The 101,234-nt window shown below is 44.0% G+C and overlaps 6 protein-coding genes across 7 annotated transcripts in view; 2 read left to right on the top strand and 4 right to left on the bottom strand.

Moving 5' to 3' along the window:
• Positions 1-695: 695 nt before the first annotated feature.
• Positions 696-7,096, bottom strand: LOC143135352 (phosphoglucomutase-1-like). The gene is made up of 11 exons (XM_076296046.1): positions 6,821-7,096; positions 5,764-5,926; positions 4,812-4,958; positions 4,574-4,699; positions 3,045-3,235; positions 2,645-2,799; positions 2,180-2,295; positions 1,920-2,055; positions 1,390-1,573; positions 1,036-1,170; positions 696-934 (listed from the first exon to the last, which is right to left on the bottom strand). Exons 1-11 carry the CDS (start codon positions 7,076-7,078, stop codon positions 845-847), a joined length of 1,701 nt encoding a protein of 566 aa, XP_076152161.1. The 5' UTR covers positions 7,079-7,096; the 3' UTR covers positions 696-844.
• A 2,364-nt stretch (positions 7,097-9,460) lies between these two features.
• LOC143133560 (angiopoietin-related protein 3-like) lies at positions 9,461-13,529 on the bottom strand. The gene is made up of 7 exons (XM_076293315.1): positions 13,053-13,529; positions 12,629-12,739; positions 12,247-12,361; positions 11,862-11,975; positions 11,337-11,432; positions 10,529-10,801; positions 9,461-9,660 (listed from the first exon to the last, which is right to left on the bottom strand). Exons 1-7 carry the CDS (start codon positions 13,527-13,529, stop codon positions 9,461-9,463), a joined length of 1,386 nt encoding a protein of 461 aa, XP_076149430.1.
• A 7,419-nt stretch (positions 13,530-20,948) lies between these two features.
• LOC143134714 (KN motif and ankyrin repeat domain-containing protein 3-like) lies at positions 20,949-31,969 on the top strand. 2 transcript variants are annotated; one of them, XM_076295308.1, is made up of 10 exons: positions 20,949-21,103; positions 24,581-24,648; positions 24,794-26,365; positions 26,548-26,623; positions 26,962-27,177; positions 27,345-27,423; positions 28,153-28,372; positions 28,759-28,901; positions 29,614-29,814; positions 30,811-31,969. In XM_076295308.1, exons 2-10 carry the CDS (start codon positions 24,633-24,635, stop codon positions 30,892-30,894), a joined length of 2,607 nt encoding a protein of 868 aa, XP_076151423.1. In that variant the 5' UTR covers positions 20,949-21,103; positions 24,581-24,632; the 3' UTR covers positions 30,895-31,969. The 2 variants fall into 2 exon arrangements, with proteins under 2 accessions (XP_076151423.1, XP_076151422.1); XM_076295307.1 differs by having other exon boundaries at positions 26,959-27,177.
• A 4,513-nt stretch (positions 31,970-36,482) lies between these two features.
• LOC143133559 (low-density lipoprotein receptor-related protein 8-like) lies at positions 36,483-82,209 on the bottom strand. The gene is made up of 18 exons (XM_076293314.1): positions 82,143-82,209; positions 81,470-81,589; positions 69,106-69,228; positions 62,067-62,186; positions 54,693-55,118; positions 51,031-51,153; positions 50,439-50,561; positions 47,884-48,003; positions 47,504-47,629; positions 46,235-46,406; positions 45,239-45,466; positions 43,946-44,064; positions 43,058-43,197; positions 40,726-40,867; positions 40,117-40,269; positions 39,531-39,821; positions 38,449-38,517; positions 36,483-36,896 (listed from the first exon to the last, which is right to left on the bottom strand). Exons 1-18 carry the CDS (start codon positions 82,207-82,209, stop codon positions 36,532-36,534), a joined length of 3,027 nt encoding a protein of 1,008 aa, XP_076149429.1. The 3' UTR covers positions 36,483-36,531.
• An 8,214-nt stretch (positions 82,210-90,423) lies between these two features.
• Positions 90,424-95,875, bottom strand: ebna1bp2 (EBNA1 binding protein 2). Its single transcript, XM_076295306.1, has 9 exons — positions 95,707-95,875; positions 95,290-95,373; positions 94,940-95,112; positions 94,622-94,745; positions 93,894-93,983; positions 93,728-93,803; positions 92,863-92,953; positions 92,372-92,549; positions 90,424-91,354 (listed from the first exon to the last, which is right to left on the bottom strand). Exons 1-9 carry the CDS (start codon positions 95,782-95,784, stop codon positions 91,307-91,309), a joined length of 942 nt encoding a protein of 313 aa, XP_076151421.1. The 5' UTR covers positions 95,785-95,875; the 3' UTR covers positions 90,424-91,306.
• A 685-nt stretch (positions 95,876-96,560) lies between these two features.
• Positions 96,561-101,234, top strand: part of LOC143133558 (cilia- and flagella-associated protein 57-like) — a 12,644-nt gene continuing 7,970 nt past the window's right edge. Inside the window, exons 1-9 of the mRNA XM_076293313.1 lie at positions 96,561-96,717; positions 96,976-97,289; positions 97,384-97,655; positions 97,818-97,989; positions 98,322-98,474; positions 99,085-99,224; positions 100,151-100,316; positions 100,480-100,593; positions 100,872-101,084. Coding sequence (XP_076149428.1) covers positions 96,561-96,717; positions 96,976-97,289; positions 97,384-97,655; positions 97,818-97,989; positions 98,322-98,474; positions 99,085-99,224; positions 100,151-100,316; positions 100,480-100,593; positions 100,872-101,084 — 1,701 coding nt within the window. The remainder of the gene's footprint in view (positions 96,718-96,975; positions 97,290-97,383; positions 97,656-97,817; positions 97,990-98,321; positions 98,475-99,084; positions 99,225-100,150; positions 100,317-100,479; positions 100,594-100,871; positions 101,085-101,234) is intronic.

Genomic DNA, 101,234 nt, shown 5'->3' with positions numbered 1-101,234 from the left:
GTTACAAACAGTGCAGCGTGCAAGACTAGTAAAAAATAGGTCTGTCATTATTTTTTACTCTTATGATTATGAGACAAGGGTAGGCTACACTTTGAAATGGGTCTTACATTTTCCTTTTTTGGGGGCACTGACTCTGCCATGACGCTCCTGTTCCTAGATACACTGAACTGATTAAGTTCGGGAGAAAAGAGATAAAAAGCCCGCCTATACACTGAAAACTGATTGGCTCTCTGTCTTGGATGCGCTCAGGCACACACGCACCACCCCTCTCTCTCCCCCCTGTTGTGTGCGCGCTACACTCAGATGCACACGCGATTTCAAGTGTCGGTCTGGCGTGTGAGCTCTTGATCTAGATTCCGGGAGATTTTATCTAATTTGCGGGCGTCAGGGAGGCGCTATCAATATGCGGGAGACTCCCGGAACTTCCGGGAGACTTGGGACGTCTGTTACTTATGAGAAATGTGTTTGCTCGTGTCGCCTGTCACTTGAACCAGTTATTAGACTTTTTTTGTCAGATAATAGTTTTATTGAAGTCAAACGTTTCTGTTGCTTTTCATGAATATATGATGCTTTTCAGAATATATGTAGGGAAATAGCCTATTGAAAGTATTAGGGCCTAGGCCTGATGACTGTGTGTAGCCTATTGAAAGTGTTAGGGCCTAGGCCTGATGACTGTGTGTAGCCTATTGAAAGTGTTAGGGCCTAGGCCTGATGATGGTGTGTAACCTATTGAAAAATGTAGGGCCTTGGCCTATGTGATGATGGTGTGTAGCCTATTGAAAAATGTAGGTCTAGGCCTATGTGATGACGGTGAGTAGACTATTGAAAGTGGTAGGGCCAAGGCCTATGTGATGACAGTGGGGCCACTGCGACCCGTCCTCTCTTGAAGCATCGACAGTTTGAGAGCCAGATTCACTAGAGGGGCCAACATCACCTGTTTGAATATCAAACATGTCTCATATCAGACTGAATAACATAGTTTCATTATAGTCATATCATTATTATGTAAACCCCAAGTCAGGACTTGTAACTTACTTGTGAGTCTTGGAATATTTTTCTTGCGTCATTTTCATAGCTGTCAACATAGAGGCGAATAGTGGCCCCAGAGCTGCCTGTTCCACTTAAGCGAAAGATGACACGGGAACCATCTGAAAAGATGATTCGCAAACCCTGTGAAAGATTTACACAAGATAATTTTCTTGTGGTTGAGTGCAAAGTAATATAAATATCTGTTAGCATGTATATTATTGCAGTCCACAGACAAAGTGGAGGAAATAAGCGGAAGTATTGAGAGCATCAATAGGGTTAAAAAGTTTTATTATGTTTATTAAGTGTATGTGTTACACGGAAGTTATCCAACCACAAACATGATTGATTGAGGATTATCACCTGATGCCTTGATATGCTTCCATCCACTGGGTCATTGTACTCAAAGTTGTCTGCCCTTTCAACCTTGTACGTCTTTTCATCCATTGAGAAACTTTGTCCAGTGAATGCTTTGTCAGACATCATGGCCTCTAGATCTTCCATCATCTCAACAGCTAAGAGAATATCCACTTCCTCGTAGTCATACCTGTTGACAATGAACCCCACAAGTCAAAAACAGTTTCTAATCGACTTTAGAGTTAAGGACAGGTTATGTCAGAAATGTTGTTAAAGCATTATCCATCGCCAGGTTTGGTCAGTGTTCAGATGTACTAACCTCTTTAGACCAGAAGTTTGTTCAGACTAGTGATAGATTTTATTCAGATTTTCCAGATTTCTTTGTGAATGTGCTTATGAGATCATTACAAAAGGTTGGCTGTAACACTCGTCCAGCCACTTTAGAGGAGGCAGGCTATCACACATGCAGACATAACAGACTTCCAAACTAAGCTGCTAAACTGGATACATTTCTGTGCACTGTGTGTGACCCTTGCCTGGTGAAGAAGTTCCTCCCATATGTCTGCCAGTGCTCAGTCACGATCTCCTCCACACTCTGTTGCCGGGTGGCCAAGATGGAGAGCCATGCCAGCACAGCCCACAGCCCATCTTTCTCACGAATGTGATCGGAGCCTGGACATGCATAGGGCAGAAAGCCTTAGCGAGATTGTATAAGCTCTTATATAAGATCTTATAAGCACTCTCTGGGCATTCACATTGGTGTGTGTTCGTTTTGTTTCACTCACTCCTAAGCTACCTGTGCCGAAACTCTCCTCGCCACATAAGGAAAGCTTGCCGGCATCCATCAGATTCCCAAAGAACTTCCAGCCTGTCGGTGTTTCATACAGCTGAATCTTGGTGGCCTTGGCCACACTTGCACAAGCACAGACAGAATTTGAGTTTAAATGCTTTTTTGGTGTCATACAGGAGAGATAGGCGACATGATTTACAGGTCAGTAGGGGTATAGTTTGATTGACAGCTATAATTAGGCAATATTTACACAACTGAGTCACATGTTATAATATCTCATTAAGACAGCTGGAAATCAGACATATAATAGTACTAGTACTGTAGTATTATGGTGCATGCAGGTATTATCAGGGGTATTATGATCGTAAATGGTTGCAAACAACTAAAAAAGCCAAAACACAGTTGATTAACGTCATTCTTTTTTTAGAAATGAAAATTCATTCTTCGCTTAGGCCTTGTAGAGATCCTTACTTGTCAAGGGCGCCACTTGTTGGCATGCTCCTTGCAAACCCTCTCACCCCTGTGTGCTGGAAGTAAGGTATGCAGAAAATATTTGCAGCGATGACAGCCACAGAGTCTGATGGGTTGACGAAAAAGCCATGCTTCCCCAGGATCATGTTACGATCCTGGAGGGGACACAGTCAAGTTAGGGGTTATGTATGGGTCGGCAGTGCGATGACAGACAGTGGGTCCAGCACGCACTTTAAACTAAACCTGACCCACAACAGCTTTATCTGATGTCTCAATGGTACACTAGAATCTCTCAAGCCTATCCTCTGTGTGCACTTAGTATCACATGGTGTGTTTTAAAGAGTTAATCCACAGAGCTATAGTGTCACGAAAGAAGAGTTTGAAGAGGTCTGACACATACGCCATCACCATCAAAGGCTGCCCCAAAGTCATACTGGCCACTCCTCATGGATGCGACAAGCTCTGCAGCGTAGGTGAGGTTTGGGTCAGGATGCTGTCCCCCAAAGTCCTCCAGTGGGACGCAGTTGATGACTGAATTGGCAGGGCAGCCAAGTTCCTCACACAGCATCCTCTTCAGGTAGGGCCCCATTACTGTGAAAGTAGGCAAGTGCCAAAATGGTAGCAATATGGTCAAATGAATATTGGGTATTTAGAAGACTGCTAAAGCCATTTGTCATTAGAGAAGGAGTAATGTGAAATGTGGGTGAGGGTTTTAGTTGTAGGTAGCCAGGTTTAGTTGTAGTTTAGTTGTAGTAGCCAACTGTTTCATGTTTCCTAACGATCTGACATTGGAGCCATTTTACAAAGTTTCAGGAATGATGGCTCTATGTTTCTGTTTGATGTGCTGAATGAAACAAGACTAGCGGATGAAGGTGTTGACCATCAAGCCTGGTTAAAGTTCCTGTTATGTCAGGAGTGTCTGCAATGCCAACAGGGTGAGGCTCTAGGAATCGCGTGAGTGTGTGGGAAGGCGTGGGAGTCTGGGGAATCTGTATCCGGTGTCAGTGTTATCTCAAAGGACTCCCCTGATGGCCCTGAGACCTGTGTGAGCATGGAAACCCAATATCCCAAAAGGAGGCTGTCTCATTTGCTCTCCTGCCATATGGGTTTTGAGGTAGCAGCTGCACCCATAATGTGTTTCTGTCAAATGTATGAATAACAATTACCATAATATCAAGTTTGGTGATGCTGGTTGGTAAGTCTAATGTATTAATAGCACAAAGTTATTCTTCTCTCGGCAGTAGCTGGGAGATGAGCTCTCTGTAATGACTTTAACAGAATGGCTTAAAGATATGAATAATGGAAGACCCAACAGTTAAAGACCCTAAATCATTAACATTTTAACATCTACAGATTCTTAGTATAGTTTCCTCCTATTAATGTGTTTGTGTGTTTGATGGTCTGTGCTTGCTTGAATATCCATAGATGTTTTTGACTATTATGAGTGAACTGTAAGATCAAACTTAAAGCAACACCAAAGAGTTTTTTGTACCTTAAAATAATGTTTCCAAAATTGTTTCAGTGGTTCATCAACTCGTAACAGGGTGAACGGCACTTCTGCATTCGCTTCACAGCCCTCTATCGGCTATAACCGCACTATGGAAGTTTGCCAGATCGGGTAGCGGATCTGTGGTTTGATGGATTGAGACATAAGAAACTACAAATTTGACTTGCATCTGATGTCGCAATACATCATACTTTCATAAAATCATGCAACTTTCTCTACCTTGTGGACATCGTTATTTGCTAAGTTGGTGCTGGATAAACAAATAGTGTGCGTGCGACAGAGGAAAAGTTCTTTGGTGTTTCTTTAAATGATGAACTGTAAAATCAAACTTAAATGTTTGACCTACATATTTACGTCAGTTTGATTAGTGTATTTACAGTACAACACAACAATTCTACAAGAACTAACACCTACATTCTTACCTCCATGCATAGCGTCAAGACGGATCTTTATGTGGTTATGACCTGAAAGCATTTCCTTCAGTGCAGCAAAGTCAAATATATTTCGCAGCATGTTTGCATACGATTCGACTGGATCCACAATTTCCACTACAAAGAGCAACAAAGAATATGCATGCTTTCAGACAAGGAAATCTACTTTCCGAAATATAGGATTAGGCTCACCTTAGACTTTGATCAATGTGACAGAAATACTACTGACCTGTGAAGGGTTTGAATTTGTTTTCTAGATCAAATGTTTGTTTCCCCAGAGTGGCCAGGTCCACCCTGAGCTCTGGGCATATGGCATATTCCTCAATGGTCCTGCTGAGCTGGAATATTTTGTTTGTGATGGCTTCTGGAGCAGGGCCTGTTAGGGGGTTGTGTGATTTGGATTAAGCAAAGAATAGGTCATGAGTGTAGTGGATCAGCGTATTCAATTCATGCTTTCTCTGTGTTATCAGAAATGAAAGGTAAAATAGGAATCCTAAAATACAATCTTAATACATCTTATACTCAAGGCACAACATATAGCTGCTATTAATATCATATATCTTACAGACACATAAAAACTCAACTGTTCAAGAAAAATTTACAATGATGTCTTTAGATAAAACAAATCTTCAAGAGTGTGAAAGTGGAATAGGCCCACTTAAAATTGGAACACAAAAGACAGAATGAGCTTATATGTGCTTGTTATTCCAGGCACGGCAGTACTTAAATTGAATCTCAGTTCATCTCAAGAAAATGTTGGATGCTTCCTGAAAAAAAAAAAAAACACTATATACACCCGTCTATAACTTGCTGTATGGCAGTGGGTTAAAAGTCAAAGCTAGTGATATGCAGGTATATTGGTTTGACAACACTACCTTTGAGTAAAGGTGCTTTTAACAACACCAGATGAGAAGTCAAAACATCACTTTCTGTTGCTATCCTAATCTTTGCTAGACAAGAAACTTTAGATTATTATAACCCTGGTGCTCCTATAGCATTTACCCACTCCCTCTATTCCTTATGATACATTATAGAATGTGTTGGAAATGTATCTTGCTATGTGTTATTGTAAAAATAAAAAACGCACTACTGCCAAGTTGTTTTCAGATGCAGTTTAGGTGTGACTGTTCATCTTTATATTTCTACCAACATTCCCTGTAGGCTTTGTGCTCGTGTCTTACCACCATTGGATATATTGAACTTGATCCCAAAATCCCCATTGGGGCCCCCGGGGTTATGGCTAGCTGTAAGTAGGATACCTCCGATGGCTTTCATCTTTCTGATCACGCATGACACGGCTGGCGTGGACATGATCCCATTCTGACCAATTATGACACGACCTACCTGATGAGGACAGCAGACAGTTAGACAGGATTGGAATGACTCACTGTGTGTCTGAATCAAGAGGATCAACAGGACAGTGCTCTGACAATGAGCACACAGGACAGCATATATCCTGTGTGCTCATTGTCAGTTGAACTCCATTCAAGTGACAAAAAGAGAAATGTTGAAACCTATTCAAAATTCTGATGGCCAAAAAATGATCAATGCCATTCCATCAGCCAAACTGCTGTACCTTATCAGCATGTCTATAACATAAGGTAGATGAGCTCTGACCTGTCACTGATCCATATGTGGCACTGAGCCTTGGCATTTCTCATGCACCTGTGTGCTCTAGTATTAATTCACCAAATTAGAAGCACATGTATCATCACGCATATTTCACTTTCAATCCCCTATGAATAGCCTTTGCTGATGAGAGGCCAAGTTTGTTGGCTCCATTCAACAAGCAGTCTGCAAACAGCAGTTAGCTGCCAAACCCAAGGTCTATTTCAAGAGGAAACAACTCTAGATGTGCATGTACCATTTATGTTGGTGATCTTCCATGGTGTAAAATGCATTTGTTTACTAGAGTAATATCTTGCATAAAATCTCAACAGAAATCTTTGATTTACACAACTGCTTATGTTCTTAGGCTGATGGTGTTCTTTGTAGAGTATTTCTGTAAATCATACCCTCTGACACTTGGTATTTGGAGGACATCTACAATTTAAAGCTGTAGTTTAAAATTATACTGATTGTGTGATCATGGATTAGGCCGGACAGTAGTTTGCAATTTGAGAACAATGTTGATTCATGACACATGCATTCACATGCAAAGAAGAAACATGCCACTATCTCAGAATATCTACTTGCACATGAGGCTGCATCAACTCAGCAACTAGTGGTGAAACTGACCCCGTTTGCTGCTGCCATCTGCACAATCACCTCGATGGCCACCCGGTTGAAGTAGCGTCCATCTCCACCGACAATTAGGGTGGATCCTTGGCGGTCACGCAGATCTATGGAGGAGAGGACGCTCTGAATGAAGTTTTGGAGGTAGTCCCTGTTGGACTGGAAAACATATACCTTCTTCCTCAAACCACTGGTCCCAGGCCTCTGGTCTGGGTATGGGGCAGTGGGCACAGACAACACCTGCAGAGGGCTATCGTCCATCGTTTGACGGGCTGAGGAGGAAATAGTGGGGGAGAGACAACAAAGCAAAGGCAGCCTGCACACGCCCCCCTTGAGGGGAGAGGGAACTGGGTGGGAAGAGGAAGGGAAAGCCTTGCGGCTGCCCCAGGCATTCAGGACGCTGGCAGGGCAGTTAAGGGGCCAAAAATAAAGCAACGGAAAGGCAGACTGGTAACTGAAGACGTCTCGGCACACATGTGTCAGGGCATCACTGTCATGGACGGCTGTCCCCTGGGGGCCCAGAGTAGCTAGTGCAGCCAGGTCCGGCCTGGAGGTCTGAGACGAGTGCGCTCTGATTGCACACTAATGACACAGTGAGTCATCCCCGGCTAAATCGGACATGTGTTTTTCTTTCTCTCTTATTCTGTGGTATGGATGATGTTATTTTAACCATCCCATGTGCCATTTTGGGATTTGTTGAACTCTGAAGTGTGCAGAAGAAATTATTGGTGACCTCTTCTTTTCCATAAGTAACCTAAAGTAGTAACATAAAGTTTAGGAGCTTAGGGGAAAACAAGTATTCAATCTCTTTTTCACAAAAACAAGCTAATGAATGTAAGTTCATGAATATTATTGACTTCCCCTTCAATGTATGTGACATCAAATTCATATAAAAAGTTTTTGTAATGAGTGTATTATCTCTAATTTAGTGTGCACTAAAGTCCATTTATTGCAAAAAATTGGGTTTGGGCTATTTAAAAAAAAAAAAAAACTGTGTCACCATGAACCATGAAAACTGTTTATATCAAACCTTTTTTGGGAAGGTTCAGTTTCTATGACAGTGCTGTTACGGACCCCTGGTCTCTAGGAGAGGTTCTGTACTGCAGGACTGCCCCAAAAAGCCTCCTCATCCATTCTCAGGCCTGAGCCTGAAGGGTAATAGTTACAATGTATGCAATCTGGCCAGATCACTAAAAGGTCTGGCTCATTGGTCTGGGATTTTGAGAACAAGCATACTCAAGTGCAGTGAGCACTGAAAGACAAACGTAAGAGCATATTGAAAGCATATGAAAAGGCATATATCCATGCAAATATGCCTAAATGTGCAAGAGAATATGCAGTTCTGGCTAAAAATGACTGAAAACCTCTGAAAAATGACTAAAAAATCCATCACCCTTATAACATACTTTTTACATACATACTTTTAATGTAGACCCTACTGGTTGAAAAGATAATGGCAGTAAGAAGAACCATCAGCAGAGGGAGACACTGCTTCATGTGAGAAGAGCCAGGTACCCCAACTCCCTCTCCACTCTGGAGAGAACTGACTGAAAGTTAGTCACTGTCTTTGTTGACATACTGTATGCTACTATAAAATATGTTGTATTGTTGTACAATAATATAAAAATGTCCACAGAAAATGTGTTAATGCTGTGATAGGCAACATATTGCCTACCCCTAAGGGGAGATAGGGTGAGAAATAAGACAAACTGCAAGAATCTATTTAAGTAAAAAAAAAAAAAAAAAACTCCCAAATATAAAAGGAGAGGAAAATCTGATTGAAACCCACTGGCCTTTACCAGTTGAAGTAATCTCAGCAAATAATGACGGCAGCACTGTTCCAGCCATGTGGCAATCCGTCTGTGCTTCTTTTGGCAGACGCTACAGAGCCTTGAATGTCCTGTTAGCAGAGTTCATTAGCCGCGGGTATACCCACAGGAGCAGCTGGACTCTCTGGCCTGCCAGAAATGGCTAAACCATGGGGCCAGTGGTTTGATTCTGTAATGTGGGTGTACAACAAACTGTGGGTGGATGGTTTTGTCCATGGGAGTGGGTGCACTACTTGTGTGTACATCTCCTTATTCTCCCATGTCTCAAAAGTAATTTGTATACAGGTACTCATACAGATACACATACTCAGATACAAATATACACATGTTCTTTTTTAAAAACACTGTTTATTTTCAAGCTCAATACAAATGGCACCACACACTACAAAATATATACAGTATGAATGGGTATTCTTAAAGTCAATGTGACTCAGTGAAAAACCTGTGACTGACTCCGTTAACCATGGTTGACCTCAGGTTGAGGGTCCACAATACTCAGGCCCCTGCCCAGTGCTTCTGACTATAAAAGGCCGGGATGAAAAAGGGCATTCTAAGATGAGCATACCTTATTCAGTGACCGCTATCGAAAATCAACATAATCACAGACTGCAGGGTTCTAACCTGTTAGCACCATAGAAACCTACTGTAACATATACACATTGGACACTTCTATTATCTGAGTTATGTTATAGTGCTACGCTATAAAAGTTTAACTTTATAATGCAACTACTCCGATATTCAGTAACAGCAACGTCGGGGGGGGGGGGGTGGGGGGGGGGTTGATGTGGGGAGAGTGAACAAGGAGAGGATCTGTTTATTCAGCTGGTCCCTGAGGAGGGATGTGTGTGCTTGACACATGTCGTATTGTGATTTGTGAGGACTTGAGTGAGAAGGAGCTCCATGCGTGGGCCTTCAGGTGTGTTCCCTTTCTGCGGTCAGCACGGCCCCGCGGCTTGCCGTTAGTGTACCTCCCGTTGAGATTGATGTCGCCGCAGGCGCTGAACCACCAGCCCCCTGGGAAAGTACACAGGCAGAGACAAGAGATGCAGATTTGAACGGTCAGAACCGCATCCTCCTGACCGTTCTGGCCACAGCCTCCAGTGATCTTGGCCTGACCTGCTCAGTTTTGCTGACAACTAGATGCCACTGATTGTATCGCCTGTGGGTGCAATACATCCTGAGAGCTTCACTGCTGCTATGAGAGAATTTCTCAATCAAACAGTTTGCATGCAGCCAAACCGCTGCCGACTGCTTATCAGGCGGTTACACTGCTGTGAATACATGAATGGCTTCAGAGATAACTATAATATACATTGATTATGGAATTAATGCAATCAATGCAGTAAATTACTCAAAAGTCACATGTTTATAATGTGAGTGAAGATGCTCAGAGGGATGTGTATATTTAAGTAAATAAGGCACATCTATCTGTGTGTTTGTATATTGTATTGTGTGTGACTTAGTCATTATAAGTCTATCTAGATATTTGAAAACCAAACCTGCATATCAACCAAACACTTAATCTACTGTAAGTACTTGAGCCGAGTGTCTTGACGAAGCATACATTTTGAAGATTATTTTCCTACTATTATTATTATTTAGTGGTGCAGACATATAGCATCACAATGTCAAGTTTTATTAGGTGAATACCCTTTCATCTTTCAATGGTTCGGCACTGATAATACAGTGCATTATGTGACATACAAACCTACTTAGTGTAACGTAATGTTTTGATGATGATTTAAAAATTAGCTTCTCTCTTCTTTCTCTTTTTTATCTCATACTGCATCACTTCTTCAACTCCTGAGTATAAACACATAACCTTTAAGTTTTAAAATTACTCCTCAGGTTCTGTTCCTGATCAGAGGTCGTCTTACTGTACCTGTGTAGTCATTGGTGCAGCTGGGCTCCTGGTGTTCGTCGTTCATGCGGTCCTTGGTGGAGAACCGGATGGCTGTGTCGTTTCCCACAGCGGCCGGCAGGTCACTGTCTGTTGGCCTGAGGTGGATTGCATAGTCAGAGCTGGCATCCTCCATCATGAGGTGGTATTCCACAACGTACTTGGCCTGTTTGGAGTCCTCGGCTATGATCCGCAGGATTGTGTCATTGTGCTGAGTGAGGGCATGGACCTTCCTCAAGCCAAGCCAGAACTCTCCTGCCAAAGACAAAAGCACCTCATTGGTCAACTTGTTTGTTTAAATGTCTCGCACGGGTTCATCTTAAACTGCTCCATCATTTAACTTGATTGGCATAATGACATTACCTAAAGACACGAATATGTATTCATACCTACATTAGATTACATGTGTATACATTCTTCATTTTCTCCTGCATTCTCATGCACAAGCTGCTGTCCGTGTGTTAACGGACTTCAGTTTATTACTAGACTAGCTTAGCAGTATGGTATGTTGCAAGAGGCCTGCTTAGAAAGATGTAATGCTGGCTTATAGCAAACACATTAGCCAGACATCTTCAGGAAGCTTCTTCAAGAGACTCTGAATGACAGTTCACTGTCACACAACAGGCTACACGGCAGCAAAGTTGATTTTCAGAAAAGACAGGTCTGTGTCCCGTGCTTGAATGTCATCACTTACAGGTAGGGGTTACAGGTGTGGGTATGTGCAGTGAGGCTTTCCTAGCTTTGATCAAATTACAAGACACATACACCTCAATCTACACAGTCAACACACCTTTAAAGCTGCCAAAGCCCTCTTCATAATTTCTCCAGGTCTGGTCGAAATCCACAGAGCCATCCTGTCTGTGCTGAATGACGGTAGCAACCCCATCTGCAGGCAAAAATTGAGTACTGAGTTTCCCCACTATTTCATTCAGCTAAAGGAAAGCATTCCAAGTTTGGTGTCATTTTTGATGAAAGACTCATCTGAAAAGGCCCCTAAAGTCAGCCTCAGTAATGGTTGACATTTAGGGAGTAAATAATGGATTCATAGGATTCAGCCTCTTTCAAATAGCATAATACTTTTATAATACTATTACTACTACAACTGCTACAACAACTACTATTACTATGACTACTACTACTACTAATAATGATAATAATAAAGAAATTCATGACTAAGTTGTCATTCGATTTGGCAAACTATTGGTGGTGGTGTTGCCTGCTGAAAATGCCTAAAATATTTTCCTGTGTGCTGTATCATTTCAATCAAATGTCAGAAAACATGACATCTTTGTTTAATAAGGAAGAGGAGTCTTACTGTCGGTCATTTCACAGTGCACCAGGAAGGGCCGGGACCGGTTGGGCTTGATGGGGTACAGGCCGCTGTTCCTCTGGCCTCTGGCATACACATCACCACAGTGGGCTGGGAGACCTGTAACATGACCCGACAGAAACAGTCAAAGCTCAGTGTTTTCATATAAACTGGCTTCTGCACATCAGCAGGTGAAATATGCTGGTGGCACCAACCAACAGAAGTGTTTTGTCCTCATGGGGACACTACTTCACATTGGAATATGTAACACTTATATATATATATTGAACAATAAAATCACATTGTGAGCTGCTTAATTGAAGCATTCTCTAAATGACCAGAATGACATGTACGGATAGCACAATAAAAACCTGAAAACGATCACACGTACCATCCCAGAGAGAGTCATTACTGGTGCTGTTGTCCGACAGGTACCCAGACACATTGTGAGTCTCTTTGTTCCAGACCCATTTGAAAACAGTGTCCTGAAGGATGCTGTCACTGACCTAGTGGGGACATAAGGACCAGGCTGTTAATTACTGGAATAACTTGTACCTGACAGCACATTATACAACATAAAAAATATGAACCTGAAAAGTAAATGAACTACCGTGCTCATACTATTTTGAAACTCCCAAAGAGGCTGTTCCTTTACGTTACGTAGCATAGCTACTTTGGGTCTAATCATTCAGGTGAGTTTTGATGGCCCTATTTCTTCATAATTCTGTGTGGATGCAGCGCTTAACAGTGACAATGTATGCAAAAGACAATACCTTCTTCTCCAGGCTCTTGATCTGGGTCCTTTGGAAGTTGAGCTGTTCACTTTGTTCCCTCACTGCCTTCAGGAGGTCTGTGATGCTTCTCTCTTGGGTGTGAATGACCTCCTGCAAGGCGACACATCACAGCTCAGGATAGCCCAGTACATATTTTTTACTTTTAGAACATTCACTTCACTGGATTCATTTCAATTCTGAGCTCAGAAGTGCTATGCTTGCAGTTATCATCCTTCGACAAAAGTGAAACTTTAACTTTTGCACATTATCAGTTTGCCTTTTAAGTGAATTCACAACTTTGCACTACTTATAAAACTTGGCTGTTCTCACTCTCCTGACAATTGGCCACTCTGAAAGAAAATATGCTGACAGGCTGAAGATAAGGCGGAGAACCGAGGCCACAGCACTGTTCTGGAAGTCTCACCTTGAGAGCAGAGATTTCGGCGAGCTGGTCTGCGGAGAGAAGGCCCTGGGACAGGCCACTCATCTTCTCCTCCAGCTGGCCCACCTGGCTCTGCAGATTGCTCCGCTCCCGAATGATGTCCTCCACCTTGGTGTTGATCTCCTGGGACAGGCTCTTGATCTCGTCGTTGTTGGATTTGAGGACGACGGTGGTCTTCTTCAGCTCCTCCTCCTCCTCCTTGATCTCGCTGGCCAGGGTGGCGAGCTGGTAGAACGAGCGGTCGAACATGTTGAGCTTTTGGAAGATGTCGTTGATTTGGCCCTTGGTCTTCTGTACAAAGTCCTTCAGGCTGTGGCCGAGCTGAAGGAGCCCGTTGGCCAGGAGCCGGACGTCATCCAGGGGGGCAAAGGAGAAACGGGACTCCGCTTCCTTGGCACCAGTAGCGGGTAAGCCATGAGCACAAGCAACGAGCACCAGCAGGAGCAGCAGCAGCTTCATTATTCCGGTTGTTTCTGGAGTTCTCCCTTCGTGGTGTTGGTGTCTGCCTGTGTCTCCTCTACCGCCTCTGGAAGAAAGACGGCCAAAGTCAGTGGCATGTCAGCTTATATACCTGCTTCCAGAGGGGGGTTGATTATTAAGCAACGCACAGTTTGAACTTTAGTAGTCCTCTACACTCCCTGCTTGGTCCTCAATGTGCAAACAAAGTGTTCACAACAGGCCAATATCACCCTACCCCTGATCTCCTTAGATGTAACATGGCCTGTTGTGAACAGCTGCAGTAATGGAACTTTTAAATGCCTCCTCTACTCTCAACTCCATATTGCCGCAGGGGATTTCACTCACTTAACACCAAACATAAGGATTCCATAAGGGGCCATGGGTAAAAAGTGTGCATCAAAAAGTTCACCAGGCACATCAGAAATGTTTTTTTTACAAAAAATGTTTTTAATCGTATGGAGCCCCCGATGGTTCACAGTGGGATTTGTTTTCTAAGCTTTTTTTGCGTGCCCCTTGCAATATTTTTACATTCCCTTGTCAAAGTTCTGGGTTCCCTCAAATTAAGTTTTGCATTTCTTCAAAATAGTTTTGTGCTTCCTTGCAGAAGACTACTTCTGACTTTAGCAAAGGTATGCAAAACTATTGCGAGGGAATCCAAAAGGGTCAAAAAAAATTTAACATAGGGTTTTTGCCATGACACACAGCTGTAATCACATATCTAAATAGCAGATAACGTTATATACAGTAATTACAGAAAAACAGCTGAGGCAAAGTCATGTTTTCTGTCATGTAGAGAGTGAAATCTGTTTAAATGGGTCATGTTTATAGGTCTGTGTGTGCATACCAAAGGGTCAAAGATTCTCAAAAATATTTTCATATCTTCCAGACAGGCTAGAGGCTGGGCGGACTGTCCTTATTGATATGTCAGTCACTTTCTGAAGAAGACATTACATTACATTTAGCAGACACTTCTTGACCAAAGTGACTTACATATGTCAGCTATATTACAAGGGATCACATTGTCCCCGGAGCAAAACGGGGTTAAGTGCCTTGCTCAAGGGCACAACGGTGGAAGCTGGGAATTGAACTGACAACTTTCAGGCTACTGCACGCTAGCCCAGCTCCTTAACCACTACACTACCACCGCAATATCAAATAGATTTTTTTTGTTAAAGGCAAACATACCTACTACAGAGTGAATGGCTATACAGTGGTTTGGATAAAGTGGCACATGGATTCAGGTTTGTCAAGGGATAAAATGACACCAGTTACACTACCCTTACACTACCCATGTCAATTTAATAATTAATCTAATCATTAATTACATTATCCATGAAGGGATACATCAATAAAATAGTAAAAATAAATAAAAAATAATCTGTTTCCAAATTACAATCCACTGTAGAAATAAATATTATAATTCTAAGTGTCTGTAAGATTTTTTAGTTGATTAAGTGATTGCTGTTAACCCTTGAACCCTTTCTTGAATTTCCCCTGGGGATCAATAAAGTATCTATCTATCTATCTCTATCTTGAACCCTTTCTTGTGATGATACAATAAACAAAGAAACCTTGGTTAGTTGAATAGGGTTGTTTGTTGCCCATAGGTATCAGGGCATAGCACACAAATCAAACAGATCTCACTAAACTCAAACAGTTACATTACTCTGGTGTGTCATTTTGACCTTCTGGGACAGAAAACCGAAATCCACTCGATATTTGTCTTGATCATTGTTTGGATCTTTATTGCAGCAGAGCAGGCATTGAGGATATTCCTCTTTTGCATTAGAAGAAGCAGTAGGCTTAATCATCTTTAGATGAGATGACATGACAGGAAAAATCAATAAATTATCTCTGTTTTGATGAATGTTTTATTTGCCTTTCAGGTACGTGGCAAGATGATCAATCAAAATGGGCACATCAGTGGAACACTTGGACAATTATTAGTTTACAATTCCACAATGTTTTTGTCATTCAGGCTGCTGGTGAAAAAGAAACAACTCTCTCAGTTTAAGCCAATAGCAATCAAAAGTATATCAGTGAGATGTTATTTTATCCTTCTTATTATGATTCAAGACATCATCCTTTATGATTTGTAGTTTCATATTTTTTATAGTATCCAATGACACATTCTGAAATACAAAAAAAACAACCAAGCAACTCTACCAACTACTCCAGTGAAAATGTAGGTCCACTAGGCTACTTTATCCATAAAGTACTGCTCAGTATGTGGAATTGGTTGTACTGTACACCTACAGACCAAATCACGGTCACTGGGACCTCTTTTCACCCTGTTAAGCCTGAGAGCCAGTCATTAAATGTTTACTTTTCTGGTGGGGTCTAGTTCGGGCACGTACATCGTTCACCGCCCTTGGCCCTGATCTCAGGCGACCTCAAGGTCCAAAGGAAGGGTGCATTGTCATGGATGCCACAGATACTAATGCTTCATTTAATTTGACCATACTGTTCCAGTGCTGGCATACTTTGTCAAAACACCAGGCTTGCTACACATTATGGTTATTCTGCTGAATTTAATATCTTTTGTTAATATTTTACCATCATCCATAGCTAGCAAGACAGTCCATGTTTGCAGAGGAGATGACAGTGCTTTTGGTGGTCTGTCCTAGTTCTTCTGTCCCCCCTTTTTGTAGATAAAAACATTATATATTTTATTGATATTGGCAACAAATTGAATATTGTCCTTGGTTTTCATCTCAGAAATTTGGTCACCATATCTGTTAGATCTGCTGTCGAAATTCAACTCTAGCATATTTTGACCTACATTATGCAGACAAATGGGACCTGGCTTGCTAGTTATACTCCAGTCATATATTTTCAATTAAGGCTTGCTGCCAGCCCCCAACTGTAGACTTACAGTTCATTGCAATGCAATCAGTAGGCTACAACTAGAACTTTCACCTTCAGGGCACCCCCTATGATTTAGATTAGGTTCTCAAACAGGGCTGTCCGCCAGATTGTGTGGGTAAACATTTACATTTTACAATATAACATCACTTTTCATCCATTTTGTTTCATTTCCATTTTATACAAAACAGCATTGTTCACACTGGGCAGCTAATACTGTGGGCTTATAATTTTGTCATGACAACATAACATTAGTTTTAGTCCACTGTGAGTCGTTAACAGGTAGCTTCTAGGCCTAGTTACGGTACATTGACATTGTCAGGAATTGCTGTTATGATTATGAACATGGAACTTGATGATCCTAGCATTAGTGAGGATAGTTGGTAGAAGCCTCATTACAAAATCTATTTAATAAAGTTTCTGGTCTCACCCACCACCCACCTAATGGCTTCTCTGAAAATAACATTATTCCAACTCAAGACTCCAATCTAAATATAATTACAACACAGGAGTAAAGCTAAAATGGTATTCATTAATGGTATTCATGCTTAGCTAAGGTAGCTATCGATATAATGCTATTAGCTAGCTTCTAGTTCATCATGTCACTCTCTGGGGGGAAAAAAACAAATCAAATGAAAACAGACAAAAACTGGTTGTTAAATGTTATCTGGCCTGCCTGCAAAAAAAGTGAACTGTGAGCACTCACCAACTCCCGAAGTGTACTGACAGGTAGGATAGTAAAATGCTGGCTTGTGAAGATTGTATGGTCGAAGTGGATAGGCTGTTGCCGAAGGGCATTGCTAACTTATTTTTGTTACAGTAGCTTCCATTTACGTTCTAAGTGAGAATGTTGCCGGGAGGGAAAGTAATCTCATCGCCATCTAGTGGTTGCGTTCCTAGAGTTTAGCGGAGGGGATGGGATTTTTTTTTAGAAAAAATATATCTCGGTGCACATTGGGATCTTAATTTAATGCCTTCCATATGTTAGGCACTGGGGTCACCTCTATTGCTTCAAGTGGTCATACCTTATTTTTAGGATCAGTTGAATTGTTTTGAGTTTTTGTCGTAACATGGTGATAACAAACTACAGTTGCATGTGACCTCACAGGTTTGGGCGCTTAATCTCTAACTGATCAATACGGCAATTTGCTTAACTGGCTTACATATTTTTGTAATAACGGAAGGTGATGTAAACCGCGTGGTGATAACCTTTATGTCTGGATAACTGGTGTTGTGCTTCTACTCACATGAAGAGCTGGCAGTAAGTGTTAAGTGGCAATGCTAACCAGGCTAATAAACAAACCATGCTACCGTGAGTAACGTCGAAGGGTAAAGTCACGTGGCTTTTTTGTAGTTCGTTTATGAAACAAAAGGAGCAATTTCGATTTTTTTTTAAATAAGGCAAAATAGGGTCTGACATTTTCACAGTTAGAAGATTATTACTGTATAGACACTGAAAAATATTTTTGGTGGATAGGATCGCTGATTTGGCTTCACAGTATTTTTTTTAAAATAGGTCTATGGGACTTAACATTGGAGCTGCTCTTCGATAGGAACGCAACCATTTGGGGTACTGGTTTTCACTTTCCCTCCCTATATGGTAAGCCCACTAGACTGTCTAACTGTAGCATTTTAAAAAATAAGATTTGATATAAGAAAGCAGTTTTGTTTATTCACATGAGTTTGAATATTCTGACAGTTCAGGGAACTATTTTATTGTTGGTCAGACAGTCCCCCTTAGAAACAATTATTTTTAACTAATGTAGTGTTCTACCTAAGTGGCTTTGGACAAAACCGTCTGCCAAACCATAACCAACCATAATGTGTGCAATGCATGCATGCATGTGAGGGCATTGCAGCCAGGACAGGAACCATAAAACCAAGAGTAGCCTAGGCTAGGCCTAAGAGCAAAAACAGTAACTAACATCCAATGAACTAAGGTTAAAAACGTGTTTGGAATTACACTACACTACATTTGCAGTTTCAAGGACCACCAAGGACGAATACCGAATTGTGATGGGAAATTAATGTTCAATCTTGCTTAGTTCAAATATCTGAGCTCATAGCCTAATGAAATACTTGGCACAATAACTTCAGTAAATACTCTCTTGCAAGATTTCATGGATTGCAGACAGACAGCATAGCACAAGTTTGGTTGAAATTGGTTGGATCTGATTTAAGTAGCCAAACATTTATTTATTAGTCCAGCTAGCAGAGGGTCAGTGATTATACTTCGGTCACTGACTGCAAAGCATAGGAGCATTTACAATGTTGCGTTTCTTGGCCAAGGACCATTTGAAAAAGAGACTATAGTCTCAATATGACCCCCCCTGGTTAAATAAAGAGGGGGGGAAGCCAATTGAACTCATAACAGGCCAAATAGTCATGTTATTTGCGCTCTATCTGCTCAGTCCACCATACACACAGCATTCAATCTAGCTTTGTTCATTTACTTACTGTACATGATATTGAAATATATATGGCTTTTGGGCATCAATATAGTGAAATACACACCGATATGTGATCCGATAGGTAAACCCTTTTCATGGTGCACTGTGCACTCAAAAGTCCTTGATTTTTGCTCCGTTTCAACCCTCTGGTTAAATTTCACCAACTTAAGATTCTGATACCATCCTGGCAACATTTTGGACACTGCGCCCTAGCAAAATCCTGGATCCCATCCTCCCTTTGATGTTGTTAGGATGGTATCAGAATCATAAGTTGGTAAAATTGCACCATGTGAAGGGTTTTCCCAGATCACATCACATATCGGAATGTATACAAAATGGCTTGGGAGGTCAATGTTGGCATGTACAGTAATTGGTATTTCATCTCTGGGAGAATTTTTACCCACCTGACCTAATTGGTCCCATGTAAATCAATTATGAAGGTACAGAAGTGCATTTGAAGGGACTCTTCAGGTCTTTGGCCTTCAGTTCGTAGGAGACTTTTGCTACAGAAGGCACTGTGCCAGAATCCATTTTGGAGTGCTTTTGCGTATCCATGACCTCAGCACAGCAGTCCGGTAAATTTAAGTTATATAATATCAATCAAAGTGAGTGAAGTCAAAATGACAGGATGACACACTGTAACACTCTCTTGGAGACCTCTTTAGTTTCTACATATACAGCAATCAATTGCTAATATGAATATACACATATGCTATTCATTGAGAATTAATAGGGTTTCTCTTGCACTGTAACATGTGAGTCAGACAATTTATTAATATATCTGCTTCTCAGGTTAGCCTTCTGATTCCCCTGTACTCTGGAATTTGAGTTTAACAATTTTCTTATGTTTACACAATTACAAGAAAACAGATTTGTTTTGATTGGAATATTTTTCGTGTCTTCAGTTTGCTGGCAGAGCAGCTGTGAGTTTTCATTTAATAAGGCAGTTGGTTACAAAGGGGTTTTGTGATCCCAGTGCTTTTGGCAAAGAGATAGATTCACACCCCTCTGTGTGCAGTTGTAGATGCTGTCCTACAGTACACCTTCCCTGTGAGTAGTGAGTAAAAACCCAGTAAATATGGTGTGAAGATGACTCACACATAAACATTTTTCTTGGTATGAAGCAAAACACCAACACTTTTTGTTTTGATGTTTAAATGCCAACTGTGTCACTGCTCTAATATGGAAAGCAATGATACTTAAGAATTCCACATTTTTTATGTAATTTTTTCCAGTCCAAACCACAATAAATAAATGCTTTTGGTTGTGCTGAAATACAGTACTGAAGCAGTTTTAAAGATTTATGATAAAAAAAACCTCCCAGCTTCAACACACTTAACCATCACATAGTAATTTAGTAATAACACATATTTAGCACATTTTACACATTCTGTAAGAAGAGTGGAATGAATTATACCAACTCCATTGTGTACTGTAACTCCATGTACCCATCAGAATCAAGCCAGCAAACAGTGTTGAACCAGGCTGATGACCACCATGGAGAGGCATGATGAGAAGCTGGGTGGGGTTCAGCGTGTGTGGGACGGTGCCGGCTCTGGATGTCGGGATGATTGTGGCCCAGGAGAGGGGAGAGTGGAAAGGAGATACCTTAAGCATGAGTGGCATGCTGCCCCATGGGACTCGGAACACTCTAAATCCCCGAGCCCCCTCTGGTATTCTCGTGATTACAGAGGACAGTCAGGCCCCGCATAGCACTGGATAGAGTTACACTTCAGTGTGCGTGGAGTGGGGTAGGTGCACGCACGTGCATGTGTGTGTGACAGGGCTCACGAAAGCCTTTTGGAAAAATGTTGTCCCTGTCCACTGTTGATACCCTCAGCAATGAGCCCTGTTATGAGAGCTGTCCCCCAAGAAAAGCCACTAAGTAGTTACTGCGTCTCCAACTGCTTTGTTTGACCACACCCTCTGGCTCCTATTGGATCATAGCTAAGGACCATCCTTGCTGCAGTGACACCCACCGTCTGTCATTGGGCAGGAGACAGAGAGGAGAGGCATGGCCGCCAGCATCTACCCTCCCCTATTGTCAGCACACAATAACACTGCTTTATGTTCTAGAAGAATTTCTAACTCGCGTTTTCTTGAGCAGCGGCTGCCTCCCACTTCAACTGGTGTCAAGCTGCTGTCCCTGTCTCAGAGTGAGACAGAGAGAGGAGAAAAGGCTCAACAGGACCACAGCCAGAGACAGGCGTATGCTAACAGGAAAGGTGGAGAAGCCATGCCAAACTTGAGGTATTTAAGGTAAGTGATCCACATGAGGGGAAACTTGGATTTCAAGCATCCTGTCTGAGAGCAGGGGGAACTTCAAAGTGAGTGGGCTGTGTTCTTCATTGGTGAGTGGAACAAGTCCTTTGAATGAAGCTTATTTTGCACAGATCAGATCAGTCTCTTCTTTTCCATGATGCAACTTCCCTACCAGTGACTAGGCGTTAATGTTGTACAGCGGCATGAGTTCTGTCACACATAATTAAGATATTTGTGGGACTTTGTTGGTTTTCATTTAATCAGTATCATACACACATACGCATGTGCACACACAAACACACACACACACACACACACACACATTGACACACATGGTTACAGACAGTGGTTAAATATTTCAGTACTCTGTCTTTGCCAGAAACAGCTATACAAAGTTTTTTCAGTTTATTTTTATTTATTTATTTTTTGTCTATTTCACCACAGGGCATGTGGTGCTCACACTGTATTCTGTCAAGAGCAGTGCAGCTAAATGTTGCTGTAGTAATGTGAAACCTGTAACATACCTTTGGCGCATAACAACACAACCTCACATGCAGCATGTCATGATACTGGTACACATGGTACACATGTCCTATTGCTCTTGGCATGTGGCCTAGATGATTGTCAAGTTTTGCAGGCGAACAAAGAAGAAAGAAACAGGGAAAGAGAAAGAGGGATGGAAAAAAGAAAGAGAGAAGGGAGAAAAGGAGTAAGTGTAAGAGTGTGAGTGTGAGAGTAAAAGAGAGAAAAACCTGTGCTTAGTGGCTCTGACGGAGGGGTGAAAAGAACAGACATGTGAGAGATGGCAGGGTTGATGTATGGCTCAGAGCTTAAAGAGAAGCCATGGCTGTGCAGTGGTGGGACTGACCAGGGACAGCCCTCAGAGGGCCAGAGCAGGCAGCGTGCATGGAAAACAGGGCCTGTCTCTCCCTGCCTCTCTCCATTTCAAACATAAGGCATCTGACAAGGGGGGATTATAGTGAATGAGAGAGAGAAAGAGAAAGAGAGGTTGGCAGCTGTCCTTAAACCAACTCCAAATTGTGGAGCAGGAATGAATTTGTGTGCTGGAAAAAAAACGTTCGGTCAAGAGGGCCAAACAGGAAGAATAAAATACCTCTCTCTCACTATAAAGCCAACTGTGTGTTTGTGTGTGTATGTGTGTCTCTATGGCCATCTGTCTGCGTATGCCATCTGAGATCGATATAAATATTATGGCTGTGCAGTACGCTGAATCACCCACGGCCTGCTGAGGTCAGCGCCACAGGCATTAAGATGATCTCTTCATGTAGCTTAACATGGTTATACTTTTCAGAATCCTTGTGGTTAAATCTAACAGAGCAATTTGTGCCAACACTGGCATCAAATGTTCCATGGTCCCTCTTCTCTTTTCTGCTTTTCTTGCTATTTCTCTCACTTTGTCCCTCTCACTTTCCATTTCGCTCCCTCCTCCTCCTCCTCTCCTTCCTTCTCTTTTTTACACATCCCTCTTCCTCACTTATTCTCTCGCTCTCACTGAAAGTCTGGGCTTAAATGAGCCATTCTTTCCCAGAGGTTACACTGTTTTTAAAGTTTATTTCAGAGGGAGCCAGCAGTTTCTAAATTGTCATGAGTTCAAATTCAATTTGTGGTGGACAAAAGAATGCAATGGAAAGAAATGTATTTAATGAGAGTCCTTTTTTTCTTCTCAAAGGGCGCAGCAAGTATAGTTGCACAAGAAGAGCTATAATTATGAGAGGACAGAAGTGAGGACTGTGTATAGGGACTGAGCAGAGGCCTAGCTAAACATCCTCTTCGTCCATTTGGCTAGCCGGCGAGAGAGCAACTGCGGCCAAAAGAAGTGATCTTTTCCTTCAATTGTCTTCGAACGCTTTGGAGCGGATGCTTCTGTTTTAGCATTTTTCTATTCACCAGACGCTTTCATCCGAAGCGACACAGGTCACAGGGGAAGTGTAGAGCTGCATCTGTACTTGACCCTCATGGGAAAACGTCAGCAGGCTCTGTGGGAATGGAGGAAGGTATATAAAGCCTTCATAAAGACTACATAACATATTAATAACAGCTACAGAAGGAAAAGAACCAAAAAAAGCAAGTCACTTGGGCCACAAGTGGCCATTTGATGTTTGAGTTTTTAAAAGCTAGACATAAAGAAAGTGACCCAGCGTGTGATTGACAGTGAGGAGGAAGAAAGGCGCTTTGTTTTACGCTGTTGCAGACCTGGGGTCATATATCCGGAGACCGCCGAGCTGACTCTTGTGTATCCAGGGTTAGTTTTTAGAGTCAGCCCTCTTTTTTGATGTTATTTTTCTCACACACCAGCTGTATGTGGTGATTAAAAGCCATGGATGTTTTTAAATGAAAATCTTGAGGGATCGCGGAGTGGACTGGAAATTTCAAAACGTTCTTATGAAAACAGTTCATATCCACATCTATGCTGCTACCTCCTTGGAACCTAGAGATTTGTACATCTTATGTTTGCATGTAAGGGTGTGTTTGTGTGTGTGTGTGTTGATGTATGGGTAAGGGTCTTAAGGATCCAATCATGTCAGAAAGGAAAGCTATTCGAAGTCCAAACAAGGCTTGAGTGCGGAAACTATACAGTATGTCCTGTCAACACTTCAGGATAAACTGGACACATTGTTTTGAGTTGCATTTCCACAAGGCGGTCCCTTTTTCCTGTCTCTCAGAAGGTGAAAAATGAGTGCAACAACAGGGCTTATGGGGCCATGGCACAGCATGCTCCGTGTGCTTCTACTGACACAGCAGACTGAGCACCGCACCGCGTATCTGATTCCCCTTTCTGGCACAGAAAAAGAGAAAATGAAAGAAAATAGCCTGTTGCTTATACTGATGGGCATCACTCTGAATGATAGCTATCAGTCTCGTGTAACTGAGACAGAGATAGATGGAGGGGAGGGGGGCCTGACATACCAGATAGAATTTGTGTGCTTCAGAGAGAAAACCTGAGAGGGAAAAGTGTATGTCAGAGAGGAAATATGTCTCCTATACTTTTTGATATGCTGTATGCATGTAAAGCTGGAGGTTATGTCTTTATTTTGTGTGTGTGTGTGTGTGTGTGTGTGTGTGTGTGTGTGTGTGTGTGTGTGTGTGTGCATTTTGTTGTTGTGACCGACAGAGACAGCGAGAGTCCAGTTGCTTTTTCTGTTTGTCTGTTTATTGCATAGTTGACATTGTTTGGGTTGTGGCTGCCGCTGTGGTGCCTCCGCTGCAGCATGTGGTCAGAGATAGGGCAGGCAGGCAGAGCCAGAGTCAGAGGGAGAGGGAGAAGCCTACACATCCCGAGAAATAGTGGATAGAGAAATTCTGAGGAAAAACAGAGGATTCTAAAGATAGAGAGAATAGTGTGTGAGGTAAAGAGAAAGAAGGGGGGTGGGGCAGTTTCTTTGGACAGTTATGAAAACACGTGGGGCATGAAATGAGGAAAACAGCAGCTGATTACAATCTGATTATTTCCAGGCTGTAAGTACTCTCCAAGGAGCAACTGAACAGAAGCCTGCAAATAAATGGAATGGAAAAACAGACAGGTATGTTTAACCATTTGTCTGTTAGTTGTGATGTTAAAACAATTTGTTTAGATTTAAAATACCATGAATAAATAAATAAAAACATGGTTATATGGACTTGATGTTGTTGTGTTGCTGATTAAGACTATTGTGTCTGTCTGGCTAGTAAATGGCATATCTCCAAACATGAATGGGAATTCGAAAAGGCCACCCTCCTACTCAGTGGAGACACCATATGGCTTTCACCTGGACCTGGACTTCCTGAAGTATGTGGACGACATTGAAAAGGGGAACACCCTCAAGCGGGTCCCCATGCAGAGGAGGACCAGGCCCGCCAGCGCCAGTGCCCACCACAACCACAGCCTCCCGGGCCACGGACGCACTCATGGCCCCACTCAGTGGAGCTCCATCGGCTCCCTCTGGCCCAAGGCCCGCGGCGCGGACGGCCAGCACACGTACGACGGAGTCCCGTCCGGCTATCCCAGACATCCAGGCGCCCCTTGCACATCGCCGACCAGTGCTCACATGGAGGAGAGCATCCGGGCGTTTGACGAGCAGCCGCTGGGGTGCTACGTGAGGCCCAATCTGCTGCGGGCCTCCAGCCTTCCGGCCACTGTCCTGCAGCGCAAGCGCTCCGAGTCCAACGACGACCCGACCAGTCCCCGGGGCTCCAGGGGCCACCTGCTGCTGCAGGAGGACGACGGCGGCTCCTCCGAGGACGTGTTCGTCGACTCGGGCAGGATGTCGGCGCCGGTCGGCGGGGCAGGGGCGGGGACTCTGCAGAGGCTCACGGCGGCACTGCGGCGGGTCGGGGAGCTGGAGGAGGAGATCCGAGTGGTCCCAGAGCTCAGGGCCCAGATCTGCATCCTGCAGGAGGAGAAGGAGAGGCTCCTCACCAGGCTCTACTCGGACCCGGAGAGCAGCCCGGAAGTGCCGAACTCCGGTCCGAAGGCAAACGGCCGACTGCGGGCTTCACAGGCAGGCGGCAAGGCCGATTGGGGCAACGGGCACAGTTCGGGACGCGGCTCGAGCAGTCTGGAGGATCAAGAGGAGGACTGGATGAGCCGGGAACTGCAGCGGCTTGAAGAGAAGGTCAAGGCCTCTTCTGTGCAGGTGGAGACTGAGGCCATGATGTCATCCGTCCGAGATGGCACACTTTCAGGGGCAGGTCAGCGGTCAGCTCGCTCAGTCCCCAGCAAGGAACGAGCAGAGCACCAGTCTGTGGACGCCCTACAGAAGAGGCTCGCTAGCCTGGAGCAGAGGCTCAGAGAGTCAGAGAAAGAGCTGGAGATGGCCAAGACCATGCTGCAGACCCACGTGGAGGACGGCAGACTGAAGGACCAGAGAATAGAAGAGCTCAGGAAGATGGAGAGAGCCGAGGCCCAGCAGGATGCTAGCAGAAACCTAAACACCACCATCAGCTCCTCATGCTCAGTCACCCAGCAAGGAATGCCCAGTAAAAAGGATGCCTCTGAAATCACCCCAGAGGAATGGAGAGTGGCTGGGGATGGAGGTAGCAGACAGGAGGGGACGGAACCAGCGCACGTAAGTCACCACGTGGGAAGAGTGCGCCAGCTCCTCCAGGAGCAGTGGGAGTGTCTGTGCGCAGGCCAGAGGCCGGCGGAGCCCCTCCCCCCCAGGGTCAGCTCCATCCAGGAGGAGCTGGTGAGGCTGGTGGACACTCTGGCCTCCTGCGTGGACCCTGGGCAGAGGAGCGGCCCTGGACACCAGCTCACCGGTTGGTTTACTGCTAACTGCTAACCTCACTGCTAAAACAGACAAACAGAATGGCACAAACACTTGATCTGAACTAACTTTCTCAACCAATTGGTATATTGTGTTGAAATTCTTGAAGAAAATGCAAAAAAAATCTGTTCTTTGTAACTGTAATTTAATTATGTATTTGTTTCTTATTCTCAGAAGCTAAGACCTCTGCTTTGGGAGGCGAGTATTGTCTGGTTGAAGAGACTATCAGGAGTGGTGGAGCTAACCATAGGTAGGTTTATGATGACACACTCATGGTTGAAGAGACTATCAGGAGTGGTGGAGCTAACCATAGGTAGGTTTATGATGACACACTCAAGCCCAGCCCAAGGCGCTCCAAACAACCTTAATTGCCATGACTGTCTCTTTGAGGTCAAATCCTCTGTGTTTAGTTTACTGCTGTGTCACACCATATTAATTCAGTGCAACTCTGTGAAGCATAATTAATTCCAATCCCAAAATCGGGCAGCTGGTCCTCATCATGTGATAAGAGTTGATTCTATAGTTACTGTGTGACGAAGCTTTACAATTCCACTATTATACTCAACTCAACAAAATGACTTCCAGCAGGCCATCTGGTTGTGAGGAGATTGTAAAAGAAGACTCATCACACCGAGATGAAGCCAACCCACATAGGAGGACTGAACGAGAACAGGACATTCAGACACAGCCAGGATCACGAAGACAGACAACAGGGTCAGCAACGCAACAGGAGAGGACAGAGGACATGTCTGGACACCAGGGGGGATCGAGAGAATCGGTGGAATCAGGAAATGAAGCAAACAGGTGAGATGCCATTTGTGGAGACAATGTAGTTGAAAGCAGACATACTCTACAAATACTGCAGTATGATACTGCTGTTCTATAACCACATCACAGTGGCATTTTTTAGGGGCTTGGGAAATTCGGGGAAAGTAATATGGATTCATTGTGTTGTTTCATCCCTTTGACAGGGTTGATGAGGCCTTCATCGCTGCATGTCTTTACCTGAGGGACCACATGGATGAAATGGCAAATCTGAACGATGACATGGTAATGAATGAACTGTTCCACAAAACAGAAAGAGCAACTCATTCTATTCAGAATGGTAACATGGCATTGGGTTTTGATTATGGGGCGTGTTTCAATACAGTTTTTGTATACAGGGGGGAAAATGCCTCTGCATGCAAAAGGATAGACCTACCAATCAGAGCAACAAAATATGTGAAGGGAAAACAGTCAAAAACATCCTTCTTCTCGACAAATACCTTAATCGCTGTTCTCTGTTTGGTTTTTAAAGTAATTGCCCTGTTAATACCTTGTACAGTTGATGCAATAATGCTATCTAAACATCTTGCTTCTCTAGTAACTGTTTGATGTAAACAAAATCAACTCAAGTGTGCTCAGGTGACATGAATGACTAGGCACAGTTGCTCTGTACATCCTTGTATAAAGCCCGCCCAGACGATTTGATTGGTCCGAACACCTTTGGTTCGGGCATAGAGGCTTTTCAGTGGTGCGACTCCAGAATTTCCCAAACTCAAAATTTGTGGGCGGGGTAAATTCAGGGTTGGCTTCCAGTGGTGTCTCTTTTAAAGTTTAATCAAATCAATGTAACTCTTTTTTAATTATTATGAGAATATACTGTACCTTTGGAATAAAACTGCAGGTGAAAGACAAGTGTGAGAGAGATGCAATGGGTAACAGGAAATGAATATTGAATAAATATTTGTGATGGCTGAGACGTGTGTGCTGAGGAATGCTGCATGCTTTTATTTCCAGAGGCAGGCCTTGACGGTGGTGTTCCAGCAGTGGTTCCATGTGACGGCTGAGGAGGACTCGTCTGTCCACACGGTGGCGCTGTACCTGGACAAAGTCAGGGCCGCGGCGCCCTCGCTTCTTCACTTCCTCGTCAACCTGGCAGACGACAACGGCAACACTGCCCTGCACTACAGCGTGTCTCACTCGAACTTCGCCATCGTTCAGACCTTACTGAGCACAGGTCAGTGTTCATGCTGTGTGTGTACGTGTGCGTGTGTGTATGTGTGTGTACACCTCTCATCAGCCTACGTACAGGTGTCACATCATCTGGCGCTGTGTGTGTACTGTATGGGTGTGTGTGTGTGTGTGTGTGTGTGTGTGTGTGTGTTTGTGTGTACACCTCTCATCAGCCTACATACAGTACTCACATCATCTGGCACCACTAGCATCCACATTCATTTAGCAACCTGGTCTCCAATTTAGGACACAACATAGACATTAAGGCACAAGTCTTATCAAAGCACTTAGCCCAACAAGGGCACTTGCGTGTTATGTGCATCTATGTGTTTGCTGTGTTGACTTCAGCGCTGAGTGAGGTCCCTTCTCTGTGTGTGTGTGTGTGTTCAGGTGTTTGTGACGTAGACGTGCGGAACAAGGCCGGCTACACCTCCATCATGCTGGCCTCTCTCACCGCTGCAGACTCCGCTCTGGACCTGGAGGTGGTGCGCCAGCTGCTGCGGAGTGGAGACGCCAGCGTCCGCGCTGGCCAGGTCAGCCCCTCCATCCGCTGCCCACCCCGGCGGCAGTGACAGCACCAGGCCGCCCACTGCACCTCCACCACCTCCACCATCACCACCACCACTATCACCACCACCACCACCATCACCACTACCTCCACCACCACCACCACCACCACCACCACCACTACCACCACCACCACCACCACCACCACTACCACTACCCTTTATCTACACTCCACTGATGGAGATTGGACTAAAACTCTATCTTGTACACCATGCTCCAAAGTTCACCACCAAAAGTGTTTTGGCAAAATCATTGTTTTTGTAAAAAAAAAAATATATAATAAACACATCTAAATAATTCTTCAAAAAACACAAAATGCGGTATACAGTATATACATTGTACTACACAGTAGGACTGTATTGTCACTTACTCTAACATTCATTATTGTAAATGTAACCTTAATGCATCAACATCTAACTTCAGCTGGTTTATAGACACCTCTGTCTAAAGGCTTGTACACTGCAGTGCAGAAGTAACCACTATTGTAGGCTGGTTTGTAGGCTTTTGTTTATTAACAAGAAGCATGTGCTCTTGTGAACACTATCATCTGTATGACTCATATCAAATAAATGGATCAATCAAACAGTTTTAAATCAATACACATATTTAATCCTTGACTTGGCTGACGTTCTCTTAACAATGAGCCTTGGTAGGATGACTAGCTCCTTCTCTCCCCAGGCGGGGCAGACTGCCCTGCACCTGGCTGCAAGGCACGGGCGCCGGCTAATCGTGCCGCTCCTTCTGGCCGCGGGCGCCGATGCCAACGCCCAGGACCGCAGCGGCAGCACTGCCCTCATGCTGACCTGTGAGCGGGGGCATGGCGACATCGTCGCTTTCCTTCTGGAGCAGGCCAACTGCGATCTGACCCTCACTGATAGGGTCAGTTCCCCTTTCCATCTCTTCCCCTTTCTCTCTCACTCTCTCTCTCTCTCTCTGTCCTGTATGCATGCACATTGTGTGCCACACACTCACATACTCACTCTCACACACACACACACACACACACAGATGGTAGAGAGGAACAGCCGGTAGCTGCATGCTGATAAAAATAAACGCAACTGAACATCAAAGAACAGGGGGCCAGTGGAGGCTCCTCGTACAGCAGCCTCCAGGTGGCAAACTGTAGTAGTGCTAATCTAAGAATAGTGTGGTGCTCATCGCACACATTTGGGAAGCTCTACCTCTACCTACACCCTCAGTAGTCCAACCCAAGTGCGGTCATAAATTCTCAATCCCCCCCCCCCCCGCTGATGGGAGTTAAGTTTTTATGTTTGTGAATAACAGCAATATGATAGGAGTGAGGATTAGCCTTTAAAGAGCTTTCACAAACTTGACTGGAAATGAAAGCTCTACAATATGGCACAAGCTTAATCAGTCCTATTGTGAAGGCGCTAAGTTAATCCTCCTCCAACACGCCTTATCTTTTTGGTGGAGGGGAGAGAGGAGGGAAAGGGTTGACTCCACACTTGCATGTGTCAGAGTGGCTTCTCCTCCCCGCCAGGAAGGTCTTACTCATATGCAAATGAGCACTTCTGTCAGCCCCAGTGCCTTGGCTGAGCTGCAGTTTGCACAACCTGTTTTTGTTGTGCTAGAGTGCCTGTTTTAGTACATTTGCAATGTTAAAGAGATCTGCACATCTTTTTTTTTTTTTTAAATCAAAAGCCATTGTCATAATGTGAAATTTAAATGGCATTATGATTTAGGCGAAGGAGATACTCAGTGTGACTTGTACGTAGTTTGGAAAAGGTGTCTAACCCAGCATGACTATCATTTATCAGTAGATGTAATTAGACATCAGGTATGACTAAATATCAGATAGCATCTTATCTGACGGCTGCACATTCTCTCCTCTATGTGTGTGTGTGTGTATTGCAGGAGGGACGCTGTGCTCTGTCAATAGCTCTCCAGGCGTCCTTTACCGACATTGCCGACCTTCTGAAAGCCCACATGGCCTCCTAAGGCCCTGCTGAGACTCAAGCCAGATCACTCACCAAGAAGACTCTCTCTCTCTCTCGCTGACTCAGATAGCAAACACTGTTAAAAAAAGATTAGCACATTCAATATGACCCAGTCAAGTCATCTTATTGCTTTGACTTGCTTTGTTATGTCAACGTGTAGGGTCAAGTATATACTACACATAACCTTGTTACTACACACAAACTTGACACTACATGTTCACATAACTGAACTCAGTCAAAGCAATAACATGACCTGACTTGGGTTATATTACCTGTGCTAATGTTTTTCTACTAACACACACACACACACACACACACACACACACACACATAGTCTCTCTCTCTCTCTGGCTCAGATAGCACTGTCACTGAGATAAGAATCTCAACAGCAGACATAACTGTAAAGAGGAGATAGCGGCTAAGTGTTTGAATGAACACTTTGCAAAAACATACAAGCAATACCAAACATTTTGTAAGTAGGTGCAAACACATTCTAAAGTCTGAAGGAGCATAAGCAGAGACTGGGGACTGTTCCTTTTATCAGTGGCCATATGACAGAATGTCAGATATTGATGAAAATACTCTGAAGACCACAGACAGTACATCAATAACATCTCGGACATCATGCAAATATTCTTTCTCTGTCTCACACACACACACACACACATGCACAAACACACACACTAGAACATGCAAGAAGAAAGAGTGGTAGAGAAAGAGACATCAGTCAGTCAGGAGTGGGAACAAAGCCCTGCAGTTTTATGAGTTGACAGTCAAGTTGACTCTGCCAGATTATGCTTGGTCCTGTCAGACCTTGTCTGGCTGGAGTAATGTGTAAATGTTAATGTCAGTTACAATGTAAATCATCTACAGTGCCTTAGTCTACAGTTTTAATATCCACCATTTATCGTTCTCAGCATCTTTTAGCTATGATATTGCTGTAATATTGCCTTTTGCTGATGCCAGCAACAAGCACTTCAATAGAATCGGAAATGACCACCATACCACGCAATTTCCCCAGAACTGTTTATCCAGTACTGTGGCTTCTATCTTTCAATAAATATTTTTAATAGCCAGCAGTGTACACATTATTTCATACAGACTATTGAGAGAACACATTTAAGGTGGATTTTATTTTAACGTTCCAGGATTCTCTGTAAAGTCATAAACTCAATGCATACATCTATCTGCAGGTAGACACAACAGAATCTGTGTAAATACCCTGAAGCCGTGGCTCTGGAACAGGATATGAAGATGAAAGATGAAAGAGGTTATCACATTCAAGGCCCTAGGAGGATTGCTGTCGCTTTACATCAATACACCGTGCAGAGGCTGCTAAAACAGAGCAGCTCACTGAGAGTGCAAGCTAACCTACTGTATGAATCAGAGTCAGTGGTTATGGAAGTAGTTAGCTACTGTATGAGACAGAGTCAGTGGTTATGGAAGTAGTTAGCTACTGTATGAGACAGAGTCAGTTAAGCTCCTCTCCCTGTGTAAGATTTTGCATTGGCTAATTAACAGTTTTGGTTTCTGAACATATCCTTGGCCAGTGCAGACTAAAAAAAAACACACACTAAATAACACAAAATAATACCATACTGTACCCGCCTTCTACAGTTTACAAACACACACAGAAACACAAACCCACAGTGATGTTTCCGTCTGATCAACTAAAGATCCTCTAGGAGGAGCTACATCATCACACATGTGATATAGGATGTGTATGGCAGACTAATAGGCCTGGCAATGCAAACACCTGAAACACGTCTGAAATGGTGTCACATACAGTAGGCTAATATTCTTCAATAAGATTAAATTACATAGACTATTATAGGTTTAATTACACTTCTTCTTGGATTTTTTAAGTAGTTGTTCTGTGAGCTAAAAAAAGAACGAGAAAGTTTCAATATAAGTCGGTCTGATGCAGCATACAGTAGATGATACTTTGAACTTCAAAATCCAGCTTGTGGCTGTAAAACATTGTATCCTTCCATGCCTCACTATCTCTGCTTTGCTTTCTTACACTCACACTCACAAATATGCATGTTTTGTTTATTCAATACTGCTTGTTTCCCGAAGGAGTTTCTCCGAAGCTGTGTTTGGGTTCCTGATGGCAGAATCAGACATTTTTAAAACCCTTTTCTATTGTAGTCTCATAACAAGTCATAAAGGGAAAATGGCCATCTATTCTGACGGAATGCGCAACAAGAACTCTGTTGGACCAGTTGTTAGACCAGTGCAATCTATTGCTGTTGCTCCCTCGTGGATTGGGTTCAGCTGAGGCATTCTCTTTGGATGAGATGGTATTGAGCTTTCATTGATATGTGTGTGGGAGAGGTTGCGTTAGGAAAGGGGAAAGCGAGAGAACAGGACATAAAACAAAGCAGAGAGAGGGAGGGTGGGGGCACTGGTGCTGAATTGATTGCTTCCGAAAATCATCTTGGCATTCCGCAGTCTGCTGGGTATTCAGTGCAGGAGACAGTGGGGTCAACCCAACCCAGCCCAGCCCAGCCCTGCCCAGCCCAGCCCAGCCATACCACGTACAGCAGCTGACTGGTGCAGAGGACGTGGCCAAGAAGCACAGCAGCAATCTGGGTCGCCACCACCCTCACTGAACCCTTACAGGCATAATAGCACACATACATTAGTCAGCCACGTTTGAAAACACAAACGGGAGTGTTAATACTAAAATAGCAGCCTTCAGCATACAAATGCAAATGACATTTCTAATAGATCTACATCGAGATAATATTACTATCATCCAGGTTAAACAGAATAAGAGACACACACAGAGTTTTAATCCATTTTATATATCAATATAGAGAGAGCTGTTTTGAAACATTTCATAGAAATATGCAACCATTTTGTCATACAGTAAAGATTTTTAGCACACAGACAGAAAAATAAAAAGATACAAAATTAAACAAGGCGCAAAACAAACTGAATTGCCAAATAAAAATACAAATTCACATGTAAAGAGTGCTGTGACACCATTACCCCAAAACTGAGTGAACTGTTGGAAGAAAAACAAGAAAATAAACAAACTCCAGTAATAACACACAAAACACTTTTGGCAGATAACACTTCATTGTTACGATAAAAAATCCAGTGTTTGCTTTTATTATTTTTGTACAAATAAATTAATGTATGGGCAGACTTTTATCTAAAATCTTATGTACAGAATTTTACATCTATGTATCAAAATTCCCTTATGAAAACATATCTACACATCTGGATTCAAAAACACCACAACTTCACAATACCAATATTAAATTTAACACATGTGCACACTCGCTCACTCACACACATACACACACACACACACACACCCATCAACCCTCACAGTTTGACAGGAAATTGTCTATATCTGATTTTCAACATCGTTGCGGGAACCAAGATGGACATCAGAGCAGAAACAAAAAGTGTGACAAGGGAGCACAGCAGGCTCACTGCTCCAAATGCTGACTGACCATACAGAGCATCTACTGCTGCAGGGACATCAGCAAACTAACATGCTGCATGGACTTTGGACAAGGTGTGCGGCTAGCAGTATTGAATGGCAGCAAATTAGCCTTTAGTTAAGCCCTTGATGTATCGCTCTCCATAAAGCATCCTTGATGTGTGCTCTACAATGTCAAAAAACACTTCTGTGGGCACATCATCACACACACACACACACACACAAACACACACACACACACACACACACATATGCCCCTTAGACATAATCACATTCTCCCTGTTCTTGCTGTCTCCTTCCTAACACACTCTTTCTGCTCCATTTCCCTGAGACAATACAGAGAACTCAACACGTACAGATTGGCGGATTGTTTGGCAAAACAACAAGAGATTTCTATCGCCTCTCCATCCCTCCTCGCCTGTGCTGCCCCAGGCGACCCCACTTCTGTCCAGTCCTTATGCGGACTTCAAAACTCCAGTGGCCTCTCTGATCTGAAACTTCTGTGAGTCCAGCCTGTCCCTATCCGTCAACGCTGGCGTCGACGAGCCGGAGCGGTTAGTTTAAACCGGGCCTCTGGGAGCCACACATGCAGACTACCGAGCTCGCTCAACTTCCTCTGTCTTAGCGGAGGGCCCGGGGGGAAGCGAGCAGGCATACGCTCGTGTGGAATGCGACAGAGGGAAGCAGATGGCGAGAGCGCAGGCGGAGGGTAAACACAACGGCGGAGAGCGCAGCGCTGTTTCGCTCCGTTCCCCAGGCCACGGGGGCCGTCGGGCCACACAGCAGGACGGGGCGAGACGAAACGAGACGAAACGGGACGCGGTGAGCGAAAGCTAGAGACTCCTTTCATGTACAAATATGTCCCCACCAGCAGAAATGGCAGCCTAGTTTTGGGGACCTAAATTTGTGCAGATGTGTTGCAAACGTGCGGGTTGGGTTTTTTCCTGTCCCTTTGTGGATATTTTGGCTGTATTTTGTCCAACCATGCACCATCACGCCATGTGTGTACACATAAACAGCAAAACACTTTAGTCTGAGATGCACTGAGGGTGCAGATTTTGTTCCACTTCACGGACACATAGCTGATTTTGAGCTGCCTCTATATACATATTCAACACTTTTTTTTTATACCCTTCACACACCGCGTAGTATTTTGAGTCTTGTTTATTTTCTGCTGTAATCCAAGCGTTGTTGAGGGACAGGATTCTCTAATTTTGCACACTCTCAGGAATGTATGCCCCCCCCCACCCCCCGGCACTGCAAACATGCTTTGAGCCACTGACGCCATCACTAACTCAGTCCCACTAGGTTGCCTGTGATCCAGGCTTGCAGTCAGTTGCTCCCCACCAAAACGGATCGGGGTTGACAGACACATCCTGTGGGTACGCTGAGCACCAAGGCATACAAGTTTAGAGTGAGTGTTGACTGAGCGCTGGCTAGTCGAATTCAGTTCAGTCCCTTTTCGACAAAATAATCAAATAAACACCAGAATAAATACATATATAAATAAATAAAAAAGGCAAAGCTGAGCCACTGGGGGAAGAAAGAACCGAACACAAAAACAGGGACCCCAGGGGTCTCTCGTCCCTGCATCCTTATTGAGATTTCAAAGAGGGACGAGGCATTGACAGATCTCACCACGTTATCACTTCACATCACAAACCGCAGTTCCTTTCTCGTGCAGAGCACACACTCAATGTGTGAAAAAGGGGCGAAGAGGGTCACAGTTTACCTGACGGAGCCTTACACTGAAGCATCACCACACACACCTATCCTCCTTAGGAACACACACACAGCCAATAGAGTCCAGGTGAGGCACTGAAGACGCCACCTTATGCCTATTAACAGCATCCGGCTCTAGTGCCCCGAGGGGGCATGTGAAGGTCGCCTGTGTCAGTCCTCCCCCCCCCCCCCCACAACCGTCAGGACGAGTTCAGTGAGGCGTCCATCAGTGAGCTGTGAGAAGGGGGTGAGGTTGGGAGATGGTTTTGGGGGGGGGGGGGGCTTCTAAGCGTGGGCCCACTGTTCAGGGATGTCATGTGCGAATGAGTCTCACTGTCACAATCTGACCACAGTCTGACCACTAAGCTCACTAGTTAAATCTTTGGCCTGGGAGCCACTCTGTCCCACCACTCCTGCCTTGGGGGAGGGGATGGGAAGGGGGGGGTGCACAGACTGTCATTTTGGGCCGGCGATGGTGGGCTGCTCGGTGTACCAGTGCGTCGCTGGGTCAGGCAGTGCGCTGCCCATGGGTAGTGCGATGAAAGGCGGACACGTGCCCCCGCTCCCGCCGGCGCTGCCCCCCACGCTGGGCATGCCCACCACGGGGCCAGGGTAGGAGGGGTGGTGGTGATGGTGGTGCGGGCCCACCAGACCCTCGGTCCGGCCGATGTGGATCTCGTCCTCCTCGGTCTCGCCAGTGGTCTTGCGGTAGACCGGGTTGTCGAAGTTCATGCTCTTGGTGCTCTTGCTCTGCCAGTTGCGCCACACCAGGTAGACGCCGGCACACACCATGCCGAAGACCACTGTGGCAACGATAGGAACTGCATGCGTTTAACACACAGCCGCCCAGGGAGATGGGGGGGTTGGGGGAGGGGAGGGCAGGAGGGATGAAGTGTTAAAATGGTTGCACAGCGGTGGAAGGACACAGTCAACCAGACACAGAAGATGCACGTCTCATCAGGACAGGGCAGAATGAAGACTCAACCAAACACCCGAAAAATTTCAGCAGCAAAACAAATTAGAGAAGTAGCTCTCTTTTTATAGCAGTAGTATAACTAACAAATACCAGATGATTATAGAAATATCATAGTAAAAAAAATATATATCTTGTTGTGTATATATACATAACATATACACACAGACTCTGTATTTTGTACATACACATCACATACACATACAGGGTCTCCATATATACATGTATATACTTATATATGGAGAGCCATCTACATTCCCATTAGTCAGCATTTGTCACAGTCTTGTTGTCACAGTCACAAAGTTGTGCAGCTTCGTTCTGCCCAAACTAATGAGACTTGGAGGAGAGAAGGCAGGGCAGAGGGAGAGAGGGAGGGAGAGAGAGAGAGAGAGAGAGATGGAGGGAGGGGAGTGGAGAAGGGAAAGAAGAGGAGAAAGGCACAAGGAGCAATATACACAAGACTCCATGTCATGTCATTTACCAAAGAAACAACATGGATGACTGATGCTAATGGGATGATCCCCCCCCCCCCCTTATATAAATATATACCGCAGTGTGGACAGTCATGTGTAATTCCCTATGCCCTTTGCTTACTGTTAATAATTTACAGTTCAGACAGAGTTGGAGTACTTCAGGTCCTCCAAACATATACAAATATTTGTATAGGATGGTTACTTTACTGTAAAGTTTGCTTTCAGTGTCTGGATTAAATGGATTAAACTATTAGCTCACACACAAACATATTGTGTGTGAGCTCATAGTGCATAATTATGATAATATACCGCTGATCCTTGCATTTTCCTCTTTTGAAGTCATTGCCCATATGTACATGCAAAGTTAAAACTGTATATCTAATTAATACTGACTGTCCACCTCATCCATGAAATTGACCAGATGGTCCAGAGTGAACTGCAAAAAGACTTAGAGTGTCACTGAGATGGTTTCAAACGCTGAAAACATCTCCAACACATACTGTAGTTCATTTTGTATGATCACAACGATGTGAACAGATAGATTGGCCACATACTGTACACTGATGAACTCCATCCTCCCCACACAGATAAACATCATGTATGTAAAATCTCTCTCTCTCTCTCTCTCTCTCGTTCACACATATGTCCGTATAAGGTCAGTATTAGGTCCGCAGGTTAGCATCATATCTGAATCATCCGAAGGGTAGGACCTCCGTTTGACATGTACTCCGGAGGTTGTCTCTCTCTCTCACATACACAAACACACACTCACACACACACTCCCCCGACCAAGCACATACAAACAAACCCCTTGTGTACTAGCAGAGTGAATGGGCAACACACAACCTGGGTTATAAATAGTACATGAGACAGCAGTGGTGGCTGCAGCCCTTCAGAGGCAGGAGAGGAGAGGAGAGGCACACGTACCTATGGGAATAACAATGCCCAGCACCGCCACCGTCAGATTGTTGCCAAGGAGAAACAGCTCATTGCCAGCTACGAGGAGAAAAAAAGCAAGCACAGACAATGGAAAAAGAAAGGGAGAAAGACACAGAGAGAGATGAGATACCATCAACCTCTACTCCATTCAAATGTGAACTGCAGAAACTGGTGATATTTTTTAACATACAGTATTTGAAAAAGACGGAATATAAACAACAAACAATAAAGAATAATGCATGCAATACTATTGAATATCAATCAAAATATAATACAAATATTAATTACTGAATATTGATAATTTGCATTAAAATGCATTAGCAAGACAGATGAGTTTTTTAATAAACACTTGTGCCAAGACAGTACATACAGCACATACTGTTGTATGCAATGTTCATTCCATAGTCACCGAGTACAGTATGTGGCAGCTAAAGCGCATCTGTGTCATTTCACACCCACAGGAAGAGCTTCAAATGGCTGAGGGGGAGAGGCTGGGACCCAGCGGTGCAGGACACCAAACTGCAGCGTAATGGCAGTGCTTCTGACCAAGTGTGTCTGACACGCACAGCACACTAAGCTGTCCACTGTAAATGGAACTGCCCAGAGGGAAGAGTCCAGGCTGTGCTGGTGGACCCCACCCCCTTCTACTAGTATGCTGTGTCAGCTATTGGGCCTGATTACGGTAATCATTAATCAGCATGGCAGAACTCAACAGTAGTGCCATTTAGGGCTGAGATGATTCTTATCTATTCTTGTGCACATATAAAGCTTTACATCCATACTACGGCAATCTGATTTCATACATGATTAAATTAACTCGCAGAGCCACAAGAGTTAAACAAGGGAACCACATTGAGAACAGCAGGGTTACAACCCTCCCTATACCACAGCTTAGGATCACTGAAAGGGTTCTCAAGGGGTTCTCAGGACCATCTGGGACAGCGTCACTCTTGTTAGGCAAACCTCAGCTTTTGCCTTCTTCCAAAACAACACTTCTACGACTGGACCCTCTGACGTTAGGGCTCAATGAAACTGACCCATGCGGTCACAACAGCAGCAAAGGGTCTCACCGTGATGGGACAGGTTACTGATCTCTCCGGGGACAGTGGGGACGGCTCCAGCAGAGGTGTTGCTGCTGCTGCTGCTGGGATGCAGCGTCCAGTTGGACGGTGGCTGGGCATCGGCCATGCTGGTGATGGGGGGCGCAGGTGTGAGGCCAGTCACCGCAATCTCTGAGGTCGCCACCACCGGACCTCTAGGGCCGGTGGAGTTTGGCGGAATAACGGATGCAGTTTCCATGGTGATGGTCATGGATGTGTTCAACATTGCTGTGGAGTTGGAGTCTTGGGCAGATGGTGTAGCTGTGGAGAGACATCACAGTGATGTCACTTTGTTGTTCAGTAACAGATGTGTGCTTCACTAAATAGGATAAAAAGTGTTCAATGATTAATGTGCTAACGTCTATGCATATTGTTAGTGTGTGTGTATGCTTGTGTATGTGTGCGTGTGTGTGAGTGCCGGTGTGTCTATGTGTATGCATGTGTATGTGTGTGTGAATAAATGTGTGTGAGTGTGTAAGTGCATGTGCAGCTAAGTGGTGTGTGTGTGTGTGTGTGTGTGTGTGTGTGTGTGTGTTGGGCGATCTCGCTGTGTTACCGGGGACACAGCGGCGCATATCTTCCCCCAGCTCTTCTCCGTGGGGGCAGGCGCAGGTGTACTTGGGCGAGTGCTCAGTAATCTGCGGCGCTCTCAGACACAAGAAGTCACAGCCGCCGTTCTCTATCCCACCCATGTTACAGCTGTCCACGCCTGCAGGACAAACAGACAGATATTACAGAGGCACACAGGACTCTGGCTTCACAGAACCGCTTAATATCTCTCTCAGGCGAAAGAGTTTAGAATGTGTTGCCTTAACACAGAGATATATCTATTATATACAGTATATATGAAATATGACAGAGAAGTCATGTATGCTTCCTGCAAATGCGTGTACAGTATATGTATGTAAATATGTTATGAAATGTGAATATACCTTTTTAGAATATTTTTTTTGCCTTTATTGTGATAGGTTAGTGAAGACAGTGACAGGAAACAAGTGGGAGAGACAGATCGGGAAATGACCTGGGTCAGACTTTAACCCAGACTTTAGGCCCGTGGACCCGAACATCGTATGGGTGCTGTAGCTAGCTGCACCACAGGGCCCTCCATGTGCTCATTTCTTAACCTGTGTTACACACACATACACACACACACACACACACACACCTTTTGGCTGCCGGAGCTCATGCACCACCATTATGTCGTGAGGGTCGTTGAGGTTCTCAGCCAGGGCGGTCAGCTCTTGTCCAGTCAGGCGATTGGCGCTGTAAACGGCCTCCTTCTCACGGTCAGTCCAGTACACACGATCCTGAACAGGAACACAAACAACCACTCAAATCCATTCACCTGTGCTTGCTGCTGAATCTGTGGCCCACACACCTCTATTACCTCATTAGAGTATTTTTGGGCTTTTTGCCTTTATAGGCCAGTGAAGAGTGACAAGAAGCGAGTGAGAGAAAGAGATGAGGTGGAATTTAGGAAATGACCGTAGTAGGTCAGGTTTGAACCCTGGCACTTGGGCCTGGAAGTGGTCTGGGCACTGCAGCCACCAGTGTCACAGCTCCCCTACACATCAACATTACTGAAAGCATTTCACACAAACGCTTCATTCATCAAACACGCCTGAATACTCCAGGGAGAAAATTAGCTATGTAATGAAATCACAACTCATAAAGAGTAAGAGCTGAAGTCAGAGATACGGTTTTGTTTTTAACCAACCACCACCACCACCACCACCACCTCTAATAAGAGGACGCAGAAGCCAACAGCAGCAGCTAAAGCAGTTAAACTGCAAGTGAATCTGACTAGATGCCCATCAAGAGAGAACTCTGGACAAGACCGAACTCCCTCTGTAAGTGAGTGAGTGAGTGAGTGAGTGAGTTGGAGGGTGCGGATGAGAGACGGTTCAGCGGGTAATGCCGTGTGATGAGTGTGGCGTGCAGGCACCATCGCCGGCTGACAAAGCTCTTGTCTAAAGACTTGCCATCTGATCTGACTCACGGCCGGGAGAAAAAAGCTCTGTCAGACAGGGCATCAAGCAGATTCCAGAATCATTCGTCTTCCACAGTGGCGGGAGTGAACAGTAATTGGGAGCGAGGGCTCCTCTCGCTCTTTCTCTCTCTCTCTCTTTGTCAAAACCACACATCCATGCCAAAAAGCTAGAAAATGGGAAAGCTCTTTCGGCAAGTTACACCGATTTTTATTGCTGTTGTTCTTGTCTTTTTTGTTCAATCAATTTCTATCTCGACACAGAGAAAATGCTGCTACATATAATGTAGACGATTGCACCATAGAGGACCGAGACAAAACAGACATGCGCATGTGTGTGTATGTGTGTCTGTGTGTGTGTGTGTGTGTGTGTGTGTGTGCGAGACTGTGTGTTGACTTCCATATAGTGATATGAATAATTATGTGTGCGCGCATGTATGTGTATATGCACACATAGTGTATGTGAGTTTATGCGTGTGTGTGTGTCATTTGCATATGTGTGAGCGCATGTGTGAACACAGCTGCATTTGTATGTAGGGGAGCATCTCTTGGGATCAGAGCTCCAATCTACCTCATGGAGTGGAAAAGGGGATTTTCAAAAGGGCAATATGCTGCTTCACTGCCCAACACACGCAGTCAGGAGCTACACACTGCAATTACAACAATTACGTTTTAAAAATAAACCACTTTGGCAAAAAAAACATTCCGTTGTAAAAAATGCTGTAGGACCATTAGGCCAAAATCAAATATTTTTGTGGACAATGGTGACCCATAAGGTACTAGAGAAGTTCACCACACGTCATTCACCATTCATGTTGATGAACAAGAAAAACAAAAGCACACAAAGCAAAATTGAAATTCAATACAAACTGTGTGTGTGTGTGTGTGTGTGTGTGTGTGTGTGTGTGTGTGTGTGTGTGTGTGTGTGTGTGTGTGTGTGTGTGTGTGTATGTGTACCCATGTGAATGCAATTGAACACAGAGTGCTGGAACTCATAATGTCTTGCAAGGTTGATTAAATAGATGCTAATGTTGTGAGCTGTGTGTGTGTGTTTGTGTGAGTGAGTGAGTGAGTGAGTGAGTGAGTGAGTGAGTGAGTGTGTGTGTGTGTGTGTGTGTGTGTGTGTGTGTGTGTGAGAGAGAGAGAGAGAGAGAGAGAAAGAGAGAGAGAGAGAGATTGGGCTCTGAATGGGGATAGCCAGGCTCAGGCTCCAGAACTGCCAGCTCAGCAGCATGGCTCAGGCCAGCTCCACTCTCAGCAGAGGGTCAGCCACAGGAATAAACAAATAGCTACACCACTACACACAGCATGAGTAACACAGCACACACACATACACACAGACACACACACACACACACACACACACACAACCACCCAGACAATCATAATAGAAATGTGGTGTGCTGCATGAAGCAGGTCATGGAGTAATCGCTGTGGTTGAGAAACACACACACACACACACACACACACACACACACACACACACACACACACACACAAACGTCCTTACCTCAAATACAGCGAGGGCGTATGGGTGACCCAGCCTCTCGGTGGAGGCCAGGACCACCCTGCGCTGAGCTCCACTCAGGTCCACACTGCAGATGAGGTGCAGCTTGGAGTCCACCCAGTACAGACGCCTGCTCAAGAGATCTGCAGCGAGCGCGCGCGCACACACACACACACACACACACACACACACACACACACACACCACACACACACACACACACACCACACACACACCACACACACACACACACACACCACACACACACACACACCACACACACACCACACACACACACACACACACACACACAAACAAACGGGTGCACACAAAAACATACACAATTGCAGAGACTGACAGAACTGTCACAGCAGCTATATCACAAGGAAAAGCACCCTCGGCACCAGACCAGACTTAAAAACACACAGGTTAAAGGAAAACAGTGACTCTAAATATTTGTGGAAATAGAGACATACATAAAGAGACAGTTGTGCACATAGACTCTATGGGTCAGGATATGACTCATGACTCCGTATGAAGTCATGTCTTTTTTTATATGCATTTTTTACTGCTACTGAATTTAAACATTGAGACACTTTCAAAAGAGATGCCTGCATGCCAGCCTTCAGAATATAAAAAGGAAGAGAAAAATAGCCGCTAACATTCAGCTAGTCATTGTTTAAACTCCTGTTACTATGCAACCAAGAGGCAACAAAAGCAATGTCCCATTGCTTGGGAACAAAAAAACTCCTTGACAGCTGAATGACAGCTGAATGACAAGCGAGACACCATGTGGGCAGACTCAATAAGAGGCCTCCTCTAACATTAGACTCAACTCAAACTCAAACATTATTCCAAAAAACAGTTATTCCAGCTCGTCTGCAGGCTTACCCAGAGTGATCCCGTTGGGCCACTCGATGCCCTCGGACACCAGGATCTGCCGGTCCACTCCGTTCATGCCGGCCTTCTCGATCTTGGCCCTGGTGCCCCAGTCGGACCAGTACATGAAGCTGTGGGGCAGCAGAGATGTCGGTCAGGGAGCTAACACACCAAAGCAGAGAGGTGCCTAGACACACCTTTCCCCACATGACATCCTGATCTGTATTAATTCAAATTTTCTTTCATGTTCTAATGAAAACCACTAGCCTCTAGAATTTGTTTGTTTGACATGGCCAGAATGAAATTGGTGAAATAGAGATTGGTCAACTTTGCCCTAGTGGTTTGTGTGTGTTTTGCCTCCTTCAGTGTTGGAACACATCTATTCAGTATTGGAACACACCATTCCCTGTCACTGGGAATTGGTACATACAGTGGTGTACATTCATGTGCAGTTACAGCTAATGTACAGGTTTTCAGCAGCTACTGCAGGGTGACTTTTTCTTTGAATCTCTCTTTTGTAGTTTTGTTACATATGACATTTTTGCACATATTTCTTGATGTTTTTATGTGTGTGTGACAGTGACCAAAAACCCTATATTGGGAAAGAAGCTACATGCTGTGGGGCATTTATGGAAAGTAAATGGAGTGGAGCTCCATCCAACGGTGCAGTTGCAATTACAGCTAAAGCACACGTCACAGGCTGTAACTACTACTGATTTACTGCACAGACATCGCTGCTGAAATGCTGCTGCGCACTCAGTCGCCCACTGTTTAGTAGTGAGGGGAGATAGAGGGCAGAAGGGTCTATGATGTGATAGCATCTCTAGAGTAATTGGATTACATCAAGTGATTAGAATGGGGGAAATATCCACTTGAAGTCCACTGGAGGCTGCAGTAGCTTACTGATGTAGGGCCCTAATTGAAATGACTGGCAAACGGCCAAGTCTAAGGTCTAACCTAAACTAATTAGATAACTAGGAAAAATCTACTTGCTACTTGGTAACTTGGTCAATGCTCCCACATGCCACCCACCACTGTAGCTTGAGTTCATGCTTAAGACATGCTTTGCTCATTGCCTAGATTTGTCCGTCATTTAAATCAGGGCCTGAAATGTTTTTGCATAGCAGACCCAATGCACATTCCGATACGAACATGCTGTAATGTCAGTTGCAGTCATCATAGCTTGTAAGAGTCAACTTGCAAAGGCCAGTCGCTCCAGTGTTGTGTGGTTGATAGTTAGTCCATTTGTATTACAGTAAAGAAGGTTCTAATCTCCTGTCCCTTCCTCTCCCTTCCTGCCCTTACCCTCGGTCTGGGTCCACCACGATGGCCCGCGGTTCACTCAGGTCGCTGTCAATCAGAACTTTGCGCTTTGCTCCGTCGGCTGTTGCCACGGAGATGGATCTGTCGCCGGAGTCTGTCCAGTAGAGGTTGTGCTGGACCCAGTCCAAAGCCAGGCCCTCTGGAGAGTGCAGGGACGAGTCTATCAGCGTAAGCTGCCGAGAAGGGTCGCTGGCCTCGTGGATGTAGGCGCTGCGGTCACACACACACACACACGCACGCACACACACAGATACACAAACAACCACAGATTGCTCAGCAATTCAATGACAGCAATCCATAACTCAAGCCACAGACCAGCAGCTAATAATGTATCTCTGCAGTCCTCTTGTCATGGTAGAAACTGAGATAGATCGAGATCGAGATCGAGAACCTGATTTGAATTTAGAGAATAAAGCCCTTTTCCCTTTTCTGCATTCCCAGTGGTCACCTCAGGTCTCCACACATACAGAGCGCTATCAGCCAAAAGGGCTTTCAGCTCACACAGGCTAATGACTTTGCACTTTCACTCTATGGACTGGGAGAGGCTGAATATTTTAATAGCAATCACTATTTCATTTTTACAAACCCAGGGAGGTCTCTATTATTAGGAGTAAGTGTCCCCAATTAATGCAATCTCCTGAGCTCAAGGATCAAATTGGATAAGAAGGACAATTTGACAATCAGTGCATTTAACTGCCCTGGATGCCATGTGCAATTCCAGAGAACATGAAGTATCAAATAACTATGGGTCCATACAATACAATCCCAATACTGGCTTCATCAGATTCTGAAGAAGCCTCAGTACACACATCTGGTCAATTCAATTGTTGATGCAGCAGGAGATACAAAAGCAACTTTGTTTCACTATCATTTGAACCATCAGCCGTTTCCAAACACAGGCCACCATACAAAAGCTCAGCGTCTGTGGCCACTAACGCCTGTGAAGGGCAGCAGCACTGGGGCAGCACCGGAGGGTACCTGTAGATCCTCCGGTGGAAGCGGTCACACCAGAACATCCGGTTGGAGGCCACGTCCACGTCCAGGGCAACAGCGTTCTTCTGCGTGGGCACCACCTGGGTGTAGTCTCTCTTCACAAGATCGATGCGCCGGATCTCGTGGCGGTTGGTAAACATCAGATATGGACTCTTCCCTGTCGAAAGGAACACGCAACACAGTCAGTCGGGGCCCTCTTCCTGTACTCTGTTAGAACGTTTCTGTTTTTCTTAAACTTGAGTTTCTTAAACTTGAGTACACGAAGGCCAAAGTGCATGTGTGCTGACACAGTCAAATACAAATACATAAAGTGCAAGGCAATAAGTTCTGGCATGTACCAGCCTTAGAGCCATGAAGCATGACAGCACTGCTCACAGTGTCACAGGTTCTCAGTGTTAGCGAGAGAAAGTGGACTCCAGTGTAGTGTTAAGGGGGAGCTGACAAGCCCTCCGATTTACTGTCCTCATATGAACATGCTGGCCTCCGTAATGACTCACATTACTCAGTTGGTCTGCTCCGATCTCTCTGCCCGATCTGCGGCTGTCTGCTCTGCTCTGCTCTGCACCGTGCTGCCTGCCACCCATCCCAGCTCTCCCAGACATCCGGCCGCCCACCCGCCGCTAAATACGACCACTTTAGCGGAGCCGTAATATCATTAAGGCAGCAGATATTGTAGCTGCGGGCACTGCTTCAATCAGCATGTCTGGCTCGTCCCTGCCTAAATGAACAGAGTGTCCAATTTAATCTTGGCATGGATTCTTTTCTTTTTTTACCTTTGTCTTTTTAACTCTGTCCCCGAGGCGGGCATTGTGCTCTCACTGGAGAAGAGGCAGGAGGGGGAGTGAATACTCTCTCTCTCTTTTACAGTCAGCATGTGTTAGGCATGATTACGCTACTGTGGGCTCGACACACACAACCACACACACTCACACAAACACTCACACCCACGGATGAGTGGGATGAGCATGGACACAGTGAGGCAAAGTCTGCAAAGAGCCCGTGGAGAGGTTATGGAAGGGGCAGAGAGGGCGGCACACGTGTTGTGCACACTTGGCAAATTGAGATTTACGTAATGCTAAGAATCTGGGTCTCAAGCTCGGGTTCAGTTACAGACTGGACTTCTGAAGTTCAGGGTGGTGTGCGTGAGTGCGCACCGAGATGTGACATTCGCTATGCTCTCTGCTCTCTCAGTTGTTGCCGTGGAAACATGTGCCAGATGTTTAGCTGGTGTTGAAAACACTGACGGCATCTCACCTTCGGCTTTGCAGGTCTTGCTGACGGGGTCCATCTCGTAGCCCAGGTGACACTCGCACTTGAAGTCCCCTTTGAGGTTGACGCAGATCTGGCTACAGGCGTCTGGGTTCTCACACTCATCGATATCTGACCAGGGGAGGACGGGCAGAAATGAGATCATAAGTAGGATCAATGAGTGTTTGACAAAATTATTTGTAGCTCTGAAATAAAACATCTATCACACAATAGATTTCCCATGTAAATAGAACAATCAATGGTCCTTGAAACTAGCTAAACAACGCAGTCAAGCATTGATTACCAAAGGCTGAATGGCAGAGAACCATATTGTTCCACAATGTTTGTTAGCATCTGTGCAAAACAGGTCATTCGGTGGGACTCACCTCCACACGTTCTCTTGTCCAGCAGCTTGTACCCTGCTGGGCACTGGCATTCGAAGCCAATGGGCCTGTCCACACAGACGTGCGAGCAGCCCCCGTTGTTGAGCTGGCACTCGTTCAAGCCTGAAGGGACGAAGGCAGATCAGAGGGATCACTACTCTGAGGAGCGCAAACTTCAGTCAACCGTCAAAGCCTTCAATCAGCTCTCAGTCCTGAGACTGACACTTGATTAAGCTGGACGTCTGGAGCAACATTTGTTTGACATGTATGCTTGTTTTTAAAGTCAGATTTCATTCGCCAACTTGAATAGCAGAAGTAATAGTAGTGACAGCAGCAGCTGTGCTGCAAGGGAATTAAAATCAAACTCATTTAGATGTCTATCAATTAATCAAATGTTAATTCAGTAACATATGCTAATGCATAATAGATTCATTTTTGACATGCCTTTACAATTCTAAGACATACCACTGCCAGCAATAGCACACTATAAAACCAGCTAACCAGAAAGACTAGCGCTTGCATGTAAGTGAAAGGTATCAAAAGCCAGACATACAGTGTATGTTAAAATGAAAGCCCCTATTCAAAGGAAAGTGCCCAAGTGTATACGTGTGTGTGTGAATGTGTGTATGTGTATACGTGTGTGTGAATGTGTGCAAATGTATACATGTGTGAGAATGTGTGCATATGTATACGTGTGTGAGAATATGTGCATATGTATACGTGTGTGTGTGAATGTGTGCATGTGTATACGTGTGTGAGAATGTGTGCATATGTATACGTGTGTGAGAATGTGTGCATATGTATACGTGTGTGAGAATATGTGCATATGTATACGTGTGTGTGAATGTTTGTATGTGTATATGTGTGTGTGAATGTGTGCATATGTATACGTGTGTGAGAGTGTGTGCATATGTATACGTGTGTTAGTGTGTGCATATGTATACGTGTGTGTGAGAATGTGTGCATATGTATACGTGTGTGAGAATGTGTGCATATGTATACGTGTGTGTGAATGTGTGCATATGTATACGTGTGTGTGTGAATGTGTGCATATGTATACGTGTGTGTGAATGTGTGTATGTGTATACGTGTGTGTATGTGTATACGTGTGTGAGTGTGTGTGCATATGTATACGTGTGTGAGTGTGTATGCTTGGTTTTTGCAAAGCGAACATCTTGTGAGTTTGGGGTTGGCTGAACAGCTGGAGGTGCCAAGTGGTCCGTGAAGCTTTTAATGAGAAGGAATGGAAGCTGACGCCACCAGCCAAATATGAGGAGGAGGCTCACAAGGCAAGGAGCGAGACACCGGGAGACCTCGGCCAATCAGGATGCCATGTGATGAGGATGATGCGGGGCGACGGGTGGTCTCTGTGATTTGACTAAAATGAGAGAGCTACAGACAGGTAATTTGACCAGCAACTCCTTTAAATCCTGTCGAATTTCCTTTCTGGGACTTGTTGATTAAGCTGAATTGTGCCGACACCTGCTCTCCGACTCTCCACTCCTTCTCCAGCCTGCCCCTCTGAACACGCACATGAAGATGCCCTCGCTCTTTCATTTCCTGCTCACACACACACACACAGACACACACATACACACACACACAGACACACATGCAAACACACCCTCACCCACACACCCTCACCCACACACACACTCGTGTTTCAGTCTCTCTCTCCGTCCTCGTCCTTCGGTCTCTTTTCTCTCGCTCCCCTGCGTCTCGGAGAGCAGCCCGAGGCTTCTGGGCCAGGTCTTCTAGCGCTCTCATTAAAGGGGTTAGTGACGGCACCCTGACCAGGACCAGGGGAAAGAACAATTAGGGCCACACGCCGCCCCGCTTCCGCACCGCCGCCATATGTCAGACCCACATCACAGCACCGCCGATTAACAGAGCAGAGGGAATCACAGGAGAGGAGTAATCGTCTTAGAAGAGTTCAAACGAAGATATGCATAATTCCTTCTGAGAAAAGAGTGCGTATCCAAGTATCCATCCACAGGGGGAAAAAAATCTGAGATTCCAGGTAAGTTTCTTGCCAACTTGAATAAATGTATGCACACTCCATTTCTGAGATATCACTGTGATGGATGAGTGTGGGTGAATGCATATCGGCAAAAAATACAGAAAAAAAAGACTGACTGGACGGGACTCTCAGACTTTTTAACTTTTAAAATAACAACTCCATGGACCATAATATGAAGAAAACAACTTTCCGCAATTAATCATGGCAGACCGATTCATAATTCATGAGCACAAATAGCTTCATCAAGGCGAGATGGAAACTGGGCCAGTACAAAAAACTCCAGACCAAAACAGCGGCACTCTCCACAGCAGTGTGCATGAGATGAGCTACGTCAGGGGCGAACTAGTGCCAAGATGATCAAACCATCAAACCACGACGCCAGCGCCAGTGATCAAACCGTGAGCAGCGGGAGCGGCCGCAGAGCCTAGAAAGGCTTCTCTGGATATAACACAGGCTGCAGTCCAGTAATCATGGGTCATCATGAATAATGGCAGTCGCAATTGAAATAGGAACAAAAGCTAGGGGCACATATTCTTACCGCACTCTTTCTTGGGCTCGTCTGAGCGATCCTTGCAGTCACGGGCGCCGTCGCATACTTTGTCACTGTCGATGCACTCGCCATTTTTGCACAGGAACTTATGAGGGCCTTCACATTTGGTCGCTGCAGGATGAACAGTGGAGAAATGTGAACACCAACATTAGCCAAGACCAGGAGGAGAGGCGGACAGACACAGAGGACACAGGCAGGAGTTAGGAAGGGCAAATTCCTGTTTGGTTTTTTTTCTAATTACTTTTTCATCTGATGTATCTATGGGGCCTGAAGATAAACCTGAATTTTCTCCAAGTGGAAATTAATCCAATAATCCTTTATCTGGTAATTAACTGTCTAGTGTGTGTAACCCACACAGTGACATACATATACACACACGTACACACAATAACCCACAAACATAGAATGGCACACAAACACACAAAGTGTGCATGTAGATGTGCATAGAGAATAAAGAGGTACAAGGTAACACACACACACACACACAAACACACGCAAACACACGCACACACACACACACCTACACACACACACACACACACACACACACACACACACACACACACACACACACAATTACCATTGACACAGCCAGCCTCGTCGCTGTGGTCAGGACAGTCGTGCACCTTGTTGCACTGTTTGGTACCGTGGATGCATGAGCCATCTCCACACTGGAACTCATCGGGCCGACACGTTAGCACCGCTGCAAGGCACACACACACACACACACACACACACACACACACAGAGTCAGACACAGGAGTTCCACCGCCATTTACACACATCACATCACCAAAGTAACCCTCACACTGTCTGCCAGGTTAAGTCCATCTCCTCCAATGGTCATTCCTTCCTCCAACTTCCCTTCAATCTCCCTTCTCTGTTCAATAAATACAATGAATTTGACGCAACAGAGGAAAATAAGGGTTCCAATGCGTTCTGATGGTATGTTGAGGCACTACTGTCTCAAATAAGGGAAATGATCAAAGAGGCTTTTCAAATCGAGGGTATGCTACAATAGGATTGCAGAAAGTCTGCTCTACTGTAAGACTGCAGTTCTGTGCTGACAGGTGTAAAAATAGAGATGCAGCTGAAGAATATCTGAGCTGGAGGCAGCCCCCACACAACGCTTTTCTTGCATGGTTAAAAATAAAATCACACAAAAATTACACAAAATAGATAGTTATATTTTTGTCATCAAAACTGTCTTTTCATCAACAATTTAACGTCTCATCTCCATAAGTACAAACACATATGTATTTACAGAAAACACACATTAACACACACATACATTACAAGCACATGCACACACACACACACATACAAAGATACAAACACATAGACACTCAAGTACTGTCACACACAGGCAGAATTTTCACATTATTGTTCCCCTCGGTCCCTATCAGGTGGTTGGAGAAAAAAATATTCTGTAAAAGCTGGAAATATGATTTCATTTTATCTGTGTGTGTGTTCGTGTGTGTGTGTGTGTGTGTGTGTGTGTGTGTGTGTGTGTTTAAGGGCATCCGTGGTGGTGTTGCTGACCATAAAGAGGCAGAGAGGAGTGGAGGAGGAGATTACACCACCCACTGCTCGCGCCTCTCAGCCCCAGAGCAATCGCACATCTCCCATCAGATTACCAGCTCTATCGCACACTCCTAACAAAGGAGCACTTACTTTGATGTGCGGGGAGATTCAACTGAGGCTGTTTGTCAGAATCTCAGCTGGAAGTCATACATTCACACAGGGGGTTAAAGTCCCAGTAAAACCGGCAGACTCGGAGTAAAACAACGAAGGGTCTTCTCTGACGGATCATGGGAGCCAGATCTACACAGATACTGGAGTGATGGTGACTGCTTTGTTGTTCTGGCGCTCTTGTCATGGTAGCTCACATTACAGTGTCCTTCTGATAAATATGCTGATGTGGTGATTGTGAATAATCACCAGATGAAGAGTGCGGAGGGTGGGTGAGGGCTCGAAGGCCAGGGCTATCACAGCGCCATGATCAGTCGGAGTCCTGCTGAGCTCAGCAGCCGCCCCCAGTCAAGGGCTCCTCGCAGCTCAAGGACACGCGCCGGTTGCCTAGCAACCTGTGGTCGCCCGTGTGCAGCGCTGGCAAAGATCCCCCCCGCCTACCATCCCACCTACCCCCCCCCCTCACACACACACACACACACACATACACTCACACCTCCCCTCTGGAATGACATCTGAATAGACCTTTGGACAGCTGTGATGCTGGATGTGAAGAGAAGGAGGGATTGGAAAAGGAGGAGGAGGAAGAGGTGGAGGAAGAGAAGAAGGAGAGGTGGAGGAGGAGGAGGAGGAAGAGGTGGAGGAGGAGGAGGAGGAAGAGGTGGAGGAGGAGGAGGAGGAGGAGGAGGAGAGGGGTAGGTGGGGACAGGCTGGTCTGATGTGCGGAGAATTAAGGGCATGTGCGGGCTCGACAAAAGGGGTCACAAATCAGACCGGCCATCTTCTCCGGGCGCTCGGTGGGAGAGGGCAGCCCCGACGCTAGCGGTGCGTTGAGAGCCGGCTGCTGTGGGAGGTGATGTGATGTCACCATGTGATGGCATCATAATTAAAATCAGGAGCTCTCTGGGTCAGGGACTATTTCCCCACCAGAGCCCCACAGGCCGCCGCAGGGTTTTATGGGAAAACTGTTGTTTACCACACACGCTTTACCCAGGGAAAAGCACACACACACACACACACACACACACACTCACACACACACACATACACACACACACACACACACACACACACACACTCACTCACACACTCACACACACACACAAACACACACACACACACACACACACACTCACACACACACACACACACACACACACACACAAACACACACACACACACTGCCTCGCCAGATTTAAGCGGAAATCTACAGGGGTGTTATTATTCATAGATTGTATCTATAAATGTGTACGTGTGGGAGTGTATAACCAAGGAGAATGCTAGTGCCCAGAAAGCTAATGCAGGGCCTATGGGCTGAAACAGCCGTGGCGTGGGACTGGGACTGGAAGGCAGCTGTCTCCGCAGCGCAGGGAGAATTTCACCTGTCTGCACGAGCAAGACTGCTGTCCTGTTTGTCTGCTTCTCATTACAGTGATCCAGCCTGGCTGGGACAAATGTTGTGCACACAGACATACTTCAGCTCCTTAATCTGCACCAAAATACTTCAAGACTATATTGCTGTATTAAAGTATTGGTGTCTGTAGGTTCACACAAATGTATTACAATCCAGCCCAAAGCTGATAACGGATTTCCTTGTTTTTAGTCAGTACTGTAATATACTACTACAAATGTGGATAAAGCTGCTTTGAAGTTGAAATGTAAATTGACAGCTTGTTGATCGGGTAGGCAGCCCTAGAAGCCCTGATCTGGCTGGTGTAAAAATTTCAGCAGCTGCGCAATTATTCTGTCCACTACCCACGTAAAACAAAGCCCACAGAGAAATACCACAGAGGTGAGAGCTCTGAGAACCTCTAAAGTGCCTTTAATTATAAGTCTAAGTACCTCCAATTATATTGAAAAGCTAGGGGCAGAATCCATATAAGTGCATGGCTTCATTTTGACTGCATTTATTTGCCATGTCAATATCTCTCTTACCCTGGAAATCCAGAGTTCTCGCGAGAGCACAATGGAATTGTCTCTGCGAGACACTCTGACAAAGAGCAATGCACGTTACTTTTACCCCAACATTCTGGGAAACCAGCTAAACTGATGACGACAGCACTGCAACGTTGGAGGACAGTACACATTGGTCGTAGTGTTATCCGATTGCGTCGAAGTCCGAAATAATTCAGAGTAATCATGGTCTAGTGTTATCCAATTGCGTGCAGTGAGATTTTTAAATGCATGCTTGTTGCCACCCCTCGAGTTGGGCCATTACATTGTTCTTTGCCAGACCCTTAATCTTTATAGATTATCAGGGTCTGGATTTTCCAGGCTATATCTCTCTGTACTTAACCCTCAAAATCACAAGGGGATATTATTGAGCTGAATGGTGCGGTCAGTTGAAAAAACACACAGGGTCTGCGTAAAAGTGAATCGCAACTGACCTTTTCAGGTGAGCCAGGCCATATAGGGTGCAACCAAAACTACCAGAACCCATAACCACCTAAGCCCAATTAAGCAAACGCATGTAACATTCTTGTCCACAGCGATACACCTCACGAAAACAGAACCTGACAGGAGACGCACAAACAGACGAGCTCCACTCACGGCAGTCTGCCTCGTCCGACTTGTCCTTGCAGTCGGGGTCTCTGTCGCATCTCCAGGCTGGCCGGATGCACTCGCCACTGCCGCAGCGGAACTCTCCAGGCGAGCACTCTAGCTTGCGGGCTGGTGGTGGGGCTGGGGGTCGCCCGCCCCCCTCCGCCCCTCCTCCTTTTCCCCCTCCTGCGGCTCCGCAGCGCTGGGGCCACTCGTCGGAGCCGTCGGAGCAGTCGGGGTCACCGTCGCAGCTCCAGGGCTGCGGCACACACTCGGAGCTGTTGCAGCGGAACTCGTGCGGGCCGCAGGTGGGTGGTGCACACTTGGCCTCGTCGCTGCCATCGCCGCAGTCGTCGTCCCCGTCACACACGTAGGGCAGTGCCAGGCACCTGCGGTTGTGGCACTGGAACTCACCAGTGGGGCAGGCGCGGGCATCTTTGTGGCCAAACACACACAGACACAGACACAGAAAAGAATGCATGGAAGACTGAACACACATTACGCACATGTACAGACTGATTTCCACTGGAGCTTTACCTCATCTTAACTTTAACATTCACAATATACAGTCACATACAATAATTTACACAGACACTCAAGTTAGCACATAAACACACACACACACACACACACACACACACACACACACACACACACACACACACAGAGGTGGTGACCCACAGCACTACATAGGCCTTAAGCAATACAATGCAGTTCTTATACCTTAAAATGGTGGCTTCGACCTCATTTTGAAGCCACACTGACAATAAAGGGAATGGAGTCTCTAATATTGCCGGTGCATGTCTGGGATGCCTGGAATTGTACCATGTAACGCTGTTGTAGTGGGTAGGAGCATGACCCTTTTCATCGGTTAGTAACGAATTGGGCAGCAATTAGGCGCCTAAATCATGCTACTTTAAAGGTGCCCTGTGTAAGAATTGAGGTAAAAATATTTTAAAAAATGAGCTACACGCATCAAAAGAATGAGAAGAAATAGGGGCGATGATGTCATTAAAAAAATGACAAGGTATAGTGCTGAAGAGATATCAACCTGAATTAGCATGCTAAATTACTAGCCACAGCCCGACAGGTGTCATAATACCAGTTCCGGCCATGGGAGGCGGTATGCAGGCAACATATCCGCCAGCCAAACTGCAATACATGTTTCTTGATTGTTACTCTAGGGTAGACCAACTCACTTTCTGGAGGTATACTGCCCCCATCTTTTATGGAATGTGGAGTATGAATTGATTTTTTTGGTGGACATTACACATGGCATCTTTAAGTCTGGTGACTTTTCCAAGCGACCTCAAGTTGACAGCTGCAGGGACACATCTGCATCTCAGGCCTGTCTGAAGGGTACTCATCACCTCTAGGGCAAGACTGACTTCTTCTCAGTGCAGAAAAACAAACATATGGAGCATAGCACTCGGTGTGGACAAAATAGTACTATGCACCTTGGATCATCTGAGAGTTTGTTCATATTGTGTGTTCATACTAAACTGTTTGCTGACATGGGTATATAACACAGTCTTTCACAAGGAGAAATCCACAACAAATTATGTTTTATCAAAAAAGCACACGCAAAAGGAATGACACCCAGTGACCCAGCATTGTGGGGGAATGGTCAATATTCTATAGTACCTGGTTGTGGTGGATACAGCTTCTGGTTAAAGGGTCACCAGGCAAGCTTGATGCTTTTTCTCTACGAAACTCCCCCTCGCTCGGTCTGAAGCTTTTTTCCTTTTCTTTGCATCTTCCGTCAAGGGTTTTCGCTGCTTCTTCACTGGCTCTGCCATTATACACACGTTTGCAACAATCGCTAGAGTTTTGTTAGCCTGCCTCTGTGCTGTATGCAGGATGTAAACTGATCCTGCTTCGATCGGCGGGTAGGATACACCGGACTTGCAAGTGGGATATTCTTCTTACAGGCAGTAGGGGCGGGCGAGAGAGTCTTTATTCGCCCTGTAATGAGTCATTTACCTATATACCAACTTACGAAGATGATTAATTAACACGAAAACGTTGCCTGGTGTTCCTTTAAATGTGAATTCCATTCTACCACAGGGCTTTAAATCAGTTTGTAATTTCAAAATTGTGCTAAAGAGAAAACAGATGGAAATTATCCCTTACTGAGGTAGACACGCAATCATTAAATAGCTATACTGTTATTTTTTGGACAATCATACATGTAAGAAACTACTTTGCCAGGCTCAAAATACTATTACCTAGAAGCGACATGGGAAAAAATCCAAATTCAAAATTTGTCTGCAACTTCAAAATCGGTGCTACTAGTGCAGTCTGGACACACTTTAAGCCTTTAAAGGTGCCATGTGTAAGAATCGAGGTAAAAATATCCAAAAAATGAGCTACACGCATCAAAAGAATGAGAAGAAATTAGGGCGATGATTAATTTAAAAAATGACAAGGTATAGTGCTGCAGAGATATCAACCTGAATTAGCATGCTAAATTACTAGCCACAGCCCGACAGGTGTCATAATACCAGTTTCGGCCATGGGAGGCGGTATGCGGGCAACATAACCACCAGCCAAACTGCAATACACGTGTCTCGGTTGTTACTCTAGGTTAGACCAACTCACTTTCTGGAGGTATACTGCCCCCATCTTTTATGGAATGTGGAGTATGAATTGATTTTTTGGCGGACATTACACATGGCACCTTTAAAGAAAGAAAGAAAGAACGTTTTGATATTTTGTTGCCATCATGATAATTTCTGCACCCTCTTTAATACTGCTATTTCATAGCACAAGTGGAAGTTCTTTCAGCACAAGAACCACCCGCTGTGCTCAGTGGCCCGCTCCAAGAACACGGGAGATGAGACAGCCGAGAGCTTAGCGGCCATGCTAGCTGAGTCCTCTCATCCAGTCTCTGTGCACTGTAGTCCCACTCCTACAGCGGCCCTGACTTCCATCAAAACATCCCCAGGAGGACACTAGTGCAGACAGACTCAGACAGATCAATTCGACAGGACTTTAAGATTTTTCCCCACTTCAGGTAACTTCTTATGCTGTACTGCTGATGCACCTGGATGCTGCTAGCTGTGAAGAAAGAGCTACCAGAGGCTCCAAATGGCTAATTATCTATAATGGCCTGTGTGCGTCACATCTACAGCTTGTCATCAGATGGTCAATAAAAAATGCTTTCCATTCTCCTCGGCTGATTCTCCAGCACCTGTGTATGAAAAGCGTGAACCCTGGCCTTCCATTATGGCCCATGCTGATGGCATATTATTATTCCTGTAGGCGAGAGTCGCTAATGACAAAGTCTGTCCATTTTCTGAGAGAAGTAACAACCTTGCCATAGCATGGAATGAAGAGCAAGGCCAGAAATGGGAGAGCATGGCCCTGTGGATGTTTCCCACAATTTTAGATAAGGTTCCAGAATGTTCTACTCCAACGAAGTTAAGCGTTTAATAACGTTTCCTTTATCTCCACATCAGCAGTATAAGGTACAGTATGTCTTCCCAGCCTCCACAAGTGTTCATGAGAAAATAAGAAACTCGAGCTTGATGCAATCACGCTGCAAAAGCAGTGAAAAGCTGAGGCAGATTCTCAATATGATGGGCCTGAGGCAATAGATTAGCCTAGATTAGTTTTAGATTATACTGCGTGGGAAGAGGATATTACAATCAGAATCCCTGCTCCGAATCATCCATTTTTTTTCCACAGTACTTTTATTATTAATTGGACCCTAGTGGTACTCATATACATTTGGGCAGCTGAAGGGATGCAAGTGTGCCAAAAACAAGAAACATATCACGGCACAAATAACAAAAAAGGCATTCTGTTTTTAGAAATCAATATTTAACATTCTCCTTTTTCCACTGCTATGAGTCATCCTTTCAAATACATTTTCCCCATCACAACAAGCACATCATTTAAATGATTTACTACTCATGCTGCACATTACGCACTGGGAACAACCATTAGCAAAACAATTAGCAAACTGAAACAAGCCTGACCACTTCTACTTCTCTCTACTTTTTTGTTTGTTTGTTTGTTTGTTTGTTTCCTACACACTACACTTACTAAATGGATTATGTGATTATGTGTAATGCTTCTGCCTGTAGGTCTCCGCTCTCTAGTGGACTGAGCTGCCTGCGTGCGTGTGAGAGCAGTGGGATGTTCTGGAGTAGAAGCGAGGAGCGGAGCGGAGCGGAACGCATCCCGTCTGACCCATTTCCCTGGTAACCGGGCTGCTGTGATGCGTGGGGCAGTGATGAGTGGGGATGGGCTGCTGGCTCTTGGCAGCCCAGAGGGGAAGGCTGTGACTGGACACTCCACTCCTATTAGCTTCTCATGGTAGCCAAGACCGCCGCTCGGGACCCACAAGATGACCCCTCGACAGGAATGGGTGAAGGTTCCCAAAGTGTCTGCTTCTGTGTGTGTGTGTGTGTGTGTATTTGTATTTGTGTGTGTGTGTGTGTGTGTGTCAGGATGAATCTGCTCGTGTTTACTGTCATTGTGAGTAATATGCCCTCTGCTCTATCTTGAGTGTGTGGATTTGTTGCTTGACGGTGCACTTAGTGGCTGATTAAACATAAAAGAAAGCGTTCTCTCTACTTCATTTGCCAATGTCTAGGAAGCTCTCCAACTAATTAAAATAATCAGTGCTGACATGTAAGTTCTATCAGTAGAGGCATCTCAACAGCTGACCTTTTCGTTGTAAGACTACAGACTGGGACTAATATTTCAATGGCTGTTGATTTAACTGTCTGAATTAAACCCTTCAACCAAACAAGAGGTGGGGCAGAAACAAAGGAGAATGATTGCCAACATTTTGTGTCTCTAATTCTTTTGGATTTGCATAATGTGAATAGAGCCCTCATTCCTAACTGTACTGTGTGTGTGTGTGTGTGTGTGTGTGTGTGTGTGTGTGTGTGTGTGTGAGTATGAATGAGGGAGAGAGACAACACGGACGGCATGTTCTTCACACACTCACATACACACATGACCCGGCCCTTCTGAGCTCTCTCAGCAGCGGCGTGTGGAGGCAAGCGGCAGAAGAAGAGTGCTGGTTTGCTTAACACTTCTTCGGGGAGCTCCCATCCTCATGTTAATCAGGTGCTCTGGCGAGGCCCATGCATTATTCAGCATGCAGACGACTCAATTAACCCGACTTTACTGAACTGCGGGCTTCCAGCTTTAAGCTGCTGATTAGCAAGCCAGTGAGAGCATAGAGCCAAAGTGACGCGAAACTTCGCTGAGGTGAGAGAAGGTGGCATCCTGGAGCTACTTAATCCTCAGCTGCGTTTTACCCAGGAACTCCCCACAGAGTTCAGCCACGAGAGCCCTCAAACAAACAGAGCCCGAGGATGGAGAAGAAGTCACACAATCAATGGAAATATAACGCCTGATGAAGTAAATCCTCACACTGAGGATTCTTTTTTTAATTCAGTAAGCGATGTATGACTTATGACAAACAAATTATTAACCTTTGTAATGACACGCCTTCAGTCCTGTTCACTGGCTCACCCCTACATAGGCTAAGTGCAGAAATACATAAGGCTTGCTTACTAGTAGTATTCTGGGCAGTAGGGGCTTATCTAGCCATGTCGCATCCATCAGCATACCTCAGAGCACTTAGTAATATTTATGACCTCTAGAAGCTGAAGTGAGAGAGAGAAATGTTTATTGAAGCTTACCTATCGATAGTTGTGTTGCACTGCTGAAGTTTAGGATGGGGTCACGTTCACACCAATGCACCATGACTTCCTCATCCAGCCATCTGCTATATATTTTTCTGGATCAAATCGGAATTATGATTTCATGTCACCTATGAGCACAGAGGAGCTCCTGAGCAGGATATGGGGTTCTGTTCTGTGCTGAGACACAGGAGGTTGGGCCTGGTACAGGAGTCTGCCCCCCCGCCCCCCCCCCCCTGCTGTGTATCAGCTCCTCCAGATTAAAGTTATGAGGCCTTGGCCTGGAGATAATTAGAGTTGTATAACACCACACCAGACAGGCACCAGCAAGCAGGAAATCAATTACTATTTGGAACCCAGGTGAAATACCGCTACTGGCCCAGCCAGTTCTCACTGTCTCCTCGCTCAATATGTACCCCGGGAAGCTGGAAGGTATTAGTATTCAGGCCTGGCAGATGGGGGCCTGGGTGGGCTGTCTGAACACTGCCCGTCTGGAAACAAGCGCCCAGGACTCCAGGAGCCTACAGGCGTGGGTGCTGGGACATAGAGAGCCACATAAAGGTGATGGATTAACCAGGAAGAGGAAGCTCAGCAGAGACATCTCAGCTACATGCTGACAACAAACATACCAGGAACAAGGATCTAACTCCAACAAAGAGTGGATGTTGGTGTATGCTGGCAGAGATTTAGCTAAAATGTAAGTATCTGTGTGTGTGTGTGTGTGTGTGTGTGTGTGTGTGTGTGTGTGTCGGTGTGTGTGTCTGTGTTTATTTAAGGTGTTTGTGTGTTTTTGGTTTACGATTTGGGAACAGTTTATGCTGAAGCTGTTGAGAGGAATCTTTGGAGCCTTCAAAGTCAACACATCTCACCCCCTATAGGCCTGTCGCCTCAATCAATTTCCCTGGTGTTTGAGGGGAGAGGAGAGAGAGAGAGAGAGAGAGAGAGAGAGAGAGAGAGGGAGGGAGAGAGAGAGAGAGAGAGAGAAAGAGAGAAGAAAGACGGGGGGTGAAAGAGTGAGAGGGAGGAAGAGCAGCCGATTTTCCACGGCTTCTCGTAAGTAGGGCAGCAACAGACACAGCGGGGGTCCGAGGGGCTCTCTGATTGGGTGGAGGGGCACCCTTGTGTTTGAGTGACAGGATGTGAGCCCCCTGTACCCTGAAGAGACGCCTCTAAGTAACTAACGTTCCTATTGTTCCTACATTACCATCATCATATGAAACACTCTAAAAACATCTACTCACAAATTATTTTAAGTGGTGTATAGATAAAGCATTTCCATCAGTCATAGAAAATCCGCCTCTGAGAATTGAGCTCTACTCTTGCATTTTTCCATTAGTATTCTGAGCCTATAAATGGAATGATGTCTTTCAAATCAGTATTCCATGAACGCTTATCAAAGCGATTCAATCAAAGTGATTCAGTGGGTTCTCTGTTCAGTTTACATTTTGCTATAATATTTTCACATCTTTATCTTATGTTTATGATTTGTGTTAATATTGTACATTAATATTATCTATTTCTGTTGTCAAAATATATAATGTGAGGCATCTGTTATGGCTCTGCTAGATGGTGTGTGGGTAGTTTGTTTGATGTGTGTGTGAGTGTGTGTGTGTGTGTTGTGCGTTTAGTGTGTCGATGTGTGCAGTGTATGTGTGTGTGTGTGTGTGTGTGTGTGTGTGTGTGTGTGTGTAGTGTGTAGATGTGTGTGTAAACTCACCTGCTGCACAGTCCTCCTCATCAGCCCCATTCTCACAGTCCTTCTCACCGTCGCATCGCCACGACAATGACACACACTTCCCGCCACAGTCAAATTTCTCTGGGGGACATGTCTGTCGGACTGTGAGGTAAAATAGAGAGAGAGAGAGAGAGACAGAGAGAGAGAAGGAGGGAAACAAAGCAGGGGAGGGGGGACGGAGGCAAGGAAGAAGCAGAAGGGAGAGAGAGTAAAAGATCATCATCTCTGTGTGAAAATAAGCCTGCATATCTGCTGTGGCCGTGGAAAGATAAGACATGTACAATTAACACAAAATTCAGACAGCTTTAGCTGCTGTCAATATTTTGCATCAAATCTATTTTGATGTATCAGTTGTGCACAGACTCGTCACCTCGTCTGTTCCCCTGCATACCTGAGGAGAAAAGGGTCAGGCAAATGACTAGACCATTAATATGGTAATGAACAAAGTCTCAGCATTCCACTCATTTAGTGGTCCATTTTTACCCGCCCAGCTTGTGCACAGCATGAGTAATGTGGCGATACAGTTCATTAAATCCCACAGGGTCCTTCTGAGGGTGAAAATATGGGACCTGAAACGGCCTATTACCCATCGACTAAACGGCTCTTACCCTGCCACATCTACCCGGCTCCTGATCCACTGTAAAAAATTGGCAAACGGGATGCCAGTGCGACTTAGGCTGTGTGCAGAATCAGAGATGAGGGCATAAATAAAACATGGCTGACTACTGCAGGCTTGATGGCTGCTTGTGAATCAAATGGTCCGACGGGGCTTGGCAGTCATGTGTTGTCTTCTTTCCGCCCACTAAAGGAGATTTAGAGCGTCACAACCTTGCTTTTCCTACAGCGCCTCATTGCCTTCGTCTTGCTTGCTTTTCCCAACCGAATGGTCACCCGCCTACCTGCCAAATCTGAAGCCACAGACTTTTGACTGCTAGTGTTAATCCAAAGACAAAAAAGGACACATATTAAACTCAAAAGGGACCTCTTATTTATTTGTCCTGTTCACCAGATAAGATTGCCAACCATATAATTTGACTATTGATAAAAATAGAGCTCCCTGATGCCTCACACTCAATAGTACCTCCAATCTCTAAAAACAGCAACGTAATAAATCACTCCAGGTTTGTCAGGTGAATAAAAACACTGCAGTTTCCTCAAATAGATTTCCCATATATCCACATCACGACACACAATGCCCATTTAAAAAGAGGTGGACGCTCAGGACATCATGTGGCCCCTACATCAGTTACTGCCCCATTAGCAGATGATGGCTGCTGTCTGGCCAGCTGACAGGTATTGTGCAGCCTCGGAGGAACAGATACATCACAGCAAGGCCACTGGGGCGCCGAATACTGATGAGTGTCTAATGGAGAGGATGACGGAGAAGTGACAGGCTGGCAGAGAGATAGGACTTTACACACACACACACACACACACAAATTAAGAATGAAGGGAACAGTAGACGGAGAGAGAAGACAGAAAAGGCAGAAGGGGTACACAGTCTTGAGATGGAAAGAAGTCTGGTGAGTGCAGAAAGAAGAAGAGTGAGACAGGAAAAGAAAAACGGCGGGAAACACACAGAAATGAAAGTGACCTTTGAAGAGCTGCTCCCCCAAAGGCCTTATCAATGTCACCTGCACAGCACGGCAACGAGTAAAAATAGAACGGGTTTTGTGGGGAACCCAGGGGAGAGCGCGGGCCTCCTCTCACCGAGGCCGGCCTGATGAGCTCCATTAATTTACCTCTGTTCAAACGGAGGTCAACCGCTGCCCACAGCCAGGGAGGGACACACACTCTCATCACACACTCTCAGGCAGATCAAGCACTGCCGCAGCTTAGCGGAGATCCACTTCAAAAGCATCTGCATTCATTAAAAAAAAAAAACATATGAACTGATGTCTATGACCATTCAGAAGTACTAGTAAATAATGCATCAGATAGAGAAGTCTTAGTAAATAATGTACGTCGGCTATGGATTCATAGCTTACAAACACCTGAATGCTTACATTATCGCTAAGCACAAACACACCATCAAGCGTATCATCCTGAGGACTACATATTCGGCACCGGGTACTACAAAGGTAGTTTCGACACAAGAACTCTCAATGGGTTCGAAGCTCCACATCTTCAAAGGCCCCCTGCAGACATTGAGAACCAATTAAAGAGACTGTTCACCAATCACTCCCTGATGTGGAGAATCTGCCTGGTGTGTAGAGGCAAGGATGGATAAATATAGTGGATCCACCATAGTGAACACAATTACTGTCATAAAAACACAACACGAAATGCTAGTGTTCAAGACTAAATGAAAAATTTGCGGGTCAACATCTTGTCTCCTCTTCGAAAACAAACGTCTCATTTATTGATTATGAGGGACATCCAGTGTTAGGCCAAATGTGAGGTCTATAAAAAAATGAACATCATGGCTTCTAGCTTAAAAGAATCTTATGGTGCACTTAAAAATGGATTGGGGGTTTGTTAACGTCACCTCACGAGTCGCTATTCATTTTTAAGCAGTCGGGGGCACAAACCACTCCAGCAAGCGGTTGTAGCAGAGACTCTCAGCGTGTGTGTGAGATGAAGGCTACTCCAGCATGAAATTGTGCAAGCATGCATACATGCTGCTGCTGCCCCCTGAACTGTGTGTGTGTGTGCATTGTGTGTGTGTGAGAGTGTGTGTGTGTGTGTGTGTGTGTGTGTGTGTGTGTGTGTGTGCATGTGTGTGCACGCGCATGTGTATGGGTTTACATGAGTTTGGCTGGTATGAGAGCTTCAATTTAGCTGTGAGCCTACATTTCAAACTGAGTGACCCTACTTGTATGAGTGTGCATGTGTTTGCACGTGTATGTGTGGGAGTGTGCATCCATGTGCATTTCTGCATGCAGTCCATGCACTGTCTATAAAAACTGTGCGTGTGTGTGTGTGTGTATGTGTGTGTGTGCGCGCGTGTGTCTTTCCCAGCCCTATAGTATGTGGGGCATGTTATACGGGGGGTGAGCACTCATTAGCTACATGGGCTCAGAGATGTGGGCCATGCATATGCATGTGCTGAGACCTAAACGCCGATTCTCCAGCCCCGGGAGAAGCCATCCAGCACACATGGCTAATCTACACTCCCAGGCGCCAGATATTGGCAGACAAAGAGCAGAGGAATCTCATGACCTTTACACCGTATCCTGAGGTCCTGATACTGAGCTGAGGTGAGCTGCAGCCATAAATCCAGCAAGTCATGCCGAGATGACTTGTAACTTCCACTCAGCACCGACGTTAACCTTTTATGCCCTCTGAACAATTCAGTCACATACAGTCCCGCAATCCATTCCATCCCATTCAGGATTTCAGTCTGGTATTGTGGCATTGGGATGTGATTATGGGGCGTGTTTCAAACAAAACAAAAACGAAAAATGGCTCTGCACACATTTGGACAGACCTAACCAATCAGAGTAACAAAATATGTGAATCCTGTAGGAAGATCTGCCAAAACACCCTTCTTCTCGATAAATGCCTTAATCGCTGTTTTCTGTTCACTTTTAAAGTTATTGCGCTGTCGCACACAGACTGTCACATGCAAACTGTTCCATTCTATCCTGACTAGCCACTCAATTCTATTCAGAATGTTTGGTACTGCAGCATTGGGTTGTGATTATGGGGCGTGTTTCAATCGAAACAGGAAAGACAAATACCTCTGCACACAATTTGATAGACCTAACCAATCAGAGCAATGTTAATCTTATAGGAGAACAGCCAAAATATTATTCTTGACAAATGCCTTAATTGCCATTTTCTGTTTTTTTTTTTAGTTATTGCACTTGTCAATACCAATACACGATAGCAAAATCTAAATGTAGACAAAATCAAATTGACCTGGATGACTAGGCACTGTTGCTCATCTGTCCATTGTCCTTTAAAGCCTGTTTAGGCGATTTAGAGGCTTCTCAATGGAAGTCCAGACCGAATTTCCTGACCTCAAAATCGGAGTTAAATTCGGGCTGGCTTCCAGGTTAATTCCATTCATAAACAGAATGAAATACAATCAAGACCATTATGGGTAAACGCATGTATGTACTGTATATTTTCTAAATCTGTTTTGAGGACTTGTTGGCTTTGCTTCTCTGAAACGTTTCACCACATGCAATACTACAGAAGTCATACAAAACTGAAACTCTTAGTGGACAGAAAGGATCCACAATGTTTTATCATTCCACAGACCTCCTGTAATTTGAACAATGTGGACCGGGGACTGGGCTACAATGTAGACTGTGCTATTGCTTTGAACTTCAGCAGCAGGGTGCATGATATGTGGAAAACACCGTCTACAACAAGCGACAGCAACAACCTATCTGCACAAAGGCAATGAGCACTTTACAATGAATGCGCTCAGTATGTATGCACACGTCCCAGGAGAGCCGTGTTAGCGTTTCAAGCAGTCGCCTCTGGGGAGTCTGTAATTGTGCTTCTGACAAAGGAGCGGCAAGAGAAAAAAAAGACAAAGTTAATTTCACAAATGCATTTGGCATGTCTTTGCTCTAGAGAGTTTGCTACAATAAACTCTGTCACCAGAATTACATTCTTTTTCATTCGAACAAAATCATTTGAGCTTTTGTTTTTTCATGCCTCTCCTGGCGTTTCCTGAAGGAAATCACTTTGGCAAAGGAGTCGTATACATGTAGCAGCCATGACCTTTTGGCTTTGTACATGATTGAAATGACTCACCAGAGAAAGAGAGAGAGAGAGAGAAAGAGAGAGAGACAGAGGGAGAGAGAGAGAGATAGAGCGAGCGTAGACTAATTCACCAGGTCCATGACCAAAATTCACCCCCCTTAGTTTCCTATCAATTTCCTTTGGTTGCAGTGCAGCCATCATCTCTCAGCTGGTGGGAGAGGAGAGGAGAGAGAGAGGAGAGGAGAGAAGGCTGTGCAGAGTCTGTTAGAAGGGGAAATTGCTGTAATTGTAGACACCTCATTGGGAAAATCACCATGTGGAGGACACGCTGGGCTGACAGCAGCCCGCTCTCATGCATCCCAACAGGGGCTTCACTTGGCACGGGCCTCCCCCATCACTTCTCCAAACTCCCCCACGTGACCAAGCCACCACAACCGCCAGATAACACACAGACAAGCCACCACAGCCAAGTGTGCCAAACCACATTGAAGATCATTACACATACATTAACATCTTAACATTAGCATCGTAAAGGTGGACAGGGAGCTTTGGATTTAACATGTTTAAATCCTCAGACAAGAAAAAACTGTTTGTCTGTTTACTGTTAAGTCCATTCAAATGAGTGTGTTTCATCCAGCAGTAATGTACATCTGGGGTCAGATATGGGGGCTGAAATGCTGGTCTAATTTTCAGGAGGATCAAGAAGAAGCAATAGCATGTAGATTCTGACCATAAAGATAGCTCTAAAAGATAGCTTCGCTGAAGCATACATTAAGCTACCAAATGAATGAGCCGTTCAATAGCAAATAGCCTTCTGTTGTCAGCAATACCACACACTTGTGCAATGTTAACCATCAGATAGATAGATAGATAGATATAGATAGATAGATAGATACTACAGACATCACACACAACATGCACTTACAGCAGAAAAAGTAATAATAATAGTAAAATAATAGTAAAACTCCACTGTACAATAGAGACAGTAGAACATAAACTGATACTAAAATACTCACATACTAGAAGCAGTTGTGTATTTGAACAGTAGTAGTAGAAAAAAGGTTGTTTCACCTGGGACTTGTTACATAGCATTCTTTCTTTAACCAACCCGTAGTCAAACAAGAAATAAAATACATTTCGCCAGAAGTAAAATTGCAATTGCCATCACCGCACTGGGATTTCACACTATAGGGGGAAACCACCGTCTTATCTTGGTGCCATAATCTGGTACATGTACACAAAGTGTACCTCTGACAAACAGAATTTCCTTATGTCTACATATTCCAAATATCACAAAACTCCACACAGGGAAAAACATTCAGTCTCAGCTGAAAGCAGTGCTTATATAAAAATCACAGTTAAGGTTATACATTAACACATCTCTGCTGTTTTTGGCTGTAACCTCAGTGTCTCCTGCATCTTAAATGAGCTCCCCTATACCAATGCGCATCACATCTGAGTTAGTCTGGAGTCTGACACGCATTGAACTTTCTGAAGGTGACATCAAAACCATGCCTCTATGGGCCTACTGAAATATTCATGAGTCTAGACCTCAAGCAGCTATATTATGTGTGACACATCACGAGGACGAAGAGAACTTTTTCCCATTTATTAATAAAAAACCCTGCCAAACGAAAGAGCCCTTACAAAGTTATGTTGTTCAACTCATTCAGGTTATGAGTTTGTCAGTACATACGCACATTGCTTGTTCCCACTATGTCTAGGGGGTCAAAACATTCATTAAAAGTGAATGATCTGCCTGTCTGTACATTATGGTGTGTCTGCAAAACACCATGCATCATTTATACGGCCATGGCATCTCTGTCTACAAAGACTTCCTTTCAGCCCATTTCACATCTATATACATACTCACACTGTACTTTCCACATACAGTATGTGGTGTGCTAAGTATAGATCAGCCAGAACAAAACATACAAAACAGTTCAAAAATCTGACAATTGTGTGAGTGTGGCCTGCACGTGTCAGGGCACAGAGGCATGCATGCATCAGTAGCCACGTCTACAGTACATGGACAGGTTTTTTTGCCATTCCGATTAAACTATTCCGATTAAAAAAATTGTGCCGTCTGTTTACACAGGCTACGTTCTATTCAGATCAGGTGCTCTCAAGCGCTTTAGAAACTTTGATCGGAATAGCCGCTGTTGCCTGCTTTTCCTTGAGAAGATACAGCAGGCAATCCGATTGACCATATACAGTACATGGCTGTTCAATCGGAATAGGAACGGACTACACCACCTCTTTCATTCCGATTAAAATTCTAAGGAATTTTTATTCCGTGGCCAGTGTGGTCGCTGCTCGAGGGTTGCAGGGACAGGGCTGCGGTGAGGAAGTGACTTACTGCATATGGAGTCGGCCTCGTCTGACCCATCTGGACACTCGGGCTCTCCATCACAGCGCCAGCGACCAGACACGCAGTGGCCGTTCTGACAGGCGAAGTCTGTGGGCGCACATGTTTTCCTCGCTGCAGAGGAGACAGATGAAAGTGGGAAAAAGGGACAGAGAGAGGGAGAGAGACAGAGAGAGAGGGAGAGAGACAGACAGAGAGAGAGACAGAGAGAGAGAGAGAGAGGGAGAGAGAGACAGAGAGAGACAGAGAGAGAGAGAGAGGGAGAGAGAGACAGGGTGGGGGAGGCGGGAGGTGGGAGATTTCAGACAAGATGAGAACATTCTTATTACAGCTCTTGAATGAATGAGACAATGGGCAAAATATATCCAAGACCTAAACTGTCAGAGGCCACGGCCGTGTAGTCATAGCAACGGACAGAAGAATACAGAAATCGCACGCTACATTTGATTAATTTACAGTCAGTCTTAGTATAGATAGGCGCGCAAGAGGGCACATACATATGTGTGTGTATGTGTGTGTGTGTGTGTGTGTGTGTGTGTGTGTGTGTGTGTGTGTCCAGTATACTTCCCCTTCAGCAAAGCTGAAAGCCCCAAAATGATATGAATATGAAATGATGAGAAAAAGGCAAAAGAAACACCTGTACCAAACTGCATGTCTGTCTGACTGAGCGTGGTGCTCTGTCACTGCCAACACACCACCTCAGCTGTCCCTCCGAACCCTGCCGGGGAGAACCCCGCTCTGGCAAGCCCAGCAGACCCACTCTCTTTTGCTGTCAGCAGTATTAGGATACATGGCTCCTCTTTCCCTGCCCCCCGACTTCAGACCGCAGTCGGAGTGTGAGGCCAACCAGGAGAGACACTTGAAATGCGCTACCTCGCCGTGCTAATGGGCATCACGCCTCAGCTCCACACAGCTCCGCGCTAGCTCTCTCTCTCTCTCTCTCTCTCTCTCTCTCTCTCTCTCTGCTGCAAGCGTGTGATGGCCCCGCTGCTTCACCTCTTATTGTCCAGAGAACAGGCCATCACATCAGCATCTCATTTCTCTTCCTCCGCTGATGCAGCGTGCGCTTGTTTAGCGATCCCGCTGTCTTCTCCTCTCATCTTAATTACACTAGACTCCATGGTCGCTGTGCTTTTTACACCCCCTCTTTGAAGATTGCCTGTGGGGGCCCTGTTATGTATCGTTAAGGAGACGGTAATGTCTTCTTGCTCTGGTTTGTACTTGGGGAAAAAGCTAAAGTTTCAAGCACTCAATACTGTGTCAGCGCAAAATGAAGGACCCAGTTCGTTCAAAAGTAAGGGTAAAAATGGCTAGCCTGTGGCATGCTGTCCATAAACCAACATCACTGGCCTCTGACTCGATGGATTAAATGGAGGGCAATGATGCCTGTCCATTGTGTGTATGTGTGTGTGTGTGTGTATGTGAGTGTGAGAGAGATACAGATAGAGAGAGAGAGAGAGAGAGAGAGAGAGAGAGAGAGAGACAAAATCGCACAAAAAAAGCGGTGTTAGAAGTCGTGGCCTGGCTCAGGGCGTCTCTCCCTCTGTGACCCTGTACAGGATCTGAGCGCTCTCTGGCGATAATTAACTCTGCCCAATTGGGCCATCTGTTTTAGAGCACGCAGCCGCACTTTAATTAGAGCCGTGTTAGAGCGGAGAGGTCCCAGCGAGTCAGAGACGGGAGGCAGCAGAGGGTGATTGTGCAGTTTTGGTCCTATTATGCCAGTGCAACTGTAATGCAAATGTTTCTCTTGTATTTCATAGAGTGCCTGCACCGCGCGTTCAGCTGAATACGGAAAGGAGAGGGAGCGTGTTATTGGGAGAACAAATGGAAAGAAGGACAACAAAAGGAAAGCATCAAGAAGAAACACTGAGAGGGAAGTGAAGGGTAGAGAGGGAGAGGCCACATATGTATGTGTGTGTGTGTGTGTGTGTGTCTGTGTGTGCGCATGCATGCATGTCTCTGTGTGTGTGTGTGTGTGTGTGTGTGTGTGCTATTATTAACATTAATAGAAGAAATATACACAAGCACTCATTCTCTGATAAGAACCACTAATCACAAGTCCAAACCACTCCAGATCAAGCAGGAGGAGTCCAACCATAAGATCACATTTAATCTTTGTAAGGATGTAGAATTATCTTAACATCACCTTCATCTTGGTAATAGGGTACACTGAATCAAGCAACAACAGGGACGCAAACAGGTGACAGGTAAAGAACATGAAACCGCTCACAACTAGAGGGGTTCAAAGCCACTGTGGCTTCACCATGTAAGTGTCAAGTACAAAGTCTTATGTCCATGCAACTAATACATGATGTAAAATGTACACTACCTGGACACTGCACACATTCACTGCATTCATACTATTCATACTATTAAACTCATACCATTCAGCAGCAACATACACTATATAGTCCCCCTTTAGCAGCTAAGGCCAAGGAGCCACTAAAGAGAAGATTAACATTTTCTTCCCAATTCCATCATTGAAATTAAATAGCCTGCATTTGGGAAATGAAATCACATTAGCGCGCAGCTCGCTCTGAAGATCCCGGGCTTCAGCTAGCAAAGAGTTTACAGCAATCACTGCTCCCGCTACTGAGAAATCCCCAGCAAGACCCACATGATACAGCAGCTTCCTTCAGCGTAGTGAGCGAACGTCTCTAAATCCCTCTTTCATTAACAAAAGGATGAATGGCCCCTCTACAGACGCAGGATTGGCTTGTGGTAACCGTATACTGATCAACATGGCAACCGTATGCAGCCCGGGATATATGTCAGTGGAGCAGTGTTAGTGGAGCCGCACACTCCCTCAGACAGGCCTCCTGTATCGTATACTATAACTCAGAGTGAACAGATCACCATTTAATAAACAGATACAAGAGGCAATCTGGCCTGCTTGTGCTAGTGCCAGTTCACATTATACATTCATTAAGACCTCTTCATGCCCATCCTCCCTTACTTGTTTGATCTTCCTGTTCCACGCACTCCATACCCCAGTATGAAATGCAATGTTCATGTATCAAACACGCCTCTTACAAAATGCTCACTGAGATCAGAGATCAGCTAAAACGTTGCTGAGATGTAATCCTGAATTCCATTCACGCAAGAGTGGGATATCAACTCCTGGAGAGGAAATAAAATGCTCATTTAATTATTTGCTTTTGTAGCCCACACATCAGGGCCAAAAGAGAAGGAAATCAATAGGAGGTGGGATCTTAGAGTCACTGCTGATGGTCTTGGATACAGCTGAACATGTCTCCTGCAGCAGCAGAGGGGAGTATTCACATGAGGACGTTTTCATGGCCTGCAGTATGACGCTGGCTAATAATGAACGTAATCCAATAATGTGATTTGAGGGAATTCCTTATATTTTCTGGGAGGAGCAGTCTATACTGTAGTAACATTATATGCTTAAGAGAGGGGGAGGGAGGAATGGAGAAAGATGCAAAGCAGAAAAACCTGACTCGAGGGGGAAAAACACTCAGTAGCTATTCTGCAAATACGTTCAAGCATGAAAAGTAAATACAGTATGTGTACATTCCACTATTGCGTGGGTCTTTCAGCAATGTTTGACAACTGGTGTTAATTGTTGCTACATACATTTGTTATGATCTCAACACTCAGATCAACATTCTCTCAAATGTAAATATTTTTATCTGAGAGTCTGGTTGCCCTGGCATATCAAAAATGAATCTTACTTGTAGCATAGCTACTCAATTGATGTTAGCCTGAGAAAAAAGGACATGTTGTGAAGAGAACAATTTCACTATTTCAGGCTGGTAGTGACAAGCATCCTCCCTAAAACAATGAACCTGCAAATGTAGGCCACTTTTGAGTTTTGATGAAATTGCAGCTCTTACAAAAAATGTCAGTTGGGAAACACACACGCATCTAAAATAAACAACATACAAAAACAGTGTGTGTGAGCCTGTATAGGTGTGTGTATGCTTTCCATCTTTATCTGTAAGACAGATGATATGTAACGGACATGTGCAGCTCATGCTCACACTCACACACACACATACATTTTAAGCATTTAGGGGCAGATTGCTACATGCTCTTTGATGTGAGCTGAGGTGATTAGTGGAGCGTACGGGCGCCATACTGCTCCTCGCTCGAGCCGGGCAGGACTAATTATTACCCAACACTTGGGAGCATACTTCATCATAGCTCTGGATTTCTGAAGTCTGACCTGGCAACGCAAAACCTCATCACACATACTAATGCTATTACAGTGGCCAAGTAGACAAGACGCTGGCTGTGGGCCAACAACATAGAAATACAGATGTTAAATATGCCGTACAGGTGTTGGCCAGAGATTCCAGATGTTGCCCACAGAAATGGAGGCTAATTGGGTACTTCTGTGTGCATCTGCACTTTTTTGGGGGGGTAGCCCATGTCTGCTTTCCAAGGCCGGAAACAGTGAGTTCCTCTAAAGCACACTTTGCCACCTTTCACTATAAATGGTCTTTCTGTGAAATACTGCTTTGGGCTTTTAACAGTTTAATATGTGTGAAAATGCACTTCTCGAGCCTAAGGGAGTTGCCAGCTGTCAAAGGTAACAAGACTACCCGAGATCTAAGGAACATCCATTAGCCGTCGGGCTAACCGGCAAGCACTTTCTGCCGCCGGCAAATGTGCTAATGCCGCTTAGCTATAAATAAACGAGGTGCTATGACCAGAAGCTCCTTGCTGCAATACAGACTTTTGAAAAGGAGGAGACCTAGACTGACACCTTCCTTCCACTTCCACTTGCCCCATGACCCAATCCAGGACAGGTCTGTATTTGACATGGCAAGCAAAACACATCTACTGAATGTGCAATGGACCATATCCACATTAAATGGCCCTACTGTAATCAACATCACCATGGTAACACCACTGGTGATCTGAAACAAAAAAAGGAAACTAACTTTCTGTGACCTTGTTGTGCTCCTTTTGTCCCCCACACGCTCCTCCCGTCTTTAATGCTGCCATTGTTGGGCTGACGTCAAGGAGCAGGCAGCAGAGTGAGAAGAGACCGCAGTTACGCTGCTCACAGCGACACCCCCTGTGTCGGAGATGGGAAACTTCAACACCACCGGCAGCTGAGGTGGGCGCCAGCCAGCCAGGCCTGGGCCAATCCCCATGCAGCTGAAGCCCCTCTCCCTCCTTGAGGCAGGACTCGGGCACAGCTTTGATCATCCAGCACATGCCCAACAGGGGTCGGACAGCACGCAGCGTGTGTGTGTGTGTGTGTGAAACGGGGGGTTCAGTGGGTGGGTGGGAGGGAGGAAGTCCATCTGGCAGCACCCGCAGTCTTGCGCCCGCTTCACTGGTGGCTCGTCCTCCCTCTCTCTTTCTCCCTCCCTCTCTCTTTCTCCCTCCCTCTCTCTTTCTCTCTCTTTCTCCCTCCCTCTCTCTTTCTCCCTCCCTCTCTCTTTCTCCCTCCCTCTCTCTTTCTCTCTCTTTCTCCCTCCCTCTCTCTTTCTCTCTCTTTCTCCCTCCCTCTCTCTTTTATGATGCAGAGGAGGCCAGGCCACAGAGTCGGTGCCAGTTCTCCTCGAGCTATTCGGTGATTCACCAAACCAGCAGTGTTTGGAGCGTGGGGGACAAGGGGATTTGTCAGGAGGATGGAGGATTAATGTGTCATCCCGGCACAGACCGTGAGTGCATAAAAAAGGAGTGTTTTGATACAAACACTCACAAACAAAAGAAATAGGCAAAAGAAGGACAGAACTGGGGCTGAAAACTCTTTGCGTGTATGTGTGTCTTCTGTGTGTGAAGATTGCGTGCGCGAATGAAGGTGCATTTTTTGTGATGGTGGTCCTGTTCTAGCAGGGCTTTTGTGCACCTTTATTCTCTGCACAATGCGACACCAAGTGTAATGAAAACTTGCACTTGTATCCTCCAGGACTCCCACTCGCTGCACGCAACACAGGTGCCCCCCTCTGCTCTAAGCTCCACTATCATTCAGAGACCCACGCTGATGCTGCACAAGGAGGCCAGCAGCGTCATCCCCCCGGGGACAGGGAGAGAGGAGAGGAGAGGAGGGGGTGAGAGGAAGGGGGGAGGAAAGGAGAGCAGAGGAGAGGAGAGGAGAGGAGAGGAGAGGAGAGGAGGGGGCGAGAGGAAGGGGAGAGGAAAGGAGAGCAGAGGAGAGGAGAGGAGGGGGTGAGAGGAAGGGGGGAGGAAAGGAGAGCAGAGGAGAGGAGAGGAGAGGAGGGGACAGAGGAAAGTGGGGAGGAAAGGAGAGCAGAGGAGAGGAGAGGAGAGGAGAGGAGGGGGTGAGAGGAAGGGGGGAGGAAAGGAGAGAAGAGGGGATGAGAGGAGAGGAAGGGGAGAGAGGGGGAAGGAAAATAAAGACATGTGGGCTGATCAGGAACAAACAACAGTGTTTCCTTCCAGCCTTTTGAAATGTACAATGCTCTGCAGGAGAAACAGGAAGTACTGTATGTCTTAAAGGTAAAAGATAATGATGCATGATGTTACTATTACTACCACCATCATCATCATGACAACACGCAAATGTCAAAATGTCAAAGCTTTTCAACAACCAATAACATGGTGATGGTCACTCCTGAGTCATGTGTTAAAAGGGACAACTGCTATGCAATGAAACTGTTTCACTTATGACAATATGGCCTTGTTTCTGATTGGACCAGAAAGAGAAAAAATAACTGACCTTATTCAACAGTAGTTGTAATTGCTTGCAAATGAGAGACATAAAAGCCAGATAAATAACATGTATGCTCAAACATTGGTTTAAGTCTATAACATCAATACAGTACAGTATAGTCATGATGCACCATGCACCTGCACCTTGTCATATAGGACAACTGGCATACACTCTCATATATAACCTATACATAATCTGTTTCGCTATTCTATTTTAGACCTGCCTACAAATCAAATTTGGGTCCAAACACTCATTTGCAATCATAACAGTGAAATAAAATAAGCAGCTTTCTTAAAGGCATTTGAAATCAATAGTCAAAACAGTGACATTTCTGGGAGCCTGCTGGATTACTGCGGGAGCATCCAAACGCCATGCACTCTGATTACACCATCACCCACACACAGTGAAGGATGGAACCCATCTCAAACCCAGCGGTTGCCTGAGAGGCTTGTGCTAGCGGTGGACAGGACGGGACGGGAGGACACTAGTGCCCGCCGTCTGACCGTCTATGACTACAGGCAGACGGCTGACCTCCGTGTGCTGCAGTCAGGCTTTATGAGGCACCGCATGCTACTAAGCTTGGACTCGCTGCGTTTCGTTAATCTCCCCACAGCGTCACTCTCGCTAATCGCAGATAATGGCGGGATTCAAACCGCGGAGGGCCTAATAACGACATTAGGCAGCAGGCTCAGGAGAGGAAGGCCGGCCGAGAGGAAGAGTACTGACAGCTAAACACACTCACTCCACTAAAGGGACTGAGAACACGCAGATTTACACACAGTAAGCTCGCGATCCTCCAAGATGTTGGTCAAACACACGTGGTCAAACCACTGGATTAAGACTCAAGAAATTAGAGTCCAAATCTATCCAGGCACATATGGATCCATGACTTATGAGGTGCATGTACAGTACATGAACATTTTAATTGTGCTGAGGACTTTGAATAACTGTAATTACTCTAAGTTTATTTATGAATGAGGACATTGAATGAAACCCAATATCTGAAATGCAACTAGGAACTATTAAAATGATGGAATTCTATAAATAAATGATGCCTCTAAAGATGTGTGTACTGAATGCTATGCAAGGGCTCAGCTGCTGAAGCAACCCAGTTATCCGAACTGCATAATGAGTGGGTAGGACGTAATACTGGGATGACTCGGCTCGCTCATGAATTCTTTATCATGATCAGGGATTGACTCTGCACCATGTGCGCTCAAAGTGCAAGATCAAAACGACTTCATCTTTTCTCAGAGATGGAGAAGAGCAGCTATTCTTCAATTTTTCAACTGGTCCCCAAACACACACAAACCAACTAAAAACTTTGACGGATGTTTAAATTTCTTCTTCCCTAAAGAGAAATTTGAGATTTGAGCAGCAGGATTGCTCTTCTATTCCATCAGTTCTTTTCAGCTCCATCATCTTGTGGATCTGGTGCTGTTATTCTTTCCAAAACACACCTTATCTCTTTGCAGCATATGTGCTCGCACTGCACAACTACACACACACGCACACACACACACACACACACACACACACACACACACTAAGAGAGAGATAGTAGTGGGGGCATGGCCTCTCTAACTGCTTTTCTGGCCAGCTGTCATCACACAACAGTGGCAAGTGACTGCAGCAGGGGCTCTCTGAGGGGCCTGGGCGTCCCAGCGACAGACAGCCCACATGGGACAGGACAGGGCCCCAGCCCAGCCCAGCCCTGCCTCCCCATAGACTGGAAGGCCTCTGGGCCCAGGATCATGTCCTTCCTCAGAGACCTCACACTCTCCAGAGACCAGAGAGAGTCCAGAGTGTCAACAACGCTGCCCTCCCCTGGGCTAGAGTGAGCACGCACCCTTCATATTAATTACGGGATGAGTTACTGAGTGGTGTGTGTGAGCACTACATGGCACATTACCTTGTCTGTGCACTCTCTGTTCACAAGCCCCCCGATGATAATACTAGGCTAGGTGGCTTCACGCTGTGAGTCCCACACTAGCACTGCTTAAATTGGGATGAGATTGTGACAGACAAAGCGAGGCCTTACTGCAGCCCCAACATTTCATCAACTGCATTTTTTCCTATAGTTTAATCCAGCTGTATCAGACAAAAGTTATCAAAGGGGTTATAATCCAATGTGAATTTTAATCCAGAGATGGTAACTGGGTAAAATGTATGTGTCTACTATTTGTTCAAAAGTTAATTCGATTTTTTTTTTAATAACACAAATAGGACTTCCCCTTTTCATCAATTTACTATATCCATTTAGTGCTGAGGGGTGTCCAAATATTTTCAACCCAGTAAAAAAAGGCCTTCCTCCTACCTGTGAGGCAACGTTACACAGAGCAGAACTAGGCGTTCCGTTGTTCAAATCTGTCCCCCAAGACAAGCTATGCAACACTGGTTGTAGATCACCCTGTACCAAAACTGACCAGGTACCATATAACATGCAGCTGAGAGAAGGATGCATGCTTACTGAAGAACAGTTGCACAGTATGAGGCTATGAACACACACCCATGGACACATAAATAGTGCAGATGCAAGCAGCACCAAACACATTTTAACATACACACCCATGTACACACACACACACACACACACACACACACACACACACACATTGAAAAACAATCACTGTGGTTTGCCTTCTAAGCTGGAGATGGAAGACATCTCCTCCCTATGTGGCCCTGCTTATGCACCCTAACAAAATAATCTGACATTGTTTTGATTACTGAATACATAAACAGGATTCACAGCAGCCTTGAGCACACACATTAAAACACACACATACTCTCCCACACACACATAAATATATGTGGGCACACGCATGCAGGCACACACGCACGTACACACGCACACCCATGCAGAGCATCAAAACCTCGTTCACAATCAAAAACATCCCAGTGACAGATACTGTTCTTGAATTATCATATCTCCCACTTGTATGGCAAAGCAACTCCTAACTAACAGAGAGGAAGTCAGCACTAAGTGGAGACCCATTATCCTAAAAGAGTTGCAGAACTCACCACAACAAATATAATATGAGAGTAAATGTTTGATCATTTCTAAGATGGAAAGATTGTCATCTTGTCTTTGTATCTCCTTTCTTCTACAACACTTATCTATTTGGCATTGCTGTACTTATGAAAATATGTGGAAATTCTTACATGTTGAAGAGCTACCTGCTAATTTTTTTTTTTTATTGAAAACATCATTGATACTACATTTCAGTTCAGATGGTGAATAACCACCTCTCCATCACACAAATGTTTGTGAGCTGTCACCTCTCTCAACCCTGGCCAGTCTATGACAATCCCCTACCACCAACATGTCACCACCATTCTGTTTATCTGAATCAACTCTCCAACCATAACAATGAATAACTGCACCAGAGAAGACAGTTTCAGAAATATGACTGGAATCACAATCAACACCTCCTTAAACATCTCCCTCATGAGGGCTCATTTCATTTAGCCACACCACTTTTACATGACTCTAAAGACACTGTTAATTCCAATTTGTAGTGGTGTGATCAGAATGAAAATCCCCTAACAATATAAAATTATATTACAGCAATGCAGAGAAAATTCCTATTAGTCATATATATTTCCATCTATTACCTGTAGACTGAAATTATGAAATTTAACATGTAATCTTACGTGACCATCATCTTGCAATGAAAATGTGTGCACACACAAAACTAAACCTGGCTGTATGTGAAGCCCTTCCACACATAATGATTCTATGCTGTAGCATGTACATCCCATTAATTAGAAAACATGACTCTGACCTCTGTCCTTTGCACAATTAATCAAGACATTTCTTACTCTGCAGACCACTTCTGTGGGGTTGACCACTGAGCCAATGACTTCATGCAATGCATTCCTCACAGAGAGGTTCGTGAAAAATTTTTTTTGTAATAACATGAGGAAGGCTTATTCACAATCCATTTCTGACATTGCAGCATACAATTCAATGTAGCGGAGGGGGGAGGGGTGGTGTGAACCAGGGCTGATGGGGTTTGGGGGGTGGGGAAAGGGGAAGACAGGATTGTGTGGGGGCGACAAATCCAGCCGAGAAATACACAAGGGATGTAAGGGTCATCTGTTTGTGTGCCGACAGTTGGTTGAGCCTGCTGTCCAGTCAAAAAGCACAATGATTAAATGTTCACTGTTCTTTTTCACATTAATGTAATGTAAAAATATACCTTTGACTTTGTGAGTTATCAGTTGTGTCACATAGTTATACAGTGAGAGCCTTCTCTGAAACCCCAGCATACAGAATAATGAACAAATAAATCCTGATTAATAAACTCTTTGACATGGACTAGCTCATTGGTTAAATGGACATGGACTATCTCATTAGTTAAAACAGTAATGGACTCTGTAGGCTATTACATCCACCATCCACCAACACATATTGCCCAAAACTTTCACCAGAGAATTTTACTGGAATAATTACCTACTCATTTGGTAGAAAATCCACACTCAATACAGAATAAGCTGGGTGTTTTTTCCAAGGGAAACAGGTGTGATATGCCATCAGCAGCTTGTGGGAGCAAAATTGAAACGAACAACAAAGGACGACTGCGACAAGCCTATGAGGCCGCACGACACATAAATTATGTAACGGAACAAATGCTCCAAATGACCTGCTTTCTATCCATGGCCTGAGGAGCATATTCAACTGGTCTCAGTGTCGGGTGCTCGAACTGCACTAGCACAGCCAAGGCCTCTGCGGGCATTACAACATGTCAGTTTGTGTCTTCTTGGGTATGAGTACTGAATGTGTGTGTGTGTGTGTGTGGTTACAGAGGAAAAGTAAAAGTGAAATTGTGAGAAAGAGAAAAAGACAGAGAATAGGACACCTAGAGACATCTAAGAGAGAGAGAGAGAGAGAGAGAGAGAGAGAGAGAGAGGACATGCACATACACTGGGAATACGCTATGCATTCTTCTTGTGCTACAATTAACCATGAGACAAAAGAGTGAAGCGTGGTGATGGACTGCATCCCTGGATGAATTCCATTCCTTTTGTTTTTCTTTGTTTTTGCTCCAAATAAATGTAGGCCATGTGCAAAGAGAGACAGTGGGGGGTGGTGGAGGGGGGAATCCTGTCAGGCTGCTGCACCTGTATCTGTCCTCACATTTATTAACACACCATCAAATATCCTTCCAATTTTGCGACTATCTTCTCTAAATGATCACAAACTTGGACGTGATGGGAATGTTTGTCTTTTTCCGAGTTCAACGGTAAATTGAGCAACACTGGCTTCTGAGCCAGGTGAGCGATGGCGCTCCACACCACTCTCCTGTTCCATTATTAAAACTGACTGTTTATCTCACTGTCTCAAAGGAAGCATAATAACTGAACCAAGAAAACATAATAACTGAACCAGATGTTCAAAATATCCTCTCTGTCTACAAACACCTTATATTTCTGCTACTGCCTCTTTTTTGGGGGTTCACAACACTTGTTGTGTTAAACAAACACCACCAAAGTGCGCTATAAGATTGTCCTTTGAACATATGAACAAACAGCCTATATGTTTTTTTTTAAGTAGGCTATGAAATGTGAGATTTTGCCACACAATAAGAGAGAAAGGCATATGCCACACAATACCAGAGACGTGTTGTTTGTCTCAATATCTCAGGCTAGTAAAGTATCTTACCAGTGTATAATCAATTGCATTGTATTACTTACGACAGTTCTCCTCGTCACTGTTATCCGAGCAGTCATCATCATCGTCGCATCTCCATATAGTTGGTATACACCTCTTATTATTGCACTGAAACTGTCCGTCTTCGCACTCCTCCTCGGTTCCTAGGTTTGATACATAAAAATGAGTGCCTGGCCTTCAGGAAAATAAAGCTAACAGCATATAACTGAACGAATTCATGGCTCAACAACACACTATTTGACCAATACAACAGAAACAAAATAATCGATTAATAATTCTATTTGGTCCTAAAATGTTCATGTCTGATCAAATTAAGCTATTAGTTGGGCACACTTGGTGAGCTAGAATCAATTGTATCAATTGGCTGGACGTTCTTATGACAATAACTCAACTGTCTTCATGCATTATGCCATTTTAATCACGAATGGCCATATCGCTCTTGGGCTATTCAACAATTTTCTATAAGACCTCAATACTTGTTGGGGATAAATTAAATCATTCATTTGTAGGTTATATTTAATTTCCCGCAAAATGTATTTTCACACAAACAGAAATATAAGCAAACTGATTCTGCACACAAACAACGCTGGCATCAATAGTAGTAATTAAAGGCTAGGCTATGAGGTACACGACAAATACATTAGCAGACTGCGTTTCTAATTCCTCTTTTTTTGGAATTCTGAAAACAGGATCTACCTTTTGTTGAGTGAAGCTCCATGATTAACAAATGGAAAAATAATAGTTTTCCGATTTCAGTCCACATCTCTACTACAGACTACGGCGTTCATTCACAGACAAAGCAGGTCCGGATGCTTCCTTCTACAATGATGCGACGGTGGTACTTCACTGAATCAGATTCACTAGCAATTTGAACCATTGGCGACATCGTTTGGAGGGCGGGGTTTAGGCAGCGTAACGTAAGGCATGGGACTGATCTTGCTGATGACTGTAGGCAGTGAGTTCTGTTTTAGCTCAGCTTTGCAATTTGTGAACAAAATCGCTCCTCAGACATTTAGGCTACCGATGCAAATTCAAAAATGCAAAATTGTAGCCTACCATCCGTGAAGCTTGCCAAGATGCTGAGTGTAAAGAATGCATCTTCTGGAACTTGACCGTCTAGCTTTTTGACAAGATTCCATTCGACATGTTAATTTTGGGGCATACATACTACAGAAAGGCTATCAAAATAATGTAGGCTTTTAAAACAGAGGGAAGTGGCCTAATGGAATAATGTAAAGAAAAAAAGAAAACATCTTAAGAAGTGTAAACTCTCTGGTCCATCTCAGGGAGAGAGAGAGAGAGAGAGAGTGTGTGTGTGTGTGTGTGTGTGCAAACTTGATAGATAGAGAGTTAAAATTGGTGTATTGCATGCATCCATTAGAAGAAAACAGTAGGACCTGTCACATGTCATGGTGTGGGACAAGGAGTGATGCTGTCACTCAGATCCAGGCCACAAACACAGCTGACAGAATAATCAGTCATTTTAATAGAGGAAAGCTGAAGCGGAACCCAGCTTTCCCACACTCTGATGGCTTCTCACAGCCAACCACAGCAAAGCAATTCAGACAGAACTTATTACACATGCACAGGACGTTCCACCGTTGCATTAGCAGGACCGAAAACAAAAAAGCAGCACCAGCGTCTCCCTCATTTCAGTCCATTATGTTTACTTATTGCACATCACAAACATTTTAGTGTCTCTAAATTCAGTCATGCGCTTGGAGATGAATGACAACAAAATTCCATTTCCAAAAGCAAAGATATTGAATAATTCTGCTGGGATATTATTCTACAAAGGTCATTATATGGATTTTTATGGCCAGTATTTCTGTCCCAGCATGAGTTTGTTTTTAAAGGTCAAGTAGCTGTTTTTTTTATTATTATTTTGAAGGCCATTTACTTACAAAAACACAGCCACTCATTCAGGGAGGGAAATGTAACACGAATAATTGCAATAAATAACCACTATCAGATCACCGTTCAGATCAAGCATGAGTATTTGATTATTTTTTCATGGGAGTTGAGAACGTATTGATATGCATTCTCTAAGAGCATCTTTAATAAATTTGAGTTCTTCTAAGGTGACCCATGTGAAAAGGGTTGCACTCTTGCTCCAGATAACAGCAACACGAATGCACTGCAACAAAAAACGCTGGATTTACTTGATTTTCATTCAAAACTAGCCGCTGTTCAGTCCAATGTAATAGTCTCAATTGACCTCAACTGAAATGTGTCATTAGACTAGAGATATCATACATTACAGCCATTACAGTATTATGAATTAATAGCAAGACAAATAAATCAGTCTCCTCAACTCCTTTGTTGTTACTGCTCACCTTCCTGATTGTTGACTGAACTTTTTTACTATCTTCTCAACCAGACATCTCTTTCTAATTGCACTACACTGTCCAACACACTTTCAAACCATCTCCCTGATTGATATGTGTCTCTAGCTCACCAACCCTATACCTCTCCCACTTAACTTCTACAAGCTCTAAAACCATGTCTATATACATGCATTTTCACAATTAAATATAAAACACAAATGTGTCCCACTGGTTAATAACACAACATTAAATTAATTAGACAGAATAAACATGTAACGTTAACCTCACATTAATCAGTGTCAGCTATATAACCAGAAAAGAGTAGAATGGATTTCCAGGCAATGTGTTTGTTCAAATACTGAAACAGAAATCAATTCAGGGAAATTCCACCATGTGCGAATACATTAGGAATTTGGTTCAATAGAATAATTTCATTGTGAACAACAATAATGGCTAAATGCATACATTAAATGCAGCCGTGGCCTACTGGTTAGCACTTCGGACCTGTAACCGGAGGGTTGCCGGTTCGAACCCCAACCAGTAGGCAAAGCTGAAGTGCCCTTGAGCAAGGCACCTAACCCCTCACTGCTCCCCGAGCGCCTCTGTTGATGCAGGCAGCTCACTGCGCCGGGATTAGTGTGTGCTTCACCTCACTGTGCGTACACTATGTGCTGTGTGTGTTTCACTAATTCACGGATTGGGATAAATGCAGAGACCAAATTTCCCTCACGGGATCAAAAGAGTATACCGGTACATACTTTACTGCAAAGTGCTGCAATAGTTATTGCAAAAAAAAAAACCTTCAGAATAAGGAAAGGTTTTTTATGGGTTGCCAGTTCACTTACTGGCAATGTGGATTTTATTAAAACGGAAAGATGTTATGTAACCCCGTTTCCAAAAACACTTGAAAGGTATGTAGAATATAAATAGACAGTTTGATGATCTGCAAATCATGTAAACCCATATCTAACTTGAAAATGGAACATAGACTACATGTCAAGTGCTGAAACTGAGGATTTTTACTTTTTCATTAATATTTAACTTATTTAAGGTAATCAGAGTACTAATCTTTCTACATGATTTCCTGTTTAAATAAAAAATAGTCACACAATGGTCAAACACCCACATCATTCTGGTGTCCATGGGCGGATTATGAACTTTCGGGCCCCTGGGCCCAGATGTATGAAGGGCCCTCCACCTATTGTTGTATATGTGGGAGGGGGGGTTTGGGGGTCCTCCCCCAGAAATGTTTTAATTAGTTTGATGTGATTTCCTGTATTCTGGTGCATTTTGGAGATGGCCAATACTAAATTCAATCAGATTCATAGCCTACATCCTGTTGATATTGAGGCAATGATTCCATGCAAAGGTTTGGGCTTCAGGGCCCCCTGACCCCTTGGGCCCCTGGGCCTGGGCCCGGTAGGCCCGTGCAGGAATCCATCCCTGCTGGTGGCATGCTTTTGAAGAGATACAGATATAAGTATTTCCTTGGATCAAGTCTTAAAAAACAAAGAAGTGACCTTCATCCATGCAGATTATTTAAAAGACATGTCGGAAAAAAAGCCTATCTTGTAATTTAACTGTAAAAGTATAAATGGCTTGAGTTGCTAAATGCTACTGGTACTTTGTCTAAAATTGTGCTATGGTTAAATAAAAAGAAAATTGAGCTTTTGGTCAATAAACATTCAAGGTGGGGTGTACTAGAATGACTATTTTGAAGAATCTCATCAGAAGTATGTGGTGAAGGGTCTGTGATGTTTTGTGGCTGTTTTTAACCCTGTATGCTGCCATAGGAATCTCATTAGGATTGATGGCACCATGACCTCCATGACATGCTGTAGGGCTGCCTGGACATAAATGAGCTCTCAGTCTTCCATAGCATATCTCATAAAGCTGGAGAATACTAAGCAATTAATTTGAGATCATTCCTCTTTACAAAATCTCTCCAGATTGTCAAGATTCAATCTGTATTTTCCTCTTAAGATCACCCCACTGGTTTTCCATCTGGAAGTTCAGATCAGGGAACTGAGATAACCATGGAAAAACTTGATTTTGTGCTCAGTAAACCATTTTTGTTTATCTGGACGTTTTGGATCAATGGCCTGCTTGATGATCCAATCATGACCCACATTTAGTGTAGCCTATTGGCATCCAGATTTTGATTAAATGCCAGAGGGAGGGTTTTTCTTCTCAGAATGCATTTGTTTTCCCCTCTGTTTACTCATTTTGAATTTGATAAAAGCATCAAGTCTCTAAGATAGAACAGGGGCAACAAATGGCTGGAACGGTTGTGCAGTGCTAGAAAACTCAAAATCTAATTTCATGATCTACAGTATGCTACATAATCAAACCCATCTACATAGGTTAAAATTATTGGATACTGTTTTTAGAATTGATTTAGATTAAGTGTTAGTTAGTATAATTTGTATTTTAGTATATTTAGTATATTCTTTATCTTCTACTGTCCTTGCTTAGTTGTGTTTTTATATTATATATTTTTAATTATTTTCTGCTGTTAGTGAATGTGTGTGTGTTGTCTGTATGCTACTGAGACCTTGAATTTCCCCTGGGGATCAATAAAGTATCTATCTATCTATCTATTATACCATGCAAAGAAGAAACTATATTTAAACATGATCTAGAAATGCCGCTGTCTTGTCTGGGCCTGAGCTCATTTTAGATAGATCAAGCCGAAGTGGAAATTTGTCCTGTGGTCAGACCAACACAAAATTCGAAATTCTTAGGGAATCATGGACTTCGCATTCTCCAAAGTAAAGAAGGGAGGGACCATCCAAATTGTTTGCAGTCCACACAGTTCAGAAGCCAGCATCCATGATATCAGGGTACAGTGCCTATGGTATTGGGAGCTTGCACAACTGGAAATGGTCAATGATACAGGTTTTGGAGCAACATATTCTGCCACCCAGATGTCTTTTTCAAGATAAGCCCTTGAATATTTTGGGAAGACGATGTACAACAACGTGGTATTGGTACCACAGTAGACGAGTCCAACTGATGGCCTATGGCCCTAATGGCCTAATTGTGCAGACTTGATGAAACAAAAAACAAACAACACTACAAAGACCTCAACTCCAACAGCTGGTCTACTCAGGTTTAGAGACTGTTGTTAAAAGAATAGGTAATGCAACATGGCGGTAAACATGCCCGTCTCAATGTCTTTGAAACATGTGGCTGGTTTCAAATTTTAAATGAAGATATATTTCCCTATAAAGCAATAATGTTTCTGTTTTGTTTCAAAATGTAATGTGTTGTCTTTGGACTATTCTTCACTTTTCCAGTTTTGGAAACTAGGTTGTAAATATGAAAATACTCTTCCAGTGACAGAATGAGATCAGATCCACTCCACCCTGTGTTGGACATGTCCAAACCTTTCCAGATATCAATATATTGTGACTGTGGGAATGATCTCCAGAGCTATTCACACAGACAAAAAGGATACAGTGTTTCATGTCACGTGTTGCCCTCACACACACCCTGCTCACCATCCATGCACTGCCATTACTTTCTCAGGAGGGTACACCTGTATCATTAGAGAAACAACATCTGGACATCTGACTGGTTTAATTTTCACCGCTGATTTCTATTCTAACAGTGTTTTCATTATTATTTTAAAACACTGCTACAAAAAAATCTGCATTAATGATGGCATATGTTTCAGTGAACAGCGCTAGCAGTGTTCAGAAAGCATCGCGCAACCCAAAGTGTGCAAGGTGCAGAAATCATGGGTTCGTGGTGCCGCTGAAAGGGCATTCAGGTAAATGTCAGTTTTTTTCATGCAAGTGCTGGAAATGCTCCCTCATAACCGAGAGGACGAAGATAATGGCAACACAGCGACGACTCAAGAAAAGTCAAAGAGATGAGATTGCGATCAAGGAAAGTTTGGCGGTTTTAGCCAATCAAGCTAGCACTGCTACAGTCAATGGTGATGTGCTGGATAGACACACATTGCCCCATGCAACCGTACACGAGGCTTCGAACGCCAGCCTCAGGTCGGACGGTGTCAGTCGCATGCCAGCAGGAGGAACTGAAGACAGCAAAACTTTCGTGGAATTGGAGGTAGCTCCTCGTGCTTTAAATGACCATTTCACCAGGCAGACTACTGGTGGTGGAATTGAGGTTGGAGTTGGGGGAAGCCGATCTTCTGGTCCGGTTTGTGGAGCACCGGATGTCCTCACAATGAATAGAAGTAAGTGGTTAAATTAGCATTCTAGCCAGGAGCATGTTTCCCAAAACCTAACTAAGTCAGCAACTTAGTTGGTTGCAATGCAGTGTCCCGTTGCCAACCAACTAAGTTAACAGGTTAGCAACTATGGTTTTGGGAAACGCACCCCAGCATAGTTAACTAATAATGTGAGCCTGCGAATACTTTGTTGATCCAGATCGATCGGTTTTGAGCAACGTTACTGTTACAAACCTTGCAGTTGCATGACTATGCAGATACTAACAAATAAAAAAAAACTAACATTCCCGCCCTGGATTGAAGAGGATACATAAAGTTACCAAATATGATTGTGCATGTTATATAATTATGTTGTTAATTTCAGTGGGGAATTAAATTAAATAACCAATCTGGTGAAGACCCCCTGTTCATGTGCACATTTACTCTTCTAGACTCTGGTGAAATGGTGGCAGAGAGGGTCCAAAGAAATGTCTACATGGGCGAAAGGATGACCGTACCCCTACATGTATATTCTTACCCAAACGGATACGCATGTCCTGCCATTTTAGTCAACCTACAGCCACAGGTGCCATTCAAGGACCCATTCACCTTTCGTCACCCTCAGTCTGGTTTGGCTTATGCATCAGATCCCGTCTCACCTCAGGCAAGTTTTCAGTTTTAGTCATTTGTAAGTGTGAAGCAATTTATTTGGTAATTGATTTTACGTTTTGCGTGTGTGTGTGTGTGTGTGTGTGGGGGGGGGGGGGGGGCAAGCATAGTCTTTAAACATAATAAGGGCACGGGGAGCTCGTTGTCTGGTGTTTGGTTCAAGTACTGTATACTACAATATGTATACTGTATACTACAATATGTCTACAATAGCAAAGGACTATTAGTTGATTGTCTCTGTGTTTCATCTGTAGGATGGTTGCATGCCAGTATTCACTCCTTACTCAATGTCGTGTCCGGGGTTGCTGGAGGAGGTTCCCATGAGACACCATCTGTATTTCCCTCAACACAGGGAGTCTGGAGGAGGGAGGTTAATGTCAAGGGCCCACCTTGATTCAGGTGGGTGGTCAGGTGTCTTAGCTAGGTTTTAAATGTGAGTTTCATAAGGCTAAACCATAGTACTTAAGAGGCAAAATCCATTCAGAAGCTGTTCTTTGAGGCCACTCTAAATTGTTTCGAGGTCTGTACTGCACATACAAAATAGAAAGTGATTTGTTTGTCTTCTGTGCAGCTGAAAAACTGCAGGACAGCCAGGGCTCTGACATCGTATCAGTGGATGATTCTTCCCAGGACACCGCATGACACAGAGGATTTAGGATTTCCTGACAGCGTGAACTCTCTACATTACAGTACTTAACTTGAATCAGTTAAATCACTTTTAACAATTTAAGTATAGCTATGAAAACTTTGCAATCTGAAAATTATTGAATGAATTTGAATCACATGTTTGCAGAGAGAGAATTCTTAACATTGATCTCAATAAAAGTTTTTGCCTGAAATTGCACTGTGCCTATTTACAAGGGCATTGTTCCCACCTCTTTGGGGCCAACCATCAAATGCTGGACCTCTATAGAAAGCTGAGAACCTGTAGTTTTCGTAGGAAACAGTCAAAATAAATGTGTGATGTACTGACAAAGAGTTACAGAGGCTAGAATATAGTTTTTTCTTTCTGCCGGATTACAAGCATCTCTGAACTGACCACATTTCAGCCCTCTAGGTCACTTGATATCCGTTAGAAACACAACTGAGCCCTAGCACCAGGTCTTGTGAAGCTGTGTGCAAAAGTAGATAAATATAGAATGAAAATATGAGTGCTTTAGACTATTATTTGCCAAGGTATGCCCATGCGTTTTGTAAAATGCCTATGGAAACTCCCCATAGGACTTTTTGTTATCCAAAATGCATACTGACAATCAAATGCTTACTGCACATGATCCCCTTTGTGTAGAAGCATAATCCTGGTCTCAAATGAAAGGTAACACTTTGAGGTTTCTTGTGGACTATTTAGATTGTATGTCAGGTGTTCTGATATAGACTGACTACACAAAATATGGAATAATTACAAAAAAGTCTATTTTTGCATTTACTTTGTTGGTTCAATGAGTGTGTACAAGATAGACTACATCTGTACAACTAATGTTGGATAACACAACATGAAGATTCAATTTCTATGGATTCTTGTGAATATTTCAGTACCCAATATGTTGCATCTACTTATTGTGCTGCAGCTACACTACACCAAAAGCGGAGGAGGGGGGCATTTTGGATCAAATTTAATTGACATAATTAAATTAATCTGAGAATGTAAAGCACTATACAGATTGTACATGGAAAAAAGTTGTCATTTTTGGACACTAAAAATTATGTGGTTTTAATTAATGAAAAAAGATTATAGAAAAACTTTTAAAACTTGTAGCCAAGAGGCATTTGAGATGTAAAGATTACTCTAAAACACTTGACATGCATGCTGAAAAGGGCATGGTTTAATTTTTTCTTTTCATATCTGACGTTCTCAACTGTATGATGCAATACAAAATGTGTTTTATCACTGAATTTAAACACTGTTGCTTAAACTGCACCTTCTCCCCATTTTTAAACATTGTGGTCTTGAAAATGTTACCCAACCCACTCTCTCTTCACATAAAGTCACTACACTTCCACGAATAAATGTTGTAAATGGCACACCATGGAAACAGTGCCCCTGGGTGGATAAGGCAATTATTGCAATGGGAGGACAAGTAACCGTAGCTTAATTAAGCCTTGTCCAACCAGAACCAAGTGAAGGAGTGAATGTACTGCCAATCAGCACAGTATGGCATGAATGTAGCACAACAAAATCAGTCAAGGAATGACCATTAAGATGTAACATAGCATTTACCCAGAAATTTACATAAGTTATTAAAACCTTCCAAGGCATCACTGATTATTGAACATTTAAGATACTGTTTACAGCCTAAGAGAGGGTGCTTATTTCATATGCCACAATTTCTCTTCATTGGCAGGCCTGCCACAAAATGAAATGTGTGAAAGTCCACATCCTTGATGCAATTTTCAAAGATTTCCTGCACCCTTCTTTTCACACAAATATAAAGAACATGCCTTCACAAAAATACTTTCCATTTACAATAAGGTCTTACACTTGAAAGAAGACAAAAAATAAAATGAAATGGGCAGGCTTTAACCATCCGGTGTGATCCCAAGATCAGATAACCGAGTCAGTGGGAGAAAACACATCCGTTGGAATTCTGCACAATTGGCCAGGCTTAAGCCCATTTCCATGTGTTAGAGGCCGCAAAAGGCAAGTCCACGTCTCTTCCACATCTTTTGATGAATACTATGAGGCCTCATTTTTTGTTTTTCATTTTCCTCCTTGTTTCCTTGCCTGGCCGCTTCTAAGAAAACCAAGAGAAACAGATGAGTACAAGGCTACAGAACTTGTTAGCAATTGAGATTTGAGCAGTGGTGTGATGTTAACCAGGCTATCCTCATTGTGAAGTTGGAATGAAATTAGACAATCACCTGACATTCACCACATAGCTAGCCTATATCATTAAACGACAAATAATCTACTTATAATAAAGTTATCTGATTTTGTATTAAAAATGTTTTAGATTTGTGAATAGAGAATTAGCAATGATTTAAAGTGCATTATTTCAATCTATTGGAACAGTTGCAAAGTAATGCAAATAGGTCAAATTTTCTTTGTTGGATGTAAAGAACTATAGGTCTGTTCAAGTCCTATGACCGACCAACGGATGTACAGTTAAGAACAAAATTATTCATACCCCTAGCAAATATTGATGTAATGTTGATTTTCTCTTGCCCAATATGTTTTTTCTGACTGAGAATGACACTGCCACATGCCAAAAGGTTGTAAGACATTGTGGTAGAAACATGGAATCAAAAAAATAATCGTTTTTATCTTTTTTTACATTTTTATTAATTATAATATTCTACCACATTGTCTTACAACCTTTTGGCATGTGGCAGTGTTATTTTCAGTCAGAACAAATCAATATTTGCCAGGGGTATGAATAATTTTGTTCTTAACTGTATACCCTATTAATGACCAAATAAACATTATATTACAATACAAAAGGAAAAATACTTGTACTTCTGAATACTTAAGATTTTCAAAAGCACATACTTCTGTACTACAACATCTGTAAAAATCTGATTTAGCATCTTTCACTTGTATTAGAGTAATATTTGACAAGGTGTATCTATACTTAAGTCATTTGAGTAAAGGAATTGTGTACCTTGTCTACCTCTGCATGAATATATTTGTCCGTAAAACTTTGGGAAACTCATATGGAGCGTTCTACTAGCATTGTGAAGAGCCGTATAATAAAACAAATGAATGCTGACTGCTAAGGAGAAGAGCGTAGATCCATCCAAAATATACTTACATTGCCCTTCTTTCCACCTTTTCCAAATGACTTTCCACCTTTTCCTCCCTTCCCATGTGCCATCTTGGCACGGAATCCAGACATGTCGTTGTGACTTTCTTTGGTGTTCCATTTGGTGCCCTTTTTCTTGCCCCCAAAACCAAACTTGCGGTCCTTGAACTTCCTCTTTGCATTGGGTCTAAGCATGTACAGAGAATGTTTTAACTTTTTTGTAATCATTTTCACAAATAAAAAAAACATCACATAAAACATCGCTTCTAGCACTCTGTATTTGACTACATTTATCCATTCTGAAAAGTCAAATGGCAAAGTACGGATCACCTAGTGAGCCAATGTAGCTTGTTGGTTTACAAGCTTTTATGTTTATGACCTTATGACAGCAACTTGTTACAGTTTCAGTGGGAAAATTGTATTCCACTACTTAACCCTACAAAGGATTTGGTGATAATTTCAGGCCCTTAAAATCATGGACCTCTGATGAGAGCTCTTACCCTTTTTTATTTGTCTGTGCTTTAGGTGGTCCTGCACCTTTCTGGTTCTTGTCTTGATCTCCTTCCAAGAAATCCAGTTTGTCCGTCATACCTGTTAGAAATATGATGTGGTTCAACAGGCATCAATAAGTCTTTTAATGTGTGCAATAAGATGTTACGAATGTTTTATCAGTCTGTGGTAGCAAGTGCAATTTTCTTTGCTGTAATCTGCTGGGGTAGCAGTATCAGGGCCAGTGACTCTAACAGACTGAACAAGCTGATTAGGAAAGCAGGCTCTGTGCTGGGGACTACTCTAGAGCCTCTAGAGTTGGTGGTGGAAAGGAGGATGTTGCAGAAATTGTTACACATCATGGACAATGCATCACATGCCCTACACAGTACACTGGCAAAACAACAAAGTGTTTTTAGTTGGCGGTTTCGCCAACTCAGTTGCAGCAAGGACAGATATAAGAAAACCTTCTTACCCACAGCAATAGCACTTTACAACGACTCTCCTTTGAGTAGAGAGAGACAACTCATCTTTTAATCTTTTATATCTAATATGGAGGCAATTGTCTTGATTTATGTCATATAAGGCAGTTACACTTTGGTACTTGGATGTGTATGGTACCTTGACAGCTATCATATGCTATGTCTTGTGGGTGGAAGTAATTTCTTGTTTATGTATGTGGACTATATGTGTGTGTGTGTGTGTGCGCTTGCTGTATGTTCTTAAGGCTGCTGAAACAACTGAATTTCCCTGTGGGATAATTAAAGTACATCTATCTATCTATCTATCTAATATGGTTAAAGTAATTGACAGATGTGGGTAATGAAAATGTTATTTGTGTATCACAAAGCTAGCCGGAATCCCAAACTACTGTACCTTTTTGATATTTCTTTACAGCAGACATCATGGCCTTCTTCTCTTTCTGTCTCTTCTGAAGGACTTCAACTTGAACCTGGTGCAAAGACATCAAAATCAGCATAAAGGTAAAAAAAACATGGACCATGTCTAGGGTTCGGTCACACCTGATAAAAGCAGGACTCACCTTTTTACCATACTTTCTCAGCTCTCTCAGTTTCTTGGCTTTCTCAGATTTTTCCATTGCCGTCTGCTTGATGAGCAGCTTTTTCCTGATCTGTGGCAAACAATAACAGAGACATCTTGTAGTAAATCCAGGACAAGTGTGTAGTAATAGATACGTGTTAAATTATAGATGCCGCTGTGAAACCACTTTGACTATGTTATGTTTGTATGTATGTAGTATCCACCAGGTATGCAGTATCAAATGTGTCATACAGTGATGTACAATGAATATGTACCTGCACAAATACTAAAGGATGACAAAGGTAATTGCAGTTGTACAGGAATGCAATAACTAAAGGTGCTTTAAGTGATGTTACACGGTTTCTAAGCTAAACAATTTTTTTGTCAAAGACAAACATCACCTCATCATACGCTAGCTGCCTGTGCCCTGAATACAGTGTAAAAAATGCGGTCTCTGTGGACAACCCAGGCTCCAAAAACGGCAACAAAAACAACTTGGTCCAGTCTGCACCATAAAATCATAACAAACTGTTCCAGCCAATCAGAGATGAAATGCACATTTAGGAGAGTTTCAATTGCATGGGGGGAAGGGGGAAGGAGTAGCGAGCTAGCGCTCTGTTTTGTTTGAAAGTCAACAGAAGTGACGTTACTCAACATTGCTTACAGCACCTTTAAGACAGAAAAGTCGATTTGTGTTCACTGGTAGGTAACCACAATACGAGGACAAACCTTCTGCATATGTTGATCTGTTTTGGACATCTCTGCAAAATAGTCCTCTGGACGTCTGGTTGGTATATTCAGCTTCCGTAGTTTTGGCAAGGCTTCTAAAACTGTTGCCTGGGCTTGACGATAGCTGTGAGAGAAGTTTAACAAATCAACTGATTTTTGCTTTGAAATATGGATATACTTTCGTAATGACACCTCCAGTTAATTAGTTGTCAATGGACATCTCAGACCTTAAATCACATAAATATCTATTTTGTTTCATTGCAGGAAAACAAAGAGAACTGGTGTTATGATGCAGGCTTCCCAGTATCTCATACTCACAAAAACATTTCCCTCTGGAAATCATCTTCAGCATTTATTGCTCCACTTTCAGCAGCCAACTGTCTGCCTTCAGCTTGGGCAACTATGTCAGCGGCTGGCATATTGCTCAGATCTAGTCTCTCAGCCCATGGAAGACTCTTGCAGAAGTCAGACAGACACTGTTTCATACCCTCCTGCAAAGAAGGAGTCAATAGGAGCAGAGTGTCATACAACTCACATCGTGGTTTGTTTGACAAATCAAGGCCTTCCAATTCATGATCGAATCAGCGTACAATGGACGATATTATGTTGTGTTGTGAATGATGCAGAGTAAAACGTCGAGTCTGTGAAATAATAATAATGTTCCTCACCACATTGTTGGTGAATTTCTTCGCTTCTTCTACAGGGATGTTTAGACCAGGTTTCAGCAATCCTTTTGCGAATGCCTCTTGTAACTTTAGATATAATTAAATATACTGTTACACAAAGCTATGAACACGTTTCCACACTAGTTATAATCTCTGTTAGTAACTTTAATGCTAAGAGCAGAATGGAATTAGAATGGCCACTAAACATGCAAGGAGTAATTTATTCATCTAAGAGAATAATAGTTTGAACAGTACACAAACAAATTAATGACCAAATCCTTTTACAATTTCTTGTATATACAAACAAACCGAACACAACCTTACATTCATGATAATGAGTGATCACACATGCCAGTTTAGCGTTAGCTAGCTAACTTACATGTAGCTAACGTTAACGTTGCCTAGATAGAAACACCTCACCTCTTCATCAGACATGTCACTGTCATCCTCTTCGGATTCAAAACCCATCTGTGTGTCTACCTCCGTGGTGTCCATCATAACCGATTCGGTACAACAAATAATAGGTGACACTACTTATTTACCTTTCTAACCGTGTAGCTGCCTCAGTCACATGTGAGGCTGAAGTTGGTGCACCGCGCATATTGTACCGTGTAGTTCCGTGTACTCATTATACTAGATCCTGCCAAAGAGTTCTTTGATCCTACATACGGAAAAATAACCTCGTGAAAAATATTATTTTCCATATTTCAACTTAGAGTAATGTATCTTATCAAACCTTGCAATGGTCTTGCTAAAGTAAAAGTAACTTTATTCATCATTGACCACATACTCTGCAAGGCGAATGGTGGGAAAGTGTCACCCTCTAGTGGTAGAAATTATGAACACATGTGATTTCATGCGTTGTCATAGCAGCGCGTCAGTTTGATGTTACTTTGACAACTGGTGTAAGTTAGCTATTTACCATTACCAACTAACTAGCCCGAAAGTCATTGCTACAAAAACTGGAAATCTGTAAGTTCACTTATTTTTTCCCTTACCGTTATTCATTTATGATATATGAAGTTAACGTTACATGTTAGAAAATTGCATGTAGATGTTTGTACTTGATACCTTCGTTTCCTTGCACATGTTGTTGGCTAACGTTAGTTATGACCATAAACAAATAGAAGCTAAGCCTAACTTTACAATGGAAAACGAATATTATCGTATCGTATTGTTCTCGTAGGAACAAGAAGCAGTATTTATCTGTCATTTATTTGAACTGAAATGTATTTGCACATTTCAGGATCATAACGTTACGGAACAACTAAAGAATGGCTGCGGTTGTAGCTCATTCACATTACTCATTTGGTCTGCGAACAGGGGTGTCAAACAACCTCTGCTACTTTGATGAGCAAACGGTAATATTTCCCTGTGGAAATAACTTGGTGCGCTACAACATTGACCACAGATGGCAGAGGTTCATCCCAGGTAAAGTTTATTGTATTGCCATAGAGTCCAGACTACTGCCATCAGTTGAACTAACACAAATAGATTGGATAATGTAAATATAAGGCAAAGAAGGGAAATATGATCTTAATTAGACATTCATATTCATATTCATGTTCATATTGAATTATGGTATGAAAACTATGCAAACTGAACAGCTTGTATGTAATGCATAAAATGTAAAAGCATCATGTCCTCTTGGATCTATTTGTTTGTAACAGCAGCTCAATGTTCCCACAGGGTCAGAAAAAAGCCAGGGCATGTTTGCCATGGCCATGAGCACGAACCATCGCTATCTGGCAGTGTCAGAGCGAGTAGAAAAGGGAGCCATCACTGTGTATGACTTGCACCATGAGCAGAGTCGAAGAAGGAAGGTGCTGACCGGAGGTGAGTTGCCTGTCCAGGAGTTTGTTTGCTTGGCTTTCTCCCCAGATTCCAAGTTTCTCATCGGCCAGTCTGGTGGCCCTGACTGGACCCTCTTTTACTGGATGTGGGAGAAGCAGAAAGTCTTAGCCACGGTCAAGACGAGCACTTTCACCAACAACATCTACAAGGCAAGTCCCCCCCCCACACACACACACACACACACTCTCACGCACACACATATGTGTGGTTAGTGTGGATGATAAATTGTCCGTTGTTTAAAAGGTCAGCTTCAGTCCCCATGACAACACACATATCTGTGTGACTGGCAATGGCGTGTTCAAGCTGTACCGCTACGCCGAGGGCACCCTGAAACAGTGCAACTTCCCGAAGCTTGAGTCCTTAAATTTCCTGTCACACGCCTGGATGTCGGAGGAGCGTGTGATCGCTGGCACTGACACAGGCCGGTTGCTGGTGTTTGAGTCCGGCGACATGCGCTGGGAAATGAATGTCGGCTCTAAGACCTCACAAGAGGTGGACAGGTCAGTTCCAGTTGAGTTTGGCCATAACTTATTCTCCTGTAAACAATTACCGGTATTGGGAGGTTTACTCACATGGATCACTACTGCATGTTGGTAAGGCAGGAGACTGGAATGTGTTATAATTGATATGTTGGTATAATATATGATAGTATATGTTATATTGCTCTGTCTTTCAAGACGAGAGAAGAACGCCTCAAACGAGGAGTCAGAGCTCCCACCCATCCTGCCCCGGGTCACTGCCATCGCGGCCTACTCCAAGGGCTTCGTCTGCTCCGCCGGGCCTGGCGCCGTGTGTCTGTTTGAGAAAACGGAGGATAAGGACAACTATCGCAAGACCAGAGAGATATGGGTAATAACCACCACCGCATCAGGCTCAGCATCTGCCACTCTTGCTGGCCTTGGCTTTTACATGTAAGATCGATGAAATACACGGAGAAAGCAAAACGTCTTGTATGTTTATGGAAATGAAGGACAAAATCTGAGAAGAACAAAGGTCCCTGTTAAGCTATGTGGCTTTGAATTGATCAGTTAATGTATCACATACTGTTTAAACATTAACATACTCAAACTACGTGTTAGTTCAGACATGAATTTGGCCTTATTCAAAATTCTGTTGATTCCAACTGAGTTAAAATCACACAGTGTCTGCGCAGCATAATTTCGTGATGGCATCTGTTCCAGATTCCTCCAGACCCGTACAGTAATGAGCCGAAACAAGCTCAGCAGCAGGAGATCACCGGTCTGTGCATCAGCCCGTCCGAGGAGGGTCTGTGTGCCTGCACTGACCACGGTCAGCTCTACAGCATCCCCCTAGCCTCGGCCGAGATCAGCAAGGTACATTCTACACTTAAAGAACTTTGCCTCGCCAGGGTGCTGACTTCTGTTCACAGACTGTTTTCAGTTCTTTGCATGAGTGCATGAGTTGATGTGTAATAAGCGTTAACAATAGCTCTGAACACAAGCTCTCCTCCAACAAAGCAGTTTCGTAAAGATAAGAGGTGTGTTCAAATTCCTTGTCCTTGAAAAGAGGTGAACATTCCTGGCGGACATGTTTTTCTGTAACATTCCATTTCAATGAAAACTCATTGTCCAGCTCCTCTTTATGTTCACAGTGAACAACCTCCTTAAACTGTTTGCGAGTATTTGCAAACATTTGTGGAGAATTCAAGGCAAATAAAAAACTGTTTGCCAACGTTGGCGAGCGTTCGCCTATGTCTGCGAATTTGATCGCACCTTAGAAGTTTTTACCTATACTAAGAAAAATGCAGCATACAGCATAATGATAACAATTCATATCTGTAGTCCGATGATATCCATGTAAACTTAATAGTTTAGAAATATTTTTCCCCCCTCATAAGTCAATATGCTGTGCTATTTTGCCAAGGTGTAAACCTCAATCGGATATGGAGCTTCACTGGTTTGTGTTCCTCATTATTTGCTTCAGGGGGAGCAAGCCCACTTTGAGTTCCTGTCACAATCTTTCCACTCCAAAGCCATCACCGGCATGTCCGTCTGCATCCGCAAGCCCCTCATCGCCACCTGTTCCCTGGACCATTCGGTGCGCATCTGGAACTATGAGACCAAGTACGTTTCAGAGCTGCCCTCGGAACGCTCAGACTGTTCTCTGTGACATACAGTAATTTCCTGTGTATTAGCCGCATTGTGTGTAAAGCGCCGGACAGGATTTTATGCAAGTTAAAAAAGCAAAACCATATATACTTTATTAACTGCCCCCGTGTATGAACCTCATAGCTGAAATAATTTTGCAAAATCAATGTATAAACCTCAGCTAATAGCTGGGAAATTACAATACGTGTGTGCATATTCCGAAATTCATAGATGTGTGTGTGTGTGTGTGTGAGAGAGAGAGAAAGAGAGAGAGAGAGAGAGATAGGTGGTGTATCTATGATCTGTATAATGGAAAATAAAATTACTAAATCACAAATTAACTGTAAGTGGGCTACGACTGCCAGGTTTGAAGAAAACCATTCTTCTTGCTCTAGTTGGAAAAGTTGTTGTGGTGATGTGATACTGGAAATATTACCTTTCTTTATCACCACAGTGAGGAGGAAAAAGTGAGAGTGAGAGATTAAGATCAGATACTGTGCCTTTCTTTTTAAGCCTCTAATCTAATAGGTGATAGGTCTAATAAGCCCCTTTACATGATTGCTGGCATGAAAACTGCACTTGGATTAACATTTTAACTACGTGATGGCTTAATTGTGTGTTTGCGCGCAGCATGTGGTATAGGGTTGTAAATGTTTAGCCTACTCCATTAGCTGACAATGTGCTTTATTCAGAAAAAATCCAAACACCTGGCAAAATTCTGCTCTGTATCAGCTGTAACAGGCAGTATTGCTGTGTGGCGTGGCGTCTGTACCCATGAGTGTCAAAGCTGTATTTGGCCTCTGACAATATTTTAATCCTTTCTGTAAGAAATGTGATTGGTGGATTCAAATAAAGAATTCAAATGTGTGTGTGTGTGTGTGTGTGTGTGTGTGTGTGTGTAGTGTTCTGGAGCTGCGTAAGGAGTTCCAGGAGGAGTCCCACAGCGTGGCACTGCACCCCTCTGGCCTCTACATACTGGTCGGCTTCACCGACAAACTGCGCTTAATGAACCTGCTCATAGACGATATCCGTCCCTTCAAGGAGCTGACCGTGCGCGGCTGCAGAGAGGTTAGTGTTGAGAAGGACCCAGATGCGGAGCGATGATATGGGACATCATCAAAATGACATGTCTGTTGTGCTTAGAATTTGAATAGATGTGAGATGTCTAATTGCTGTGGCATAGACAGTGTGGCTGTTTCTAATGCATGACTGACTCGTTAATTGTTCTCAGTGTGCGTTCAGTCACGGAGGGCACATGTTTGCCGCTGTCAACGGCAACATCATTCATATCTACTCCAGCACAACCTTTGATAATCTGCTCAATCTCAAAGGACACAATGGGAAGGTGAGCCAGCGTACTGACAGTGGGCTATGTGACATATCCATGCTGTGTGTGACATTTCATATGTTTACTCTCATCTAACATGGACGATATTGTTCAATTTTACATGTGCTTTTTCACTACACAGTGTGTGTGTGGACATGCACAGAGTAGAATTTATGACAAGACTTTAGAATTGTTGACTTAATTTGTTGACAGATAGATAGATGCATACTTGATATATGTCATGTATTTGTGTCTGTTCTGGCTGCTGTGGGGATGACCTGTTGTTGACCCCTCAGGTGCGGTCTGTGGTGTGGAGTATGGACGACAGCCGCCTGGTGTCATGTGGCATGGATGGAGCTGTGTACGAGTGGAACACACTGAGCAGCAAGCGAGAGTCGGAGAGTGTGCTCAAGTCCTGCAGCTACAACAGCGTGGCCATCTCAGCAGATGGCAAGACCATCTTCGCTGTCGGCACGGACAGAACCTTGAAAGAGATCCAAGACTGTCAGGTAGCTGTCATCAAATGTCTGTCATATTTTCTAGTTTGTGGAATCTAAATGTCATGCAGGTAAAAGACAGGTTCAGATAGAGGTTACTGACAAACAGAAAAGGGGATTTAGAAAAAAGCTCTTCTGTGGACTGGGATTCAAATACATTTA

The sequence above is a fragment of the Alosa pseudoharengus genome, unplaced genomic scaffold (assembly GCF_046254945.1).
Source record: "Alosa pseudoharengus isolate Yale_2024_CS ecotype anadromous, Long Island Sound unplaced genomic scaffold, YU_APseudo_1.1 YU_APseudo_1.1_scf_2, whole genome shotgun sequence".
Classification (NCBI taxonomy): domain Eukaryota; kingdom Metazoa; phylum Chordata; class Actinopteri; order Clupeiformes; family Clupeidae; genus Alosa; species Alosa pseudoharengus.
The sequence above is the reverse complement of the archived record's forward strand: the minus strand, read 5'-3'. Positions and strand labels throughout refer to the sequence as shown.

Excerpts from the sequence above, each read along its gene's own strand:
- LOC143133559 (XM_076293314.1), bottom strand. The coding sequence starts at position 82,209 with ATGTGGACTGAAATCGGAAAACTATTATTTTTCCATTTGTTAATCATG. Across the intron at positions 69,229-81,469 it reads CAGTGACGAGGAGAACTGTC|CGAGGAAAACATGTGCGCCC; the intron begins GTAAGTAATACA and ends TCTCCTCTGCAG. Across the intron at positions 39,822-40,116 it reads TATGCGCCGCTGTGTCCCCG|CTACACCATCTGCCCAAGAC; the intron begins GTAACACAGCGA and ends GTCTCTCCACAG.
- LOC143134714 (XM_076295307.1), top strand. Across the intron at positions 27,178-27,344 it reads TCAGGAAATGAAGCAAACAG|GGTTGATGAGGCCTTCATCG; the intron begins GTGAGATGCCAT and ends TCCCTTTGACAG. Across the intron at positions 28,902-29,613 it reads CCAGCGTCCGCGCTGGCCAG|GCGGGGCAGACTGCCCTGCA; the intron begins GTCAGCCCCTCC and ends TTCTCTCCCCAG.
- ebna1bp2 (XM_076295306.1), bottom strand. The coding sequence starts at position 95,784 with ATGATGGACACCACGGAGGTAGACACACAGATGGGTTTTGAATCCGAA. Across the intron at positions 94,746-94,939 it reads TTCCAGAGGGAAATGTTTTT|CTATCGTCAAGCCCAGGCAA; the intron begins GTGAGTATGAGA and ends CTTCTCTCACAG. Across the intron at positions 93,984-94,621 it reads CAGATCAACATATGCAGAAG|ATCAGGAAAAAGCTGCTCAT; the intron begins GTTTGTCCTCGT and ends TGTTTGCCACAG.
- LOC143133560 (XM_076293315.1), bottom strand. The coding sequence starts at position 13,529 with ATGAAGCTGCTGCTGCTCCTGCTGGTGCTCGTTGCTTGTGCTCATGGC. Across the intron at positions 12,740-13,052 it reads CCGAAATCTCTGCTCTCAAG|GAGGTCATTCACACCCAAGA; the intron begins GTGAGACTTCCA and ends GTCGCCTTGCAG. Across the intron at positions 12,362-12,628 it reads TCAAGAGCCTGGAGAAGAAG|GTCAGTGACAGCATCCTTCA; the intron begins GTATTGTCTTTT and ends TGTCCCCACTAG.
- LOC143135352 (XM_076296046.1), bottom strand. The coding sequence starts at position 7,078 with ATGGACGATAGCCCTCTGCAGGTGTTGTCTGTGCCCACTGCCCCATAC. Across the intron at positions 2,056-2,179 it reads CGAGGAGAGTTTCGGCACAG|GCTCCGATCACATTCGTGAG; the intron begins GTAGCTTAGGAG and ends ATGCATGTCCAG. Across the intron at positions 935-1,035 it reads AAATATTCCAAGACTCACAA|GTGATGTTGGCCCCTCTAGT; the intron begins GTAAGTTACAAG and ends ATATTCAAACAG.